Source organism: Canis lupus, chromosome Y, assembly GCF_048164855.1.
Source record: "Canis lupus baileyi chromosome Y, mCanLup2.hap1, whole genome shotgun sequence".
Taxonomy (NCBI): domain Eukaryota; kingdom Metazoa; phylum Chordata; class Mammalia; order Carnivora; family Canidae; genus Canis; species Canis lupus.
This window is the reverse complement of record NC_132877.1, coordinates 8,551,805-8,673,093: the sequence shown is the minus strand read 5'-3', so window position 1 is coordinate 8,673,093 and position 121,289 is coordinate 8,551,805. Positions and strand designations below refer to the sequence as shown.

General features: G+C 41.6%; 1 protein-coding gene and 1 long non-coding RNA gene across 9 annotated transcripts; one reads left to right on the top strand and one right to left on the bottom strand.

Annotated features, from left to right (window-relative positions):
• Positions 1 to 20,999: 20,999 nt before the first annotated feature.
• On the bottom strand, positions 21,000 to 41,442 carry LOC140629013 (uncharacterized). 4 transcript variants are annotated; one of them, XR_012026889.1, is made up of 5 exons: positions 41,363 to 41,412; positions 37,411 to 37,577; positions 29,481 to 29,631; positions 26,384 to 26,484; positions 21,000 to 21,244 (listed from the first exon to the last, which is right to left on the bottom strand). It is a non-coding gene; the product is annotated as an uncharacterized lncRNA (long non-coding RNA). The 4 variants fall into 4 exon arrangements; XR_012026890.1 differs by lacking the exon at positions 21,000 to 21,244 and adding an exon at positions 25,493 to 25,718; XR_012026888.1 differs by lacking the exon at positions 21,000 to 21,244 and having other exon boundaries at positions 26,242 to 26,484; positions 41,396 to 41,442.
• Positions 41,429 to 114,647, top strand: LOC140629012 (cullin-4B-like). 5 transcript variants are annotated; one of them, XM_072818388.1, is made up of 19 exons: positions 41,429 to 41,534; positions 43,689 to 43,907; positions 47,599 to 47,714; positions 56,698 to 56,801; positions 57,061 to 57,130; positions 60,402 to 60,475; positions 61,147 to 61,309; positions 61,408 to 61,497; positions 62,638 to 62,720; positions 63,461 to 63,528; positions 65,584 to 65,702; positions 83,633 to 83,825; positions 84,620 to 84,724; positions 85,450 to 85,560; positions 103,230 to 103,315; positions 103,474 to 103,581; positions 104,425 to 104,538; positions 113,345 to 113,450; positions 114,285 to 114,647. In XM_072818388.1, the coding sequence occupies exons 2-19, from the start codon at positions 43,703 to 43,705 to the stop codon at positions 114,473 to 114,475; spliced, it is 2,106 nt and encodes a 701-aa protein (XP_072674489.1). In that variant the 5' UTR covers positions 41,429 to 41,534; positions 43,689 to 43,702; the 3' UTR covers positions 114,476 to 114,647. The 5 variants fall into 5 exon arrangements, with proteins under 5 accessions (XP_072674489.1, XP_072674491.1, XP_072674492.1 ...); XM_072818389.1 differs by having other exon boundaries at positions 41,524 to 41,659; XM_072818390.1 differs by lacking the exon at positions 84,620 to 84,724.
• The last annotated feature ends 6,642 nt before the right edge of the window (positions 114,648 to 121,289 follow it).

Genomic DNA, 121,289 nt, shown 5'->3' with positions numbered 1-121,289 from the left:
ACAGGGCACTGGGTCCCGAAAGGAAAGAATTGGGGTCTCCTTCAGAGGCAGACGGACTCAGACGCCCAGCTCATCTTGGTTATTTTTATTTACTCAAATTCTCGTTCGTTTGTTTAATGATTGATTGATTGATTGATTGATTAGTGAGATGCATACACGCAAACACAAACACACACAGGATCTTGTGTTTCTAACTTTTAATGAAAGTTACATGGCTCCTGGAGCCCCATCATGTGTCTGACGTGTCAGCACCACAGCGTTGTCCTCAGTGATCTCCTCTGCAGGAGAGCCGTGTTGACCGCTGGCATCCATCTGTATGTGTGCGACGGCTGTGGACAAGTGTGCCGTCGCCTCATATTCATCTCGGCATCTTGAAGCTCCCTGGCAGGGACAGAAACACCCAGGGCCTCAGGTACACGCAGAGACACAGACAGCCAGGCGGCCATGACACAAGTCTGTATGGTCTCTGGGCCAAGGGGCCGACGCACGAGTGATTCTCGGCCTGGCTCCAATGGCTATGATTCTCCTGGCCCCCGCAGCGCCCCCACGAGCACGGGGGGTTCTGCCTTTAGGTTTCCTCCACGCACGCGCCCACGCAATTCAAACTCGTGCTCCTTAATGTCGGCATGCTGGCCAGGGTTCTCTGTGTGCCTTTTGGGCGGCGGAGGGGACGCCAATGGAGACTGAGGGGATCGCTGCAGTGATTCCACCCCCGCCTAGCGCCTCGTTGCAAAGTTTCGCCTACGCACGGTGTCAAGGGCGGCAGGGACACCTTGGCCGTGCGCACACGTCTGGCGGTACTCGGGCACCGGAGGACGGGGTTCAGGGCCCCGCCAGGACCATTCGCACAGGCGGTGCGGCTCGGCTGGCTTTGTTTCTCTGGCACGGCTCATTGCAATGACAGAGCCCTTTCCCAATGTCTTGAGCTTCCCCAGGCACGAGCCCTTTGGCACGGCCCTTCCCCAGCCTCCCGGGTTCAGGGGGATGATGCCAACTTGACCTGGGGTCACTCCCCGTCAGGGCCACCCGCAGCCTCAGTGTGTCAGCCAAAGTCCCCGAGATCCCCCCTTTCCACGCCCACACCCTCGGCTCCTCACCTGTCCTCCTGTGGCTTCCCTCTCCCGGCGCCTTCTTCCTCTCGTAGTACTTGAGGACATTGGGCCACAGGTCATCCATGATGAGCTGGCAGGAAACAGAGAGCGGGACTCACATCCCCACCCGGAGCAGCTGGGGGACCCAGCGAGCTCACTGACCCAGTCTGTCACAGGGCCCCACCTCAGCGATCCTGCCTGACCCGGCAAGGTGGTGGCCACAGAACCAGTTGAAGAAGTTAAGGCCGTTGTCGTGGGTCTGGCGGCGGTAGGCCTCCCTATTTTTCCGTTCGTAGTGCTGCGACCACTGGATGGGAGTGGAGTGCGACGCTCTGTAGCCTGTAGGGCAACGGGCACGTGAGACGGTGCTGCACGGTGAACCCGGTTCCACCGTCCACCCGCCGCTTCCCAGGCAGGCCTGCAGGCCGGCAGGCAGGCAGGCAGGCAGGCAGGCCCGGCCGGCAGGCATTCATGCCGAGCTGTCTTACCAGCAGCACTGACGACATACTCCTTCACGAGGACTTCGTTCTGGAAGTAGGAGTTCTTGCCAAAGAACAGCAGGATCCTGCGGCAGGCACTGGGAAAGGTGACTTCCTGCACCTGCCGACAAATGGGGGACACGGGGACGGGGTTGGGGGGTTCCCGGGGAGCGTGGTGACACCTCTGTGCTGAGGCCTCCCCCTTGCAGCCTCAGCTCGCCAATCACGTGTCCTAGCCTCTCGCCTCCCGACCCAGGACCCTCTTCCGCCGCCCTGGGCCTGACCTTCAGGTTCGTCATGAAGCGAAGCATGCGCAGATCTTGCTCACTGATCACGGCTGACAGCTGGGGGTGGTTCCCAAACTGCTTTAGGTCAAGGAGCCTTCCGGGGCTGGAGATGCGAGAGCTAGAACAACACCGCAGGCCCGCACAGCAGCGTGGCCCTGGCGCCCCTGCCCTCCCGCCGGCTCCCGGGCCATCCGCACAGGCTGCACCGAGCACGGCCCGCTGGGCCTCGGGCTGCTGCCCATGTGCGCGCTGCCACGGGACGGGAGCTGTGTATCCCGAGACACGCCCCTCCCCGCACCCCGTCCACCGCACATGCCTGTGGGCCCACGGCAAGGAACAGTGGGCTGCTCCCGGGACGGCGCACGTCCCTGGCTCTGGGCGACCAGGTCAGAGGGGGGCACACGCAGCCCCCTGGCTGCAGCAGTGTGCCGAGGCGAAAAGGGGCTTTGCGGGTAGCCGTGGCCAGTGCGGAGACCCTGCTGCCACTCCCACGTGTGACCCGGACCGCATGTCGTCCCGCGCACTTGACACTCGCTGCCTCTGGGGACGATCCAGCCCAGGAGGAGCCCACCCTCAAGCGGGCTGCCAAGGCTGTGGCGATCACCGGGGCATGAGCGTCGTCGCCACTCCCACCCCGGGCCGGGCGGGGAGCGTTCACCAATGCTGTCCGAGGGATGCCCATACCCCACAGCGCCCCTGCCCTCCTCTCGGCCCGCTTGGCTCCGGCTCCCCACCCCCAGCCCCCCACGTCCCCCCCACCCCCGTCACCTTGGGGTCCTTGCCCCACAGCAGCAAGGATACAGCCTTGGCCCAGAAGCCACGGATGCCCTGCATGTGGGCGCTTCGCTGTTGCAGGCGATGGTGCCTTCTCTGACCCAGCCTGAGCTGGAACGGAGCAAAGGAGCGCCTGCCTCTTCCATTGGTGGGCTCCATGTCTGCCCGCAGCGCCTCGAGAGCCTCCAGCGGGCACTCCAACGGACTCGGCCCTGCCTCTGGATGCTCTGACCCTTGCTGCTGGTCTTGCAGCTCCCTGGCGCCTTCCTCTCCCTGGCCCTCCTCCATGGCCTCCTCCGGCTCATGTTCCTCTTCCTGAAGATTCGCCTCCTCCTCCAGCATGTACTCCGTCTCAGACATGACGGCCTCCTCCTCAGCCTCCCCCTCTTCCTCGTGAGCCATCGCCACATCCTCGGCGTCGTCCTGCTCGGAGTCATCGTCCACCTCAGGCCTGTCGTCTTCAGTCTCCTCGTCGTCGTCAGTCCCCGGTCTCCTCATCAGATTCCTCGGGGTCAGTCTTCTTCTCATCGGCCTCCTGGTCGTCCGCTTCAAACTGCGTGCCCTGCTCAGATTCCTCCCCCGAGTCCTCCTCATGCTCACACTCCTCCTCCTCTCCCACCGCCTGAGACTCCCCCTCCCTCTGCCCCTCTTCCTCTGCCTCCTCACGGTTGTCAGCCGCCGCCCCGTCTACGACCTCGACCAGCACCATGGCGTCTTCCACCGCCAGCACCAACTCCACAAGCAGCGGGGCCTGCTCGGTCTCCCTCCCGGCGCTGGCTTCATGCACACGCTCCTCCACGGTCCCAACGCCTAGGGACTGCAGCGTCCCCTCATCCCTCGGGGTGCCTACGTCCCCGCGGGCCCCGGCTGCCTGAAGTCTCCATTCCAGCACGAAGCAGGGCCAGGATGCCGGGGCAAGCCCGGCTTCCCGGGACCCCGTCTCGCTCTCCATGGGGCCCCGGCCCGGTTCCCAACGCCCCCCCGCCCCCCCCCCCCCACCGCGCCACCGGCCTGTAGGGAGCTGGGCCGCTGTGAGGGAAGGCGCTGGAGACGTCCGAGTCCGCGAGTCCCCGCAGTGGCCCGGCTCGTGGCTGGCGGAAATACGCCCCCTAGGGCCGCCGCCGGGAGGCGCGGGCGAGAAGGCGGCGCAGGCGCAGAGCGGCTCCTGGCCTGCCGCCTGCTGCCAGGCACCTGTGCCCTGACTCACCGGGAGCTCCACCCCCGGGAGTGGAGTTACGTGCTGGACCTTGGCCCCAAGGAAGGCCCTGCCAATCAGGGGCAAGGCGGTGGGAGGGGCTCTGGGCGGTCCCGCCCTCCCACGACTAGCCCTGAGCCAGGGAGTCCAGGAGACCGAGCAGCCGCCTGGGCGGAGGTCGGGTCGGTGTCCTCCAGCCCCCGTCCGTGTCTCTGGCCATTTTCCTGGCCGACATCTGCCAGACGATGCCCAGGAGATCCCCGAGAGCGTGCCGCCCACTGCGTCCTGGGGCACCACCTGCCGGCACCGGAGCCTTTACATCCAGGAGGTCTCTTGAGGATGTGAAGAGCCAGAAAGAGTGTCACTCCCACTTTGCCGTTAAGAAGGAGAGCCGAAAACAAAGCCTTTGAATTCATAATTTGTCACTAACTCGTGAGGGATTTGAGGTTGCAGGGCAACCACGCGCGCGTCCTAAAGCCCGAGGAAAAGACGGGAGCTCTGGCTTACTTGGAGAGGACAACAGGCAGATGATGGTGACTAGAATTCATCCAGGGGAGTGTTCACTTGCAAGACAGTGAATCCCATGATGACCACAAAACCTGGGGAAGTCTGAAACATCTTGAGGGCTTTTCTCGCCTCGACCTTACAAGATGCATCACAGACAGCATTGGACAGAGTCCTTGCCGTGGAAAGTTCCCTTGACGGTACACACCAGGAGCAAAGGAACAGCAGCCACCACGAGAGGAGCCGGAGCAAGGCTCAGATCATGACCCCTATTATCCATATTGAATAACATCCTTCCGTCTGGGCCGAAAGATAAATAGCGCACTGAAACTTAGGGCATTGGTGAAAATGTGTTGTTGTTGGAGAAAAGGAAGAGATTTTGTAAAAAAAATCTATTCGGGGGAGGGACAGGCATGAGTGCCGTTGTTGGAGGAACGTTGGAGGAAGAATCAGGAGACTTCTCAGTCCAGAGCCTTGAGAGCTGACCACGCTGTCTGCCTGGGAGGCACAGAGCAGGGTATAACGTGATCAATTTCCCATCCCTGGCGTTTTTGCCCAAAAAGAGAGCACAACTCCTATCTACACACGAGAAAGCATCAGATACAAGTGAACTGAGAGACAGTCTACAATCATCGGTTGCTAGTATTCTTCAAAATTGTCAACATCTTCAACAATTAGGAAAGACAGAAGAAGTGTCACGGAAACGAAAGCCATGTGACAACTAAGTGTAATGTGCTATCACACACAGGTGTCCAGCGGAAGAAGCACCTTCCTTGGAAAACCTGGCGGAATCTGAGTGCCGTCTGTAGTTTAGTCCTAGTGTACACATGTGGGTCTCTTCGTTTTTATCATTGGAGCGTGGTCAGGAGATGTTCACCTCTGAGGGAGACGGATGAAGGGTGTACAGAAACTTTCTGCACTGCGTTTACAAGTCTGTACTTTGAAAATCATCCAGACCATATGCAGTACCTTGTGGTCTCAGCTATGTATTTCAAGGGTTTGGGTTGATTCTGCCTTGCATTTTTTTATGTTTTATAGAGGGTGGCTGTTCAGGTTACCTGCTCTTTCTCTGTTGTTGGAAATAAAAGCACTCATCTACCAAAAAATGAATGAATGAATGAATGAATGAATGAATGAATGAATGGAAAAATCAATCAATCAATCAATCAATCAATCAACCAATCAGTCAGTCAGTCAATCGAGGAAGTCTGGCCGGAGGCAGGCGGCAGGCCATGCAGGAGCCCTTCCTTACTAGGCCTGGGGGAGGGCCCCGCATTCACTGGGCGGTGCCCCGGCCCCTGCGCCACGCTGTGCGGTTGTGTACCCCTCCTGGACCTGCACGATGGGGCAGGCAGTCCTAAGTGAGCCAGGTAGGATCTGGCTCCCACGGACACAGTCCCCCATCCACCACAGGCTCTCCTGCCACTCACCACCCTCAGCCACACAGCCAGGGTGGTGTGGAGTGTGCGGACCTTCAGGGGGATCGGGGGCCAGACCTCGTGCGCTCTGCGAGGTCTGCTGAGTCCCTGAGGCCTCTATGCTCCCTGCCCCTCCTTGACTGGAACCATATGGGACGCCTCGGGCCGCCACCAAACAAGTAGTGCACCCCGTTGCAACAGTACAGGCACTGGGTCCCGAAAGGAAAGAATTGGGGTCTCCTTCAGAGGCAGACGGACTCAGACGCCCAGCTCATCTTGGTTATTTTTATTTACTCAAATTCTCGTTCGTTTGTTTATTGATTGATTGATTGATTGATTGATTAGTGAGATGCATACACGCAAACACAAACACACACAGGATCTTGTGTTTCTGACTTTTAATGAAAGTTACATGGCTCCTGGAGCCCCATCATGTGTCTGACGTGTCAGCACCACAGCGTTGTCCTCAGTGATCTCCTCTGCAGGAGAGCCGTGTTGACCGCTGGCATCCATCTGTATGTGTGCGACGGCTGTGGACAAGTGTGCCGTCGCCTCATATTCATCTCGGCATCTTGAAGCTCCCTGGCAGGGACAGAAACACCCAGGGCCTCAGGTACACGCAGAGACACAGACAGCCAGGCGGCCATGACACAAGTCTGTATGGTCTCTGGGCCAAGGGGCCGACGCACGAGTGATTCTCGGCCTGGCTCCAATGGCTATGATTCTCCTGGCCCCCGCAGCGCCCCCACGAGCACGGGGGGTTCTGCCTTTAGGTTTCCTCCACGCACGCGCCCACGCAATTCAAACTCGTGCTCCTTAATGTCGGCATGCTGGCCAGGGTTCTCTGTGTGCCTTTTGGGCGGCGGAGGGGACGCCAATGGAGACTGAGGGGATCGCTGCAGTGATTCCACCCCCGCCTAGCGCCTCGTTGCAAAGTTTCGCCTACGCACGGTGTCAAGGGCGGCAGGGACACCTTGGCCGTGCGCACACGTCTGGCGGTACTCGGGCACCGGAGGACGGGGTTCAGGGCCCCGCCAGGACCATTCGCACAGGCGGTGCGGCTCGGCTGGCTTTGTTTCTCTGGCACGGCTCATTGCAATGACAGAGCCCTTTCCCAATGTCTTGAGCTTCCCCAGGCACGAGCCCTTTGGCACGGCCCTTCCCCAGCCTCCCGGGTTCAGGGGGATGATGCCAACTTGACCTGGGGTCACTCCCCGTCAGGGCCACCCGCAGCCTCAGTGTGTCAGCCAAAGTCCCCCGAGATCCCCCCTTTCCACGCCCACACCCTCGGCTCCTCACCTGTCCTCCTGTGGCTTCCCTCTCCCGGCGCCTTCTTCCTCTCGTAGTACTTGAGGACATTGGGCCACAGGTCATCCATGATGAGCTGGCAGGAAACAGAGAGCGGGACTCACATCCCCACCCGGAGCAGCTGGGGGACCCAGCGAGCTCACTGACCCAGTCTGTCACAGGGCCCCACCTCAGCGATCCTGCCTGACCCGGCAAGGTGGTGGCCACAGAACCAGTTGAAGAAGTTAAGGCCGTTGTCGTGGGTCTGGCGGCGGTAGGCCTCCCGTTCGTAGTGCTGCGACCACTGGATGGGAGTGGAGTGCGACGCTCTGTAGCCTGCAGGGCAACGGGCACGTGAGACGGTGCTGCACGGTGAACCCGGTTCCACCGTCCACCCGCCGCTTCCAGGCAGGCCTGCAGGCCGGCAGGCAGGCAGGCAGGCAGGCAGGCCGGCCGGCAGGCATTCATGCCGAGCTGTCTTACCAGCAGCACTGACGACATACTCCTTCACGAGGACTTCGTTCTGGAAGTAGGAGTTCTTGCCAAAGAACAGCAGGATCCTGCGGCAGGCACTGGGAAAGGTGACTTCCTGCACCTGCCGACAAATGGGGGACACGGGGACGGGGTTGGGGGTTCCCGGGGAGCGTGGTGACACCTCTGTGCTGAGGCCTCCCCCTTGCAGCCTCAGCTCGCCAATCACGTGTCCTAGCCTCTCGCCTCCCGACCCAGGACCCTCTTCCGCGCCCTGGGCCTGACCTTCAGGTTCGTCATGAAGCGAAGCATGCGCAGATCTTGCTCACTGATCACGGCTGACAGCTGGGGGTGGTTCCCAAACTGCTTTAGGTCAAGGAGCCTTCCGGGGCTGGAGATGCGAGAGCTAGAACAACACCGCAGGCCCGCACAGCAGCGTGGCCCTGGCGCCCCTGCCCTCCCGCCGGCTCCCGGGCCATCCGCACAGGCTGCACCGAGCACGGCCCGCTGGGCCTCGGGCTGCTGCCCATGTGCGCGCTGCCACGGGACGGGAGCTGTGTATCCCGAGACACGCCCCTCCCCGCACCCCGTCCACCGCACATGCCTGTGGGCCCACGGCAAGGAACAGTGGGCTGCTCCCGGGACGGCGCACGTCCCTGGCTCTGGGCGACCAGGTCAGAGGGGGGCACACGCAGCCCCCTGGCTGCAGCAGTGTGCCGAGGCGAAAAGGGGCTTTGCGGGTAGCCGTGGCCAGTGCGGAGACCCTGCTGCCACTCCCACGTGTGACCCGGACCGCATGTCGTCCCGCGCACTTGACACTCGCTGCCTCTGGGGACGATCCAGCCCAGGAGGAGCCCACCCTCAAGCGGGCTGCCAAGGCTGTGGCGATCACCGGGGCATGAGCGTCGTCGCCACTCCCACCCCGGGCCGGGCGGGGAGCGTTCACCAATGCTGTCCGAGGGATGCCCATACCCCACAGCGCCCCTGCCCTCCTCACGGCCCGCTTGGCTCCGGCCCCCCCACCCCCAGCCCCCCACGTCCCCCCCACCCCCGTCACCTTGGGGTCCTTGCCCCACAGCAGCAAGGATACAGCCTTGGCCCAGAAGCCACGGATGCCCTGCATGTGGGCGCTTCGCTGTTGCAGGCGATGGTGCCTTCTCTGACCCAGCCTGAGCTGGAACGGAGCAAAGGAGCGCCTGCCTCTTCCATTGGTGGGCTCCATGTCTGCCCGCAGCGCCTCGAGAGCCTCCAGCGGGCACTCCAACGGACTCGGCCCTGCCTCTGGATGCTCTGACCCTTGCTGCTGGTCTTGCAGCTCCCTGGCGCCTTCCTCTCCCTGGCCCTCCTCCATGGCCTCCTCCGGCTCATGTTCCTCTTCCTGAAGATTCGCCTCCTCCTCCAGCATGTACTCCGTCTCAGACATGACGGCCTCCTCCTCAGCCTCCCCCTCTTCCTCGTGAGCCATCGCCACATCCTCGGCGTCGTCCTGCTCGGAGTCATCGTCCACCTCAGGCCTGTCGTCTTCAGTCTCCTCGTCGTCGTCAGTCCCGGTCTCCTCATCAGATTCCTCGGGGTCAGTCTTCTTCTCATCGGCCTCCTGGTCGTCCGCTTCAAACTGCGTGCCCTGCTCAGATTCCTCCCCCGAGTCCTCCTCATGCTCACACTCCTCCTCCTCTCCCACCGCCTGAGACTCCCCCTCCCTCTGCCCCTCTTCCTCTGCCTCCTCACGGTTGTCAGCCGCCGCCCCGTCTACGACCTCGACCAGCACCATGGCGTCTTCCACCGCCAGCACCAACTCCACAAGCAGCGGGGCCTGCTCGGTCTCCCTCCCGGCGCTGGCTTCATGCACACGCTCCTCCACGGTCCCAACGCCTAGGGACTGCAGCGTCCCCTCATCCCTCGGGGTGCCTACGTCCCCGCGGGCCCCGGCTGCCTGAAGTCTCCATTCCAGCACGAAGCAGGGCCAGGATGCCGGGGCAAGCCCGGCTTCCCGGGACCCCGTCTCGCTCTCCATGGGGCCCCGGCCCGGTTCCCAACGCCCCCCCGCCCCCCCCCCCCCACCGCGCCACCGGCCTGTAGGGAGCTGGGCCGCTGTGAGGGAAGGCGCTGGAGACGTCCGAGTCCGCGAGTCCCCGCAGTGGCCCGGCTCGTGGCTGGCGGAAATACGCCCCCTAGGGCCGCCGCCGGGAGGCGCGGGCGAGAAGGCGGCGCAGGCGCAGAGCGGCTCCTGGCCTGCCGCCTGCTGCCAGGCACCTGTGCCCTGACTCACCGGGAGCTCCACCCCCGGGAGTGGAGTTACGTGCTGGACCTTGGCCCCAAGGAAGGCCCTGCCAATCAGGGGCAAGGCGGTGGGAGGGGCTCTGGGCGGTCCCGCCCTCCCACGACTAGCCCTGAGCCAGGGAGTCCAGGAGACCGAGCAGCCGCCTGGGCGGAGGTCGGGTCGGTGTCCTCCAGCCCCCGTCCGTGTCTCTGGCCATTTTCCTGGCCGACATCTGCCAGACGATGCCCAGGAGATCCCCGAGAGCGTGCCGCCCACTGCGTCCTGGGGCACCACCTGCCGGCACCGGAGCCTTTACATCCAGGAGGTCTCTTGAGGATGTGAAGAGCCAGAAAGAGTGTCACTCCCACTTTGCCGTTAAGAAGGAGAGCCGAAAACAAAGCCTTTGAATTCATAATTTGTCACTAACTCGTGAGGGATTTGAGGTTGCAGGGCAACCACGCGCGCGTCCTAAAGCCCGAGGAAAAGACGGGAGCTCTGGCTTACTTGGAGAGGACAACAGGCAGATGATGGTGACTAGAATTCATCCAGGGGAGTGTTCACTTGCAAGACAGTGAATCCCATGATGACCACAAAACCTGGGGAAGTCTGAAACATCTTGAGGGCTTTTCTCGCCTCGACCTTACAAGATGCATCACAGACAGCATTGGACAGAGTCCTTGCCGTGGAAAGTTCCCTTGACGGTACACACCAGGAGCAAAGGAACAGCAGCCACCACGAGAGGAGCCGGAGCAAGGCTCAGATCATGACCCCTATTATCCATATTGAATAACATCCTTCCGTCTGGGCCGAAAGATAAATAGCGCACTGAAACTTAGGGCATTGGTGAAAATGTGTTGTTGTTGGAGAAAAGGAAGAGATTTTGTAAAAAAAATCTATTCGGGGGAGGGACAGGCATGAGTGCCGTTGTTGGAGGAACGTTGGAGGAAGAATCAGGAGACTTCTCAGTCCAGAGCCTTGAGAGCTGACCACGCTGTCTGCCTGGGAGGCACAGAGCAGGGTATGACGTGATCAATTTCCCATCCCTGGCGTTTTTGCCCAAAAAGAGAGCACAACTCCTATCTACACACGAGAAAGCATCAGATACAAGTGAACTGAGAGACAGTCTACAATCATCGGTTGCTAGTATTCTTCAAAATTGTCAACATCTTCAACAATTAGGAAAGACAGAAGAAGTGTCACGGAAACGAAAGCCATGTGACAACTAAGTGTAATGTGCTATCACACACAGGTGTCCAGCGGAAGAAGCACCTTCCTTGGAAAACCTGGCGGAATCTGAGTGCCGTCTGTAGTTTAGTCCTAGTGTACACATGTGGGTCTCTTCGTTTTTATCATTGGAGCGTGGTCAGGAGATGTTCACCTCTGAGGGAGACGGATGAAGGGTGTACAGAAACTTTCTGCACTGCGTTTACAAGTCTGCACTTTGAAAATCATCCCGACCATATGCAGTACCTTGTGGTCTCAGCTATGTATTTCAAGGGTTTGGGTTGATTCTGCCTTGCATTTTTTTATGTTTTATAGAGGGTGGCTGTTCAGGTTACCTGCTCTTTCTCTGTTGTTGGAGATAAAAGCACTCATCTACCAAAAAATGAATGAATGAATGAATGAATGAATGAATGAATGAATGAATGGAAAAATCAATCAATCAATCAATCAATCAGTCAGTCAATGAATCGAGGAAGTCTGGCCGGAGGCAGGCGGCAGGCCATGCAGGAGCCCTTCCTTACTAGGCCTGGGGGAGGGCCCCGCATTCACTGGGCGGTGCCCCGGCCCCTGCGCCACGCTGTGCGGTTGTGTATCCCTCCTGGACCTGCACAATGGGGCAGGCAGTCCTAAGTGAGCCAGGTAGGATCTGGCTCCCACGGACACAGTCCCCCATCCACCACAGGCTCTCCTGCCACTCACCACCCTCAGCCACACAGCCAGGGTGGTGTGGAGTGTGCGGACCTTCAGGGGGATCGGGGGCCAGACCTCGTGCGCTCTGCGAGGTCTGCTGAGTCCCTGAGGCCTCTATGCTCCCTGCCCCTCCTTGACTGGAACCATATGGGACGCCTCGGGCCGCCACCAAACAAGTAGTGCACCCCGTTGCAACAGTACAGGCACTGGGTCCCGAAAGGAAAGAATTGGGGTCTCCTTCAGAGGCAGACGGACTCAGACGCCCAGCTCATCTTGGTTATTTTTATTTACTCAAATTCTCGTTCGTTTGTTTATTGATTGATTGATTGATTGATTGATTAGTGAGATGCATACACGCAAACACAAACACACACAGGATCTTGTGTTTCTGACTTTTAATGAAAGTTACATGGCTCCTGGAGCCCCATCATGTGTCTGACGTGTCAGCACCACAGCGTTGTCCTCAGTGATCTCCTCTGCAGGAGAGCCGTGTTGACCGCTGGCATCCATCTGTATGTGTGCGACGGCTGTGGACAAGTGTGCCGTCGCCTCATATTCATCTCGGCATCTTGAAGCTCCCTGGCAGGGACAGAAACACCCAGGGCCTCAGGTACACGCAGAGACACAGACAGCCAGGCGGCCATGACACAAGTCTGTATGGTCTCTGGGCCAAGGGGCCGACGCACGAGTGATTCTCGGCCTGGCTCCAATGGCTATGATTCTCCTGGCCCCCGCAGCGCCCCCACGAGCACGGGGGGTTCTGCCTTTAGGTTTCCTCCACGCACGCGCCCACGCAATTCAAACTCGTGCTCCTTAATGTCGGCATGCTGGCCAGGGTTCTCTGTGTGCCTTTTGGGCGGCGGAGGGGACGCCAATGGAGACTGAGGGGATCGCTGCAGTGATTCCACCCCCGCCTAGCGCCTCGTTGCAAAGTTTCGCCTACGCACGGTGTCAAGGGCGGCAGGGACACCTTGGCCGTGCGCACACGTCTGGCGGTACTCGGGCACCGGAGGACGGGGTTCAGGGCCCCGCCAGGACCATTCGCACAGGCGGTGCGGCTCGGCTGGCTTTGTTTCTCTGGCACGGCTCATTGCAATGACAGAGCCCTTTCCCAATGTCTTGAGCTTCCCCAGGCACGAGCCCTTTGGCACGGCCCTTCCCCAGCCTCCCGGGTTCAGGGGGATGATGCCAACTTGACCTGGGGTCACTCCCCGTCAGGGCCACCCGCAGCCTCAGTGTGTCAGCCAAAGTCCCCCGAGATCCCCCCTTTCCACGCCCACACCCTCGGCTCCTCACCTGTCCTCCTGTGGCTTCCCTCTCCCGGCGCCTTCTTCCTCTCGTAGTACTTGAGGACATTGGGCCACAGGTCATCCATGATGAGCTGGCAGGAAACAGAGAGCGGGACTCACATCCCCACCCGGAGCAGCTGGGGGACCCAGCGAGCTCACTGACCCAGTCTGTCACAGGGCCCCACCTCAGCGATCCTGCCTGACCCGGCAAGGTGGTGGCCACAGAACCAGTTGAAGAAGTTAAGGCCGTTGTCGTGGGTCTGGCGGCGGTAGGCCTCCCGTTCGTAGTGCTGCGACCACTGGATGGGAGTGGAGTGCGACGCTCTGTAGCCTGCAGGGCAACGGGCACGTGAGACGGTGCTGCACGGTGAACCCGGTTCCACCGTCCACCCGCCGCTTCCAGGCAGGCAGGCAGGCCGGCCGGCAGGCAGGCAGGCAGGCAGGCCGGCAGGCAGTCATGCCGAGCTGTCTTACCAGCAGCACTGACGACATACTCCTTCACGAGGACTTCGTTCTGGAAGTAGGAGTTCTTGCCAAAGAACAGCAGGATCCTGCGGCAGGCACTGGGAAAGGTGACTTCCTGCACCTGCCGACAAATGGGGGACACGGGGACGGGGTTGGGGGTTCCCGGGGAGCGTGGTGACACCTCTGTGCTGAGGCCTCCCCCTTGCAGCCTCAGCTCGCCAATCACGTGTCCTAGCCTCTCGCCTCCCGACCCAGGACCCTCTTCCGCGCCCTGGGCCTGACCTTCAGGTTCGTCATGAAGCGAAGCATGCGCAGATCTTGCTCACTGATCACGGCTGACAGCTGGGGGTGGTTCCCAAACTGCTTTAGGTCAAGGAGCCTTCCGGGGCTGGAGATGCGAGAGCTAGAACAACACCGCAGGCCCGCACAGCAGCGTGGCCCTGGCGCCCCTGCCCTCCCGCCGGCTCCCGGGCCATCCGCACAGGCTGCACCGAGCACGGCCCGCTGGGCCTCGGGCTGCTGCCCATGTGCGCGCTGCCACGGGACGGGAGCTGTGTATCCCGAGACACGCCCCTCCCCGCACCCCGTCCACCGCACATGCCTGTGGGCCCACGGCAAGGAACAGTGGGCTGCTCCCGGGACGGCGCACGTCCGTGGCTCTGGCCGACCAGGTCAGAGGTGGGCACACTCAGCCCCCTGGTTGCGCAGTGTGTCGTGGCGAAAAGGGGCTTTGTGGGTTGCCGTGGTCAGTGCAGAGACCCTACTCCCATTCCCACGAGTGACCCAGACCGCATGTAGTCCCGTGCACTTGACATTCGCTGCCTCACCCTCAAGGGGGCTCCCAAGGCTGTGGCGATCACCGGGGCATGAGTGTCGTCACCACTCCCACCCCTGGACGGGCGGGGAGCTTTCACCAATGCTGTCTGAGGGATGCCCATACCCCACAGCGCCCCTGCCCTCCTCACATCCCGCTTTGCACAGCCCTGTCATCCTGGCATTCTTGCACATAGCATCAAGGATACAGCTTTGCCCCAGAAGCCACGGTTTCCCCGATATGGGCGCTTTCGTGTTCCAGGGAATGTTGCCATCTCTGACTGGGTCTGATTTGAACCGTGTAAGGGAGTGCCTGCCTTTTTCATTGCTGGGCTCCATCTCCCCGGAGTGCCTCTTTTGCCTCAGGGGGGACTCCAAGGGACTCAGACCTGCCTCCGGATGCTCTGAGCTTTCCAGCTTCTCTTGTATCTCTTGTCCTCCTTCCTCCCTCATGCCCTCCTTGGTGCTCTTTTCCCGCTTCTCTTCCTCCTCCTCAGCTTCTTCATCGGCCACTTCCCGCTTAAACTTAGCTGGGTCCACAGCTGCCCTCTTTTCTAATGTGACCTCCTCCTCATGTTCGTCCTCTTCCTGTCTTCTTGTTCACCCTCCTTCTCCTTTTCAGTGTTCTTCATCTCTCAGGCTCCTCCACCTTCATCTCCTCCTCAGCCTTCTCCCCAGCCTTCTCAAACTCTTCCTTCTCACCCTGCTCTTCATCTCCATCTTCCTGTTCCTGTCCCTCCTCAGCCTGCAGCTCCTTGTCCTCTTGTACACTTCTATCCTCCACCACCTCCTCAGCAGACTCCGTATCCTCCACTACCACCAAGTTCATTTCCCTGATTATTTCTTCAACCTCCGGCACCAAGTCCTCACTGGGGCGGGCCTCCTCTGTCTCCTCTCCGACCCTGGCTTCTGGTTGGGGCTCCTGTGTCATCCCAACCCCTAGGGATTGCAGCGTCCCAACCTCCCTTGGGGGGCTACAACCCCTTGGGCCCAGGTCACCTGATGTCCCAATTCCAAGAAGGAGGGCCAGGATTCTCATGCAGGTCCCAATTCCCTGGACCCTGCCCTGCTCTCCATTGCCCCCTTCCCAATCCCGAGTCAAATGTTTGGTGGCACCTGGACCCCTTGGAGCACAGGAGCTGAAGGTGCAAGTTCTTGGTTCCCGGTAACTAAGGGGAGGTTGGCAACTGGAACCCTGCCATTCGTAGCACTGTGCAGAGGCACGAGGCCGGAATGTTCGCACCCGCACAGTGGCTCATGGCCTAATGCCGCAGGCGAGCGGTGTTGTTATTGGCATAGCCCCTCATCAACTCCCCCAACCACATGCTGCCACCAGAGACTTCATATCTAGGAGGTCCCTTCGGCGGCAGCCACCCGCCATCCAGGAGCCTCACCAGGCCCTTCCTTACTGAGCCTGGGGGTGTGCTCTGGATTCACTCAGGGGTGGTCCGGCCACTGCACCTCGCTGCGCACACGTGTATCCCTCCTGGACATGCATAGGGTGGGGACGGCTGGGAGGGGGTGTCACAGGCAGCCAGGCAGGATCTGGCATCCAGGGACACGCTCCCCCATCCAGCGCAGGCTCCCCTGCTGTCCACCGTCCCCAGCCCCTGGTCCCAGGTTCCAGGCCACCAGCACCCCTGGCAAAGAAATAATTGGCCAGAAATTAGGAAGAGCAAACCCAGAGCAAGGTCCATGGGCCAGCGGGCTGCCTAGAAACCTAGTAACATAACCCCACTGAGGTTGGCGATTGGATATCAGTGGCATAATTAAAGGGCAGGATATGTCACCTAAAGCGTCATTCTGGATACTTGTCCTCAAAGCCAATGGTAGGACTGGCTAATACCACCTCCTTTTCTGTCTGCCCCTTTTGAAAGGCTTGGGTTCCTCCTTCCTTGTCTGACTTTCACACTAGGCTTCTCCTCTGGGTCATTACCAGTTATGATATACCTCCAGCATCCTGGTGCACAGAGCCCACTTCATCCACCTTCCTGAGGAGCACCTTTGCCCTCTCTGTTCCTCCCCTGTCCTGCAAGTTCTCCTACAGTGGTTCGGCCATGGAATGCAGGATCACCGACGGGCGGGATGGCAAAGGGAGCATTTGCAGCACACTTGCCATTCTGAGGTTCTCAGGGCCTTCAGGACTGTTACACAGCCCATGACGGTGCGCTGCAGCAGCGAAGGTAGAGGCATAGGATGCACACCTCGTGAGTTGCAAGGAAGGCCCCGTGGTTACTGGAAAGCACGTTTGTCATAGAAGGACCTCATTTCAAAGGAATGGGCCAGGATGCCTGGGGGATTTGGACTTAGCTGGGATCCAGTGCACCATTTTTGAGGGTCACAATGTCACTAGTTTAAAAATCTGCTTTCCAGGATGCTTGGGTGGCTCAGTGGTTGATGATCTGCCTTTGGCTCAGGGCGTGATCCTGGGCTCTAGGGTTGAGTCCCACAGTGAGCTCCCTGTGGGAACCTGCTTCTCCCTCTGCCTGTGTCTCTGCTTCTCTCTGTATCTCTCATGAATAAAATGAATAACATCTTAAATAAATTAATCAATTAAATAAAAATCTAATTTCAACGAAAATGCGGAAGCCTGCGGGGAGGAAAACTGACACACTCCTGCAAGACAAATGGGAATATTTCTGACACTGTCCCTGGGAGAGCCCAGATTCTGGAAGTGCTGATACAATGAAAACCAATGCAGCTCTTGTGAGAGTGCCCCACACAGCCTCCAGAAAGGAGGGTCCTGAGGAAATATTGCACCTGAAACAGCACTACCTTGGGGAGCCAGAAGAGTGATTTTGATTGTGTGTGTGTGTGTGTGTGTGTGTGTGTGTGTGTGTGTGTGTTTGTCTGAGTGGAAGGGGTTTGGGGATGTTGGAGAGAGAGGGAGAAATAGGGAAAGGGTGGGAGGAATGGAGAGGAGGATTAGGCTGGGCAAGAGGCTGTGAGACAGAGGAGGATGGAAGCAGGCAGGGAGGGTGGGGGAAGGAAGCAGGATAGTAGTGACGGAGGGAGGGAAGAGGGGAAGAGAGGGGCATGGATGCACGAGGGGACTGTGGAGAGGAGGGATGGTGGATGGCAGGTTAGCAGGGCAGAGGGAGGGCAGGCCCGCAGGGTGGAGGGCCGCAGGCTGAATTCTGAACATTGCCAAGGACAGAGAATGATAGGAACCATCCCCTGCGAGACTTTAAGAGGATGAGAAGGAGAAACAAGGTGACAAGGACATGAAGCGCACGTGTCCTCCAAGGTCTGCAGGATCACCTCATGCCTACGATGAGCACTTGGGAAAACAGGACTGCCAGAAAGGGATGGGAAAGAGGAAAGGGCAGCATGTGCGTGAAGACCTAATGTGCCGAAGCTTTGCGAATTCTCTGGAAAACGCTGAGTCTGCCCATCCAAGGACCCCGGTGTGCTCCTGGCTGAGGGAATTACCATCCCAAGAGATGCCCTGTGCAACGGGCTCACCTCAGCTGGCTGAAAGGCAAAGAACGACTCTCAGAATCTGCATGGGCAGCAGTGACCCAGAACTCAGCCAGGTCCTTCTGAAGACCCTCAGCGGGAGGAAGAGACAACCTTCTGGTGGGATGCCTGGAGGCCAGAAGGCAGTGGTTGAGTGTTCACCAAGTTCAAAGTAGAATGCTGTAATATACGTTACATTAACTTACATGAACATAGGTGATATTGGGCAAGAATGACTGAGAAAATGCTCACCAGATGCAAGGTCAAGGAGCAAGAGAATGAGCCCAGGGGGCCTCTATGCTAAGGACTGTGTCATGCTGAAAAGAGCCTTGGTGAGACGGTTAACTGAAAGTGCTGGCCTGAACTAACGCCTCCCCAGAAAGTACTGGCAGAAACAGGAGAGCAGGACCTGCGTTTGGAAGTAGTCTGCATTGCCTACGTGGGCTGAAAGACAAGGGCGTCCAAGCAGACGTACATTTATTTTCCTCGGCTCGGCTCACACAAAGCTACATCTAGTAAAGCGAAGGAACATACATGGAGTAATGTGAGACACACAGGGGCCGGTTCCCCATGCACTGTGCTAACTACAAGTACACAGAGCAGCAACCCCGCATTCCCCCGGGGTAGTACGCTCACTGGAACTCTCTGTGGGGAGAGCCCTCAAGAAGGCCTGTTAAGCGTCATTATGGTAAAGCACTGTGCTGAAGCAGAAGAAGCCAACCCCAGAACGATGTGTGCTGGAGTTGAGCACCCATGTGGAAGGAAGGTAAAAGTGTCAAAGGTGCGCAATGAGCCAGAAGGGAGAGCAGTGGTTACCTGGTGTGTGTGTGTGTGTGTGGGGGGGCGGGACCCAAGCAGAGGATGACGCGGTTGTGCACACCTAACCAGCACGGGGCGGGGGGGCAAGCAGTACGGAATACTTTCCCTGCCTACTTAGCGTTTTTGATTAGCCAGGTGTCTGCAGAGACATTTCAGAATGAAGGGGCAGAAGGACCTCCGAGAGGTGATGGATGCGGGCCCATGTGGGATGACCATCACGTTCCCCCCTTACCTACCACTTGTCACCAGCCAAGGGGAGCATAACCCACTGGTGTCACAGAAATCAGCGTGTTCCCCAAGTCATGAACCAGACACCTCAGTGGGAAGCCTTGGGGCTATTAAGGATTCAAACAGGAGCAGGGTACAGAGAACACAAACAACACAGTGGCACGAGAGTCTGTCCCAGTGAGCAAAGACCTTAGGCAGCAAAGACATGAGGCAGCAATGGAGGAAGGTGCATAGGAGGGCCCCACATTGTTGAAACCCTGGCGACGACCAGGCTGGGAGCAGCAGACAAACCTCTTAGGCCTGAGGCCACAAAACAGTGGAGGGTGGGGGCCAGGAGGGTGGGGACTCGGGGTGGGGTTGGGGTGTGCGGACCCTGTAGGGACATATGGGCCAGACAACTTGCACGCTGCAAGGCCTTCTGAGTCCTCTGAGGCCTCTTTGGGGCTCAACAAAATAAGTGGTGTACCCCGTTGGAACAGGAGAGGCACCTGGTCACGAAGGAAACCATCAGGGTCTCCTTCAGAGGTGCACAGACTCAGAGGCAGCAGCTCTTACACCTAAAGCCACAGGTCCCCCCAGAGGTACTGTGGCAGAGCAGAGACTCGCCAAGCCCAAGGCACTTTCGAAGGCACAGCTGTGCATGTCTGTGCACAGGCACAGCTGCTAGATTGCAGACGAACGGCATAAGCAGACAGAGGCAGGCAAGGGCATGGTCAGGGAATCAGGGACCCGGAAGCAATGGGGCGGGGGGCTGTGGTCAGACAAAATCCTTTCTCTATCTGGAGAAGAACATGAAGAACCCGAGAGGCTGGGGGTACATTCACGTGCTGCCGAACCCCAGAGCCCTATAAGCCTGCCAATTCCTATGGTGGGCCTCTCTGAACAGGCAGCACAAATGCCGGCAGGCGTGTGTGTGTGTGTGTTGGTTCTCGCGAGTGGTTGTGCCTGTAGGACGGTGTGATAGTAGCTTTAAGTGATGCCTCAGTATATGCTGGTGAGTGAGAGTGTGGGAAGGAGCATGTCAATGGGTCTGTCGCTACATGCAAAGCTATGCGTCAGTACAGGTGAGTGAGCAGGTGTGTCCTAGGAGCATATCAGCATGTGTGTCAGTTCCAGCAGGTGAGTGTGAGGGTCAGTTGGCGTGTATGAATGTGTCCGGCAGTACATGCGATTATGCATGTCGACAGGAGCAGGGGAGTGTGTGTTAGGCACACAGGCGCCCATGTGTGTATGTTTGAAGGTATGAGTGTGTACTTCAGGATGTGCGAGTATGTGTAACCATAGCCATGTGTGTGGGTGGTTTGTGTGCGTATGTGTGCGTGTGCCGGTGCGGGCGCCTCTGGTAAGTTTGAGCGTGTGGGTCCGTACCAGTGAGTGAGTGAGTGCCAGTATGGGAAAGCGTGTCACTCACCAAGGGCCAGTGTGTGTGTGTTTGTTGGTTTGAGCGTGTGACAGACAGTATGGGAATGGGTGTCCATTTGAGGGAGAGAGTGTGTGTTGTTAGGAACTGGTGTCAGAGAGCTGTAACGGGTAGGTGATCAAGTGCCAGTGTGAGTGTCAGCTGCAGTGTGCTGGTGAGGTTGTAGTAGGAACCCTCCACCTCCACTTTGGAGAACAACCCTAACACTGTATGCTAAGTAAACATGAACAGTAAATATCTCCTACCAAATATCTCTTAATCTTACCCCTGGTAGGGTGGGCCTCCAAAAATATCCCAAATTTCCACCTGAAAGTCCCCAAATCACACTGACTACACATCCTCTCCAAGGCAGACATCCTCTTAAATGGCATCCTGGCTCCTAGGCCCATATATACATGTCAGAGGGTTCCTGAAGTCCATCCTTCTTCCACAGAAGTTTCTCTTGGGCTTTAGGGGCCCCATTCTCCTGCTACTCCATGCACAGGCCAATGTGAGTCTTTCTGTTGGTCATAAACCAAAGCTACAAAGCAGCAAAGCCGCAGCTAATGCTGTCATCACCAGCAACACGGGCCTGGATTCAGCCAAGTTCAGCGCATGAAGCCAAAGAGGTCCCAGAGGCTGTCTGTCTGTTTACCAAACAGGGGCCTGAACCTTAGTATCCCTTCAAATCTACATACTATCATAAGGAGTGATTCTTTGTGGGTGTTGTACTCCTTCTAAACCATCTTCCCTAGGGTTCAAATGAGGGCTGTCGTAGGCACAGTGCTTTGGAAGTGGGCAGAGTCTACAAGACGACAAGACACAGTGGGCAAGACACAGGTAAGACTGAGGGTTCCTCAATGCCATCATGTCCTAGCAGCATGCTTAATTAATATGCCTCTTCATGGAGTGATATTCTAAATGAGGTGATGGGGGCAGTTTAGGGAAGTTACCAAGAAGGATTTCCGAGTTCACTGCGTCCCATGTTTACAATCAGGTGTCACCCACATCCAAGTCCATAAACCAGAGGGCAGTCTGAAGGCTGGCAGGGCAGAGTGTACTCCACAATGAAATACAGAGGAGAAGTTGCACCTGAAAGGTTAGGGATGTCAGAAAGTTGGTGGTGGGGGGGTTGTTGCGGGCAGGAGGAGGGAGGGAATCGCAAGAGGTGCAGGCAGAGAAATGGACCCTCCCACCAGGGGACTCAACGGGGATTAATAATCCCATAATATTGGGCTTTAAACACCAGAGGGACTAAATTCCATTAGTTCATATAACCAGTGGGACTGGGAGCCTCGAGATTTGGAGGTTGGTAGATGTGGCACTGGGAGAGCTGGATGGGCAAGTGATAGCTAGGTTACTGTGCTTAAGGAGACAGACCCTGCATGGAGAGACAGCATACACAAAGCAGTTTACACAGTGTCATGGGCAAACAGGGCATAGATCTGTTCAACTGATTTCAAAAACAAGGAGCTGGCAGCCCCATTATGCTCCCCCACTAGGCAACATAGGTACCGAGATGCCTGCAGGGGAAGGACTGCACAGACGCTGGCTATCTGACCTGCTGATAGTGCTTCATCCCCAAGTTCTCCTGGGGACTGCATACTGCAAGCATGCAAAGCACCTCAGCCTGAGGTTAGGGCAAATGTTGTTGAAATCATATGGGTACCATGCCCCTCTGCTGGGCACACAGCTGCCACACATGCCATGACCAGCTACCATGCTGCAGCTGGCCTCATACCCTGGTGCCGCGCACCAGACACCTTTGTGTTCAGGTGCCAGCTGCCACAGTGTGCTTCAGGACATCTAGCACAGGGCCAATGGCTCAGGGAGGCCTGGGTGGCTCGGTGGTGGAGCGTCGACCTTTGGATCAGGGAGTGATCCTGTGTTCCTGAGATGGAGTCCTACATTGGGCTCCTCCTGGGGAGCCTGCATCTCCCTCTGTGTCTCTGTCTCTCTCTGTGTCTCCCATGAATAAATACATAAAATCTTTTTTAAAAAACGACTAATGGCCCAGCATGAATTTTGACAACACAACCACTCTGCTCCCTAGTTGCCCGAAAGGAACCCCCTGACTGCCAAGACCTAGCCTGTCTGGGTCTTACGAACAGTGCACCACGAACAAGCACAGTGCACAACAGGCAGAAAGTCACTGCCTCCAATGGCACTGAACACAAAAGCCACTCAGACACAACAGTAGGCCGGGAGCAGCTAACATACAATTCTCTCCTGATTTGTCATGTTCTGGAACAGGGGACAGTGCACTGCGGGACACTCGTGATCTCTTCTTCAGAAAGTCACTACTTTCAAAACAACACAAGAAGTTGTTCCTGTCTCATGACCCTGAGATGAAGAGTCACATGCTCTGCTGACTGAGCCAGCCAGGCACCCTCAGAATGAATTTTTTTTTTAAAAAAAGGAGACCCAGCAATATGCCTCTTTGCTAGAGAATGATTTTGTACCCAAACAAAATGTTTGTTTCAATGTGAAACATTGAAAGTGAGGGAGTAGAGAACCTTGATAATGCAAAGGACATCAACGTAAAGCTACAGCAGTGTCGGACAAACTAGACTTTCAACCAAAGGCTGTAGTAAGAGATGAAGAAGGACATTATATCATTCTAAAGAGGTCTATCCAACCAGAAGATGTAACAATTGTAAATACACTTATGTCCCTAATTAGGGGGTAGCCAAATTTATAAACCAATTAATAGCAAAATTAATGAAACTCACTGACACTAATATAGTAATAGTATGGGACTTTAACATTCACTCAGAGCAATAGAGAGGTCATCTAAGCAGAATGTCAACAAGGAAACAAAGGCTTTGAATAACACATTGGACCATATGGACTTTGCAGATATATTCAGAACATTTCATCATAAAGAAGAGGACTACACATTCTTTTTGAGTGCACATGGAAAATTATCCAGATGAAATCACATACTGGGCCACAAATTAGCTCTCAATCCAGTACAAAATATTGAGATTGTACTACGTGTATTTGCAGACCACAATGCTTTAAACCTTAAAGTCAAGGACAAGGAGAAATTTCAAAGGGACACAAATATACAGAATGCTAAAGTGCATCCTAGTAAAGAATGAATGGATCAACCAGGAAGTTACAGAAGAATTTAAAAAGTAGATAGAAACAGATAAAGATGGGTATGTGACAGTTCAGAACCTTTGGGATACAGCAAATGCAGTCCTAAGAGGGAAGTATATAGCAATATAGGGCATTCTCTAGGAACAAGAAAAGTCTCAAGCACATAATCTAAACTTAGCCAAAAGGAGCTATGGGAAAACTCATATAAAGCCTAAATCCAGCAGAAAAGTGATAAATTATAAAGATGAGAGATATAGAAAACAATGATATAGAAATATTTTAAAAAATGAAAAGCAAGAGCAGATAAACTAAGCTAGGAGTTATTACTTTGAAACAAGTACTAATACTCAATAAACCCCTAGCCAGACTTATCAAAAAAGAAAAGAGAAAGGACCCAAACTAATAAAATAATGAAAGAGGAGAGATCACAACCAACACCAAAGAAACACAAACAATTAGAAGAGAATATTATGAGCAATTATATGCCAACAAATTAGATCTAGAAGAAATTGATAAATGCCTACAAATATACAAACTATCAAAATTGAAACAGGGAGAAGTAGAAAACCTGAAACAGACCCATAAGTGGCAAAGAAATTGAAGCAGTAACCAAAAATCTCCCAACCAATGAGTCCAAGAAAAGATGGATTTCCAGTGGAATTCCACCAAACATTTAAAGAAGAACTAATACCCATTCTTCTGAAACTATCTCAAAAAATAGAAATTGAAGGATTACTTCCAAGCCCATTCAAGAAGACAAGCATTGCCTTCATCCCAAAACCAAAGACCCTACCACAAAGGAGAATTACAGAGCAATAACCCTGACGAACATGGATGCAAAAATTCTCACCAAGATATTAGCCAAAAGGATCCAACAGTACTTTAAAAGAATTATTCACCACGACCTACTGAGATTTATTCCTGGGCTGCAAGGGTGGCTCAACACCTCCATTTCAATCGATGTGTTACACCACATTAATAAGAGAAAGGACAGGAACCATTGATCCTCTCAATCGATGTAGAAAAAGCCTCTGACTATGTACGGCATCCTTTCTTGATAAAAACTCTCTGTAGTCTAGGGATGGAAGGAACCTACCTCCATATCATAAAAGCCCTCTATGCAAAGCCCGCAGCAAATATCATTCCCAGTGAGGAGAAACAGTTTCCCAGTTGGGAAAATCCAAATCAAAACCAGTGAGTTAAGTTACCACCTCACACGAGACGGGATGTCTCAAATCAACAATTCATGAAGGAAGAGACACTGGCAAGGATGTGGAGAGGAGGAACACTCTTACACAGTTGGTGGGATTGCAAGCTGGTCTAGCCATACTGGAAAACAGTGTGGAAGTTCCACAAAAATAGTAAAAAATAGAGCTGCCCTATGACCCAGCAGTTGCAATACTAAGGTATCAAAGGGTACAAGCATAGAGTTTTGAAAGGGGAACATGCACTGTAGTGTTTCTACAGCAACATCCACAATAGCCAAACTATGAGCAGAACCCAGATGTCCAATGACAGATGAATGGATAAAGAAGAAGTGGTATACATATACAATGAGATATTACTCAGTCAGTGAAAGGAAAGAAATCCTGCCATTTGCAATGATGTGGATGGAATTAGAGGGCATTATGCTAAGAGGTGTAAGTCAGTCTGAGAATGACATATGATCATATGATTTCACGCATATGTGGAATTTAAGAATCAAAACAGATGAACATGGGGAAACAGAGGGAGAAATAAAGTAAAACAAATTCTGAAAGGGAGGCAAATCCCAAGACAGGCCGCACTCTAGGAAACAAACTGAGGGTTGCTGGAGGGGGGGAGGTGGATGGGGGATGGGATAACTGAAGAGATGGGCAGTAAAGAGAGTACTTTAATGTATGCAATTGATGAATCATTAAGACCTACCTCTGAAGCTAATATAACAGTACTTTTTAATTAAATTTAATTTAAACATAAAATAAAATTTTACAAAAGGAAAACTTTGTGTTCCCAAAGGAGATGTGATAGAGGTTAAAGCAGAAAACTCATTTAGAGAAATAAGTGCTGAAACTTTACAAATCCAAAAACAAGAATTGAACAGAGAAGTCCGTGAATCTACTAGAACACCCTGTTATGTCAATGTGAAAATACCATCTTCAAAATGCATATATTAGAAACGTTAAAAAGCAAGAATAAATCAAGATTTATAAAAGCATCCAGGGAAACAAGGAATAAACTACAGAAGAACACCCATTAAGCTCTCAATGCATTATATGTAGAAAAAAACAGAACAGGAGAGATTGGAAATTCTTATCCAATGGATGTTCAAAGGGGATATTTTACACAGCAAATTTGTCTGGTCAGGACACGTGGGGTGGGCAGAGTTTTCTGCTGGTCCTCTGGGAAGGGGCTCCCACACTGGGACTGAGGCAAACTTGAGCCAGAAGGGTAATACTGCTGGTGTGCTTGGGTGTGGGACCTATTATAAGCAAGTAAGGCAGTCGTTGGCATTGTGCTTTACTGGAGGTATGTGGCTCTGTGTTTATGCAGAGGTACAGGGGAGGGAAAGGGTCCCAGCTAGCTCCTTTGTCCTTGGAGATGGATCTCTGGTGCTTGCTGCTCTCAGAGAAGCACTCCAAGGAGAGCAAATTATCTGTCTCCTGTGTGTCCCAAGTATTTTTCAGATCACTGTTCCTGTGCTATCTGGCTCCAGTTGCTCTTTGCCTGCCTTCTCTCCAGGAGCAGAACAGTGTCCTCTGGATCCCATCCCCCAGCCCAGCATAGTGGCTTGTAAAATTCTAGGTTTGGGACCCCTGAGTGATCAGTGGCTGAACATCTGCCTTCAGCTCAGGGAGTGATTCTGGGGTCTGAGATTGAGTTCTTCATGGGGCTCCCCGCAGAACTCCCCTCCCTCTGTGTCTCTACCTCTCTCTCTGTGTGTCTCTCATAATCAAGTAAATACAATATTTTTTAAAAACAAAAAATAATAACAAAACTCTAGATTTTAGGGACATGGTGTGGGCAAGGATCTTCACTGGTTTTCTGGGGCTGAGGGAGGTTTCAGACAGAAGGGCAGTCATGTCAAATCACAGGTGTGTGGGACTGAAGCATTTCTTCCCCACACCATGTCTCTACATTTCCCACCTTCTTCAGTGTACCTTCTTCTTGCCCTTCAGTTGTGGAGTTTGTTCTTTCTGTCTTCAGGTCCATACTAGGGTATTTAGGATGATTTGGTTGTTATCCACCTGTGGTAGAAGGATAAGAAAACCCTAGGGTCCTATATCATCATCATCTTAGCTCTTTCTCCACTTTCTTTGTTTTAAAAACAACAAACAACAACAACAACAACAACAACAACACCCTTAATTTCAGTGTTCATTCTATTGTTCCAATCTCCATTTCATTAATTTCTTCTGAATACTGTTACCTTCTTCCTTCTAACTTTGGTCTTAGATTGTTTCTTATTTTCTAGGTTCTTCTTTTTCCTTCTTGCCTTGCCTTTATTTTTATTTTTAGTATATTTTTAAATTTGATTTTGACTTGCCAACATATAGTATAACACTATACTCATCCTGTGATGTGCTCATCCTGTCCAGTACCCCCCCTCAGTCCCTAGGTTCTTGAGGTATAAAGTCAGGTTGCTTATTGATCTTCTCTTTAAAAAAATGGTATTTATTGCAGAAAAATTCTTTCCTAGAATTGTTTTTCTGCATTCCCTAGGTTTAGAATAGAAACATGCTTTATTGGTATTTCATTTGTTTAAACATATTTCCTATGTCCCTTATAAGTACTTTTTGGACTTACTGGTTGTTCAGGCAAATATTGTTGGTTTTCCACATACTTGTAAATTTCCTGGTCTATCTCCTGTTATTGATTTCTAATTTCATGGCTTTGTGGTCAGAAAAGGAGCTTCATATGATCTCAATCTCCTTAAATTTGCTGAGAATTGTCTTGTGGCCTCTCATACAAACTATTTTGGAGAATGTTCCATGCCAACGTGAAGAGAATGTGTATTCCACTATTGTTGAATGGATTGTTCTATAAATGTCTGCTAGGTCCACTGGGTCTACAGCATCTTTCAGATCCAAGCTTTTGTGTTTATGATCTCTGAATGACTTATGCATTTATTGGCAGCTTGGCTCACTGGCTTGTCTGCCTTCCTCCCTCCCTCCCTTCCCTCCCTCCCTCCCTCCCTCCCTCCTTCCCTTCCCCCTTCCCCGCTTCCCTCCCTCCCTCCCTCCCTCCCTCCCCCCCTTTCCATCCTCCCTCCCTTCCTCCCTCCTACCTCCCTCCCTTCCTCTCTCCCTCCCTTCCCTCCCTCCCCCTTCCTCCTTTCCCTCCCTCCCCTCCCTCCCTTCCCTCCCTCCTTCCCTTCCTTCTATCCTTTCTTTTTGATGGTCTCTCTCAGTTAAAATCTTTTTGTTTTGAGATACATCCATTTGCTTATTTTTCCTTCTGTTTACCCTGAGAAAACATTTTCTAAAAACATCGCTAAGATCAATGTCAAAGAGCTTAAAGTCTATGTTTCCTTGCGGAGTTTTATAGTTTTCAGTCTTACATTTATTTCTTAATCCATTTTTATTCTATTTTTGTGTATAGAGTAAGAAAATAGCCCAGTTTCATTCTTTTGCGTGCACCTCGCACTTTTCCCAATACCACTTAGAGAAGAAAGTATCTTTCTGAGCTGTATTTTCTTACCTCCTTTGCCATACATAAAATGATGATATAAGTGTGAACTAATTTCTGGGCTCTGTACTCTTGAGCTGTCTGTTTTTTGGGCCAGTATCATACTGCTACAATCACTATTAGTATTGCAGTATATATCCAAATCCAAGAGGGAGATACCTCCACGTTAGCTTTTCATTCTGAATATGGCTTTTCTACACATCCATGCCAGTACCTGTTTGTTCTTGTGGAGTTAATTTTAGGCTGTGGAAATTTAGGCAGGTGTGAGATGAAATTACTTTTTAAAAAAAAATTTAAATTCAATTGGCCAACATATAGTACATCAATAGTTTCAGATGTAGCTTTCAAGAATTCATCAGTTGTGTATAACATGCAGTGCTCATTACATCACGTGCCCATCACCTAGTTACCCTACCTCCCCCCCCCCTTCATCTCCCCTACGGAACCCCTCAGTTTTCTTCTCAGGAATAAGAGTCTCTCATGGTCTGTCTTCCTCTCTGATTTTTCTCCATTCAGTTTCCTCTCCTCCAATAATCACTTGCAGTGTTTCTTATCTTCTGCATATGAGTGAAACCATATGATAACTGAGTGGTTATCACTGAATGACTATTTCACTTAGCATAATACCATACAGGTCCATCTACATCAGTGTAAGTGGGAGGTATTCATTCTTTCTGATGGAGGAGTACTATTCCATTATATACATCTACATATCACATATACACACTCTGGCACACCACATCTTCTTTATCCATTCATCTGTCAATGGACATAATGGCTCCTTCCACAGTTTGGATTGTGAACATTGCTGCTATGAACACTGGGGTGCACGTGCCCCTTTGGATCACTACATCTGTATCTTTGGGGTAAATAAGTGGTAGTGCAATCGCTAGGTGGTAGGGTAGCTCATTTTTAACTTGAGTAATATCCACACTGCTCTCCAAGTGGCTGCACCAGCTTGCATTCCCACAAACAGTGCAAAAGGATTCCTTTCCCCACATTCTCTGCCACCATTTATTTTTCCCGTCTGTTGACTTCAGCCATTCTCACTGGTATAAAGTGGTGTATCTCTGTGCCTTTGATGTGTATTTCCCTGAAGGCAAGTGAAATGGAGCATTGTTTCATGTACCTGTTGGCCATTGTTTCTGTTGGCCATCTGTCGGTTTTTTGTTTGTTTGTTTGTTTGTTTGTTTTGCAGAAATGCCTGTTCCTGTCTTCTTCATTTCTGCCCATTTCCTGACTGGATTATTTGGTTCAGGGCTGTTGAGTTTGATAAGTACCTTTCTTCAGAATTTTATTTATTTATTCATATCACACACACACACAAACACAAACACACAGAGGGAGAGAGAGGGGCAGAGGGAGAGGGAGGCTCCATGCAGGGAGCCCAATGTGGGACTCAACCCTAGGACTCCTGGATCACTCCCTGAGCCAAAGGCAGATGCTCAACCACTGAGCCACCCAGGTGTCCCTAACAAGTTCTTTGTACATCTTGGATACTAGCCATCTATCTGATCTGTCATCTGCAAATAACTTCTCCCATCCTGTAGGTTACCTTTCAGTTTTGTTGACTGTTTCTGTTGTTGTGCAGAAGATTTTTATCTCGTTGAAATCCCAAAAGTTCATTTTTGCTATTGTTTCTCTTGGCTTTAGAGAGGTGTGTAGCAAGAAGTTGCTGTGGCTGAGGTCATAAAAGTTGCTGCCGCCTTATTAAAAAGAAGAGAGAGAAGACTCAAATTAATAAAATCATGAATGAGAAAGGAAGATCACTACCAACACCAAGGAAATACAAACAATTTTAAGAACATCGTATGAGCAGCTATATGCCAATAAATTAGTCAATCTAGAAGAAATGGATGCATTTCTGGAAAACCACAAACTACCGAAACTGGAACAGGAAGAAATAGAAAACCTGAACAGGCCAATAACCAGGGAGGAAATTGAAGCAGTCATCAAAAACCTCCCAACACACAAAACTCCAGGGCCAGACATCTTCCCTGGGAAATTCTATCAACATTGAAAGAAGAAACAACACCTATTCTACTAAAGCTGTTTGGAAAGATAGAAAGAGATGGAGTACTTCCAACTCTTTCTATGAGGCCAACATCAACTTAACTCCAATACCAGACAAAGACAACAACATAAAGGAGAATTACAGACCAATATCCCTGATGAACATGGATGGAAAAATTCTCAACAAGATACTAGCCAATAGGATCCAACAATACATTAAGAAGATGATTCACCATGACCAAGTAGGATTTATCCCTGGGATGCAAGCTGGTTCAACAACTTGTAAAACAATCAATGTGATTGATCATATCAGCAAGAGAAAAAACAAGAAACATATGATCCTCTCAACAAAGATAAACTCAAAATGGATGATATATCTAAATGTGAGACAAGATCCCATCAGAATCCTAGAGGAGAACACAGGCAACACCCTTTTTGAACTTGGCCACAGCAACTTCTTGCAAGACACATCCATGAAGGCAAAAGAAACAAAAGCAAAAATGAATTATTGGGACTTCATCAAGAAGCTTTGGCACAGCAAAAGAAACAGTCCACAAATCTAAATGACAATCTACAGAAGGGGAGAAGATATCTGCAAATGACGTATCAGATAAAGGGCCAGTATCCAAGATCTATAAAGAACTTATTAAACTCAACAGCAAAGAAACACACGATCCAATCATGAAATGGGCAAATGACATGTGAGGAAGACCTAGACATGGCCAAGAAGCACATGAGAAAATGCTCCACACCACTGGCCTTAAGGGAAATACAGATCAAAACCACAATGTGATACCACCTCACGCCAGTGAGAATGGGGAAAATTAACAAGGCAGGAAACCACAAATGTTGGAGAGGATGTGGAGAAAGGGGAACCCTCTTGCACTGTTGGTGGGAATGTGAGCTGGTGCAGCCACTCTGGAAAACTGTGTGGAGGTTCCTCAAAGAGTTAAAAATAGACCTGCCGTACGACTCAGCAATTGCACTGCTAGGGATTTACCACAAAGATACAGATGCAATGAAACACGGGGACACCTGCACCCCGATGTTTCTAGCAGCAATGTCCACAATAGCCAAACTGTGGAAGGAGCCTCGGTGTCCATCGAAAGATGAATGCATAAAGAAGATGTGGTCTATGTATACAATGGAATATTAATCTGCCATTAGAAACAACAAATTCCCACCATTTGCTTCTACATAATGGAACTGGAGGGTATTATGCTGAGTGAAATAATTCAATCGGAGAAGGACAAACATTATATGTTCTCATTCATTTGGGGAATATAAAAACAGTTTTCACTATTTCACTAAGGGAATAAAGGGGAAAGGAGAAAAATGAGTGGGAAATATCAGAAAGGGAGACAGAACATGAGAGACTACTAACACTACTAACACTGGGAAACGAACTAGGGGTGGTGGAAGGGGAGGTGGGTGGTGGGTGGGGGTGACTGGGTGATGGGCACTGAGGTGGGCAATTGATAGGATGAGCACCGGGTGTTTTTCTATATGTTGGCAAATTGAACACCAATAAAAAATAAATTTATATAAAAAATAAAAAGCGTTATGCCCTCGTTAAAATTTTTTTTATAAAGTTGTTGCCTCTGTTCTTCTCTAGGATTTTTTTTAAAGATTTTATTTTTTAAGTTTTTATTTATTTATGATAGTCACAGAGAGTGAGAGAGAGAGAGGCAGAGACACAGGCAGAGGGAGAAGCAGGCTCCATGCACCGGGAGCCTGACGTGGGATTCGATCCCGGGTCTCCAGGATCGCGCCCTGGGCCAAAGGCAGGCGCCAAACCACTGCGCCACCCAGGGATCCCCTTCTCTAGGATTTTGATGGATTTCTGTCTCACATTTAGGTCTTTCAACCATTCTGAGGTTATCTTTGTGCCTGGTGTAAGAGAATGGTTCTTTTGCAAGTGGCTATCCAATTTCCCCAACACCATTTGTTCAATATTCTCTTTTTGGCATCATATATTCTTTCCTGCTTTGTCAAAGATGAGTTGGCCATAGAGTGAGGGTCCATTTCTGGGTTCTCTATTCTGTTCCACTGACCCATGTGTCTGTTTCTGTGCCAGTACCCTACTGTCTGGATGATCACAGCTTTGTAATACAGCTTGAAGCCAGGCATTGTGATGCCACCAGCTTTGTTTTTCTTTTTCAACATTCCTCTGGCTATGTCAGGGTCTTTTCTGGTTCCATGTAAATCTTAGGATAATTTGTTCCAAGTCTGTGAAAAATGTCCATGGTATTTTGAAAAGGATGGCATTGAACGTGTAGATTGCTCTGAGCAGCACAGACCTTTTCACATTTGTTCTGCCAATCCGTAAGTGTGGAATGTTTTTCCATCTCTTTGCGTCATCCTCAATTTCTTTTAGAAGTGTTCTGTAGTTTTTAGGGGACCTTTGCCTCTTTATTTAGGTTTGTTCCTAGGTATCTAATGGGTTTTGGAGCAATTGTCAATGGGATCAATTCCTTAAAGTCTCTGACTTCTGTCTCATTGTTAATGTATGGAAATCCAAATGATTTCTGTGCATTGATTTTGTGTCCTGTCACTTTGCTGTATGAGTGCTAGCAGTTTTGGGGTGGAGTCCTATGGGTTTTCCATATGCTGTATCATGTTGTGTGCAAAGAGTGAGAGTTTGCTTCTTCTTTGCCCAACATGAATGTCTTTTATTTCTTTTTGTTGTCTGATTGCTGACTTGTCTGATTGTTGTCTGACTGGCTGAGACTTTTAGCACTATGTTGCACAACTGTGCTGAGAGTGGGCATCTCTGTCACGTTCCTGACCTTAGGGGAAAAGCTCTCAGTTTTTCCACTTTGAGAATAATACTTATGGTGGGCTTTTCATAGAGGGCTTCTATGATACTGAGGTATCCTCACACTGTGGAGAGTTTTGATCAAGAAATGATGCAGTACTTTGTCAAATACTTTTTCTGCATCAGTTGAGAGGATCCTATGGTTCTTGTCTTTCTCTTATTAATGTGAGTTATCACATTGACTTATTGTGAATACTGAACCACATCCTTACCCAGGAATGACTCCCATTTGCTCATGGTGAATAATCCTTGGAATGTTCTATTGGAGCCTATTGGCTAGTATCCTGGGGAGACTGTTGACGTCCATGTTCATCAGGGATATTGGTCTGTAATTCTCCTTCTTGATGGGGTCTTTGGTTTGAGTATCAAGGAAATGCTGGCCTCATAGAATGAGTTTGGAAATTTTCCTCCCATTTCTACTTTTTGAAACAGCTTCAGCAGAATAGGTATTACTTCTTCTTTAAATGTTGGTAGAATTCTCCTAGGAAGCCATCTGGCCCTGGATTTTTGTTTCTTGGGAGTTTTCTGATGACTGTTTCGATTTCATTGCTGGTTATTGGCCTGTGCAGGGTTTCTATTTCTTCCTGTTTCAATTTTGGTAGTTTATAAGTTTCCAGGAATGCATCTATTTCTTCCAGATTGCTTATTTTGTTGGCATGTAGTTGCTCACAGTAGGTTCTTAAAATCATTTGTATTTCCTTGGTGTTGGTCACGATTGCTCCTCTTTCATTCATGATTTTATTAATTTGGGTCCTTTCTCTTTTCTTTTTGATTACTCTGGCTCAGCGTCTATCTATCTCATTAATTCTCTCAAAGAAGCATCTCCTGGTTGTGTTGATCTGGTTTCTATTTCACTCATTTCTGCTCTAATCTTGATTCTTTGTCTTCTCCTGTTTGGGTTAGGCTTTATTTGTTGTTCTTTCTCCAGCACAGGTAGGTGTAAGGTTAGCTTGTGTATTTGAGATTTTTCTAATTTTTTTGAGAGAGGCTTGTGTTGAAATGTGCTTCCGTCTTAGGGACGCCTCTGCTATATCCCAGAGGTTTTGTACAGTTGTGCTCTCATTCTCCTTAGTTTGTATGAATCTTTTTAATTCTTCTTTAATTTCCTGGCTAACCCATTCATTCTTTACTAGGATGGACTTTAACCTCCAAGTGTTTGTGTTCCTTCCAAATTTCCTCTTGTGATCAATTGAGTTAAAATTTCAAAACACTGTGGTCTGAAAATATGCAGGGAAAAATCCCAATCTTTTGGTATAATTTAGACCTGATTTGTGACCCAGTATTTGATCTATTCTGGAGAATATCCTGTGTGTATTCAGGAAGAATGTAAACTCTGCTGCATTAGAATGGAATGCTTTGTATCGATCTGTGAAGTCCATCTGGGCCAGAGTGTCATTCAAAGTCCTTGTTTCCTTGTTGATCTTCTGCTTAGAATAATATGTCTATTGCTGTGAGTGTGGCGTTGAAGTCCCCCTACTATTAATGTATTATAGCCATATGTTTCTTTACTTTGGTTACTAATTGGTTGATATAATTGACTGCTCCCACGTTGAGGACCTAAATATTCGTAATTGTTGACTAGACCCTTTAAGCATGATATAATGTCCCTCTTCATCTCCAACTATAGACTATAGTTTAAAATCTAATTTTTCTCATAAGAAAATTGCTATCCCAGCTTTCTTTTGAGGTCCATTTCCATGGTAAATGGTTCTCCCCCTGCCACACACACTCATTTCCAGTCTGATGGTGACTTTAGGTCTAAAATGGGTTCTTGTAGACAGCATATGGATGGGTTTTGCTTTTTATCCAGCCTGGTACCCTGTGTTTCTTAACTGGATCATTTAGCCCATTTACATTCAGAGTAACTAGTGAAAGATAGGAATTTAGTGCTGTTGTATTACCTATACAATCCCCGTTTCTGCAGATGGTCTCTGTTTCTTTGGGCTTCCCCTTCCCTTACAGGATCCCCCTTAACATTTCTTACAGGGCTCATTTACTGGTCACAATTTTTTTTTTTTTTTTTTTTTTTTTAGTTTCTGTCTCTCCTAGAAACTCTTTATCTCTCCTTCCATTTTGAATGAAAGCCTTGCTGGATAAAGTATTCTGGCTACATGTTTTTCTCATTTTCTACCCTGAATATATCATCCCAGTCCTTTCTGGCCTGCCATGCTCTGTGGATAGGTCTGCTGTTAATCTGATATTTCTCCCTCTGTAGTTAGGAACCTTGTCTCAAGCTGATTTTAGAATTTTCTCTTTATCTCAGAAATTTGGAAGCTTCACCATTATAATTTGGCATCTTGATTAGTTTTGATGATTTTGGGAGGTTTCTCTCTATCTCTTGGATGTGAATGCCTGTTTCTTTCCCCAGTTTAGGGAAGTTCTTAGGTAAAATTTTCTCCAATACACCTCCTGGCCCTCTACGTCCCTCCACGCCCTCTGCAATCCCAGAGGATTTATAATGGATTTTATAACGGATTTTTTAAAAATAATAAGTTTATTTTTTATTGGTGTTCAATTTGCCAACATACAGAATAACAACCAGTGCTCATCCCGTCAAGTGCCCCCCTCAGTGCCCATCTCCCATTCACCCCCACCCCCCGCCCTCCTCCCATTCCACTACCCCTAGGTCGTTTCCCAGAGTTAGGAGTCTTTAGTTCTGTCTCCCTTTCTGATACTTCCTAACAATTTCTTCTCCCTTCCCTTCTATTCCTTTCACTATTATTTATATTCCCCAAATGGATGAGGCCATACAATGTTTGTCATTCTCCGAATGACTTATTTCACTCAGCATAATACCCTCCAGTTCCATCCACATTGAAGCAAATGGTGGGTATTTGTCGTTTCTAATGGCTGAGTAATATTCCATGTATACGTAAACCACATCTTCTTTATCCTCTAATGCATTTTTTAAAACTATCACTTAACTCTCAGAGCCTGTCCTTATAGACTCTTACTTGTTTTTATCTTTTCCTCAGCTTCCTTATGTCCCATCAACTTGTCTTCTAAGCCACTTTTTCTCTCTATTGAGAATAACTACTCTAGCTACTAGAGCATCCAGTTTAGACTGCATCTCAGAGTGTTTTAACACTCTGATTGTATCTCATTTCTGCACTATGAGGTTCTCTAGAGTCTTTCAAGTTTATTTTCATGTCCAGTTAGTAACTTTATAATTGTGATTCTGAATTCTGTCTCCAACATCTTACTTAAGTCCATATCCATTAGATCTGTGGCAGGGAACATTACCACTGATTCTTTCCTTTGTGGTCAATTCTTTCTTGGATGTATGAGTGTGCAGAGTCAAAAATAGCAACCATGACCCAAGCAGAATACTGGGCAATTCTGAGGAGGTCAGGAACCAGAAAATAAAAGGAAACGACAAGAAAAATAAAAGCAAATTTTTAAAAAGGGGGAAAGTAAGTGGGGGAAAGTGAATACAATCTCATACACGGACCAAATTGGCGATCCATTTGTTGCTGAGTGTATTTTGGTCTGTACATGTTAGAAGGTACTAAATTCCCAATTTACTTTTTAAAAAGCAATATATATCTATATAATAAAATTGAATATGGTGAAAGGATGCTTTATCTATCTACATATGTCTATAACATGTAAGTGTAAAATAGGAAAGTTAAAAAAGAAAAAAATAATAAAAATAAAGGTTGATATAATTCTGTAGTGAAGACAAGAAAAGGGAAAGCATATTGGGTCATTTTAACCTTAAAGACAAAAAAAAAAATCATAAGAGAAAAACTTGCATTCTATGTTCTCCAATTCTGAAGCTTTCCACCACTGTTTGATCAATAAACCTGCTGTTTTCCTGTTATTCCAGAAGGTCTTCTGGGCGAGAAGCCTGCTGCAGTACATTCTCATGTGTCTGTGCCTGGGTGGAGATGCACCACCCCTTGCCAGGTGGCAGGGCTCAGTTTAAGTTGTTTGTGAGGTCTTTGCTCCCTGGAGGCCATGCCTCTCTAGAGGGTTAAATGGGAAAATACGGCTGTTCCCAGATCTCCAGTCCTGGAGTAGGGAGATCCCACTGTATGCCAAACTGCAGACTGCTAGAGAGCCCAGTCAGTCACTCAGATCCTTCCTTGATACAGGTGGGAGGGAGTGGGGGGATTTCATGTTTTGCCCTCTCCTGCATGTACCTGCTCCATCCCTCCTGAGGAACCAGAGCGTTACCCTGCTTCTGTACATTGCAGGGCTCTGGCACAGAAAGAGTTCACTTTGGTGCAATGCACATCTGGTCTGCTTCTCCAGATGAGACTGGAGGTTGCTGTGTTCAGTCCTTTGCAGGGACCCAGCATGACAGCAGTTACCCCATCTGTCCACAGTTTGTAGTTTATGCAATAACAAGCTAAGTCTTCTTCCAGGCTCATAGACCTAAACCCATTTTCCCACTCCAATGCTTGAGAATTCTGCCAGCTTAGGCACCCATTTCTATTCCTCTAGGAATATTGAGACCTCACTGTCCCATCTGCGATTGTGCTGTTTCACCACTGAGGGAAATACCTCAGACGCAGATTTCTGAAGGTCTTGACTTTTGAGTCTCAGGACTGTACAGTTCTCTCCCAGCCCCTTACAAAGGCTCCCTGCCCCAGCCCATGCTGTTTATCTTCCCATATCTTCCCTCCATTTCTGCTCTTCTCAGTCCTACCTTTCAAGAAGTGGTCACTCCCATGTTTGTAGAGTTTCAGGTTTTGTTTCCTTTCAACGCAGGTTGAATTCATAGGTGTTCAGGATGTTTTGATAGTTATGTAGCTCAATTTGGCAACATCCCACACACTTGGGGAAGGTGAGTGTTCATTCACATGGTCTCACTTTCTGTGGGAGAAATCACAGGGTGATAAGATCTAAGATAATACAAAAATACAACTGGTATTTTTGTCTGTTTATCTTAATTATGTGTTGAAACTTCTTCTCCGGACTTCCTCAAGTGTTATGTTGTCTGTGGGTGATTGTCTAAGACAGGGTCCACAGACATATCTGAGATCTATGTGCATATTACTTGACACTGAGGTGGGTAAAAACTCCTCTTGGATCTCTTGGCATGTGATGCTGGAATGTACATCTCCAATAGAAGCAATTGTGTGCACAAATGGATGCCAATTTCTTCTGATTAGAAAGGACAACAAACAAAGATATTCATGTCATCATTCTTAAATGATCAATTCTATAGCAGTCAGTGCATCCACAATATTTTACCACTCTGCATTTCCAGTTATTCCATCATTGCAAATAAGAACTCCATATTCAGTAAAAATTCTTCAAATTGGAAAAAAGTAGAAGTATTTTGAAGGTACCATTGGTAGAGATGACCCAATGACCATTTACAAGCAACATTCATAAACACTATGTAGATAGCCTACTCTGGATTCTTTAACATTCTGTACGTGGCTAATAGTCCAAAGGAAATCTTTTCCCACCTTTGCTAAGTAAAATTGAGAACCATTACTTGTATTGTTAACTTAGATTCTTTTGTGACCCAACTATTGAAGACTAGAGTATGGAAGAAAGATAAATGAGTGTTTGGGAGGCACGCCCTTTTTAAAAAAAAAAATTTTTTTTTTTTGAATTGGAGTTCAATCTGCCAACATATAGCGTTACACCCAGTGCTCATCCTGCCAAGTGCCCCTGCTCAGTGCCCATCACCCAGTCACCCCAACTCCCCTTCCAACTCCCCTTCCACTACCTCTCGTTCCTTTCCCAGGGTTAGGTGTGTCTTATGTTTTATCACCCTCACTGATATTTTCACTCATTTTCTGGGAGGCACTCCTGTAAAAGCTTGGATCAAACTATCCTATCACTAGACTGGAAGTAATTTCATTTCAGTTCATCAGACAGTGCATGGACGGAAGATATTTTCATGATGTCAGCAAGGCAAGGAGGTAATGTAGTTGTGGCAGTATATATCAGATACAAGAATTCTGGTAAGGTTCTCAAAGGATCAAAAAATTAATTGCAGGGTTTATGGAGAGTGTTGGGATATAGAGAAGGAAAGATTAAGTTTCTATCTGATCTAGCTGACTAGGACAAAATACTCCAGCTGTTTCATGCTCAAAATCATGTCCTATCTTTCAAACACCTGTTAAACTTGGAAGATGAAAAAAATACACATTTTGGATTTTCTTATAGGTTTTGTATTTCTTTTGGCTTTCCTCTTGACCTTCTCTCCCACTATAGAAGAATTTTATTACTTTTACAAATCAGTGAGAAAAGAAGTCTTTCTTTCTTTCTTTTATTTATTTATTTTTTTTGGTTTAGATTACGAGGAAAGAGAGGGTTTAAGTTGTATTGACGATGTTGAAATCTTAGTCACTCTTTCACCTGGATTTCAGAGGAAAAATGAAGTTCACTCATTAAAGCAATATATTGGTGAGGTAGATTGTCAAAAATATGATATGATTGTCTAAGAACAAAAACATGAGTACCACTGACTCCAGAACAGTCCATTGACTCGGTGTAACTTTTATCTCAACCTGCTAAATTCTTCAACCCAGAGAACATTTCTGTTATTCTAGGGATAAAGATGACTAATGCTTCCTTGTTAAGGGACATTTTTTATTATTATTTATGATAGTCACAGAGAGAGAGAGAGAGAGAGAGAGAGAGAGAGAGAGAGAGAGAGAGAGAGAGGCAGACACATAGGCAAGGGAGAAGCAGGCTCCACGCACTGGGAGCCGACGTGGGATTCGGTCCCGGGTCTCCAGGATCGCGCCCTGGGCCAAAGGCAGGCGCCAAACTGCTGTGCCACCCAGGGATCCCTTTTTTTTTTTTTTTTTCAATCTGAAGAGTACAGCTCTGTATGTGCAATTGTTTTATTTTTTGTTTTTCCCTTTTTAAAAATAAATTTATTTTGTATTGTTGTTCAATTTGCCAAGATACAGAATAACACCCAGTGCTCATCCCGTCAAGTGCCCACCTCAGTGCCCGTCACCCAGTCACCCCCCCCCCCCGCCCGACCCCCCGCCGCCCACCTCCCCTTCCACCACCCCTAGTTCGTTTCCCAGGGTTAAGAGTCTTTCATGTTCTGTCTCCCTTTCTGATATTTCCCAGTTATTTTTTCTCCTTTCCCTTAAGGGACATTAATATTAACAATTTAGAGATTTAATAGCCTAACAGAAATTGAGGCGGACTTGGTGAAAAAGTCAAAAGTTTTTCAACCTGACTCTTGTTTTCCCTGGGAAATATGAGGGTCAGTATTTCATTCCATCTTCCTCAAGGTTGGAAACATGATTCACTTCACTTATTGAATATTTATTGTGCTAAGTAAGATTTTGAGGGATGGGAATATAGATGGCAATAAAAAGAGATAAAAGGCCTGAGCTTTATGATCTCACATTTTCTATAATGCCTTTGCTGTTATGAAGGAATGTAGGAGTGAGAATTAAAATAATCCATAACATTTTTAAGGTCAACAAAGGTACAGAGTAGTAGTATGTGTTATGTGAAAAGAAAGAAAAAAAAATTGGTATTATTTAGAGTGCAGTTAGTTAACATGACAGTGTAATATTGGTTTAAGGTGTACAATATATTGATTGAAATATTTTTTCAAGGGGTTGCCTGGGTGGCTGAGCGGTTTAGCGCCTGCCTTTGGCCCAGGGCGGGGGTCCTGGGGTCCAGGGATGGCGTCCCCCGTCGAGCTCCCTGCGGGGAGCCTGCATCTCCCTCTGCCTGTGTCTCTGCCTCTCTCTCTCTCTCTCTGTCTCTCTATTTCTCTCATGAATAAATAAAAACAAAATCTTTAAAAAAAGTAAAAAAATTTTTTTTTTCATAAGTGGATATGTACTTACGTTTAGATACATTAACTTTCATTGATTTAAAGGATTTAGTAACACAAAGTAGCAATATAAAATGGTGAGAGTAGCAATTACTGGCAGGCATTCAGATGCACCTGGGGAAAATGTTAATTACGTTTTCTAGCAAAATGAATTAATAATAGAAATGAAATGTTTCATTTACGCACGTACATGAAAATTCACAATGTTTACCCATACTGTTTATTGTGGTCCTAATAGAGGTTAATTTAAATAACAAAATTACCAGGACTTCGAGAACACACATAAAAGCTAATCAGAATAATTCTTTTTTTTTTTTTTTTTTTAAGGGTGAAGGAGTTTATATCTTTAATTAAGCTGCGAGATGGTAATTGTTCCCTGTATCATCACTGATAACTTCGTTAGATACTGTCTAAGAAAGCAGTGGATGGAGAGGCTGAAGCATTAGGATATGCAATTGATTCATTTCTGTTCCACTACATTTCTGTTCTGTTTCTGGTCATTTAAATAAGTCAGTGCGAGGGGGATCCCTGGGTGGCTCGGTGGCTGAGCGTCTGCCTTCGGCCCAGGGCGTGATCCTGGAGTCCCGGATCGAGTCCCCCATCAGGCTCCCTGCGTGGGGCCTCCTTCTCCCTGCTCCTGTGTCTCTGCCTCTCTGTCCATGTCTATCATAAATAAACAAATCTTTAAAAATAATAAATAAGTAAATGTGTACATTTGGGGGCTCAGTAATGTACCCCAAGGTGCTTTCCTTTTTTTCCCCCCAAGACTAATGATCTGGTAATTGTAGGCTATGTTTCCATAGACATGGCTATAGCGCCTCTCTCTTACCCCTTGCAGTGCCCAGGATAAAACTTTGCTTACCATCCGTCGGTCATAATGGGATTTTAGACTCCCGTCATTTCCGGTGGAGACCGGTTGAAGTCTCGCATCGCGAGACCGTGGGGCCGTGGGGTAGTCCACCGGCGGTCGTTGCTGAGGTAGTTTTCCATCTTTTAGAGAGGCAAGTACTTTGCGCCCCAGCATCCAAAATGTGTAAATTATTACTAGTTCGTTATGCCTTAATCTTGAGAGTAACTTGTTGGTATTTTAGGTCACAGTGGTTAACAGGCTTCTGTCGTTGGCTTTGTAAGTGACTCTTTAAGAATGTGAATATTTATTTTCTTTATTGACCTTGCTTCCATCTTTTCGTTTTCGAGTGAACATCCTATTTTTCTCAGCCTTTCTCCTTTCCGTTTTTCTTTGCCTCTCTCTCTATATTGTGCGCCTTTTCAAGTTTGTTTTTCATTATATCTGATTTGAGCGTGTCTTCGACTCTTAGTTTGCCCGTCCATGCTGTGCCTTTAGTGCAGTTTATACGGGTATTTCACTTTGTATTTCTTAGGTTTCCACAGTTTGGTGTGGTTTCTCTCATATTTACACAAGTTGTTACTTTTATTTGTACATTTTGGTTTTTTATTTATTTATTTATTTATTTTTATGATAGTCACACAGAGAGAGAGAGAGAGGCAGAGACACAGGCAGAGGGAGAAGCAGGCTCCATGCACCGGGAGCCCGACGTGGGACTCGATCCCGGGTCTCCAGGATCGCGCCCTGGGCCAAAGGCAGGCGCCAAACCGCTGCGCCACCTGCGCCACCCAGGGATCCCCATTTTGGTTTTCTTTTTAATCCAGTTTTAAATCTCTGACTTTTTATGTACCCATTTTTTTTTTTTTTATGTTCATCTGTTTCCATTTTTCGATGTCCTGTTTTTTATTTTAATGCTTTTATGTGGTAATCATCACTGGTTTCTTTCTGTTGATGTCATTTAGTTTGTTCATATACGTGTCCTCTCCAGTTCTTGAAGTACTTTGTTTTTCCCTACTTCTATTCTTTCCCTACTTCTATGTTAGGGAAAAGAGTTCTACAAATATAGAATGTTTACCTTGTGTCTCTGTATCTTCATGACACAAGTACTATTTTATTTGTTTTTTTGACTTTTCATATTTTTATCCCTCAGAAATATAGCCTGCATTTCATTCTCTGAGTCTTTTGTCTTTTCATTTTCTTTGTGTTAATGTCTTTATTTCTTCATGCCTGCTTTTAAAAATGTCTTGTTGAGCTTCTCGTACATTGCACGTTTGTTAGCGTCCACCATTGCTTCCCTCTCTTCCCCTGAATTTCTCTCGTGTTTATCCATATATTCATTTCTATCATAGTTTCTTTATGCCTTTCTCATTATGTGAGTAAATATTCTTTGCCTGATTCTTTTTTCTCTTTGGTTTTTCCCCACCATATTGTACAACCCCCTTTCTTACTGCTTCTACTGGTTTCCCGCCTTTAAACCCTTACTAGATGCAACTTTCTGCCCATGCATCAGTTTTTACTATTTTCTCATTTTCCATCTTATCTCTCAGACTTGCCATATTTTCTGCACCTTTATGATGAATATTTCATGAGAGTCCAGAGCGTTGTGTCTTTTGTGTACCCCTATATCTCATGTGTTCCAAACACCTGAATGGTACACAATAAATAAAAATCTTGTGCTCTGCCTTTCCTGACTTTCTATACTTCATTTCTTCTTGTCTGTTTAATATTTTTTAGCCATTCCTATGGTTTGTCTTTGTCTCTTTTCCTCTCAGGGTAGCTCTTTGTTGCAACAGGTTCTGAAATTTACATTTATGGGTGCCTTGCACTTTTCTTTCTTTCTGAGTCTGTTTCCATTTTCTGTCTGGAGTTTCTTTTATTTATGTATTTATTTTTTATGTATTTATTTATTTTTACCTTTTTACTTCCCGTTTTCTCTTGTTCTCTGATCTTTGTTCTTTCCTTGGCATATATGCCCTCTACACGTTACTCTAAAAAATATTCAGGATTATTTTCTCATTTACTACTACATTACCACTTCTTGTTTCAGTTTTCTTTTTCTTCTTCTTCTTCCTTTTTTTTTTTTTTTTTTGACTTTGCTCTTGATTATTTTTCTCTCTTGTTTAGATGGTTATTCATTTTTTCACACTGAGACCCTGGGGTAACAACCAGAGCCAAAGGCAGATACTTAACTGAGCATCCAAGTTGCTGTTATCTCCTCCTGTTCCTAAATTTCCTTCCTTAAGTCAGACTTCTTAAATCCAGCAGACAAAATTATAAACTGGAATTTTTATTTATTTATTTTTTACAGGACTTAATGTGAACATGGCTGAGGAAGACTCATTCTCATCATCTGCTACTACCTCTCAGGAACAAGAACAACTTGAAAACAGAAACTTGATAGTTCCCTCTGTGGCTGCAGACCATCACACAGATGACTTGACTGAAGCCTCCACAACTCTGTCTGGTTTTGCCGGTGTCAAGCTTGGCACAGGCTCTGTCAAGAAATTAGTAATCAGAAACTTTAAAGGTAACATAATGATCATTTTATAAAGATTTCAGTTTTAGCTCCACATTTCCTATTGCTGCTTTTTGATTTTTGAATTCTGAGAGATAAAGTTTTATTTTTTGTGGCACAGGTAAATTTTAGAAGATTTAGGAACATTGCTTTCCCAGCCACGATATAATCGTAACCCGTGACCTTTGGAAATTTGCTCCGTGCTTCACTTTTTTGTTTCCCTCTAAAATACATTTTCAGTTCTCTCTTAGATTTTGAAATACATTCTAGACTTCCAAACCTTTGTAGATTAGTTTCCCATCTTTTTAGTGACTAGATCTGTGTTATAGTGAAAAGTGGTCTTACACAGATAGTCAAAAAAGCAACAATTTAATTATTTGCTGACATAAAATATGTGGTAAAAATAATACACTTGGATGTGAATAATAAAATAATAAATAAGATCTAGTAGTAAGAATAAATGGATTTTATGCATTTAAAAATTTTTGAGAAGGGCAGCCCCGGTGGCTAGGCCGTTTGGCACCGCCTTCAGCCCAGGGTGGGATCCTGGAGACCCAGGATGGAGTCCCATGTCGGGCACCCTGCATGGAGCCTACTTCTCCTTCTGCCTTCGTCTCTGCCTCTCTCTCTCTTTCTCTCTCTCTCTCATGAATGAATAAATAAAATCTTTAAAAAGAATAAAAATAAAAAAATAAAATTTTTGAGGAAATATTAATATAAAAATTAGAGACTCAACAATTACTGAATCAAGTTTTTTCACGTAAGGTTTTTAAAAGTAAATCCTTACATTTGTATTTTTTTATTTTATTTATTTTTTAAGGATTTATTTATTTATGAGAGAGAGAGAGAGAGCGAGAGAGAGAGAGAGAGGCAGAGACACAGGAGGAGGGAGAAGCAGGCTACATGCCAGGAGCCCGACACGGGACTTGATCCCGGGACTCCAGGATCATGCCCTGGGCCAAAGGCAGGCACCAAAGTGCTGAGCCACCCAGGGATCCCCACATTTGTATTTTAAAAACCAACATTTTTGATATCCCATTAGGTTTCTCATTGTTTATACAGTTTAAAGGATGTATTCCAGCCTTGTTACTATCTTTAACTGTGAGGAATTTTGTTTGTTTAGAAATTCTCATATTCACTTCTTGTCTGCTTACAAAGTACAACTCTTGATTGTAGGGAAAATCTCAAATATTACAGAATTTCTGTAGAACACCCCACATTCTGTAGAACTTTTCAAAAATGTTTTTAATATTTTGCCCCCTAGTGGTTTTCTGTTTTATCTGTCTAGAACCTAGTGCATGCTACTAGGTGTATTACGCAGAAGTTTGACTTTCAATTGTTGCAACTGTAAAAAAGCAATCTTTAGGAATATTTCAAATAACATGAATTCATATTATATTCATGAGTCGTTGAATGAATGAAAATTAGGACTTCCAATATCTTTTGGTATATTTCAATATTTGTAGGATAAATTTCAGCAACTGAAATGCCTTGGTCTATACCTCTTGTTTTCGTTTTTTTTTGTTTTGTTTTCGTTTTTTAGTCGGTATTAGTCGATATTAGTAATTTGATCTGCTTTTTTTTTCATAGTTAAGGTTTAGCTGTATTAAATATCTCTTAAAGTTATTTAAATAATTTTGACTAATTTCACATTCCTACATGAAGGATTTAAAAAATATGCCTTTCTGTTTCACATTTTTAACACTAAAAACAAATTTAGAAAATACTCTAGTGCATTGAGTTGGAAGATTGAAATAGTATTCTACTGTTTTGAGTATCATCATACGGACTTTTGATTTTTTTGCTGACTTTTTTATATGAACTTGTAGATTTGAAGCAACACTTCCTCTTCTTTTCTCATGATATAATTAATAATGGTTTTTAGGCTTTTAAAATAACTCATTCTTTCAGGGGAAATTTTGTATAATAGTAAATTTCTTGAGAGTGAATGTGATGATTAAAAACAAAGCAAAACAAAACAAAACAAAACCTGAGGCACTCGGGTGGCTCAGTCAGATGGATGACTGACTTTTGATGTCATCTCAAGTCTTGGTCTCAGGGTCTTCAGTTCAGGCCTTCATTGGGCTCCATGCTGAGTGTGTAGACTCTCTTTTATTAGTTCTGCGCTTATATTTTTACTGAGGTGAAATTCACTTTACACAAAATTAGACTTTAACTGCTTTAAAATGGACACTTGTGGGTTTAGTAAATGACAATATTATGTAACTACCACCTGAGTCTAAACCTGAGACATTCTTTTAAATATTTTATTTATTTGAGGTAGGGGAAGGGAGATACCAAGAGAATGAATGAAAGAGTGTGTAAGGGGAGGGGCAGAGAGCGAGAGAGAAGCAGACTGGATTCTCAGCATGCTTGAGTGGGGCTCAATCCCAGGACCCTGAGATCATGACCTGAACTAAAACCAGGAGTCGGATGTTTAACTGACTGAGTCAACCAGACATCCCGGATTCTGAACTAAGTAATTTTAATCATTCTCATTTAGTCCTTTGTAATCACCTCAAACTGAAGCCCCATAAGCATAAACATTATCGTTTCCCTGCCCCTTCCTTTTGCTTTCCTATCTCCTCTCTACCAGATGGTCAGCAGTTTGCTTTCTGTCTCTATGGAATTACATATTCTGGATGTTTCATATAAATGAAATCATTCTGTAAGTGTCCTCTTCTGTCTGGCTTCTTTCACATAGTATAGTGCTTTTGGAGTTCATTCATGTTGTGTGGCATGTGTGATAGCTTCATTTTTATGGGCTAAATAAAACTCCATTGTATGGACATTCATGCTGCTATGAACATTTATGTCTAATATTTGTATGAATGCCTGGTTTTAATTCTCTGGCTGTATAGCAAGAAGGGAATTGTGAGGTTACATGGTAATTTTGTGTTTAACTAATTGAAAAACTGCTAAGGTTTCCCACAATTTTATATTCCCACCAGAAATGTACAAGTGCTCCGATATATCTACCTTCTCTCAAAAACTTGTCGTATGCTTCCTAGTAGGTGTAAAGTGGTTTATCATAATTTTACCTACATTTATCTATTTACTTACATTGACTGAGTTTTCATACGCTACTTGGCCATTTGTATAAATTCTTGAAAATGTCTCTTCACATTCTTTGCCTAGTTATTAATTGCATTTATCTTTTTTTGTAGTTGAATTGCAAGAGTTTTTATTCTAGGTGCTTGATACTTATCGGTTGTATGGTTAGCAAATATTTTCTCATATCCTCAGGGTTGTATTTTTGCTTTCTTGGTTTTTCATTTGGTGCACAAAAATTTTTACATTTTAGAGTAATGAGCTCCAAGAAATTTTCTTTTGTTGCTTATACTGTGGTGTCAAGAATGAATCTATTGCAAGATCCAGGATTATGAATATTTATCCCTATATTTTGTACCAAAATTTTGATAGATTTTTCTTTCATATCTATAGTCAGGCCTTTGATTTTGAATTATGTTTTGAATATGTTAGGTAGCAGTCTGTCTTCATTTCTTTAAATGTAGATATCTCGTTGTCCTAGTGTTATTTATTGGAGAGACACATTTTTACCTGCTCAGTGGTCTCCACACACCTGTTTAAAATAAATTTGTTTTAAGTGTATGATGATGTTACATTTCATCATTTGGACACCGTTAGTATTTGGCCATTGTCTCCTAAACATTTGATTCATAATCTTTTGTTTATTTATTAGATAAACCCTTGATACTGGAAAACTACACTGAAGAGGCATGGCAAAAACTAAAAGAAGCTGTGCAGGCTATCCAGAACAATACCTCTGTTCAGTACAGCTTGGAAGAACTCTATCAGGTGTGTGTTATTTTGGGATATATAAATACTCATTACTAGTAATGGAGACAGGACATATATTAGTAATTGTATTATATTTGCTTGCATCTATTTTATCATTATGCATTATAATCAGAGAATCCATCGAAGATTGCAATCATGAAGTTCAGTTTCTGAATTTATAATTGGTAGATTTATTTAGCTGCAGTTATGCTGTGTACACTCTGCTTTATGTATATTCTTATTCTTTGGTTATTTTAATTCAGTTTAATTTAGCAAGATTTTGTGTAAGTTTCTCTTGCTTTAAAAATAATCTAGAATGGCTTTTTATTAAAATTGGAGAGAAATGCATCGAATGACGAATGAACGTCAAGACTATCCAGGACCTTGTAAGTAGTTTACCCCATAAATAGATATTAGAAAGATAACTACATTGTTGAATACCAGTAGTTCTTTCTTTGTTTTATGTAGCATATTTACCTTTTTTCTCCATACAACTTTACATTAGCCCCCCCCCCCAAAAATATTTCTCAAAGGAATACAGTAGAATTTTGGAGCTGTTATTCAGACTAATTTTTTTAACTTGATTTACTCTTTTATAACAACATAATCACTATTCATTTCCTTCTTTTTGTTACGATCCTAGCTTCATTCTTTGTGTTTTCTGGACTCTTACAAATTACAAGCTGTTAGCATTTTTTGGTTAGTTTTCCTTTTTACTCAAATCATCTGTTTTATAGGTAGTTGTATACCTTGATCTCATGTTTTAAATTCTCCTATGTGCACAATTTGAAATGCTGAACCTCAGTTCTTTTATATGAATACTTTAATCCACACTATCAGCCGATAGTCCTGATAAAAGCATTTGGCAGGAGATTCTATTCTTTCAGGCCTCAGTTTTCTCATATTTTAAAGTGCTAATAATAACACTGTAGTATTTAGAGCACAGTGTAATTTTGTTAGGTATAAGATGATGTATGATTGAGATAAATCATTTGAAACAGTATCTAATAGAGAGCACCTAAGTAATTTTGAAGCAGTCACTCTTTTTTCTCTAGCTCCTCCTTTGGACACGTGGAATAGTTTTACACTCATATATGCCTTCTGTATATTATATGTACAGTCAGAAAATTATCCTTTTAGAGATATATGTGTATATTTTATAAATAGGATATTACTTATTCTCAATAAGTCTCGTACACTTAAGTATTTGTACTTACTCTCTTGAATGTGAAGTTTTTGTAGTATACATATTCTTTTATCCTTTTTTTATTACAGTGAAACAAACATAAGATATTATCATTTTAGGTTTACGTTTCATTGACATCAAGTACATTCACTGTGTTGTGCCATTACTAGCACTACCCTAGTTCAAGGACTTTTTTCATTCCCCAGAGGGGAAGCCCATGCCCATTAAGGATTCAGTCTCCATTCCCACCTCACCCGTCTTCTCAATTTCTTTTCTATATGTAGAGAGTTACCTAATCTTGGTATTTTGAATAGTGGGAATTATGCAACAGGCAAGCTTTTGGAACTACCTTTTTTCACACAGTATATATTTTCAAGGTTTGTTTATATTGTATCATGTTATACTACTTCATTCCTCTTATAGATAGGTAAATAACATTTCATTATGTGATACACCACATCTTTTTTACGAGTAATGAACATTTGAATTGTGGGTTGTTGTGAATAAGTCTTCTGTGAGCATTTGCGTGTAAAATTTTCTTTGACTGCTGGCTTTCAATTATTTTGGTTTTATATGGTGAAATGGAAGTGCTAAATCATGACACAGTTCTATACTTAAGTTTTTGAAGTATGGTCTAATTGTTTTTCACAGTGGCTGTCCCATAGTACTTTCCTGTACATTCTCTGTGAGGGAATGTACAGGATCCAGTTTTTCCACATCGTCCCTAACACTTGTTATTTTACATTTTTTCACTGTAGACATCCTAGCAGACGTGAAGTGGTACTCATTGTGATTTGCATTTTCTGAATGACAGTGACATGAAACATCTGTCTTCTCATGAGCTTGTCTCCTTGAGTGTGTCCTTTGAAGATTGTTTGAAAATGTGTTTTTCAAGTCTGCCTTTTATTAAACTGTATTTGTCATTTTGTTAAATTGTATGAGCTCTTGATATATTCTGGATGCTAGACTTTAAGATATATTGTTTGCAAGTATTTTTTTTTTTTTTTTACCATTCTCTGGATTGTCTTTCTACTGTTTATGAGAAGAGATTTTTGAAAGTGAAATTTACATAACAAAAAATTAACTTTTTCTCGTTTCAGAAGAAGTAAAATTTAGTGATTCATCACTTATATATAGTGTTCCTTCCATCACATGCCCTCCTTAATGCCCATTACCCAGTTCCCTTATCGTCCCACCTCTCTCCCCTCCAGCAACCCTCAGTTTGTTTCCCAGAGTTAGGAGTCTCTCGTGATTTGTCTTCCTCTCTATTTTTATCTTATTTCCTCTTCCCTTCCCCAGTATTGACCAGTTTTGTTTCTTAAATTCCACATAAGTGAAATAAATGGAATTTGTTTTTCTCTAACCTGTTTCACTTTGTATAATACTCTTTAGTTCCATCCACATGATTGCAAATGGCAAGATTTCATTCTTTTTGATAGGAATAATATTCCATTACAGGTATACATCGCTTCTTCTTTGTCTTTTCATCTGTTGGCGTACATTTGGGTTCTCTCTGTAGTTTGGGTAGTGTTGATAATGCTGCTGTAAAGATTGGGGTGCATGTGTGCCTTTTCAAATCAGCATTTTTGTATTCTTTGGATAAATGCTTAAGAGTGCAGTTGCTAGGTCATATGGTAGCTCTCTTTTTAACTTCTTGAGAAACCTCCATACTGTTTGCAGCAGTTTGCATTCCCACCAGCAGTGTAAGAGGGTTCCCCTTTCTCCACACCTATGTCAGGACCTGTGGTTTCCCGTGTTGTTCGTTTTAGCCATCCTTACCATTGTGTTTTTGATTTGTATTCCCTGATGCTGGAGTGACGTTTAGAATCTTTCCATATGTCTGTTGGCCATTTGTGTTTCTTTCTTGGATAAATGTCTTCTTCTATCTGTTTCTTACTTAACTGGATTGTTTATATTTGAGGTGTTGATTTTGTGCAGTTGTTTATAGATTCTGGATACTAACATTTTTACTAGTATATAGTGTATTTATAATGTTGTATTGGATAAGCAGTATCTTACTAAATTTAATTTTTATCACCCAGATGGAAATTAAACAGTTACATTTCAATTTTTATTCCCCACCTGTGGCCAACACTGATTTGGTTTCAATTTTTTAATTTCATTTTTAAGGATTATCTTGTTCAGGATATTTCATATAAATGCAGTTAAATAGTATGTCTCTCATGTCAGTTTTCTTTCAGTTGGCATTATGTTTTTAAGATTCAGCTATGTTGTGGCATGTACCTATACATCATACAGTATACATCATACATATACAGTATACATCATACTTTATTACACTGAATAATAATTCATAATATGGATGTGCCAGAATTTATTTACTCACTCATCTCTTGATAGAGCTATGATCCCATTTTTGATTGTTGTAAATAGTGCTTTTATGAACACAAATGTACGTGTACTTGTTTGAGTGGGGTTCTCAATTCATTTGTGTATACCTAAAGGAGAATTGAGAAATCATGTGATAATTCCATGTTTAACTTGTTTAGAAGCCGCAACATTTGTTCCTCAGTAGATGTACCACTTTACATGGTATTGTCCATATATATGAAGGTTTTAATTTCTCCACACCCTTTTCAACACTTTTTTTTTTAGTTCTGTTGATAATAGTCATCAGAGTGGATTTTAAGTAGTTCACACTGAAGTTTGATTTACATTTCGCAAATGACTAATGATGTTCAATATGTTTATATAGGCTTGGCATATTTGTATATTTGATTTTTTTGAGAAATGTCTATTAAGTACTTATATTAATAATATCACCTTAATAAAAAATGAAGTACTTAATAGACATTAAATTTAACATAACAAAATTTCCCATTTAAAAATATGCAGTTGGTTTCAGCTCAGTCATAATCTCAACGTTCTGAGACATTGGGCTCTGGCTCAGGGCAGAATCTGTTGAGGATTCTCTTCCTCCTCTTCTACTTTCCACCCTCTTTGCCTGTCCTTCTTCCATTGCACATGCTGTTTAGATCTGGGTTCCATTCATATATACTGTTAGAAAAAGTTCCAACTTTGCTTACATGTGGTATCAATTCATTTAACCGATTATTCTCTTCTTGTTGAGTGGTATTAGTATCCTTGCCAAGTACCAGTGGAATTATGGATGTATGTGTGTATTTATAGTGTATTTCTGGTTTTTTTAGCTGTATGCCTGTCCTTATTCCAAAATTATACTCTTTTGATTATGCTAGGCTTTATCATAGCCTAGGCTTTATTGCTTTTCCTATTTCCCCAGACTCCTCAGATAATTCTAATTGGCCTTAATTTCATGTTTGCTGATTTTAACTTCAGCTGTTATTTTCAGCTTTGGGTTTTTGCTTGTTCTTATGATATATTTTTATTGAAATTCTCCATTCATTGAGACGTGATTTAGCTTGTTTCCTTTGGGATTTTTTTTGGCCAAAATATAAAAGTCATTTTAGCATATGATAAAATGTATTGATTGTGGTAAGTCCAAGTCTTTGCTCCCTTGTGGGTAGCTTTCGTTAATTTCTGTATTCATAGAATGGGCCATATTTTCTTTTTCTTAAGATTTTAAATATTTATGCATGAGCGACAGAGAGAGAGAGGGGGGGGGGGGGGCAGAGACACAGATAGAGGGAGAAGCAGGCTCCATGCAGGGAGCCCGACCTGGGACCCAATCCTGGAAGCCTCCACCGAAGCCGCCCCCGCCCCCGCCCCTCCCCCGCCCCCGCCCCTCCCCTCCCCTCCCGGGGCCGCGCAGCCCCCTATGCGCGGAGCCTCCGCCTGAGCCGCGCAGAGCCCCCGCCTGAGCGGCCGCCTGAGCGGCTGCCTGTGCTGCTTCCGGGCCGCGCAGCCGCCTCCGCGGAGCCTCCGCCCGAGCCCCTCCGACCTGCTCCCGGGTCCAGCCATGCGCGCGCTGCAGCCCTTTAGGGAGCTCGGCCACGGGTTGTGGGGCTCTCCCCGGGGCTCAGGTGTCTGTTAGTGTCCCAGGGAGCCTGAGGGCATCCCCGCCCTCCAGGGATCCTGCTCTAACGCCCGGGAAGATTGTTGAAGCTCCTGCTTCTCCAGGCGGGGCTTTCCTGTCCTGGGGACACTCACCCCGGCCTTAGCCCGGCTCCTCGAGGGGCTCCTCCCCCTCGGATGCCTATGGTTTCTTTAACCCCCTCCTCCCCCCCTCCTCCCCCTACCCCCCGCGTCTTCCTACCTTGATAGAAGCGTGAACTCTTCTCACTGTATCATTCCGACAGTTCTGTCTAAATCTCAGGCCGAATTCGTAGATTTTCAGGACTTGAAGGTTATCTAGGTAATTTGGTGGGGACAGGTGACTTGAGGACTCTACTCTTCCGCCATCTTGCCCCATGCCCCCACAATTTTTTTTAAAGTTTTAAAAAATTAAGTTTTGGTTAATTATCATACAGTGAAATATTGGTTTCTGGAGTAGAATTCAATGATCCATCACTTAAATACACCAGTGCTCCTCACATCAAGTGCTGTCCTTAATGGCTATCAGTCATCCAGCCCATTGCCACCCATCTCCTTCCATCAACTCTCAGTTTTTTCTTTATTACTAAGAGTCTCTTATTGCGGTTTCCCTCTTACCTTTTGCCCCATTCCGCCCCCCCCGCCCCCCCCCGTCTTCATATGTTTTGTTTCCCAAGTTCTACATGAGTGACATCATATGATATTTGTCTTTCTCTGAACTTATTTCACTTAGCATAGTGTGTTCTAGTTCCATCCACATAGTTGCAAATGGCAAGATTTCATGTTGTGATGACTAAGTAATATTCTATTGTAAATACACCAGTTTATCCACTCAACAGTCCATGCACTTTTGGACCATCTCCATAGTTGTGCTCTTTCCATAGCTTGGCTTTTGTTGATAATACATCAGAACGCAGGTACCTCTTAAAATTTGTATTATTGTACCTTTGGGTAATAGTGCAGTTGCTGGGTCACAGGTTAGTTCTATTTATAACTTTTGAGGACCCTTCATCGTATTTTCCAGAGTGCCTGCACCAGTTTGCATTCTTACCAACAGCATAAGAGAGTTCCTGGTTCCCAAATCCTTGCCAGCCCCTATTATTTCTTGTGTTAATTTTAGCCATTGTGACAGGTATGAGGAGCTGTCTCATTGTAGTTTTGATTTGTATTCCCTGTTAATGAGTGATGTTGATTGTCTTTTGATTTGTCTGCTATCCATCTAGGCATCTTCTACTCAGTTCTTCTTCTTCTTTTTTTTTTTTTTTGCAAAGTTATTGAATTTATTGTGAGGGACATTAAAGAAATTTCCATATATCATAGAAACAGTTTACCCTTTCATGGCTTCATTTTCTTTCTTTTTTGATTTTTTTAATAATAAATTTATTTTCTGTTGGTGTTCAATTTGCCAACATACAAAATGACACTCATCCCGTCATTGACCCCCTCAGTGCCCGCCACACATTCACCCCCACCCACAGCCCTCCTCCCGTTCCACCACCCCTAGTTCGTTTCCCAAAGTTACGAGTCTTCATGTTCTGTCTCCCTTTCTGATATTTCCTACCCATTTCTTCTCCCTTCCGTTCTATTCCCTTTCACTATTCTTTATATTCCCCAAATGAATGACAACATATAATGTTTGTCCTTCTCTGATTGACTCATTTCACTCAGCATAATACCCTACAGTTCCATCCACGTTGAAGCAAATGATGCGTATTTGTCATTTCTAATGGCTGAGTAATATTCCATTGTATACATAAACCACATCTTCTTTATCGATTCATCTTTCGATGGACACTGAGGCTCCTTCCACGGTTCGGCTATTGTGGACATTGCTGCTAGAAATATCGGGGTATGGGTGTCCCGGTGTTGCATTGCATCTGTATCTTTGGGGTAAATCCCCAACAGTGCAATTGCTGGGTCGTCGGGCAGGTCTGTTTTTAACTCTTTGAGGAACCTCCACACAGTTTTCCAGAGTGGCTGCACCAGTTCACATTCCCACCAATAGTGTAAGAGGGTTCCCTTTTCTCCGCATCCTCTCCAACATTTGTGGTTTCCTGCCTTGTTAATTTTCCCCATTCTCACTGGTGTGAGGTGGTATCTCATTGTGGTTTTGATATGTAATTTCCCTGATGGCAAGTGATGCAGAGCACTTTTTTCATGTGCGTGTTGGCCATGTCTGTGTCTTCCTCTGTGAGATTTCTGTTCATGTCTTTTGCCCATTTCATGATTGGATTGTTTGTTTCCTTGGTGTTGAGTTTAATAAGTTCTTTATAGTTCTTGGAAACAGCCCTTTATCTGATCGGTCATTTGCAAATATCTTCTCCCATTCTGTAGGTTGTCTTTGAGGTTTGTTGACTGTATCCTTTACCGTGCCAAAGCTTCTTATCTTGATGAAGTCCCAATAGTTCATTTTTGCTTGTGTTTCTTTTGCCTTCCTGGATGTATTTTGCAAGAAGTTACTGTGGCCAAGTTCAAAAAGGGTGTTGCCTGTGTACTCCTCTAGGAGTTTGATGGAATCTTGTCTCACATTTAGATCTTTCATCCATTTTGAGTTGATCTTTGTGTAGGGTGTAAGAGAGTGGTCTAGTTTCATTCTTCTGCATGTGGATGTCTAATTTTCCCAGCACCATTTATTGAAGAGACTGTCTTTCTTCCCTTGGATAGTCTTTCCTCCTTTATCCAATATTAGTTGACCGTAAAGTTGAGGGTCCACTTCTGGATTCTCTATTCTGTTCCATTGATCTATGTGTCTGTTTTTGTGCCAGTACTTCACTGTCTTGATGACCGCAGCTTTGTAGTACAACCTGAAATCTGGCATTGTGATCTTGTTTTTTTAAAGCGTCCTCATACCCCGTATCTCTTATTGGATCATTTAATTCATTTACAGAGTAATTATTGAAAGATACGAATTTAGTGCCATTGTGTTACTGTAAAGTTGATGTTTCTGGTGATGTTCTCTGTTGCTAAGCTCTAGCCAGAAAGCATAAAGGCAAATTCCAGAGTCAAATACATTTATAGCTCTTTGAGAACAAAGTCTGTATTTACCCCCCACCATAACCAGTAAACTATACTGGATTAGATTTTCTAAACTATACTGGATTAGATTTTCACCGTGGTAAATGGGTTATGTTAATACCAAAAGGCGCTATTACTGAAATGTACCGGATTTTTTCTTCATTAAATGTTCCTTTAATTGTAAGGGTTTTGGTAAAATTCCAGAGCTCTGAAAAAAATTGGTTCTACGGTTTTGCTGACCTAATTTTTTCTTTGGAGTTTTTTTTTTTTTTTAATACCATGTTTGGTCACATCACTCTAGTGATGTGGGGTATATTTTAATATAAGCAAAATGGTTTATTTTATTGCTTATTGCAGGCATTTTAAGCCACACTTAATAAAAATAAAATAAAATTGGTTGTTGTTATTGTACGCATTATTTTAAATTCCTTTCTTAATTTTTAAATTTTAAACAAAGATTATTATCTTTTAAACATTCCCGAAGGTAAGATATAGGTTAACTTACTGTTTAGCCAACTAGTTTCATGGAATTATTTTAAATTTTAAAAAGTTAATTATGGTGAATGTATGGGTACTTAGAATTACTGCTTACAACAGGCTTGTATATACTCACTTGGATGGAAGAATTTTAAGAACATTTTCTTCATATACTATAAATTTTGAGATTGTTTTTTATTATTTAATAGTCCTTAATATGTTAAACTGTTCCTATTCATTTACATATTCATAAGAAATAAGTTCATGATCACTAGCCAGTTTTATCAATAAACGCAGAAGAAGTGAGCTTGGTTATTTTCAACTTACGCATATATGTTTCTAATTTTTCAGAGTGTTAAAAACCTTTGCTCCTACAATTTATCTGCAAACTTATATAAGCAGTTGAAGCAGCTTTGTGAACAGCACATCAGAGCAGAAATTCATCAACTCAGAGAGTATCCTTTTTTCCCCTTTGAGTTGTTTATCTTCTTTTGTCCAATTTTCTATATCGATATCTGAGTAAAAATACTAACTTGGCATACGGGGTTAATATTGTTTTTGTATTTTTATGTTCTGTTTAAAAATGAGGGGTGCTTGGACTTAATGGTTAGCATTATTCAGTTTTACCAAATGCTGTCTTTTAGTAGTCTTATCTTGCATTTGCAAGATCTCTGTTAGTTTTAGAATATAAACTTTTTCTTAACATTATCTCATATATTCTTTGGATACTGGCCCTTTTCTAAAGAAAATGGATAAATGCTGGCAAGATCATGCTAGACAAATGGTAGTATATAAAAACTGTACTTTTTAGCTAAAAGGACTACTATGGAATGTGTTAAGTGGTCTCTAAAAGAAAATCAAACAATATCGTTAACTCACACTATTTAAAAACATACTTGGAAATGCTTTTATGGTAGAAGTCTATTCTTAGTTCTTTAAGATTTGTTTTAGTTTATTGGTGTGCATAAAATTAGGAAGGGTTTTTTTAAGAGAGATATTATATTTTAGATATAGACAACTATAATATTTAACATAAATTTAAGATTAAAGAAGAGCTACAATATATATGCCAGATTTAGTCTCACTAAATAAATACTACTATAAATTAGTAATTGTCATTTGAGGTTTGAATATACAAGGGACTGTGCTATAAAGGAGCTATAACAAAGGGAATTATACTAAATTAGGTAAATAGGCATTTTAAATATCTCAACGATATTTGAAAATGACATTTTCAAATGTATCAATGTTTCCGTGTATATCTGAATATGAAAATATGCAAATTATGGCTGCTTTTTAATTTTGGCATGATAAAGTAAGTATAAGATAATATAATGTGTTAATACTCTTAGTATAAGTTTTGAATTTTTATTTAATGTGTAGAAGCAATGCTGTGAATTCAAATCTTCACTAATGAAAAGTGTATTTCTCAGTTTCGTACATAAAGATTAAAAGGTTTTGATGACTGCCTCATTTCCTCCCTGGTTATAGGCCTGTTCAGGTTTTCTGTTTCTTCCTGTTTCTGTACTTAGTGATTTTCCAGAAACGTGTCTATTTCTTCTAGATTTCCTAGTTTATTGGCACATAGCTGCTCATAAAATGTTTTTAAAATCATTTGTATTTCCTTGATATTGGTTGTGATCTCTCCTTTTTCATTCGTGACTGATTGTTTTTTTTATGGTTCTTTTACAAAACATCTCTTTGGGGGTATAATGTGATACACAATAAGGCACAGATACTTGACTATACAGTTCAATAAGTTTTGACATATATATCCTTGGTCATCCCTGCCTCTGAAACAGAACAGGAACTGAACATGGGTCCCCTCACTCTGAAAGAAAAATCTGTGGCTGCCTCCATTAAGAGAAGAAAGAGCTAATCTATGCTTCTTCTGTAGCTTACTACAGGCGATAGTAAGGGAAGGGAAGGGAAAGGGAAGGCGATATGAACTTTGATTGTTTAAATGAATTGCCCTTCATATTTGGTTGATTTAATTCTTTGTATTTGGAGTTAAGATCCATTCTCACTCATTTCCAGTTCTAACTCATGTCCTCGTTAGTCATACATGGCTACCATATCACAACTTTCTATTTTTCACCTTTATTTAAAAAACTGGCTGTGAGTTTTTTAAACTGGCTCAAAATCAAGGCTGTGAGCTTTGCAACTATCAGTGTCCTTTAATCTCCCACAGCACTGTCGCATGACAAGTTTCTCTGGACCTCATAATTAACTCTTCCTATAACAATTCGAAATATTTTGTGCAGAGTTCCAAGTGGAATCAGCAGAGAGGTGCTGTAAATGGTTTAAGTTAAAGCAAAAACACATATTTTCTAGAAACAGAATATCCATGAATACAATGATTGACAATGTTAAGGTTGTACAAGCACATTTTAAAATCTTATAAATGTAATTACATTATTTATAGTGACCGTAAAATTGCCACAAAAGTAAAAGTCTATAAAACCATATTGAGGATATCTTTGTGGTTTTGATCCTGATTAAAGGATGGTGTGTCAAGGAAAACATGCATGACTTGTATGTTAATTATTCCATGCAGTATTTAACCAGTCAGTTTGGAATATACTTTCTAGAAAATTCCTACTGCTTTACATAAAGTTCACATGTTATCACTTCTGTGCTGTTATCTCTTTATACCGCTCTGGTTTTCTCTTCTCTTTTAGTTTCTCCTGTTTATATAAATAAGTTTGTATTATACTTTAAAGGTGTGTTTAAATTATTAATGCTCTACTTATTCTTAGATTATAAATTCTTTAAAAAAATTTTTAGATATAATTGAGGCATAACATTGTGCAAGTATAAGATGTATGATGTGATAATATGATACATTTATATACTACAAAATGATTACCAGAGTGGCATTAACTAATTAATACCTTCATCACTTCACATAATTACTATTTGTTTTTTGTAGTAAGAGCATTTAAGGATCTATTCTCAGTACCTTTCAGATATTTTTCAAGTATATGGGTGATTAATTTTGATCACTAAGCTTTATATTAGACCCCCCCAATTTATTCATATTATAAGTGAAAGCTCATACTTTCACCAATTACTGTTTTAAATTTAAAACAATATGGGCAGCCCTGGTGGCGCAGCGGTTTAGCGCCGCCTGCAGCCCAGGGTGTGATCCTGGGACCCGGGATTGAGTCCCACATCAGGCTCCTTGCATGGAGCCTGCTTCTCCCTCTGCCTGTGTCTCTGTCTCTGTCCCTCTCTCTCTGTATCTCTCATGAATGAATACATACATACATACATACATAAATACATAAATAAATTAAATATTTAAAAAATAAATTTAAAATAATATAAAAACATTTCCTAACAAATTAACTTTTTATTATGAAATTAATATAACTAATACTTAGAGTTTCTCATTTGAATTTTCTAGTGCAGTATTACTAGATAACACACTAGTGAAAATTATTTGATTTCATCAATAATTTTTAAAAATATAGAGGGTACTTGACATAAGAATGTTTGAGAACTGCTGTTCTTGTATATGCTTACATTGCAGTTAATTTGTACATAACCAATGTATTCATAGTAAAAAATTCCCTTGGTACTTTGTCTTCAAATATAAAGCATAAGATTTTATATTTGTACGTAGATTTTGTCGTAGTGCATATTCCTGTTAATTCTTCTTATTTCTTTTTGTTTACTCTTTACAACTCTAGCTCTTAGTCTTCTAATCCTCTATAGTTTTTAAAAAGATTTGTTAAGCAAACTGTACTTCTTACTAATAACTAATATTTTAGCAGTTTTTACAAAGTGAGAATAATCTACGTGGATAAATTTTATTTATGTATCTCCATTAATCTTTACTATTTAAAAACTAGCAATGTGGAAAAAGGGTGATAAATTGGAAAGTTATCTTTCTGGAATAAATATGTTGCTGCCTATGTTTGATTTAAAGATTGATAGCAATGTTTATATATAATGTACTTTTCTTAAGAATTAAGATTTTATTAGATGAATAATAGTTTAACCCCAGAATCTTTCAGATGTAATGTTTTACCTTGTTTTATTTCTGACAGAGCATGATTAGGAACATCTTTCTGTTCCTAGATAGAACTTACGTTTTTCAAATTTCGATGTTGTCTTCCATTTGGTAAGGATTCAATCATTACTTGAAAAATTATTATGTGTGACTTATGATCACTTTTTTATCTCCTAACTGAAAGAAGACATAATAAGATGAATTTATAAACTTTCAAATATAATTTTGAAAACCCGTTTTTCTCTATGTGTATCATGAAACTTAGAAATGTTTAAAATCATGTTAGAGCGCATGGTAACATAGCTTATGGGATAATTTATTATAAAATTATATTACTCAGTGTTAATAATTGTTTAGGAGACATATTATTTCTAAGTTAATTCTAGATAATGAATCATATTTCATACTTATGATGGAAACACTGGGAAGTTGTAAATTGATACCAAATTATGCTAATGAAGGCTAAAAAATCTAAAGGCAAGTGTTACAGTTTTAGAGTCACCCTGAATTTTGATTTATTTTTTAAAAATTATGGAATTATGCATGTCATCCAGTTGTCTTTATATACTCTGAAATCTTACGTTTATTTTAGTTGACTTCAGACTATCAAAAGACAAAGTAGAAGAATTTAACCAACTGTAGATAGAGTTCAGCATCAAAGTATAATTTTTTGAACTATGGATAATGCATTATTACATCAAAGTATAATGGCAAAAAGACCCCTAGAATTTACAGTTTTAAAAATATATTTATTTAGATAGGTTTTTTTGTTGTTGTTTCAGGGACATGGGCCTTGAATTATTTAAATCATATATAATTCGTGATCAGAATGTTCAGAGTAGGACCATAGATGGAATTCTTCTGTTAATTGAAAAAGAAAGAAATGGTGAGATGATTGATAGATGTCTGATTCAGAGGCTTTTAAGTATGCTTTCTGATTTGCAGGTAAGTAATGCTTAACTTCTATTACTTTGCAGCTAATTTCTAATCTGGTATTCTAAATATCAGTTTTAACTGAGTTTTAAAAATATATTGCATTTTAGATTTACCAAGTATCATTTGAGAATAAATTCCTAGAAGAAACAAACAGGTTCTATGCAGCAGAGGGAAGGAAGCTGGTGCAAAAAAAAGAGGTATTTGAAGACAATTATAAACTCTAACGTTATCTGTAAAACAGATCATTAAATACTTGGTGGAGAACCATGTTTATAATTCCTATTTAAATTTTGACATACTTTTCTTGCTAATACTTATTTTTTTTCTCTTCTTGGGCATTTGCTAAAGGTTTGTCAATTTTGTTGACCTTTCAAAGAACCTGTTTTTGGTGTTCCTGATTTTTCTTTTTTCTATTGTTTTTCTCCTTTCTGTTTCACTAAATTCTCACAATTACTTTCTTTACTTGCTTCAGGTTTAGTTTGATCTTTTCCCACAGTCTTTATGTGGAAAATTAGGTTTAAAAACAACAGAAAGAGTTAGTTTATTGTTTTAAGATCTTTCTTTTTCCAGTGTAGCTATTTACAAATATAAGTTGCCCACTCAGCATATGTCAGCTGCAGTCCTTAAATTTTGGTATGTTCTAGGTTCATTTTTCACATGGTAAAGTATGTCCTACTTTCGCTCTTAAGAAATGTCTTGTTTAATTTCCTCATATTTGTGAATTTCTGAAATTTTCTTTTTCCCCCCATTTCCACTTCATTATAATAAATGAGCACATTTTGTATGATTTCATTCTTTTAAAATATTTTCACTTGTTTTGTGGTTTGATGGGGTCTTGCAGAATGTTCCTTATACACTTAAGAAGACCATGTATTGTATTATTCAGTGGTGTTTTGCAAATGTTTTGTTAGTTCTTGTTTGTTTAGTTTTGTTAAAGCCTTCTGTTTCTTTGCTGGTTCTGGTCTTAGCATTTTAGCCATTATTTATCTTATATATGATTTACATATATGTCATTGGCTTTTGAAGTCACCAACTGTTGTTGAATTTTCAGTTTCTCTTTTCATTTCTGACAGCCCTTTGCTTCCAGTATTGTATGGTTTTGTTTTAGTTATATTAAAATTTCAAGCCACAGTGTTTCCAGTTACAAATTAAACTCAGTTTTATAATTCTTGGTATTCTGGCCATATGGAAATGAACTGAGGATGTAGCTGGGTCTTAATCAAACTAAATTTATTTAGGCCAGACATGTTTTTGTTTGCTTGCTTGTTTTGTTTGTAACTTTTGTGCTTTAAGTCCTATAATTTTTAGACATAATAAGTTTAAAATATTCTTTTCAGATTCCTGGGTGTCTTTACCATATCAAGAATCTCCTAGAAGAAGAAGTAGACAGAGTTAGAGCCTACCTAAGCCTTAACACACAGTAAGAACATATATCGTATAATTACACATAGGATTATTATATGTTTTTTACGCTTTGAGATTGCAACTATTTAAACACATCAGTAATTACCGTGGGATATGATGAAATTATAAATTTATTTCCCTTTTTGGCTAAGTTCTTCTCTCCCTCTTTTCTTCATTTGTATCAAAGTAATGAAAATTCCTGACAAATAGAAATTTCTTCATAAGTTTATTTTTCAAGTTTTTGATGAGCCAAAGTAAAGAAACTAAGTTTGGAAAATAGGTTGTTGATCTTTTTGAATTATAGATGAAAGAATGGTCTTTTTGTTAGATAGACATCTGCTATTATTTAATTTTCTCCAATTAAGTAATGATAATTATAACTCATCGTAGAAGTTCAGGGGAACCTGAGTGGCTCAAAGGTTGAATGTTGGCCTTTGGCTCAGGTCCTGGAATCGAGTCCCATGTTGGGCTCCCTGTGGGGAGCCTGTTTCTCCCCCTGCCTACATCTCCATGTCTCTCTGAATAAATGAATAAAATATTTTAAAATAAAATTAAATTGAATCAGGAGAAGTTTATGAATAAAATTCAGTCTTCCTGAAGACCATCAGTAGCAATTTTAATTTTATGGCATAAGTTATAGTGGGAACAAGAAATCAAGATTGATAACAGTAATATATGCACTAGCATTCTGGAAAGCAGTTTTATCACTCCAGTATGAGAATCTTTTAGTGATGTAAAACTTTATTTTTAAAACAGGAAGCTACTGATTGCTATTGTAGAAAAGCAACTTCTAGGTGAACATTTATCAGCAGTTCTTCAGAAAGGTAAACAAGTATAGATACGTTTAGCTAAATAGTATTAAGGAAAATAATTTTCAATTTTTAAGTAATTTTAATTTCTGTGTTCTGTGCGATGTCTTCCTTTAAAATGATACATAAAATGAAGGTATACATACATCTCAAAAACAGTAATGTGGTAAAGTTTTTTTGGCTGTTCTTAAAAATAGTCTTTAAAACATCTTCCTGATGTTTTAAAATTTTAGATTATAAGTGCTCTTGAGCACATGTTTTGCTTTACTTCTGGTATTTTCCCATTCTTCACATAAGGTTAACATTTGCTTAACATATACGTATTGAATGTTTACTTCTTGGTGCAAAACAAGTAGATTTGATACAGGGTGAATGCTTCTTTAGAAGCCTTTATTAAAGTGAGTGCATGTAAACTAAAATTTAACTATTTTTTTTGGACAAGAGAGATCTAACATAGAATAAGAACACAAATACTGAACCTTTTTTTCTGTTTGATGTAGTTTTGGAATATAAGTGAGGCTTGATATGGGGTAAGGTCTGGAGCCAATGACCAACAAAGAATTCTTGTGACATCTTTGGAGCAAAAATGGTGGCTTTATTAAAGCACTAGGACAGGACTCATAGGCAGAAAGAGCTGCTGCCCCAGGGTTGTGAGAGGTGGCTGACTATATACTATGTGTTTGGGACTATATACCGTGTGTTTGGGGTAGATAGGAAAAGGAGGTTTCAAAAGGATTTTTGTACGCTAAAGAGAACTTACCAAAGACCTTACCATTGCCAAGGTAAGGTTGTTTTTCCTTCTAGTAAAGCATTAACAGTTGGGAGCTTCCTTCTGGAAGCTAGGTTATTGTTAAGAATGCTTTTTCCTTGTTAAGTCACTAAGACTTCTGGTAAATGGAGGGGGACTCTTGTCTATAGGACTGTAATCTCTAAAAATTAACTATTTGCTCCTTCCTTCCCTTAGTTTTACGGCAGCCAGGAGTGCCTGAGGAATGTCAAACACATCCCATCTCTGAGGGGCAGGCAGGTCCTCTGTGGGGTGTCAGCTTGTGCTTTGACCTCAGCTAGATCTCCACATCTTCATCAATTTTGCTCCTTAAATTTTTTGATTACCAAAATGGGAGGACTTCCTTATTCTTTTCCAGTAGGATTTATAACATTTGCCAACTCTTAGAATAAAATCCAGCAACTTTAAAAAGCATCCTCAATTTTATAGAATTAGGTGCTAAAAAAACTCAGTTTGACAAAATCACGGGGAAAAAGTATATAGAGTAACAAGTTAGTGGGAAGTGAGAGGTGAACTAATGTAAAACAGATTTTTAAATATTTGAAGTCGAAGAATGTTGATCAAGTTTGAAGCTTTATATTATTAATTATTGATTTATATGTTAAGTATGGAACATGTAATTCCAGGAAACCGAGTCGGCAGAAAATTTCTCTGAATAGTGAGGGCTTATTCTGTTAATGATGAGCTCAGAAAAGCAACATGTTGATACTGATGCTGAATAAATGACTTTTTAGTAACATATTCCTTTTTTCTTTTGCATTTGGGGGTTTTTACGTTTACTTATTGAATTAGTAGATTTGTCGACATATCTGGACGTATCGTATAACATCGTTTTGGACTTAATTATCTCTAACTGAATCATTTTATTCTCATGTGAAAATTAATATCTGCCTCTTAATTAGATATTTAATGTTTTCAGTTATTCATTTTAAATTATAAATTAAAATTCATAATTTTTTCTTTTTAGTAATGTCTGTCCTACAAATTTGTTTACTATATTTTTCTTTAATTTAGATTTTGGGGTAATAATTTGAAATGTGTTTATAAAGACCACAGTTAGAAGAATGAAAAAAGTAGTAGTCCAGAGGCATAATTATTTTTTTCATTATCCTCTAATTACTACTTAATTTAAAACTTACTGATATTACTTTCATTTGTAAAGTTTAGTACCGTACTATTTTGATCAAGTAAATATTTTAATCTCAAAATAATGCCTCACTGAATGTATATCTTGAGGAGGATATTTGTATTGCTCATTTTGCCTTCATGTTTCTAATATTCAGGCTTAAGCTATCTTCTTGATGAAAACAGGGTTGAGGATCTGTCTGTACTCTACCAGCTGTTTAGTAGGGTAGAGTTTGGAGTTCAAGTTCTTCTTCAACATTGGATTGATTATATAAAGGTATTATTTAAAGAAGATATCATTGAAAAATAACAGATTATTAATGGTTTATTTTCCCACTTTAATAATGTGCTTTTTTACCTTAATTAACTTGAAATTCATAAAGCATATTTTAAACGTTCTTTTAAAACTCTTTTTTTCCCAGTTCATAAATTCCAAATCCCCCAATAATATTTTCATTTGAAGGGAAAAGACGGGTACATTATTTATGGTATAGTATTTGAGTTTAGGCCTTTTGTTTGATAACAACAAATTATTATTGAAAGAGACCGTAAACATAAATTGTCTCAGAGAAGCAGAGAGAAAGGCGGCTTTCTTTTTTAAAAATTATTATTTTTTATTTAAATTCAATTTGACAACATATACTATAATACTCAGTGTTTATGCCCTCAAGTGCCCTCCTCAGTGCCCGACACCCAGTTACACAATCGCCTGCCTACCTCCCCTTTTGCAACCCTTTGTTTGTTTCCCAGAGTTAGGAATCTCATGTTTTGTCACCCTCTCTAAATTTTCCCACTCATTTTCTCTCCTTTCCCCGATAATCCCTTTCACTATTTCTTACATTGCCCTATGAGTGAAACCATATGATGATTGTCCTTCTCCAGTTGACTCTTTTCATTCAGCATAATACCCTCCAGTTCCATCCAGGTCAAAGCAAATGGTATTTGTCTCTTCTGGTGGTTGAGTAACATTCCGTTAGATATATAGACCACATCATTTTCATCCATTCATCTGTCGAAGGACATTATGACTCCTTCCACAATTTACCTGTTGTGCACAATGCTGCTATAAATATTGGGGTGCAGCTGTCCCAGCATTTCACTGCATCTGTATCTTTGGGGTAAATAACTAGTAATGCAATTGCTGCATGGGTTATACGGTAGCTCTATTTTTAACTTCTTGAGGAGCTGCCATACTGTTTTCCAAAGGGGTGGCACGACTTTGCATTCCAACCAGCAACACAGGAGGGTCCCCATTTCTCACATCCTCCCCAGCATTGTGGTTTCCTGTCTTGTTGTCATCATTCTCACTGGTGTGAGGTGGTATCCCATTGTGGTTTCGATTTGTATTTCCCTGTTGGCCAGTGATGTGCAGCATTTCCTCATGCACTTGCTGGCCATATGTAGGTCTTCTATGGAGAAATGTCTGTTCATGTCTTCTGCCCCTTTCATGATTGGATTGTTTGTTTCTTGGGTGTTGAGGTTAGTAAGTTCTTTATAGATCTTGGATACTAGCCCTTTTAACTGATATGTCATTTAGTTTGGTTGTCTTTTAGTTTTCTTTTGCTGTGCAGAAGCTTTTTATCCTGGTGAAGTCCCAATAGCTTGTTTTTCTTTTGTTTCCCTTGCCTTCATAGAAGTATCATAGATGTATCTTGTAAGAAGTTGCTGTGGTCAAGTTCAAAACGGGTGTTGCCTGTGTTCTCCTCTAGGATTTTGATGGATTCTTGTAACACATTTAGATCTTTCATCCATTCTGAGTTTATCATTGTGTATGGTGTAAGAGAATGATGCCGTTTCATTCTTCGGCCCATGGCTGTCCAATTTTCCCAGCACCCTTTATTGAAGAGACTGTCCTTTTCAATTGGGTATTCTTTCCTGCTCTATTGAAAATTAGTGGACCATAGAGTTGAGAGCCTATTTCCGGGTTCTCTGTTCTGTTCCATTGACCTATGTGTCTGTTTTTGTGCCACTACCACACTGTCTTGATGATCACAGCTTTGGTAGTACAACTTGAAATCCAGCATTGTGATGCCTCTGGCTCTGATTTTCTTTTTCTCTTTTTTTAATATTAAATTTATTTTTTATTGGTGTTCAATTTGCCAACATACAGAATAACACCCAGTGCTCATCCCGTCAAGTGCCCCCGTCAGTGCCCGCCACACATTCACCCACCCCCCGCCCTCCTCCCCTTCGACCACCAGTTTGTTCTCTGGTGGAACAAACTCAACGAACAAACTCTGTTCATTTCCCAGAGTTAGGAGTCTTCATGTTCTGTCTCCCTTTCTGATATTCCCTACCCATTTCTTCTCCCTTCCCTTCTGTTCCCTTTCACTATTATTTATATTCCCCAAATGAATGAGACCATATAGTGTTTGTCCTTCTCCGATTGACTTATTTCACTCAGGATAATACCCTCCAGTTCCATCCACGTTGAAGCAAATGGTGGGTATTTGTTGTTTCTAATGGCTGAGTAATATTCCATTGTATACATAAACCACATCTTCTTTATCCATTCATCTTTCGATGGACACCGAGGCTCCTTCCACATTTTGGCTATTGCAGACATTGCTGCTAGAAGTATCGGGGTATGGGTGTCCCGGTGTTTCATTGCATCTGTATCTTTGGGGTAAATCCCCAGCAGTGCAATTGCTGGGTCGTCAGGCAGGTCTGTTTTTAACTGTTTGAGGAACCTCCACACAGTTTTCCAGAGTGGCTGCACCATTTCACATTCCCACCAACAGTGTAAGAGGGTTCCCGTTTCCTGCATCCTCTCCAACATTTGTGGTTTCCTGTCTTGTTAATTTTCCCCATTCTCTCTGGTGTGAGGTGGTATCTCATTGTGGTTTTGATTTGTATTTCCCTGATAGCAAGTGATGCGGAGCATTTTCTCATGTGCGTGTTGGCCATGTCTGTGTCTTCCTCTATGAGATTTCTGTTCATGTCTTTTGCCCATTTCATGATTGGATTGTTTGTTTCTTTGCTGTTGAGTTTAATAAGTTCTTTATAGATCTTGGAAACTAGCCCTTTATCTGATAGGTCATTTGCAAATATCTTCTCCCATTTTGTAGGCTGTCTTTTAGTTTTGTTGATGTAAGCTTTGCCGCGCCAAAGCTTCTTACCTTGATGAAGTCCCAATAGTTCGTTTTTGTTTCTGTTTCTTTTGCCTTCGTGGATATATCTTGCAGGAAGTTACTGTGGCCGAGTTCAGAAAGGGTATTGCCTCTGTTCTCCTCTAGGATTTTGATGGAATCTTGTCTCACACTTAGATCTTTCATGAGCATGGAATATTTTTCCATCTCTGTGTCTTCCTCAGTTTCTTTCAGAAATGTTCTGTAGTTTTTAAGGTATAGATCCTTTCCCTCTTTGGTTAGGGTTCTTCCTTGGTATTTATGCTTTTGGGTGCAATTGTGAATGGGATTGAGTCCTTAATTTCTCTTTCTTCAGTTTCATTGTTAGTGTATAGAAACGGGACTGATTTCTGGACATTGATTTCATATACTGCCGCACTGCTGAATTGCTGTATGAGTTCTAGCAATCTTGGGGTGAAGTCTTTTGGGTTTTCCATTTACAATATCATGTCATCTGCAAAGAGGGAGAGTTTAGCTCGCTCTTTGCCAGTTTGAATGCCTTTTATTTATTTTTGTTGTCTGATTACTGAGGCTAGGACTGCTAGGACTATGTTGAATAGCACTGGTGAGAGTGGACATCTTTGTCATGTTCCTGATCTTAGGGGAAAGGCTACCAGTGTTTCCCCATTGAGAATGATATTTTCTGTGGGCTTTTCGTAGATGGCTTTTAAGATGTTGAGGAATGTTCCTTCTATCCCTATACTCTGAAAGGTTTTTGTTCAGAAATGGGTGCTATATTTTGTCAAATCTCTGCATCTATTGAGAGGATCATAGGGTTGTTTTTACCCCTGATGTGATCTGTCAGGTTGATTGTTTTACAAGTGTTGAACCAGCCTTGCATCCCGGGGATAAATCCTACTCGGTCATGGTGTATAAATTCTTAATGTAGTATTGGATCTTATTGCCTAGTATCTTGTTGAGAATTTTTGCATCTTGTTCATCAGGGATATCAGTCTATAATTCGTTTTGGTTGGGTCTTGGTCTGGTTTTGGAATTAAGGTGATGCTGGTCTCATAAAACAAGTTTGGGAGTATTCCGTCGCTTTCTATCTTTCAGAACAGCTTTAGTAGAATAGGTATGGTTTCTTCTTTAAACATTTGATAGAATTCTCCTGGGAAGCCATCTGGCCCTGGACTTTTGTGTCTTGGGAGGATTTTGATGACTGCTTCAATTTCCTTGCTGGTTACTGGCCTGTTAAGGTTCTGTTTCTTCCTGTTCCAGTTTTGTAATTTGTGGTTTTCCAAAAATACATCTATTTATTCTAGATTGCCTAATTCATTGGCGTATAGCTGCTCATAATATGTTTTTAAAGTCATTTGTATTTCCTTGGTTATTGGTTGTGATCTGTCCCCTTACATTCATGATTTTATTAATTTGAGTCTTTTTTCTTTTTAAAAGGATGACTAATGTTTTATCTTATTAATTCTTTCAAAGAACCAACTCCTGTTTTTTTTGATCTGTTGTACAGTTCTTCCGGTCTCTATTTCATTGAGTTCTGCTCGAATCTTCATTAACTGTCTTCTTCTGCTTGGTGTAGGTTTTATTTGCTGTTCTCTCTCCAGTTGTTTTAGGTGTGAGGTTAGCTTGTGTATTTAGTTTTTTCCAATTTTTTGAGGAATGCTTTTATTTTTATGTATTTCCTTCCTAGGACTGCTTTCTCCATATCCCAAAGCTTTTGAAGAGTTGTACCTTCATTTTCATTAGTTTCCATAAGTCTTTTTCATTCTTTTCTAATTTCTTTGTTGACCCATTCATCTTTTGTATGATGCTCCTTTTTTTTAAAAAAAAAAATGTATTTATTTATTTACTTATGATAGTCACACACACACACACACACACACACACACACACACACAGAGGCAGAGACACAGGCAGAGGGAGAAGCAGGCTCCATGCACCAGGAGCCTGACGTGGGATTCGATCCCGGGTCTCCAGGATCGTGCCCTGGGCCAAAGGCAGGCACTAAACTGCTGCGCCACCCCGGGATCCCTAGTATGATGCTCCTTAACCTCTATGTCTTTGAATTTCTCCCAAATTTCTTCTTGTGATTGAGCTCGTTTCAAAGCATTGTGCCGTGAAAATATGCAGGGTACAATCCCATTCTTTTGGTATCGGTTGAGACCTGGTTTGTGACCCAGTATGTGGTCTATTTTGGAGAAAATTCATTGTGCACTTGAGAAGAATGCGTATTCAGTTACATTTGATGAAAAATTCTGTGTGTATCTGTGAAATCTTACTTGGTCTAGTGTATCATTCAAGGCCCTTATTTCTTTTTTTTGAATAATAAATTTATTTTTTTATTGGTGTTCAATTTGCCAACATACAGAATAACACCCAGTGCTCATCCCATCAAGTGCCCACCTTAGTGCCGGCCACCCAGTCACCCCCACCCCCCGCCCTCCTCCCCTTCCACCACCCCTAGTTCGTTTCCCAGAGTTAGGAGACTCCCATGTTCTGTCTCCCTTTCTGATATTTCCCACTTATTTTATCTCCTTTCCTCTTTATTCCACTTCACTATTATTTATATTCCCCAAATGAATGAGACCATATAGTGTTTGTCCTTCTCCGATTGACTTATTTCACTCAGCATAATACCCTACAGTTCCTTCCACGTCGAAGCAAATGGTGGGTGTTTGTCCTTTCTAACGGCTGAGTAATATTCCATTGTATACGTAAACCACATCTTCTTTATCCATTCATCTTTCGATGGACACCGAGGGTCCTTCCACAGTTTGGCTATTGTGGACCTTGCTGCTATCAACATCGAAGGCCCTTATTTCCTTGGTGATGTTCAGAACATCCGTCTTTTCCTAAAAGCACTGTGTTGAAAATTCTTACTATTCATGTATTATTATTATCTATGTATTTCTTTCCTTTGGTTATTAATTGATTGGTATACTTGGCAGCTCCCACATAAGGGGCATAAATATTCATGATTGTTAGGTCCTCTTGTTGGATACAGCCTTTATTATGACATAGTGTCCCTCTTCATCTCTTACTACAGTCTTTGGGATAAACTTTTAAATTTATCGAATATGAAGATTGCTACCCCAGCTTTCCTTTGAGGACCATTTGAATGGTAAATGGTTCTCCAACCTTTTAGTTTCAGGCTGCAGCTGTCCTTACGTGTCAAATGAGTCTCTTGTAGACAGCAAATAGATGCGTCTTGCTTTTTATCCAGTCTGAAACCCTGCGTCTTTTGATGGGATCATTTAGCCTATTCACCTTCAGAGTAACTACTGAAAGCTATGAATTTAGTGTCATCGTAATACCTATTTAATCCCTGTTTTTGTGGAATATTCCTTTGGGCTTCCTCTTTCTTTTACCGGGTCCCCCTTAACATTTCTTGCAGAGTTGGTTCGGTGGTCACATATTCTTTCAGTTTCTGCCTATCTTGGAAGCTTTTTATCTCTCCTTCTATTCTGAATGCGAGTCTGAATGCTGGATAAAATATTCTTGGCTGCATGGTCTTCTCATTTAGTACCCTGTGTATATAGACCCTTTCTGGCCTGCCAGGTGTCTGTGGAGAGGTTTGCTGTTAATCTGATCTTTCTTCCCAAATAAGTTAGAAATGTCTTGTCTCTTGCTGCTTTAAGGATTTACTCTTTATGTTTGGAATTTGCAGGTTTCACTATTAAATGTTGCGGTTGTAATTGATTTATTAATTTTTGGGGGGACCTATCTCCTGAATCTGAATGCCTGCTTCTCTCCCCAAATTAAGGCAGTTCTCAACTATGATTTGCTCAGATATGCTTTCTGGACCTCTGTCCCTCTCAGCGTTCTCTCGAATCCCAATTATTTGTAGATGCTTTCTTGTCAGGCTGTCATTTATTTCCCTTAGCCTTTCCTCATGGTCTCTTATTGTTTTTCTCTTTTTTTGTCAGCTTCCTTCCTTGCCTTGTCCTTCCTTCCTTTCTTGACTTGTCTTCTGTGTCACTCAACTCTTTTCTCCACCTCCTTAACCAAAGCAGTCAGGGCATCCAGTTTGGATTGCATTTCATTTAATTGATTTTCAATTTCGGCCTGATTAGTTCTAAATTCTGCAGTAACAAAGTCTCTGGATTCCTCCTTTATGCTTTTATTCCAGAGCCACCAGTCGCTTTATAATTGTGCTTCTGAATTGGCTTTCTGACATCAAATTGTAATCTATATTCTGTAACTCTGTGTGGGAGAGAGCACTGTTTCTGATTCTTTCTTTTTCAGTGAGTTCTTCCTTCTAGTCATTTTGATCAGTGCAGAGTGGCTGTACGACCCAGCTGAGTCAAACATGTCAACCACAACCTAAGTTTCACCCTAGGTGATTCTGGCGAGGTCAGAGACCAAAAAATGAAAACAAAGATCAGAACAAAATAAAACAAAAGATCCGCTAAAGTGAGAAACAAAATTTAAAACGACGTAGTGAAAATAAACGGCCAGGTATCCAAAGGAGAAGAAAAAAGAAAAAGAATGAAAGAAAAAAAATAAAGTGGAAAAAAAAAGAAAAAAAAAGGAGGAATACTGGGAGATAGTGGTGGTGAAGAAGTTGTAGTGAAGGGAAAATGTAGTCTACAAAAGGGGTCCTAGAAGGTGATCCTCTTGGTTCTGAGTATATTAAGTTCTGTATGTTAGAAGATCCTCAGTCCCAAATGTATATAAACCAGCAATACTTGTAAAAGCCCCAGCATTGACCACCAAAACATAAACGAGATAAAAGAGGGGGGCAGAATGGGAATGAAGAGAGAATATAATCTCACAGAATGAATCATCACAGTATACCACTTGGTTCTGGGTGCATGCTGGTCATGTTTTAGAAGGTATTAATTTCCACCATTGTAGAACAAAACGAGTCAGAGAAAAAAAAAACACACACACACAAAATGAAATCTCAAGTGTCTCCCCAAATTGAACTGAGTATTTTGATGGGACTCTAGAAGGGAAAAATACATCTAAGACGTGTAATTATAGTGATATGAAAGTCAAAAAGGACGAAACAAAAATGAAGAGGTGGTACAATGTTGTAGTTAAGGTGGGAAAAGAGAAAAAACTTTGTAAATTTTTAGTCTGATATAAAAACGCGTTGTACTGGAAAAGGAAAAAAGGCGGTATATCTTCTAGTTCTATATACTATAAATCCTTCGACTTCCCCTGGAGCTTTCCAGCTCTGCTTGGTCAAGAACTTGCTCTTCCCCTGTTCTTCCAGCTGGTCTTCTGGCAGAGGGGCCTGCTGTGCTGATTCTCAGATAAATGCATCTGGGGAAGCTGCCCTGCCCCCTGCCGGGTGCCAGTCTCAGTGGAAGCTGTTTATCCTGTGAGGCCCCTGTTCCCTGGCAGTGCTGCCTCTCCCAGGCACAGGGGGAAACGAGGAGGAAGACAACAATGGAGGTGGCCAGAATTCCAGCTCTGGAGTCAGCTTTCTGCAGTAACTAACACAGGCTCTCAGTGTGCAGTGGCCTGATCTGCACAGCTTGCAGGGCACCTGTTGGCAAGAGAGTCCTCTCTGTCCTGTGCCCTCCCTGCTTCTGCCTGTCCCAGGGGGAGTGCAGGATCGTGGGCTTTGTCTGCATGGTGCCCTGGGGTCCAGGGCCCTGTGCTGCTGGGATCGTGCTCCTGGTGGCAGGGCTCCCGAAGGCAGCAGGACACAGACACCTCCGTCTGGAGCTGCCCACCTAACCAACTGGCTTCTCCCAAATGCCCCTCCAGCTAAACACTCCAGCACTTTACCCAGATGGTCCACAGTTTGTGTTTTGCTTTCCCCCTAGGAGCCCCTCCTCTGAAAGTGACTTAGAAAATTGGAGTCTTCACTGCCCCTCCTGCCATTCTGCCCAATTGCCCTGCTAAACACTTTTCTGTCCAGAAAGAATCTGTGCGGATTTTTAAAGTTCCTCCTTCTCCAGGGTAGGGCTTTCCTGTCCTGGAGGCTTTTGCTGCCTGCCAGGCTTCAGCCCACCTCTTCTTGGTGCCCCTCCCCCACTTGATTCTTTTTTATTTTATTTTTTTCCACCTGCCTACCTTGCTAGAATTGAAAACTCTTCTCTTTGTAGTGTTCCAGCTGTTCTCCCTTTAAATGTCAGGTCGAATTTGGAGGTGTTCAGGATGATTTGAAAGTTATCTAAGTAAGTTGGTGGGGCCAGGTGATTTGAGGACCCCTGTTCTTCTGCCATCTTCAGGCCTGGCCTGGTTCCATACAAATTTTAGAATTATTTGTTCCTGCTCTGTGAAAAGTTATTTTGATACAGATTGCATTGAGTGTATAGATTGCTCTAGGTGGCATAGTAGACACTTTAACGATATTTATTCTTCCAGTCCACGAACATTTTCCATTTTTGCGTCTTCCTCAAGTTCCTTCAAGTACATAAGGGTTTTATAGTTTGCTGAATATATATCCTTTCTTTAAAAAAAGGTTTTATTTATTCATGAGAGACACACAGAGGCAGAGTCATAGGCAGAGGTAGAAACAGGCTCCCCATGGGAAGCCCAATGTGGTACTGGATCCTGGGCCTCCAGGATCACACCGAGTCCAAGACAGACTCTCAACCACTGAGCTATCCAGGCATCCCTGATATAGATCCTTATCTTCTTTGGTTAGGTTTATTCCTAGGTATCTTTGTTTTTGATGCAGTTGTCAATGGGATTCATTACTTGATTTCTCTTTTTTCTAATTAGTGTACAGAAGTGCAACTGATTTCTGTGCATTGATTGCATATCCTGCCACTTGTTATATTCCTGTATCAGTTTAAGCATTTTAAGGTGGAGTCTTTTGAGTTTTCCATTTAAAATAAGTTGTTGTCTGCTAAGATTGAGAGCTTGATTTCTTCTTTGCCAATTCAGATGCCTTTTATTTCTCTTTGTTGTCTGATTGCTGAGACTAGGAGCTTCCCTTACTGTGTTGAACAACCGTGGTGAAAGTGGATATCTCTGTCATATTCTTAACCTTAGAGGAAAAACTCTAGTTTTTCCCCACTGAGAATGGTATTACCTTTCAGGTTTTTGTTGTTAGCTTCTATGATACAGACGTATATTTTATCTATCTCTGTACTGTGTCGAATTTTAATCAAGAAAGACTGCAGTACTTAGTCAAATGCCTTTGTTCTGCATCTACTGAGAGGACCGTATGGCTCTTGTCCTTTCTTTTATGGATGTAGTATATCACATTGATTGACTGATTTGTGAATGTTGAACCACCCTTGCAGCCCAGGAATAAATCCCACTTGGTCGTGGTGTCCATCCTTTTATTACTGCTTGATCCTGTTGTCTGTTAACTGGGTGAGAATTTTGGCATCACCCAGCGTTCATCAGGGATATAGTCTGTAATCCTCCTTCTTGGTTGGGTCTGTGTCTTTTGGGATCAAGATAATGCTGGCCTCATAGAATTTGGAAGTTTTCCTTCCATTTCTGTATTTTGAAATAGCTTCAGGACAGTACATATTAATTATTCTTCAGATTCCATTGGGAAGCCATACAGCCCTGAACCATTGTTTGTTGGGAGATTTTTGATGACTGTTTCAATTTCTTTGCTGGTAATGGGTCTGTTCAGTTTTTCTCTTTCTTCTTGTTTCTGTTTTGGTAGTTTATATGTTTCTAGGAATGCATCTGTTTCCCCAGATGGCCTAATTTTGTTGTATGTTCTTAAAATTGTTTGTATTTCCTTGGTGTTTATTGTGATTTCCTCCTGCATTCATGATTTTACTAATTTGGGCCCTTTCTCTTTTCTTTTGATAAGTGTAGTCAGGGATTTATCAGTCTTATTTTTTCAGTGAACCAGCTCTTAGTTTCATTGATTTGTTCTACTGGTTTTTTGGTTTATGTTTCATTGATTACTGCTCTATATGATTTCTCTTTTCCTGCTTGCGTTAGGCTTTATTTGCTGTTCTTTCTCCAGCTCCTTTAGGTATAAGGTTAGGATGTGTATTTAAGGCTGTTCTTTCTTGAGAAAGGCTTGTATTGCTGTGTACTTCCCTAGTAGGATTACCTTTTCTGCATCTCAAAGGTTTTGAACAGTTACGTTTTCATTTTCATGTTTCCATGAATTTTTAAATTCCTCATTAATTTCCTGGTTGACTAATTCATTCATTCCTTTTTTTTTTTAATTGAAGTTCGATTTGCCAACATTCATTAGGATGCTTTTTCTAACATCCATGTATTTGAGTTCTTTGCAAGGTTTTTTTCTCATGATTGAGCTCAAGTGTCAAAGCATTGCCATTTGAAAATATGCAGGGAATTATCCCAATTTTTTGGTACCATTGAGACCTGATTTGTGACCCGTATGTGGCCTCTTCTGGAGAATGCTGCATATGGACTTGAGAAGAATGTGAATTGTTACTTTAGGGTGAAATGCTCTAAATGTATCTGTGATTTTCATCTGGTCCAGTGTGTCATTCGAAGCCCCTTGTTTTGTTGTTGATCTTCTGCTTCGATCATCTGTTTGTTGCAGTTAAAGGGGTGTTGAAGTCCCCTACTATCATTGTATTATTATCACTGTGTTTTATCTTATTGTTGTGTTATATAATTGGATTCTCCCATGTTAAGGACGTAAGTATATAGAATTGTTAGATCTTTTTTTTATATATGTTTTTAATATATGTTTTAATTCCGATATAGTGTCCTTTCCTCATTCTTACTGCAGTCTTTGGTTGACAGTCTAATTTGTGGGCTATAAGGATTGCTACACTAGCTTTTCTTTTGATGTCCATTAGCATGATTTAAATGCTTTTCCACCTCCTCCTCTCAGTTTCAATCTGGAGTTTGTCTTTAGGTTTAAATGAGTTTCTTGCAGACAGCACAGGGATAGATCTTGATTTTTTATCCAGTCTGATACCCTGTGTCTTTTGATTGGGACAATTAGCCCATATACATGCAGAGTAACTGTTGAGTGATAGAAATTTGGTGCCATTGTATAACTTGTGAAGTCACTCTCTCTGTATATTGTCTCTGTTTTTTTCTGGTCTGTATTACTTTCAAACTCTATTTCTGCTGAGAGGATCTCATTATGTCTTGCAGGGTTGGTTTATGATCACAAATTCTTTTATATTTTGTTTGTCCTGGAAGGTCTTTACCTCTCCTTCTATTTTTTTATAATAAATTTATTTTTTATTGGTGTTCAACTTGCCAACATACAGAATAACACCCAGTGCTCATCCCGTCAAGTGCACCCCTCAGTGCCCACCACCCAGTCACCCCCACCCCCCGCCGTCCTCCCCTTCCACCACCCCTAGTTCGTTTCCCAGAGTTAGGAGTCTTTAGTTCTGTCTCCCTTTCTGATACTTCCCACACATTTCTTCTCCCCTCCCTTATATTCCCTTTCACTATTATTTATATCCCCCAAATGAATGAGAACATACAATGTTTGTCCTTCTCCGATTGACTTACTTCACTCAGCATAATACCTTCCAGTTCAATGCACGTTGAAGCAAATGGTGGGTATTTCTCATTTCTAATGGCTGAATAATATTCCATTGTATACATAAACCACATCTTTTTTTATCTGTTCATCTTTCAATGGACACTGAGGCTCCTTCCACAGTTTGGCTATTGTGGACATTGCTGCTAGAAACATCGGGGTGCAGGTGTCCCTCCCGGCATTTCATTGCATCTGTATCTTTAAGGTAAATCCCCAACAGTGCAATTGCTGGGTCGTTGGGCAGGTCTGTTTTTAACTCTTTGAGGAACATCCACAGTTTTCCAGAGTGGCTACACCATTTCACATTCCCGCCAACAGTGTATCAGGGTTCCCTTTTCTCCACATCCTCTCCAAAATTTGTGGCTTCCTGCCTTGTTAATTTTCCCCGTTCTCATTGGTGTGAGGTGGTATCTCATTGTGGTTTTGATTTGTATTTCCCTGATGGCAAGTGATGCGGAGCATTTTCTCATGTGCTTGTTGGCCATGTCTGTGTCTTCCTCTGTGAGATTTCTGTTAATGTCTTTTGCCCATTTCATGATGGGGTTGTTTGTTTCCTTGGTGTTGAGTTTAATAAGTTCTTTATAGATCTTGGAAACTAGTCCTTTATCTGCTACGTCATTTGCAAATATTGCTTCCCATTCTGTAGGTTGTCTTTTCGTCTTGTTGACTGTATCCTTTGCTGTGCAAAAGCTTCTTATCTTGATGGAGTCCCAGTAGTTCATTTTGCTTTTCTTTCTTTTGCCTTCGTGGATGTATCTTGTAAGAAGTTACTGTGGCTGAGTTCAAAAAGGGTGTTCAAAAGGGTGTTGGATGCCAATTTATTTTCCCAGATTAGAGTAGTTCTCCTCTAGGAGTTTGATGGAATCTTGTCTCACATTTAGACCTTTCATCCATTTTGCGTTGATCTTTGTGTATGGTGAAAGAGAGTGGTCTAGTTTCATTCTTCTGCATGTGGATGTCCAATTTTCCCAGCACCATTTATTGAAGAGACTGTCTTTCTTCCAGTGGATAGTCTTTCCTCCTTTATCGAATATCAGTTGACCATAAAGTGGAGGGTCCACTTCTGGGTTCTGTATTCTATTCCATTGATCTATGTGTCTGTTTTTGTGCCAGTACCACACTGTCTTGATGACCACAGCTTTGCAGTACAACTTGAAATCTGGCATTGTGATGCCCCCAGATATGGTTTTCTTTTTAAAAATTCCCCTGGCTATTTGGGGTCTTTCTGATTCCACACAAATCTGAAGATGGTTTCTTCCAACTATCTGAAGAAAGTCCATGGTATCTTGATAGGGATTGCAATAAACGTGTAAATTGCACTGGGTAACATTGACATTTTCACAATATTAATTCTGCCAATCCATGAGCATGGAATATTTTTCCATCTTTTTGTATCTTCTTCAATTTCTTTCAGAAGTGCTCTATAGCTTTTAGGGTATAGATCCTTTACCTCTTTTTAGGTTCATTCCTAGGTATCTTATGCTTTGGGTGCAATTGACAATGGGATTGACTCCTTAATTTCTCTTTCTTCAGTCTCATTGTTAGTGTATAGAAATGCCACTGATTTCTGGGCATTGATTTTGTATCCTGCCATGCTACCAAATTGCTGTAGGATTTCTAGCAATCTTGGGGTGGAGGCTTTGGGGTTTTCTATGTAGAGTATCATGTCATCGGCGAAGAGGGAGAGTTTGACTTCTTCTTTGCCAATTTGAATGCCTTTAATGTCCTTTCGTTGTCTGATTGCTGAGGCTAGGACTTCCAGTACTATGTTCAATAGCAGTGGTGAGAGTGGACATCACTGTCGTGTTCCTGATCTTAGGGGAAAGGCTCCCAGTGCTTCCCCATTGAGAATGATATTTGCTGTGGGCTTTTTGAAGATGGCTTTTAAGATGTCGAGGAATGTTCCCTCTATCCCTACACTCTGAAGAGTTTTGATCAGGAATGCATGCTGTATTTTGTCAAATGCTTTCTCTGCATCTAATGAGAGGATCATATGGTTCTTGGTTTTTCTCTTGCTGATATGATGAATCACATTGATTGTTTTACAAGTGCTGAACCAGCCTTGTGTCCCGGGAATAAATCGTTCTTGGTCATGGTGAATAATTTTCTTAAGGTACTGTTGGATCCTATTGGCTAGTATCTTGTTGAGAATTTTTGCATCCATGTTCTCTCCTTCTATTTTGAATGACATCCTAGCTGGATAAATATTCTTGGCTACATGTTCTTCTCATTCAGTATGCTGTATATGTCATGCCTGTCCTTTCTGGCCTGCCAGGTGTCTGTGGAGAGGTCTATTGCTAGCCTTATGTGTTTACCCTTGTAGGTTATCAATGTCTTATCCTGAGCTTCTTTCAGGATTTTCTCTGTCTCTGAAATTTGCCAGCTTCGCTATTCCATGTTGGGGTGCTGACCTTTTCTTAAAATTGATTTTGTCAGGGGGAGTTTTCTGTGCCTCCTGGACTTGGACGTCTATTTCTTTTCCCAGATTAGAGAAGTTCTCAGCTATAATTTGCTCCCCATACCTTCTGTCCCGTCTTTTTTCTCGAGGGTCCCAGTTATTTTAATATAGTTTTGTTTTATCACTTATCTTTTGAATTCACCCTTCCTGATCCAGTAGTTGCTCTTTTCTCAGCTTCTTTATTATTCATTGTTTTGTCTTCTATATCACTAATTCTCACTTCTGCCTCATTTTTCCTAGCAGTTAGAATCTACATTTTTCATTACATCTCTTTAATAGCCGTTTTGATTTTGACTTGATTAAATTGTAGTTTTATTTTTCTCCAGAAAAGGATTGTCTAATGTCTTCTCTGCCCTTTTCAAGCCTAGCTAGTATCTTAATAATTGTTATTCTGAACTCCAGTTCCGACATCTTACTTACATCCATATTGACTTAGGTCCCTGACAGTCAGTACTGCCTCTTGTTCTCTTTTTTGAGGTGAGTTTCTCCACCTGGTCATTTTGTCTGGAGCAGAATAGATGAACAGAAACAGAATTCTATTTATTTTTTTTTAATTTTTATTTATTTATGATAGTCACAGAGAAAGAGAGAGAGAGAGGCAGAGACATAGGCAGAGGGAGAAGCAGGCTCCATGCACCGGGAGCCCGATGTGGGATTCGATCCTGGGTCTCCAGGATCGCGCCCTGGGCCAAAGGCAGGCGCTAAAACGCTGCGCCACCCAGGCATCCCCAGAAACAGAATTCTAAAATGACAACAATGACCTCATGTAAATAAACACTATAAACAAATTAGAAAGAGACCCAAAATCTAAGGGAAGTTTTTTAAAAAAAGAATATAATCAGACAAGTGAACAGAACAGAGCAATATACCGAATCCTGTGTATATTTTGGTGTCTTAGAAAACACATCCCAAAATAGTAAAGAAAGAAAAACTTCTAAAAATGAAATTAAATACAATGAAAGGATAGAATATAAGAGTTAAAAAAAGATGTAAGAGTGTTGAAGTAAAGAAATTGAAAAGGAAAGAGAAAAAAATTAAAATTGAAAGAGTGAAGAATTATGGGGAAAAGGAACATGAATTCTACATGCTATATTCCTATCGTGCTGGGTTTTGCAGTTCTCAATGATTGGTAAACTTGGTCTTGATTGGATGTTCTTGCTGATAATCTTGGGAGGGCTCTGTTAGTTCTGAGTAGATTTGGACCACCCTTGCTAGGGGGCCAGGCTAAGTAAGCAGTTCTGAATTGGTGTAGGTGGCTTTTGTTTCTTGTGGGCTTTCCACGCAGCTTTAGAGGATGAGAGTGAAAATGGAGGCCTCCCCATCTCCAGCCTCCACTCCTCAGAGCACCCTCAGGGAAAATCAGTCAGTCACTCCTGTCTCCCTGATCTCTGTCCACACTCCTTACTCACCCACCCTGTGACCGAGCTCTTCTATTTCAGGCACGTGATCCCATTTCAAGTCTCCAAACACTGCAGACTTTAATGGTGTGCACCAGCAGGTCTCCTCTTGGGGACAATGGTTGTCTCCCTGGGGTGCTGGTGCTTGCTGGCCCCCTGCTTTCTTTTTTTTTTTTAATTTTTATTTGTTTATGATAGTCACACAGAGACAGAGAGAGAGGCAGAGACACAGGCAGAGGGAGAAGCAGGCTCCATGTACCGGGAGCCCGACGTGGGATTCGATCCCGGGTCTTCAGGATCGCGCCCTGGGCCAAAGTCAGGCGCTAAACCGCTGTGCCACACAGGCATCCCTTGCCCCCTGCTTTCAAAGTGGTTGCTGGACCAGGTCCTCGTTCACTGTTCATGGCAGCAATGAACTGACAGCCCACTCATAGGTTTGCTGACTGCAGGCAGCTTCCCTGTTCCAGTGAATTCCACCTGGGGATTCTGCCACACTCAGGCACCTCTGTTCTTCCTGTGACCCCAGGGATCCTGAGACCACAGTGTCCCATCTAAGACACTGTCCCCATTCGCCACCTGAGCACGTTTCAGGCAACGATGTCTCCACCACAGCAGGGTTCTTGGAATTTTGCACTCCCCTGTATATCCCTTTCCAGCAGCTGGCTTCTCGAAGCTCCTCCGCTGCCCCCAGTTTATCTTTTAGTATATCGCCTCAGATTCACTTCTTTTCACCTCTTACCTTGTAGAAAGTGGTCACTTCACTATTTGTTGCAGCAATTCTTTTCTTAGATCTCCTTCTGAGTTCGCGGGTGTTTAGAATGATGTAATAGCTATCTAGCTGAATTCCTGGGAGCAGAAGAAACTAAGGTCCTCTATTCCCCCCACCGTCTTGGACTGTCTCTGCCCTTTAGTACATAGGGCAGGTCTGTTAGCAAAGAACTATCTCAGCAGTTGCTTATCTCACAATTTCTTAATTTTCCTTCACTATTAAAGGATTCAGGTTCTTCTGGCTATAGAGCTTTTGGTGACAGTTTTTTCACCCAGCATTTTAATCATAGCTTTAAATCTTTTTTTTTTTTTTTAATTTATTTATGATAGTCACAGAGAGAGAGAGAGAGAGAGGCAGAGACAGCAAGCTCCATGCACCGGGAGCCCGACGTGGGATTCGATCCCGGATCTCCAGGATCGCGCCCTGGGCCAAAGGCAGGCGCCAAACCGCTGCGCCACCCAGGGATCCCTAATCATAGCTTTTAATGACTTTATTATTAGTGAAGATCTGTTGCACAGGATGAGTTGCTTTTCTCTCACTGCTTTTAAGACCATTTAAGCAGTTGAAGAGGAGATGATAGCACACTGTCTTATTTCACAACTTTTTTTAGTAAGCATCACTTTGGTTTTAGTAGGTTTCTCATTGTATTCCAGAATTCTGAAAATCTGATGCTGACAAGCTCTGGTAGCTTAATCATTTCTTTAATGCACAGAGATGAAATAAACCCTTTTGAGCCCAATTGCTTTCTTCTTTTTCCGATATTTTCTTCTATTTATTCCTGTGACTCTAATATACTCCTTACTTGATTTATTGTTTTGGCACCATAGACTTTCATTACTAATATGTTTCAAAATAGTTCTCCACTCAAATAATCAGTTTACCTTTATTTCTCTTGGCTTCATTTCTAGAGCACCTTACCTTTTATCTAGTGCTATCTTTTCCTTTTGATGTTTTCTGCATATTTTCTATCCTGCACATTTGCTATTCTCAGTCTTGTAACTGAAGTTAAATTTATGTTGTTTTACTTGCTATTTTTAATAATAATTATCATCACCATCTAAGGTAATTGTATTTTTCAGAAATTTGGTAACAGCATAGTTACTAATCCTGTGAAAGATAAAACAATGGTGCAAGAGCTTCTGGATTTTAAAGATAAGATCGATTTCATTATTGCAACTTCTTTTCTGAAGAATGAGAAGTTTATTGTTGCTATGAAAGACGCTTTTGAAACATTTATAAATAAAAGATCTAACAAGCCCGCCCAGCTTCTAGGTATGGTTTTCAATTTTATGAAATACGTACTTTATTCTTTATTGCATTTCATTTAAATATGTGACGGGAGTTCAGTTTGACCTCCTAATTCATCATAATTATAAGATTGACTATCAGTGATTATAATAAACTATTTTTCTCAGGTTTAGTTTTCACAAGGCATTGTTCATTTGTTTAATTAATAGTAACCTAGCACTTTAGAAACTTCTGTTCCTTTAGCTTGTTTTAAATTCAGCATTTTTTAAATCAGTAGATAAAACAAAAAATTATAGATAGGCCTACTTCTTTTTCTCGTTCTTATTTATTTCTTATAAAATAAACGAAAGCTTTTCTTACAAGAAACCTAATGATTTTATATTTTAAGGTAATTTTTTTATTGACATGCTTTCTGAAAGTTGAAACAAAATGTCAAATTGATATTCTCTTGTTCTTTGAAATGAATAAATCACTTAATCTTTAAGATTTGGGGATTGATATAATCTGTTTTATGTAACACGTTACTTTTTTGCGATTTTTAAAAATAGATTGGGGACATGGGACTATATCGTATGAAGAAATGGCTACAACATTTGGACATTGAGGTTATAGAAATATTAAAAGCACTTAGAAGAAATATTTATTTCTCGTATTTTCCTTCCATTTCTCTATCCATCAGCTCAATTATTGGTTTTCTGTTTTATGAAAATGCGCCTTGCTCTGGAGGAAAATACTTATTTGAAAGGAAATTTTTTTTTTGTTTGTAGTATATATTTGAAAATGTAGCATTACTTAGAAAGTTATTTTTTACATTTTAGCAAAGTATGTGGATTCAAAACTTCGTGCAGGTAACAAAGAAGCTACAGATGAAGAACTTGAAGAATTACTAGATAAAGTAATAGTTTTATTTAGGTTCATTAATGGTGAGTAGACTGGTTTAAAATGTGTATTTAAAAGTTTGGAACAGGGCGCCTGGGTGGCTCAGTCAGTTAAGTGTCTGCCTTCAGCTCAAGTCATGATCCTAGGATCCTGGGATGGAGCCCTGCATTGGACTCCTTGCTGGAATGGGGAGCCTGGTTCTCCTTCTGCTTCTGCCTGTTGCTCCCCCTGCTTGTGTTTTCTGGCTGTATCTCTCATGCCTACTCTCTCTCTCAAATAAATAAATTCTTTTAAAAATAGTGTTTAAAACAATAATAGCATTTGTAGAAGAAATTAAAGAATTATGTGCAAATCCCAACATAAATTGCAATTGAATAGTTTTTATGGTTCTAAAACTGGTAAGTTAAAACAGTTTACAATTTAGTAATGGTAAGTATGTTCACATTGTTGGGCAGCCATCACAATTACCTGGCTTTTAACTTTTTAATCATAAACTAACTCCCTGCAAATTAAGCAGTCATTCATCATTACTTTCTTGCTTTCAGTTTCTGGCAACCAATAATTTGACTGTTCATGATGTGGATGTATGTATTTTCAGATATTTTATATAAATATAATCACATTAACGTGTGACCGTTTAGTTTCACTTGCTGTTAATATTTACATGATTTTCAAATATTATTGGATATAGCATGTCATTTCATTGGTATCTGGTATTATCATTTTGCATTTTCCAAGTCTAACATTCAGGTGCTTTTCCTTAAAACAGGAAAAGATGTTTTCGAAGCCTTCTACAAAAAAGATTTAGCCAGACGTCTCTTGCTTGGTAAGAGTGCTTCAGTTGATGCAGAAAAATCAATGCTGTCCAAACTGAAACAAGGTGTGTATCTTGACATGTATATTGTTTATTTTAGTCTTTTTTTTTTGGTTCTGTGTTTCATGAATCTGCATGGAGAACAATGATTTCCTTTCAGTGTTGGTCGTGATCTCCTTTTCGTTCATGATTTTACTTACTTAGGTCCTTTCTCTTTTCTTTTGATAAGTTTAGCTAGAAGTTTATCAATTTCATTTCTTGTTTTAAGGAACCAGCTCTGACTTTGTTGTCCTTTCTACCTTTTCTCTTGTTTCTGTATCATTTATTTCTGCTCTAATATGTACTATTTCCCTTCTGCTGGATTTAAGCTTTATTTGCTGTTCTTTTTCTAAATCCTTTAGGTGCAAGGTGAGATTGTGCATTTGAGACTTTTCTTCTTTCTTAAGACAGGCCTGAATTGCTATCTACTTCCCTCTTAGGACTGCCTTTGCTGCATTGCAGATGTTTTGGACTCTCATATTCTCATTTTCATTTGTTTCTATGTATTTTTCAATTTTTTCTTTAATATCGAGTTAACCCATTCATTATTTAGGAGGGGAGTAATACCCTCCTTGTATTTGTCATCTTTCCAATTTTTTTCTTGTGGTTGACTCCAAGTTTCACAGCATTGTGGCTGAAAATATATATGGTATGATTTCAAACTTTTGTACTTGAACGGGGGCGATTTGTGATCCAGTATGTGATCTATTCTTGAAAATATTCCATGTGCACCTGAGAAGAATGTGTATTCTCTTGCAATAGGAATGCTCTGAATATGTCTGTTGACTACATCCCGTCCAAGGTGTAATTCAAAGCTCTCAGACTTTGTTGATCTCTTGCTTTGATGATCTGTCCATTGTGAGTGGGATATAAAGTCCCCTACTGTATTATTATTATTGTATTATTATCAGTCATTAAGTTTATGTTTGTGATTAACTGATTTGTATATGTGGCTGTTCCCATGTTGAACACAAAAATATTTGCAATTGTTAGATCCTCTTCATGGATACTTAAGATGTACTACCATTCTTCATCTGTCAGTTTTTGTTTTAAAATCCAGTTTGCCTGATGGAAAAGATGAGTACTTTAGCTTCCTTTTGAAAACCATTAAATTCCTTCCTTTTAATCTGCAGGTGTCTTTGGATCTAAAATGACTCTCTTGTAGGCGCCATATAGATGGGTCTTATTTTTCTTTTTTAATCCATTGTGACATCTTATGTCTTTTGATTGAAATATTTAGCCTACTTAGATTCTGAATGATTATTGATAGATACGAATTTAGTGCCCTTTTGTTACCTGTGGATTTGGTGTTTCTAATGATATTCTTTCTTGTTTTGGCTTTTTTTTCCTCCACTCAAGGATTCCCCTGTGAATTTCTTGCAGGGTTGGTTTAGTGGTTATGAACTCCTATCGTTTTTTTTTTTTTTTTTTTTTTCCTGGAAAACTCTTTATCTCTACATTTATTCTGAATGACAGTGTTGTGGGAAAACTTGCGTTTTTCCACCTTTAGTATGTTGTGTGTATTTGCCACTTTCTTCTGGTCTGTAATATTTCTGTGGAGAGATCTACTGCAAACCTGATTTTTTCAGTGTCTTGCCTTATCGGTTAGGTATTTCTTTTCCCTTTTGCCTCTGGATTATCTCTGTATTTTGCAAAGTTTACTATAAAAAGTGTTGGTGTTGTACATTGTTTGTTGAATTTGATGGGATTTCTCTGTGCTTCCTGGATTTGGATGTCTGTTTCATTACCCAGGTTAGGGCAGTTCTCAGCTGTACATTGATGAAATTAATATTTTTTTAAAGATTTTATTTATTTAATCATGAGAGGGAAAGGGGAAGAGGGGGAGAAGAGAAAAGGGAGAGAATCCGGCTCCATCCCGGATCTCCAGGATCACACCCTGGGCTGAAGGCGGCACCAAACCACTGAGCCACTGAGGTTGCCTGATGAAATTAATATTCTGCCCCTTTTCCACTCTTTTTCTTCTGGGACTCCTCTATGAAATGGATCTTGGTGGTATCATTTTAAAGTTAAACCTTTTGTTTTCATTGTTTTATCTCTCTAGGAAGGGACTCTCTGGTGTCTTCCATGCTTTTCTCAAGCCCAGCTAGTACCCTTATGATTGTTTTAAATTCTTGCTCAGGCATGTTACTCACACATGTTTTGATTAGATCCCTGGCTGTGGAGTCTTACTGTTCTTTCCTTTGGTGTGAAATCCTCCATCTTGCCATTTTGTCTAGGCCACTCCGTGTTTGTGTGTGTGTGTGTGTGTGTGTGTGTGTGTGTGTGTGTGGAAGTCTGTTACATTCTTAGTACTGAAAGTAATAGTGATATATTAACTTAATAGTAGTAATAATCCATTAATAATTAATAGTACTATGTTAAGAAGAGTCTTATACTATCTTAGGCTTCATGCTTTAGGAAATGTTTCATAATGTGTACCGTGCTGTTGTGTATTGGCTGCCCCTACCTTCAGGTCAGTCCTTCGCAGAATTTCTCTTCACCTACAGTGGGGAGTATTTGGACCTTGTCCAGTGTGTGGCAGTCTTAAGAGGTGAGTTTTGGTCTGGTTGTTAAAAGAGGCTAGATCTTATTTCCAATAGAGTTGACCCCTTGCAGCAGTCTGTGATCAGTAGTCTTGGTCCTTGTAAGGGTTTTTTTTTCTCATCTTCTGTTTGAGGTCTTGCCTTGTTGGTTCTCATGCAGACAATCTGAGGAAAATGAAACTGCAGAGCACATGGTGGTGGGGCTTGTAAGTGGATCCATCCTCCACTGGAGTGCTGTATTGCTCAAGAGAGTAGATCAGTATTGATGGGTAAGGGAAATGGTGTCACCCCACTCTCTCATCCCTGGAGCAGATGTTACCTGCCACTCCTCATCCCTTAGAGAAAAGCAAACATTCTTCCCTCTTGTGTCCCAGATTTCCATCAGATTCTTGCCTTCACTCTATGCCATAGCTATATACCTGTCAGGCAGCATTTTCTTCCTGTGTTTTATCTCAAGTGTGGGCCTGAGTTTTATAACTCCAAATTTATGGATCTGGCACAGTGTGGACCTCCATTTACTCTTAGGACAGGGCACTGGCTCAAAGTTTATGGTACATAAAAAAGCCATTACCAGAGAATTATAGACCAGTATCCCTAATGATGCAGAAATTCTCACAAGGTAGTAACTAATCAGATGAAATGGTTACATTTAAAGTATTACTTACCATGACCAAGTGGGATTTATTCCTGGGCTACCAGGATGGTTCAGCATCTGCAAATCAATCAACACGGTACAGCACATTAATAAAAGAAAGGACAAGAACCTTATGATCCTCTCAACTGATACAGAAAAAACATTAGGTAAAACAACATCCTTTCTTGATAAAAGCCTTCAACAATGTAGGGATAGAGGGAACATACCTCAGCATCATAAAGGCCATATATGAAAGACCCACAAGTAATATCATCCTTAGTGGGGAAAACAGACCTTTTGTGCTAAGGAAAAGGACAGACACATCACAGGGATGCCCACTCTCTGCAGTGTTGTTTAACATAGTAAGGGAAGTTCTTAGCCTCAACAATCAGACAACAACACATATCAGGGGAATCGAATGGAGAACCCAGAAAAGGCCCCTCAACTCCATGGTCAACTAATATTTGACAAAGCTGGAAAGAATATCCACGGGAAAGAGGACAGTCTCTTCAATAAATGGTGCTGGGAAAATTGGACAGCCATGTGCAGAAGAATGAAACTAGACCACTCTCTTACACCCTACACAAAGATCAACTCAAAATGGATGAAAGATCTAAATGTGAGACAAGATTCCATCAGAATCCTAGAGGAGAACGCAGGCAAAACCCTTTTTGAACTCGACCACAGCAACTTCTTGCAAGATACATCCATGAAGGCAAGAGAAACAAAAGCAAAAATGAATTATTGAGACTTCATCAAGATAAAAAGCTTCTGCACAGCCAAAGAAACAACACACAAAACTAAAGGACAACCTACAGAAAGGGAGAAGATATTTGCAAATAACGTATCAGATAAAGGGCTAGTATCTAAGATCTATAAAGAACTTACTAAACTCGATGGCGAAGAAACAAACAATCCAGTCATGAAAAGAGCAGAAGACATGAACATTTATTTCTTCATAGAAAACCTACACGTGGCCAACAAGCACATGAGAAAATGCTCCACATCACCTGCCATCAGGGAAATACAAATCAAAACCACAATGAGATACCACCTCACACCAGTGAGAATGGCGAAAATTAACAAGACAGGAAACCACAAGTGTTGGAGAGGATGTGGAGAAAGGGGATCTCTCCTGCACTGCTGGTGGAAATGTGAACTGGTACAGTCACTCTGGAAAACTGTGTGGAGGTTCCTCAAAGAGTTAAAGACAGACCTGCCCTATGACCCAACAATTGCACTGCTGGGGATTTACCCCAGATGCAGTGAAAAACCTGCACCCCAATGTTTATAGCAGCAATGTCCACAATAGCCAAACTGTGGAAGGAGCCTCGTTGTCAATCAAAAGATGAATGGATAAAGAAGATGTGGTCTATGTATACAATGGAATATTCCCCAGCCATTAGAAACAACAAATACCCATTTGCTTCAAAACGTGGGTGGAACTGGATGGTATTTTGCTGAGTGAATAAGCCAGTCGGAGAAGGACAAACATTGTATGGTCTCATTCATACAGGGAATATAGAAAATAGTGAAAGAGATTAAAGGGGAAAGGAGAGAAAATGAATAGGAAATATCAGTGAGGGTGACAGAACACGAGAGACTCCTCTAACTCTGGGAAAGGACAAGGGGTAGTGGAAGGGGAAGTGGGGAAGGACATGGGGTGACTGGGTGATAGGCACTGATGGGGGCACTTGATGGGATGCGCACTGGGTGTTATACTAGATGTTGGAAAATCGAACTCCAATAAAATATATATATTTAAAAACCCAATCAGACAGCAAAGGGAAATAAAAGGCAAGCACTCACATTGGCAAAGAAGTCAGACTTTCACTGTTTTCAGATAACATGATGCTATATAGAAAACCCAAAAGACTTCACCAAAAACATTGCTAGAATTGAGAAAGGAATTCAGCACAGGTGCTGGATACAAACTCAACTACAGAAGTCTGCACAACAACAATAAAATGAATTCAAGGAGTTGATCCCATTTCCAGTTGCATCAGAAACCATGTGCTCTGCCTAGGAATATACCTAGCCAAAGAGGGTCAAGATCAGGATTCTGAAAAGTATAAAACACTAATGAAAGCAATTGAGAAAGACATGAAAAAATGGAAGCACATTCCTTCCTCATGGATTGGAAGAACAGATATTGTTAACATGTGTCTAAGTGACTGGCTGTAGCCACGTACACATGGAAGGCAAACTCTATTAGAACCTCACCAGCATTTTTCACAGACCCAGAACAAACACTCCTAAAATTTGTATGGAACCAGAAAGTACCCTGTGAATTGCCAAAGGAACATTGAAAAAGGAAAAACAAAGCAGGAGACATCACAATCCCAGACTTCAAACTGTGTGTTAAAGTTGTGATCATCAAGACAGTATGCTACTGGCATAAAAACAGACACATAGATCATAAAATAGAGTACTTAGAAATGGACCTCAGATCTGTGCTTAAGTAATCTTCAAAAAAGCAGAAGAGAAAATCCAATGGGGAAAAAGACTTCTGTTCAACAAATGATGTTGGGGAAATTGGACAGTCACACGTATAAGAAGGAAGCTGGACCCCTTTTTATATAATACACAAATAGAAATTCAAAAAGGGTGGAAAGACCTAAATGTGAGACCGGCATCCATCAGCATCGTAGAAGAAAACACGATCAGCAACCGCTTTGACCTCCCCCACAGCAACTTCCTGCTAGAACGGTCTCCAGAGGCAAGAGAAACAAAAGCAAAAATGTACTATTGGCACTTTATCAGGATAAAAAGCTTTTGGACAGGAAAAGAAATGATCAGCAAAACTAAAAGGCAACTTACAGAATGGAGAAGATATCCAGAAATAACAGAATAAGGGCTAGTATCCAGAGTTTATAAATAACTCCTCAAAATCAATACCCCCAAAATACAAAATCCAGTTAGGAAATGGGCAGAAGATGTGAACAGACATGGAGACATGTCTCCAGAGAAGACATCCAGATAGCTAACAGACAAATGAGAAAATGCTCCACATCACATGCCATCAAGGAAATACGAATTAAAACCGCAATGAGATCCCACCTCACACCAGTCAGAATGGTTAAAATAAACAAGTCAACAAACAATGGATGTTGGTGAGGATGCAGAGAAAGGAGAATCTGTTGGTGGGAATGCAAAGTGGTGCACCATTGTGGAAGACATTATAGAGGTTTCTCAAAACGTTACAAATAGAAGTATTCAGCAATTGCACTATTAGGTATTTATTCCAAAGGATACAAGAAATAGTGATTTGTGAAGGCATATGTACCCCAGTGTCCACAATAGCCAAACAGTGGAAAGAGCTAAGCTGCCCATGAACAGATGGATTAAGAAGATGTGAAATATGCGATGGAACATGCTGTGGTCTTCTAAACCTTCAGCTTTTTTGCTCCCCTGCCTGTAAAATCTGTCGATAATCATCTGCTCTAATTTTCCCCTGGTTTTGTGGAAGTGTTTCTCTGGGGCAATCTGTATCCCCTGTTTTTTTCTGTTTCTTTCTCTATCCTCTCTCTGAGAGCAAGGCTCTCTGCTGTAGCTCCTGTGATTCTTTTCTCTTTGGAATCTCATCTCTGTATGTCCTAATTTTTCATAGTATGGCCTTCCCCCCCACCCCCGCCAGTTGTGCAGTTTGTTTTCTCAGCATTCAGATTGCGTTTGGAATGATTTGCTACTTATCTAGCTGAGTTCAAAGGATAAGGCAATCTTAGGGTCCCCCTATTGCTCTGCTATTTTACTTCTTCCCTCAGTTGGTATTTTTTAAAGAACCAACTCATTGATCTTTTCTGTTACCTTGTTAATCAATATTCAATTTATTTCATCTCTGATCTTATTTCCTCCCTCTTACTATCTTTTTTCTTCTATTTCTCTTCCTGTTGGGTTGAAGGTTTATGTTTTGCTTGCTTCTTTTTTGGATATATTTATTTTTTATTTACTTCTGTATTCACGAGACACACACACACACACAGAGAGAGAGAGAGAGAATCAAGTCATAGGCAGAGGGAGAAGCAGGATCCGTGCAGGGAGCACGATGCAGGACTCGATCCTGGGACTCCAGGATCATGCCCTGAGCCGAAGGCAGATGCTCAGTGCATTGCTGCTATAAACATTGGGGTGCAGGTTTCTTGGTTTTTCACTGCATCTCTATCTTTGGGGTAAATCCCCAGTAGTGCAATTGCTGGGTGCATCTAGGTGAGCCACCTAGACATCCCTGTTTTGCTTACTTCTTAAGCTAGGCCTGTATTGCTGCAATCTTCCTACTTAGAAGAGGATTCACAGCATTCCAGGCCCTCCTGTTTCGTTTCTTCAATCCCACATTTGGTGAAGTTATGTGTCATTTGTTTTTCTCTGACATGTTTTGACTAGCCCTATATTCTCTATCATTGCAACAGGTAAGATTTCATTATTTTTGATGACTAACAGTCCATTTAATGTATATATCTCACATCATCTTTATCCATTAGTCAAGGTGAACTGATGCTGTTTCCACATTGCTGTAAGTCGGGTATTTAAGTCCCTTACTACTATTGTATTATTATTAATGAGTACCTTTATGGTAATCATTTATTGTATTATATATTAACATGTTTTTATGTATTAACATGCCACATTGAAGACATAAATGATTACAATCTTTAGATCTTTTTGTTGGATAGACCTCTTTATTTTGGTATAGTGCCCTTCCTCATCTGTTAATACAGTCTTTGGTTTAAAGTCTAGTTTGGGGGAACCGTTAGTGGCTCAGGGAATTAAACATCTGCCTTTGGCTAAGGTGGTGATTTCCAGGTCCTAGAAGTCGCACATGTGCTCCCTGCTCTGTGGAGAGCTTCTCCTTCTGCTTTCCACTTCCCCTGCTTCTGCTTGCTCACACACTGTTGGTAAAAATCAATCAATCAATCTTTAAAACATACAAATAAAGTCTAGTTTGTCTAGGGGAAGTAAGGCTACTGCAGCTTTCTTTGGACTTTCATTTGCATGAAAAATATTTTTACCCCCGCCCCCAACATTTAATCTGCAGCTGTCTTTAGCTCTAAAACAAGTCTCTTATTGACAGTTTACAGTTGGATCTTGTTTTTTTTTTTAAATCATTTTAACACTCTGTGTATTTTGATAGAAGCATTTAGTTTACTTACATTCAAATGCATTATTGATATAAAATGTATATTCTCATTGTATAGCTTGTTTTCTCCGTTCTGGAGATCTTTTTTCTGGTGTTTCCTTGTTTTATGTAACATTTTGTTTCTGCTTTGCCCTCCAAGAGGCAACTTTAATATTTCTTGCAGGGATGGCTTGTTTTATTTATTATTATTTTTGTATATTTTTATTGGAGTTCGATTTGCCAACATCTAATAAAATAACCAGTGCTCATCCCATCAAGTGCCCCCATCAGTGCCCGTCACCCAGTCACCATCCCCCTGCCCACCTCCTCTTCCACCACCCCTTGTTCTTTCCCAGAGTTAGGAGTCTCTCATGTTCTGTCACCCTCACTGATACTTCCCACTTATTTTCTCTCCTTTCCCCTTTAATCTCTTTCAGTTTTTTTATGTTCCCAGTAAGAATGAGACCATACAATGTTTGTCCTTCTCAGATTATTAAGCACTCAGCATAACACCCTCCATTTCTATCCACGTTGAAGCAAATGGTGGTTATTTGTTGTTTCTAATGGCTGAGGAATATTCCATTATATACATAGAGCACATCTTCTTTATCCATTCTTGTCCTCGACGGACACTGAGGCTCTTTCCACAGTTTGGCTATTGTGGACATTGCTGCTACAAACATTGGGGTGCAGGTGTCCGGCTGTTTCACTGCATCTGTATCTTTGGGATACCCAGTAGTGCAATTGCTGGGTCAGAGGGTAGTTCTATTCGTTTTTTTTTTTTTTTTTTTTTTTTTTTTTATTTATTCATGAAAGAAACAGAGAAGCAGAGACACAAGTAGACGGAGAAGCTGCCTCCATGCAGGAAGCCCGACCTGGGACTTGTTCCCAGGACTCCAGGATCACACCCTGAAGTGAAGGCAGTGCTAAACCACTGAGCCACCATGGCTGCTGAGGTAGTTCTGTTTTTCACTCATCGAGGAACCTCCACACAGTTTTCCAGAGTGGCTGTATCACCTCACATTCCCACCAACAGTGCAGGAGGGCTCTCCTTTCTCCACATCTTCTCCAACATTTGTGGTTTCCTGCCTTGTTAATTTTCCCCATTCCCACTGGTGTGAGGTGGTACTGCGTTGTGGTTTTGATTTGTATTTCCCTGATGGCAAGCGATGCAGAGCATTTCCTCATGTGCTTGTTGGCCATGTCTATGTCTGCCTTGGTGAAATTTCGTTCATGTCTTTCGCCCATTTCATGATTGAATTATTTGTTTCTTTGCTGCTGAGTTTAATAAGGGCTTGGATACCAGCCCTTTATCTGATAGGTCATTTGCAAATATCTTCTCCCATTCTGTAGGTTGTCTTTTAGTTTAGTTTATTGTTCTTTTCCTGAGCAAAAGCTTTTTATCCTGATGAAGTTCCAATAGTTCATTTAGCTTCTGTTTCCCTTGCCTTCATAGAGGTATCTTGCAAGAACTTGCTGTGGGCAAGTTCAGAAAGGGTGTTTCCTGTGTTCTCCTATAGGATTTTGATGGATTGCGGTCTCCTTTTAGATCTTTCATCCACCTTGAGTTAATCTTTGTGTATGGTATAAGAGAATGGTCTAGTTTCATTCTTCTGCACATGGCTGTCCTATTTTCCAAGCACCATTTATTGAAGGGACTGTCCTTTTTCCAGGGGAAATTCCTTTCTGCTTTGTCAAATATTAGTTGACCCGAGAGTTGAGGGCCCGTTTCTGAGTTATGTATTCTTGTTTTTTTTTATCGGAGTTCAATTTGCCAACATATAGCATAATACCCAGTGCTCATCCCATCAAGTGCCCCTCTCACCGCACGTCACACAGGAACCCCACACCCCGCCCACCTCCCTTTCCACCACCCCTTGTTCCTTTCCCAGAGTTAGGAGCCTCCCAGGTTCTGTCTCCCTTTCTGATATTTCCCACTCATTTTTTCTCCTTTCCCCTTTATTCTCTTTCACTATTTTTTATATTCCCCAAATGAATGAGACCATATAATGTTTGTCCTTCTCCGATTGACTTATTTTCACTCAGCATAATATCCTCCAGTTCCATCCACGTCGAAGCAAATGGTGGGTATTTGTTGTTTCTGACGACTGAGTAATATTCCATTGTATACGTAAACCACATCTTCTTTATCCATTCATCTTTTGACGGACACCAGGACTCCTTCCACATTTGGCTATTGTGGCCATTGCTGCTATAAACATCAGGGTACAGGTGTCCTGGTGTTTCACTGGATCTGTATCTTTGGGGTAAAACCTCAGCAGTGCACTTGCTGGGTCGTAGGGCAGATCTATTTTTAACTCTTTGAGGAACCTCCACACAGTTTTCCAGAGTGGTGGCATCAGTTCACATTCCCACCAACAGTGCAGGAGGGTTCCCCTTTCTCCACATCCTCCACTACATTTGTGGTTTCCTGTGTTGTTACTTTTTCCCATTCTCACTGGTGTGAGGTGGTACCTCCTTGTGGTTTTGTATGTATTTCCCTGATGGCAGGTGATGTGGAGCATTTTCTTTTTTTTTTAAATAATAAATTTATTTTTTATTGGTGTTCAATTTGCCAACATACAGAATAACACCCATTGCTCATCCCATCAAGTGCCCTTGTCAGTGCCCCCCACCAAGTCACCCCCACCCCCGCCCTCCTCCCCTTCCACCACCCCTAGTTCATTTCCCAGAGTTAGGAGTCCTATGTTCTGTCTCCCTTTGTGATATTTCCTACCCAATTCTTCTCCCATTCCCTTCCATTCCCTTTCACTATTATTTATATTCCCCAAATGAATGAGAACATATAATGTTTGTCCTTCTCTGATTGACTCATTGCACTCAGCATAATACCCTCCAGTTCCATCCACGTTGAAGCAAATGCTGTGTATTTGTCATTTCTAATGGCTGAGTAATATTCCATTGTATACATAAACCACATCTTCTTTATCCATTCATCTTTCAATGGACAACGAGGCTCCTTCCACAGTTTGGCTGTTGTGGACATTGCTGCTAGAAACATCGGGGTGCAGGTGTCCCGGCATGGCATTGCATCTGTATCTTTGGGGTAAATCCCCAACAGTGCAATTGCTGGGTTTAAGGGCAGGTCTGTTTTTAACTCTTTGAGGAACCTCCACACAGTTTTCCAGAGTGGCTGAACCGTTGCACATTCCCACCAACAGTGTAAGAGGGTTCCCTTTTCTCCACATCCTCTCCGACATTTGTGGTTTCCTGCCTTGTTAATTTGCCCCATTCTCACTGGTGTGAGGTGGTATCTCATTGTGGTTTTGATTTGTATTTCCCTGATGGCAAGTGATGCAGAGCGTTTTCTCATGTGTGTGTTGGCCATGTCTGTGTCTTTCTCTGTGGGGTTTCTGTTCATGGCTTTTGCCCATTTCATGATTGGGTTGTTTATTTCTGTGGTGTTGAGTTTAGTAAGTTCTTTATAGATCTTGGAAACTAGCCCTTTATCTGATATGTCATTTGCAAATATCTTCTCCCATTCTGTCAGCTGTCTTTTCGTTTTGTTGCTGTATCCTTTGCTGTGCCAAAGCTTCTTATCTTGATGAAGTCCCAATAGTTCATTTCTGCTTTTGTTTCTTTTGCCTTCATAGGTGTATCTTGTAAGAAGTTACTGTGGCCGAATTCAAAAAGGGTGTTGCCTGTGTTCTCCTCTACGATTTTGATGGAATCTTGTCTCACATTTGGATCTTTCATCCATTTTGAGTTGATCTTTGTGTGTGGTGAAAGAGAGTGGTCTAGTTTCATTCTTCTGCATGTGGATGTCCAGTATTCCCAGCACCATTTATTGAAGACACTGTCTTTCTTCCAGTGGATAATCTATCCTCCTTTATCGAATATCAGTTGACCATAAAGTTGAGGATCCACTTCTGGATTCTCTATTCTGTTCCATTGACCTATGTGTCTGTTTTTGTTGTGCCAGTACCACACTGTCTTGATGACCACAGCTTTGTAGTACAACCTGAAATCTGGCATTGTGATGGCCCCACCTATGGTTTTCTTTTTTAAAATTCCCCTGGGTATTTGGGGTCTTTTCTGATTCCACACAAATCTTCAAATAATTTGTTCTAACTCTCTGAATAGAGTCCATGGTATTTTGATAGGGATTGCATTAAACGTGTAAATTGCCCTGGGTAATACATTGACATTTTCACAAGATTAATTCTGCCAATCCATGAGCATGGAATGTGTTTCCATCTCTTTGTGTCTTCCTCAATTTCTTTCAGAAGTGCTCTATAGCTTTTAGGGTATCGATCCTTTACCACTTTGGTTAGGTTCATTCCTAGGTATCTTACGGTTTTGGGTGCAATTGTCAATTGGATTGATTCCTTAATTTCTCTTCTTTCAGTCTCATTGTTAGTGTATAGAAATGCCACTGACTTCTGGGGATTGATTTTGTATCCTGCCATACTGCCAAATTGCCGTATGAGTTCTAGCAATCTTGGGGTGGAGTCTTTTGGGTTTTCTACGTACAGTAGTATCATGTCATCTGGGAGGAGGGAGAGTTTGACTTCTTCTTTGCCAATTCGAATGCCTTTAATGTCTTTTTTGTTGCCTGATTGCTGAGGCCAGGATTTCTAATATTGTGTTGGATAGCAGTGGTGAGAGTGGACATCCCTGTCTTGTTCCTGATATTAGGGGAAAGGCTCTCAGTGTTTCCCCATTGAGAATGATATTTGCTGTGCGCTTTTCATAGATGACTTTTAAGATGCTGGAGAATGTTACTTCTATCCCTATACTCTGAAGCGTTTTGTTCCCGAAATGGGTACTGTATTTTGTCAAATGCTTTCTCTGCATCTGTTGAGAGGATCATATTATTCTTGTTTTTTCTCTTGTTGATATGATCTATAGATTGATTTTTTTTATTGTTTTATGGGTGTTGAACCGGCCTTGTATCCCAGGGATTAATCCCACTTGGGCATGGTGAATAATCTTCTTAATGTTCTGTTGAGTCCTATTGGCTAGTATCTTGTTGAGAGTTTTTGCATCATGTTCATCTGGGATATTGGTCTATAGTTCTCTTTTTTTTGTGGTGTCTTTGGTTTTGGAGTTAAGGTGATCCTGGCCTCATAAAACGAGCTTGGAACTATTCCGTCCCTTTCTATCATTCTGAACGGCTCTAGTAGCATAGGTATCATTTCTTCTTTAAACGTTTGATAGAATTCCCCTGGGAATCCATCTGGCCCTGCCTGGACTTTTGTGTCTTGGGAGGTTTTTGATACTCCTTCAATTTCCTCGCTGGTTATTGGCGTGTTCAAGTTTTCTATTTCCTCTTGTTCCAGTTTTGGTCATTTAGGTTTTCCAGAAATGCATCCATTTCTTCTAGATTGCCTAATTTATTGGTGTATAGCTGCTCATACTGTGTTTTTTAAATCATTTGTGTTTCCCTGGTGTTGGTAGTGATCTCTCCTTTCTCATTCATGATTTTATTAATTGTCTTTTGTTTTATTTTTAATAAGGGTGGCTAATGGTTTATCTGTCCTATTAATTCTTTCAAAGAACCAACTCCTGGTTTCGCCTATCTGTTCTACAGTTTTTCTGGCCTCTGTTTCATTGAGTCCTGCTCAAATCTTTATTATCTCTCTTCTTCTGCTTGGTGTAGGTTTTATTTGCTATTCTTTCTCCAGTTCCTGTAGGTGGGAAGGTAGCTTGTGTATTTGGGTTTTTCCAATTTTTTGAAGGATGCTTATATTGCAACATATTTCCCTCTTAGGATTACTTTTGCTGGATTACTTTTGCTGTATCCCAAAGATTTTGAACAATTGTATCTTCATTTTCATTAGTTTCCATGAATCTTTGTAATTCTTCTCTAATTTCCTGGTTGACCCTTTCATCTTTTCGTAGGATGCTCGTTAACCTCCACATACTTGAGTTTCTTCCGGAGTTCTTCTTGTGACTGAGTTCTAGTTTCAGAGCATTGTGCTCTGCAAATATGTAGGGGACAACCCCAGTCTTTTGGTATTGGTTGAGACCTGATTTGTGACCCAGTGTGTGGTCTGTTCTGGAGAAAGTTTCATGTGCACTTGAGAAGAATGTATATTCATTTGCATTTGGATGGTAAGTTCTGTATATATCTGTGAAATCTATCTGGTCCAGCATATCTTTTAAAGCCCTTAAAGCCCTTGTTTCTTTGATGATGATGTTCTTAGAATATCTGTCATTTGCAGAAAGTGCCATGTTGATATCTCTTACTATTTAGTGTATTATTATCTAAGTATGTAGTTTTTGGTTAATACTTGATTAATGTACTTGTTAGCTCCCACAGTAGGGGCATAACTCTTCATGACTGTTAGGTCTTCCTTTGGATAGACTCTTTAAATATGAAACGGTGTCCCTCTTCATCTCTTACTACAGGCTTTGGGATAAACTTTAATTTATTTGATATAAGGATTGCTACCCCGGCTTTCTTCTGAGGATCATTTGAATGTTGCATGGTTCTCCAACCTTTCATTTTCAGGCTGGAGGTGTCCTTAGGTCTCAAATGAGTCTCTTGTAGACTGCAAATAGATGGGTCTTCTTGCTTTTTTCCATTCTGAAACCCTGCATCCTTTGATGGGATCATTTAGCCCATTCACCTTAAGAGCAACTACTGAAAGATAAGAATTTAGTTTCATCATAATACCTATTCCATTCCTGTTTTTGTGGATTATTTCTTTGGGCTTTCTCTTTCTTTTACAGGGTTCCCCTTAATATTTCTTGCAGAGCTGGTTCAGTGGTCACATAATCTTTCAGTTTTTGCCTATCTTAGAATTCTTTCTCTCTCCTTCTATTCTGAATGAGAGCCTTGCTGGATAACATATTCTTGGTTGCATGGTCTTCTCATTTAGTACCCTGTGTATATCTTGCCAGCCCTTTCCTTTCCTTCCAAGTCTCTTTGGAGTGGTATGCTGTGAATCTAATATTTATTGCCATATAACTTAGAATTCTCTTGTCTATTGCTGATTTAAGGATTTTCTCTCTATCTTTGGAATTTGCAAGTTTCACTATTAAATGTCAGGGTGTTGAAAGTTTTTTATTGATTTTGGGGGGAACCTCCCTCTCTCCTGGATCTGAATGCCTGTTTCTCTCCCAAATTAGGGAAGTTCTCAGCTATGATTTATTCAAATATGCTTTCTGGCCCTCTGTCCCTGTTGGTGCTCTCTAGAACCCCAATTATATGTATATTTTTCCTAATGAGGCTGTCATTTATTTTCCTTACACTTTCCTCATGGTCTTTCACTTGTTTTTCTCTTTTTTCCTCAGCTTCCTTCCTTGCCACCAGCTTGTGTTCTATGTCTCTCACTCTTTTTTCCACCTCATTAACCCTCGTCGTTTGGACCTCCAGTTTGGATTGCATCTCATTTCATTGATTTTTAATTTTGCTGATTAGATCCAAGTTCTGCAGTCATGGAGTCTCTTGAATCCTTTATGCTTTTTTCAAGAACTACAAGTAGTTTATAATTGTGCATGTGAATTGGCTTTCTGACTTCGAATTGTAATCCAAACTCTGTAACTCTGTGGCAGATTCTCCCGTGGTGAATTATTCTTTGTAGTCATTTTTCCAGTGCAGAGTGGCTGTATGAGTGGATTGAGTCAAGAATGTCAACCACGACCTACGTTCACCATAGATTATTATTTCGAGTTCAGAGACCAGAAATTGAAATCAAGTTCTTGGTCAAGAACTTGCTCTTCCCATCTCTTCTTCCAGCTGGTCATCTGGGGGAGATGCCTGCTGTGCTGATTCTCAGGTGTGTGCACCTGGAGGAGCTGCCCCACCCCCTGCCAGGTGCAGGGCTCAGTGGGAGCTGTTTACCCTGTGAGACCTCTGTTCCCTGGCAGTGCTTTCCCCCCAGGCACGAGGAAAACAACAAGGGAGGTGGCCAGAATTCCAGCTCTGGAGTCAGCTCCCTGCACTAACTGCCGCAGTCTCCCAGTCTTCCTGGGATTCTTCCTGGGATGGTGTGGGTGCAGTGATCTCACAGCCTGCAGGGGCCAGGTTTCAGGAAAGTCCTCACTGTCCTGTGCCCTCCCTGCTTTCGCCTGTCCCAGGGGAGTGCAGGATCGTGGTGCTTTGGGATCCGGGGCCCTGTGCTGCTGGGATCGTGGTCCCAGTGGCAGGGCTCCCGAAAACGCAGCAGGGCACAGACACCTCCGTCTGGAGCTGCCCTCCTAATCCACTGGCTTCTCCCAAATGCCCCGCTGGCCAAACACTCCAGCCCATTACCGAGATTTGTCCACAGTTTATGGTGCACTTTCCCAGAATGAACCATCACGGAGCCCCTTCTCTCATTGTGACTCAGAAAACTGGAGGCTTCACTGGTCCTCTTGCCATTCTGCCCAATTTCCGTGCTAAGCACTTTTCCTTCTGGGAAGAATCAGGGGTGGAATTTTAAACTTCCTCCTTCTCCAAGGCTGGGCTTTCCTGTCTTGGAGGCTTTTGTTGCCTGGCTTTAGCCTGACTCTTCACACATACCACCCCCCCCCCAACTTGATCATTTTTTCTTTTATTATTTTCCACCTTCTACCTTGCTAGAAGGGAAAACCCTTCTCTTTGTAGCATTCAGGCTATTCTCTCTTTAAATTTCACGTCGAGTTCATAGGTGTTCAGGATGATTGGAAAGTTATCTAGGTAAGTTGGTTGGGCCAGGTGAGTTGAGGACCCCTACTCCTCTGCCATCTTGCCTCTATCTCAATTTTTTTTTAATTTTTATTTATTTATGATAGTCACAGAGAGAGAGAGAGAGAGAGAGAGAGAGAGAGAGAGAGAGGCAGAGACACAGGCAGAGGGAGAAGCAGGCTCCATGCACCGGGAGCCCGATGTGGGACTCGATCCCGGGTCTCCAGGATCGCGCCCTGGGCCAAAGGCAGGCGCTAAACTGCTGCGCCACCCAGGGATCCCCTATCTCAAATTTTTTATTCCTGAAAATGACTACTGTTCCCAGTCTTTTGGCATGTCTTTTTTTTTTTTTTTTTTGCCCCAAACCATTACTTCTGTTTAGGCTGGAAGAGCTTATTTATTTATCTTTGAATGTTCTGGGGAACTTTCTGATAGAGTCCTGGGTTAGTTACTCTGGGAGACTTGAATTGAGTCCAGACAAATACAGTTTCTTGGGAACCAGATATTCAATTGGAACCATAAACAGTGATGCACAAGATTTCTTTTTGACAGGAAATTGGATAGAATATAGTAAGGTAAAATACTGCATACTTAAATTTATGTTGCCTTTATACTGGTTAATCAGTTGGTTTATGAGAACCTTCGAATATCTCTCAGAATTTTGGTAAGGTATAATTCTGATACTTCTGTAAGGTTTCTCAGTGTATATTTCAGGGAGCTGGGCTCTCAGAGTTCCCGATCTATAGTATTCCTCAATGTCACCTATAATTGTTTTAAAATATTTTACAGAATGTGGAACTGCTTTCACTAATAAACTTCAAGGAATGTTTAAAGACATGGAGCTTTCCAAAGATACCATGATTCAGTTAAAACAGGTATTTAATTAATTTCATTTTGAATGCAGGGTATATCTTTAGTGAGTAATTTATCATTAATTTATCAAGTTGTTTTTAGTAATGAATTTCTATTACAGAGTTATAACCATGTAGGGGTTTTTAAATTCTTATTTGATTGCATTCTTTTATTCTTACAGTATATGCAGAACCAAAATATACCAGGAAACATTGAATTGACTGTGAATATTCTGACGACAAGTTTTTGGCCAACCTATATCCCTAAGGAGATCCATTTACCCCCAGAGGTAAGAAATTCGTTGTTTATGACTATAAATATATCCCGTAGCAGATAAGTTTTAATGTAACCTTTTAAGTTTCTGTGCCATTTTTTATGTTAATATAAGTATCACTTTAATGTTGCCCATTTTGAAAGGTATTTTTTCAGGTTTTAGGATGGAGATTTAATCTGGCAACCAGATTAAACAGTTCAGTATTCAAGAAATTTAATAGTTTAGTTTGTTGTTATTATGTAGTCAGATGAGATTCTAAATCTATCATCCTGGCTTCCTTCTGCTTTCAGGCTGTGCTTTTTACTGGTATTGGCTTCTATTTTCTTTACAGTGTTTTAATATAACTATTTATTCATGTATCATGTAAATATATGATGGAAAAAGGATTCAGCACATCATTGTTCTACTCATTCCATTTAGTAATCATGGAAATTCGTGTCCATGTACCACCAATTTTCAGCATGCAGCTTTGGTTTTAGCTTTCTCTTCTCTGCTAAATCAATTACCCATCATCTTTTTAATGGTCCCCTTTTATTAATGTTGGCAACTCAGTTGCTATTATCTTTACTTTCTTTCTACATGGATTTATTTTTCATAATTATATTACCATGTTTGTCATTTTCCGTAAGAGCATATGTAAGCTATTGAACACATACATATAAACTAGAAGAAAATAACAATGGTTTGTTTTCTACTTTCAGAGCTCTCATTTTTCTCACTCAGTCCTTTCCCTAAAAGTCTCTTACATAGTCCTGTGTGAGGTGGTGATATACAATTTTAAATATAATACTCTAGGGCTGCCACTGGTACGATAGCTAGCATAAGTTTCAATACTGATGCTTTACTTCTTTCCTCCAGATGGAAAGACTTCAGGAAAATTTCAAAAATTTCTACTTAAGCAAACACAGTGGCCGGAAACTTCAGTGGCAGTCAACTCTTGGACACTGTGTTCTTAAAGCTGAATTTAAAAAGGTAAGCAAGTGATTTTTAAGGATAGCATTTTACTTTTAAATAATAGTTTTATCTTCATAAAGAATATTTTAATACATATTTTTCTTATGAAGGAAGTTCATTTATTTAATGATGAAGTGTTTGAACTTTGAATGTATGTATCATTTGCATTGCTGATGCATGTATCATTTTTGTAGAAATCAGTTATTTTTTTATAATAAATTTATTTTTTATTGGTGTTCAATTTGCCAACATGCAGAATAACACCCAGTGATCATCCCGTCAAGTGCCCCCTTCAGTGCCCGTCACCCATTCACCCCCACCCCCCGCCCTCCTCCCTTTCCACCACCCCTAGTTCGTTTCCCAGAGTTAGGAGTCTCTATGTTCTGTCTCCCTTCCTGATATTTCCCATGCACTTCTTCTCCCTTCCCTTATATTCCCTTTCATTATTATTTATATTCCCCAAATGAATGAGAACATATAATGTTTGTCCTTCTCCGATTGACTTACTTCACTCAGCATAGTACCCTCCAGTTCCATCCACGTTGAAGCAAATGGTGGGTATTTGTCCTTTCTAATGGCTGAGTAATATTCTATGGTATACATAAACCACATCTTCTTTATCCATTCATCTTTTGATGGACACCGAGGCTCCTTCCACAGTTTGGCTATTGTGGACATTGCTGCTAGAAACATCGGGGTGCAGGTGTCCTGGCGTTTCATTGCATCTGTATCTTTGGGGTAAAGATTGCTGGGTCATAGGGCAGGTCAATTTTTAACTCTTTGAGGAACCTCCACACAGTTTTCCAGAGTGGCTGCACCATTTCACACTCCCACCAACAGTGCAGGAGGGCTCCCCTTTCTCCACATCCTCTCCAACATTGGCTGTTTCTTGCCTTGTTAATTTTCCCCATCCTCACTGGTGTGAGGTCAAATCTCATTGTGGTTTTGATTTGTATTTCCCTGATGGCAAGTGATGCCAAATCAGTTTTTAAAACATTACTTATTTAAACATTACTTTTAAAACATTAATTTTAATTTCCTTTTTGTCCACTCTTGGATTTCTGTGATATTAAACCACACTCTTTGCTCTCTGATCGTTCAAAATCACTATCAGTAATTATTAGAGCCCTGGCCATTTACCACTCTGACCTCACAAGCCTGATGGAAGCTTGCACTTAATCAGCACAGTGTGAAATTTATTCTGACATAGTTGGGTGTGGAGTGTTTTATTGAAACTATTAGGATTAAAGGAAAAAAATAAGACCAGCACCAAAGCTCCTTGGATTGTGTAGCACATTAACTTTTTGATGCAATGAAAAAAATGAAGGAAAGAAGAAAAATGTTGACTGAGCTCTCAGAGATCAGTTCTTGATGCCTGGGACTTAGGAATTGATTTGGGACAAAATAGGCAATTAATTGCCTTGTGTGTTTAATGCCATTCATTGCCTGAACTTCTGAGATAATGACACAGCAATTAGCTGGCTCTCTTTTCTTATCAGTACTTTTAACTCTTGCCCCGGTGGTAGGTTGAAGATTGGGTCCCCAAGATAATATCTTATTATTCTCTGGAACTGTAACATTTCTTTATATGAAAAGAAGAAAAAGGTCTTTGCAGATGTGATGAAAGACCTTGAGGTAAAGTCTTAATCCGTAATCCAGAAAGTCCTCCTGGATTATCTGAATGGGCCCTAAATGCCATACCAAAGGTTACATACAAACTCACACACCATTCTCCCTCACCCCCTTCCCAAGACACACACACATGCATGTGCACGCGCGCGCGCACACACACACACACACAAACGGAGAGAAAGAGACAGAGAGAGAGGAATGGTATTGTGAAAATGGCTGGAGGATACTGTAAACTCCCTGAAGAGAGTATAACCCTGCCACACATTGATTCTTACCCAGTGATACTCATGTGAATTCCGGACCTTCAGAACTGTGATAGAATATATACTTGTTTCACTTTGCGCCACTGTTTGTGGTAAGTCTTATAGCAGCCACAAGAAGTTTATATATCCTCCAGAGCACTTCACTGTGTGACACTTTTTTCTTTTCATAGAAGCCCCAGGCATTGACAATCCATAGATAAATATCTCCAACATGTTTCTCTCTACCTTCAAAGAAGACTGAATCTATTCCTTAAGTGTATAAATTGAGTATGGTGGCTCAGTGATCAAAGTATTAAGAGATGATGAGAGATTTTGTCTTTAATTCTGTCTCTGCCAGTTTGGGAAAGGCCATGCTGAAAAGCAATAACTCACATTTGATTTGAACCTAGGAAAATGTAAACCATGTTTACATTTCAGGAGTGATAATAGTTAGACCCTTAAGGGTCTCAGGGTAATATAAGATACACTTGATTTCCCAAGGTAAAGTTGGACCTAGATGATGTAAATTCTCAGGTTACATCTGAATATTTAATATTATTGAAAGAACTTACACAAGAGGATGAATAATTACAACTAATTTTTATATGATATGTATGAATGCATTATTATGCTTGCTCTTACATACATATGGGAAACTCAATGTATACCTGATAACAAGTAAAATAGTACAGAAATGTCATTAAAAATGACAAACTTAATCATACTTCTTTCACTTCAGGAAGCCTGAAAAGATAAAGAATTTGCCTCCAACCATTTTGTCTTCTATCATGCTGCAAACATACAATACAATTCGTTTTACTGATTTTTACTAATTTCACTAATATTAGAGATTTCTAATGTGCAATTTTCACTTCACTCTTCTGGATTCATCATGAGCATCTATATTAATTAATAAATGAAAAGTCAAATTTTAATTGCTTTCTATGGTGAATCTTCTTAACAGTTCAAAGTCCTTCACTTAGGAAAGAAAACACCGCTAATTATTAGTGACACTAACATTTGTAATACAATTGGAAAAGGGAATCAAGAAAGACTGTGATATTTTCCTGAATTATTCTATATGCTGATAATACCAGATTGAGTTAGATAGGACCAGTCTTCTTGCTGGTTGGACTCTCATTATTTGAGAAATTATAATATTTTCATAACTCCTTTTTTCATTAAAATGATTTGAAATTAAACTATACATGCATTCTCTTCAATCCAGCAGTGTAAGATTTAATGAAAAATTGAACAGAAGTCACAAAGTCTCCCTTGATCAGCACCTCCCACCAAACTGATACATTTATCATGCTTGACAATGTTCCATTGGCACATAATTATCTTCCAAAGTCTTTATATTGTATTAGTGTTCAAGGTTGATATGTTGCAGCTTACGGGTTTGGAAAGTGTATTAGGACACATATTAGCACACTGAATAATTTCAGGCTGTAAAAATCCTGCATCCCACCTGAATGTGACACGTATTTTCTTTAAAGATTTTATTTATTTATTCATGAGAGACACAGAGAGCGAGGCAGAGACACAGGCAGAGGGAGAAGCAGGCTCCATGCAGGGAGCCTGATGTGGGACTCAATCCCAGAACTCCAAGATCATGCCCTGGGCCGAAGGCAGGCGCTCAACCACTGAGCCACCCAGGGATTTCGTGACATCTATTTTAAATTAAAAATTCTGCAAGTACATATTTTCAGAAGTGTTACTTGTTTCCCAGTAAAAATTTTAAGACCTTTCTTTGTTGTTGTTGTTTTTTTTTTTTTTTGGTTTTGTTATTCAGCAAATTATACACAATGGATTCTTTATTAGGGAAATACCTTCCATTATTGTGGAGCATTTTTCATCATATCGTAATGATGTTAAAAAAAAAAAACAGCTCTGCTTAATTACTTTGTAAATTCACATCATAACCAAATTTGAGAACTATATTACAGATAATTTAATTATTTTCAGGTGTATTCATGCACAGACACGTACTTTTTCAAAATTTCATCCCAGAATGAACAAAGGTTGGGATAAAAGGGAACTAGTGCAGTATTTGCTGGAATTAATAATTAGTATCTCACTCCCTGGAAGCTATTTACCTGCATTCAGGATAATATGAATAACTATAGGTATTAAAAAGTTATGACTATATTCTGCCTTTTTTTAATACATTGAAAGGAAATAACACCTGTTGAAAACTAGATGATGCATATGTACCTGGGGAAAACCAATAAAAGCACAGAAAAAAAACCATACAAAAACAGAAATGTAATATTTAGCTGTGAATGCAAATTATGAAGTCATAATCAGTTATAATCTTGATAATGTAATCACCATATATGTTACTTTCCAGCCATAAATATGTTTATTCATTTTCAGTACATAGTTATTTAGCTGTATAACTTTTCATTTCGAATTAAATCATTTTTATTGAGAGTGGTCTCCAAATTGTGTAAGATTCCGATGCCACAAAAGCTGGATCTACTCCTGTTAATGGACCAAAGTCTAAACTTCATAGGAAGACATTTAGAGGACAGGCTTTAAGTGGAGAATGGGGAAGAACAGGGAAGACTGAGGTAATTGATAAGTAGATGGCTTGAAGTTGGAGGAATGGAGCTGAGTTTGAAACAGGAAAAAAAATAAAATTGGTGGGAAAAATGGAGAAAATAAAAATATGTAAGCCTGCAGCTGAAACCATTTAGTTAAGATTAAATTCTAACCTCTGCTGTTCAGCTAAATGTTGGCTGTATGCTTCTCATTTGTGGCCTTCATTATGTTGAGGTATGTTATTTTGTAACCACTTGTTTGAGAGTTTTTGTCATGAATTCACGTGAATTATTTTCAAGTGCTTTTTCTGCAACTATTGAGATGATCATGTGATTTGTATCTTTCATTCTGTTAGTGTAATATGTCACATAGCTTTGCATATGTTGACTCACCTTTGTATCATGGGGATGAATCCCATTGGGTCATGGTAGAAGATCTTTTTAAGGTTCTGTTAAATTCACTTACCCAGTATTTGAGAATTTTTGCACATGTATTCAAGGTATCTTGCTGTTTTCTTATAGTGTCTTTATCTGCCTTATTATGAGTGTAATAATGTTCGCCTACTGAAATGAACCTGGTACTGTTTCCTCATCTTATTTATTTATTTTTATTTTTATTTTTTTAAGATTTTATTAATTTATTCAGAGAGACACAGAGAGAGAATGAGAGGCAGAGACACAGGCAGAGGGAGAAGCAGGCTTCAATGCAGAGAGCCCGACGTGGGACTTGATCCAGGGTCTCCAGGATCACGCCCTGGGCTGCAGGCAGTGCTAAACCGCTGCGCCACCAGGGCTGCCCTCATCTTAGTTATTTATAAGAGTTTGAGAAGAGTTGGTATTATTTTTTAAGTAGTTTACCCCTTATGAAGTTAGGGTCTGTATTTTTCTTTGTAGAAGGATTTTGATTTACCTGTTCGATCTCTTTACTACTAATTGCTGTGTTCAAGTTTTTTATTTTTTTATGTTTCTGTGATGGTAAGTTATGTATTTTTAGAAATTCAGTTATTTTTTCTAGGTCATCTAATGTTTTGGTGTATTATTGTATATAGTAGTCTTCCGAATCTTTGAATTTCTGTGGTTTCTGTGGTAGTGTCTTGTCTTTATAATTTTTTGTCATTTCTCTTGATGAGTCTGTGTAAAGTTTTGCAAATTTCTTCTTTTCAAAGAGCCAACTTTTAGTGTTGTTAATGTTTTTTTTTTTTTTTCTGTTCTCTTTCATGTATTTCTGCTCTGATACCAGGTCTCTCCTCCTACTAATTTGGACTTAGTTTGTTTTTGCTTTTCTAGTTCCTACTTGATATAAATTAGGTGAATTTGAGGTAATACAATAAATGTAGATATTTATTGCTGTAAAAATAATCCCTTTAACCACTGCTTTTGCTACAACTCATCAGTTTCATTTCCCTTATCATTTGTCTCAAGTAAGTATATTTATAAGATCTTTGAACCATTATTGTGTCGTGTAGCTTCCATATATTTGCAAGTTTTCCTTTTGTTACTGATTTCTGATTTCTTACTATTGTGGTCAGAAAATAGACCTGATAGAATTTCTATCTTCCTGCTTTTTAAAATTATTTAAATGGCATATATTATCTGTCCCCAAAAAAGGCTCTATTTGTCCTTGAGTCTACAGTATTTTTCAGCATTCCCTACTAATTGATTTTGCATCTGGATGAACGGTCTGTTCGTGAGAATAGTGTATGGAAAGTCCTTAACTGTTAACTTGTCACTTTTTAATTTATTTCTCCTTTTAGTTCTATTACTATTGCTTTATATATTAAGTGCCCCAATGTTGACAGCATATATATTTATGTATTTAAAGTTTCTGTCAAATACATATGTTGACAGCATATGTATTTAAAATTTCTGTGTTCTTTTTGGATTGCCCTTTCATTATATAATCACCTTTCTTTGTCCATTCTTGGCCTTATCTGTATTTTGTCTAATTTCTGTTAATTATTAATTAATTGGCTATTAATATAAACTAGGCAAAATCTTTTCACCTCTTCCTGTACATTCTGTGAAAGCTAAAATGCAGTTTTTGATATGCACCATATCATTGGATCTTATTTTTTCTTTTTTTTTTTTTTATTACTGTATAGGTTGCTCTCTCCTGGCTTGCAAAGTTTTGGTGAGAATTCTGCTCATATTCTTGTAGTCTCACTTTTGTATATGATGAGCGAATTTTCTTTTGTTGCTTTCAAAACTCTTTTGGTTTACACATTTGATAATTTCATTGTAATGAGTTTACTCCTTAAAAGTTTAACCTATTTGGAGTCTCTTGGGGCTCATGAGTCTGGACATACATTTCTTTTGTCTAGTTTAGGAAGTTTTCAGTCCTTATTACTTTAAATATATCTTCTGTCACATTGTCTTTCTCCTCTTTTTCTAGGATTCTCATAACCCCAGAAGTTCACTGAATTTTATTCTGCATAATGAGATAGCTATTGAATAAGCTCTAAACTGAATTCACTCACTCTGTTCTTCCACTGTCGAATTTTTGTCTTTAGTCATTTCTGTATCTTTGTTGCAATTATTTTCATGCATTGTTTTCTTAAATTCCCCTTAGTTGTCTTTCATTATTTGTAGTTCACTAAATTTTGTTAAGAGGATTGTTCTGAATTATTTGTCAGAATTCATATTCATTTTTTGACATCAGTTTTGGTGCTTTGTTAGTATACTTTGACCGTGTACTGTTCACGTGAATCTTTGATTCCTTGAGTTATCTGTATATTTGAGTACGCAGTTCTTTCTAAAGCCTTTACAGGTTTGTTTTGGCAGAAAAACACCTTCACTAAGGCAGCTCAGTTAGGGATATTAAATAGGCCAGATGTTAGCACTCATGAGCAGATGGGAATTAGTTTTGAGATATTAGTTGGGCACTTATGCTCTCAGACCGATGGGAATATATATTAGCATAGTATAATGTAAAACATGAGATCGTATGGCGTTTGATTTTCTGTTACTTATTTCACTTAGCCTCATGCCTTCCGTCCATCATCGTCAGAAAGGGTAGAATTTTATTTTCTTATTGATAAATACACATTGTATCTATGTATAATTAATGTATATAAAAACTGTATACCTACATAAACCTATCTAATCTGTGTATATATTTAATCTAATCTGTCTCATTTTCTTACACATTTTTCTATTCATAATACTTAAGTTGTTTCCATGTCATGGCTGTTGTAAACAGTGCTGCAAAGAACATGAGGGTGCACAGATTTCTTTTACATAGTGATTTCCTTTCTTTCAAATAGAAACCCAGAAGTGGAATTGTTGGATTATAGAATATATTGTTCTAGGGACTCCGAGATGGCTCAGTGGTTGAGCTTCTGCCTTCAGCTAAGGGTGTGATCCTGGAATCCTGGGATCGGGTCCCACATTGGGTTCCCTGCATGGAGCCTGCATCTCTCTCTACCTGTGTTTCTACCTCTTTCTCTGTCTCTCATGAATAAATAAATAAAATCTTTAAAAAAGAAAAAAAATATATATATATAATGATGATTCTATTGTTATTTTTATGATGAACTTCCATTTTGGTTTGTTTACAGTTTCCCTAGTGATTATTGTTTTTGAACATGTTTTCATGTAGTTTTCAGCCATTTGCGTATCTTTTTTGGAAAAACTGATTATTGACACCCTTTGCCTGTTTTTAATGAGCTTTTATTTTGGCTTTTCTTAAATTGAGTAGTATAAATATTTTATGTATTTGGATATTACCCTTTGTCAGATAAATGGTTTGCAAATAAGTCCTTCCATTCTGTAGGATGCCGTTCATTTTGTTGAATTGAACAATGAATAAATTTATTTCCTTTCCTTTGCAGAAAATTGCTGTTACGACAGTCCCATTTGCTTACTTGCTGTTGTTTTGTTTTTGTTGTTGTTGCTGCTGCTACTGTTGGTATCATATCCAAAAAGTTGTCAAGACCAGTGTCAAAGGGGTTTTTCTTCCCCCCATGCTCAAAGGTTTAACATTAAGTATTTAATTGATTTCAGTTAAATGTTTAGAAGGAGTACAACGTAATTTTCATAATTACTATCAGTGAATGGTAACTGAAAGAAGCAATTGGGAAATTATTTAGCCAGAGTTATATTAATGTGAATAAGTGACGAATAGATAATTAACGCATATTTTCCTGTTATTTTTTAAAATATATCTAGTGTGTTCTGAGGTTTGAGATGGAAAGTGTGTTTTATTTATTTGTGGAAACAGTAAATTCTATTATTTTCTAGTTAATATTCACCTACTTTTAGCTCTACTTTGCTTCCACAGGACTTATTTTTCAATTTAATACTTTAATACAACAAATGTAGACCATCTTATGTAACTAAAGTCCTACCTGAGTCATCAATAACATGTTATTGTTCTATAAATTAATACAATATTGCTTCTAATAGGGCAAAAAAGAACTTCAGGTGACTCTTTTCCAAACATTGGTGCTGTTGATGTTTAATGAAGGAGATCATTTCAGCTTAGAAGAAATTAAGATGGCTACTGGATTAGGTAAGTTTTTTTGTTTTTTTTTTTAATTTTAAAACCTTATTTAAAAAAAAATTTTTGTATATATTTTTTATTGGAGTTCGATTTCCCAACATATAACACCCAGTGCTCATCCTGTCAAGTGCCCCCCTCAGTGCCCATCACCCAGTCACCCTAACCCCCCGCCCACCTCCCTTCCCACCACCCTTGTTCATTTCCCAGAGAGGTGTTGCTCATGTTCTGTCACTGTCACTGATATTTTCCACTCTCCTTTCCCTTTAATTCCCTTTCACTATTATTTATATTCCCCAGATGAATGAGACCATATGATGTTTGTTCTTCTCCGATTGACTTATTCACTTAGCGTAATACCCTCTGGTTCTAACCATGTTGAAGCAAATGGTGGGTATCTATTTCTAATGGCTAGGTAATATTCCATTGTATACATATACATATACCACATTTTCTTTATCCATTCATCTTTCGATGGACACTGAGGCTCCTTCCACAGTTTGGCTACCACCACACCAGTGAGAATGGTGAAAATTAACAAGACAGGAAAGAAATGTTGGAGAGGATGTGGAGAAAGGGGAACCCTCTTGCACTGTTGGTGTGAGTGTCAACTGGTTTAGACACTCTGGAAAACTGTGTGGAGGTTCCTCAAAGAGTTAAAAATAGAACTACCCTATGACCCAGCAATTACACTGCTGGGGATTTACCCCAAAGATGCAGTGAAACGGCAGGACAGCTGCACCCCAATGTTTGTAACAGCAATGTCCATATGGACTAAGTAACTTTTGATTATATTCATTAAGTGTGTGATATAAAAAATTCTAAACATTTTTTTTTCTCATTCAGAGGATAGAGAACTAAGAAGAACTCTTCAGTCATTAGCTTGTGGCAGAGCTAGAGTTCTCATCAAAAACCCCAAGGGCAAGGACGTGGAAGATGGTGACAGATTTTTTTGTAATGAGGAATTCAAACACAAACTCTTCAAGATAAAGATCAATCAAATCCAAGAGAAAGAAACAGTATTTTTTTCCTCTTAATCTTAATGTCTCTTTTAAATTTTCTGAGACCTTTCATAAGTCTTTTGCTTTTGGATCAGCAGTAACTCTAACGGCACATTTTTTTTATTGTGGTAAAAACATGTAAAATTTGCCATCATTACCGTTTTGAAGTGTAAATAGAATGCAGTGTTAATACATCTACACTATGGTGCATTGTGTCCAGAACTTCTTCATTTTAAATAACAAAAAAAAACCCTGTCTTCTTTAACAATACTCCTCTTTTCTTCTTAACCCCAGCCTTGGTAAACAATAGCTTTACTTACTTTTTTATTTTCTATGAATGTGACTAATTTTGGTAACTTGTATGAGTAGGGGACCACACAGACTGTGTCTTTTTGTGACTGGCCTAATTCGCTTAGCATAATGTCCTAAAATTTCATACATGGAATATGTGATAGCATGTAACAAGATTTATTCCTATTTACATCAAATAAATGTTCCAGGGATCCCTGGGTGGCGCAGCGGGTTAGCGCCTGCCTTTGGCCCAGGGCGCGATTCTGGAGACCCGGGATGGAATCCCACGTCGGGCTCCCGGTGCATGGAGCCTGCTTCTCCCTCTGCCTGTGTCTCTGCCTCTCTCTCTCTGTGTGTGTGACTATCATAAATAAATAAAAATAAAAATAAATGTTCCATTTTATTAATATGTCACATTCTGTTTATCCATCTACTTTCATGATCCTTTGAATACTGTTGCTGTGAATGTGAGTGTACAGTGTATACAACTATCTTTAGAGATAACTATCTCAAAACTATCTTTTTGAGACTCTCCTTTCAATTCTTTGTCCATAGGATCCGACACAACTGGATCCTACATTGGATCTATTCTCATTTATTTTGAGGAACCACTATACTATTTTCCATAGGACTTGCAAGCTTTACAAAAGATTACCACCAGTGCACAAGGGTTTTAGTTTCTCTCTATGTTTTGCAAGACTTATTTTCTGCATTTATTATTATTATTATTACAGACTTTCTACTAGGAAGAAGTGATATCTCATGATCATTTTGATTTGCATTCTGTAGATTGATAATATTGACCACATTTAACTGTATGTTAAATATTGACATTTAACTGTATGTTAAATTTAAACTTTAAAAAAAGTGGTATTATCACAGTACAGTGCAGTATTGGTTTCGGGAATAGAGCTGATTCATCCCGTACATACAACACACAGTATTCACAAGCACCCTCTTCTTCTTCTTTAGTGTTTTTAAAGATTTTATTTAATTGAGAAAGAGAAACAGAGACTATACCCACACCACTCAGGGGAGAGGCAGAGGGACAAGTAGACTGCCCACTGATTAGGGGGTGCTCAATGAGGGCTCACTCCCAGGACCCTGAGATCATGACTTGAGCTGATGTCAGACACATAATTGACTTAGCCACCCACGTGCCCACAAGTGTCCTCTTTAATAATCATGTCCCATTTAGCCCATCTCCCTACTAACCTCCATCAAAACTGTTTGTTTTCTATAGTTAATGATATCTTTTTTCTCTCCCCCTCTCATTCCCATATATTCACTTGTTTTCTTTCATTTTTTAAATATTTATTTATTCATTCATGAGAGACACACACAGAGAGAGAGAAGCAGGGATGTAGGCAGAGGGAGACTTAAATACCACATATGAGTGAGATAATATGGTATTTATTTGTCTTTGTGACTGACTTATATTGCTTAGCATAATATACTTGAGCTCCATCCACATCCTCTCACAGATCACAAGATTTCATTTTTTTAAAATGGTGAAGTAATATTGCATTGTGTATCTGACATATCTTGTTTATCCATTCCTCACCTGATGGACATTTAGATTCTCTCCATAGCTTGGATATGTTGATAACACTGCTATAAACATCAGGGTGCCTGTAACTCTTCAAATATATTTTATTTATTTTTTGGGTAAATACCTAAGAGTGCAATTGCTGTCTTTGGGTATTTCTATTTTTAACTTTCAGAGGAATTTCCACACTCTGGTGCACTGTTGGTAGGAATGCAAACTGGTGCAATCTTTCTGGTAGAGAGTGTGGAAATTCCTCTGAGAGTTGCACCAGTTTGCATTCCTACCAAGAGTGCACCAGTGTTTTCCCTTTCTCATGCATGCTAATCAACATCTGTTGTGTCTTGTGTTGTTTATTTGAGCCATTCTGACTGCTGAGGGGTGATAGCTCATCACAATTTTGACTTGTATTTATTTGAGAATGAGTGATGTTGACCATCTTTTCATGTGCTTGTTGGACATCTGGATGTCTTATTTGGAAAAGTGTCTATTCATATCTTCTGCTGATTTCTTAACTGGACTATTTGGGTTTTTTTGGGTGTTGAGTTTGATAAATTCCTTCAGATTTTGGATACTAGCCCTTTGTCAGATATATCATTTGCAAATATCTCCTCTCATTCCATTAATTGCTTTGTTGATTCATTCCTTCACCGTGCAGAAGTGTTTTACTCTGAAGACCCAGTAGTTCATTTTTGCTTTTATTTCCCTTTCCTCAGCATATCTTTTTTTTAAATAATAAATTTATTTTCTATTGGTGTTCAATTTGCCAACATACAGAATAACACCCAGTGCTCATCCCGTCAAGTGCCCCCCCTCAGTGCCCGCCACCCAGTCACCCCCACCCCCCACCCTCCCCCCCTTCCACCACCCTAGTTCGTTTCCCAGAGTTAGGAGTCTTCCATGTTCTGTCTCCCTTTCTGATATTTCCTACCCATTTCTTCTTTCTTCCCCTCTATTCCCTTTCACTATTATATTCCCCAAAAGAATGAGAACATATAATGTTTGTCCTTCTCCGACTGACTCATTTCACTCAGCATAATACCCTCCAGTTCCATCCACGTTGAAGCAAATGGTGGGTATTTGTTGTTTCTAATGGCTGAGTAATATTCCATTGTATACATAGACCACATCTTCTTTATCCATTCATCTTTCGATGGACACTGAGGCTCCTTCCACAGTTTGGCTATTGTGGACATTTCAGCATATATCTGAGAAGTTGCCACAGCTAGTGTCAAGTTGCTACAACTTGTATTCTTCTCTGGAATTTAGGTGGTTTCCTGTCTCACCTTTAGGTCTTTCATCCATGGTGATTTTGTTATGCTATTCTTCTGAGTTTTCTCAACACTATTTGTTGAAGAGACTGTGTTTTCTCCATTAGATATTCTTTTTGCCTTGTTGAAATTTAGTTGTCCACAGAGCTATAGGTCCATTTCTGGGTCTTCTGTTATGTTCCATGGATCTGTGTGTCTGGGTTTCTGCGAGTATCATACTTTCTTGATGACGACAGCTTGGTGTAATACAAATTGGTATCCAGAATCATGATGCCTCCAGTTTTATTTTTCTTTTTCACAATTGCTTTGGCCATTGCGGTCTTTTGTAGCTTCATAAATATTTGGTGTTTTTTAAAATCTACATCTGTGAAAAATGCTTGTAGAATTTTGGTATGCATTGAATGTGTAGATTGCTCTCGGTAGTATAGACATTTTAGCAATGTTTGTTCTTCCAGTATATCAGCATAGACAGCATACTTTTCCATTTCTTTATGCCTCCACAGTTTCTTTCATAAATGGTTATAGTTATCAGAGTACAGATTGTTTACTTACGTAGTTAGGTCTTCATTCTAGGTATTTTTTTTCCTCTTGATGAAATTGCAAATGGCATAGATTTCCTTAATTTCTTTTTTTTTAATTTGTTTTCCACTTTGTTATTGCTTGATTTTGTATTTTGTACCTGCAACTTTGCTGAATTTATATATTTTAGCAGTTTTTTGGTGAAGTCTTTTTGGGTATTTACAGTATCATGTCATCTGAGAATAGTGAACTTGCTGATTTGGGGGCATTTTATTTCTTTATTTCTTCTTGTTTTCTGACTGCTGAAGCTAAGACTTTGGCAATTTAACCTATGTTAAATTCTAAATTCTAATGGCAATTTAACCTATGTTAAATTCTATGTTAAATTCTATGTTAAATTCTAATTCTAAATTCTAAGTCTTCTTCCTAAATGCAGAGGGAAAATGATCATTTTTACTAATTGAGGAGGACACTAGCTGTGGGTTTTTTGTAATATGGATTTATATGTTGAGTTATGTTCCATCTATCCCTACTTTGTTGAGGGGTTTTGGTATTTTTAAATATTTTATTTATTTATTTATGATAGGCATAGACAGAGAGAGAGAGAGGCAGACACAGGCAGAGGGAGAAGCAGGCTCCATGCCAGGAGCCAAACGTGGGACTCGATCCCGGGACTCCAGGATCGCGCGCCCTGGCCAAAGGCAGGTGCCAAACCACTGCGCCACCCAGGGATCCCTATGTGTCTGTTTTTATGCTAGTAACACACTGTTTTGATGATCACAGTCTTGTAGTGCAATTTGAAATATGGCTTCTGCACAGCAAAAGAAACAGTCGACAAAACTAAAAGACAATCTACAGAATGGGAGAAGATATTTGAAATGACATATCAGAGAAAGGGATAGTGTCCTTTAAATGTCAGAACTTATTAAACTCAACAGCAAAGAAATAAACAATCCAATCATGAAATGGGCAAATGGCATATACAGAAATTTCACCAAGGAAGAAGACATAGACATGACCAACAAGCACATGAGAAATTATCCGCATCACTTGCCATTAGGGAAATACAAATCAAAACCACAATGAGATACCACCTCACACCAGTGAGAATGGGGAACACTAACAAGGCAGGAAATCACAAATGTTGGAGAGGATGTGGAGAAAGGGGAACCCTTTTGCAGTGTTGGTGGGAATGTGCAATGGTGCAGCCACTCTGGAAAACTGTGTGGAGCTTCCTCAAAGAGTTAAAAACAGATCTGCCCTAGGACCCTGCAATTGCACCGCTGGGGATTTACCCCAAAGATACAGATGCAGTGAAATGCTGAGACACCTGCACCCCGATGTTTCTAGCAGCAATGTTCACAGTGGCCAAACTGTGGAAGGAGCCTCGGTGTCCATAGAAAGATGAATGGATAAAGAAGATGTAGTCTATGTGTATAATGGAATATTATTCAGCCATTAGAAACAACAAATACCCACCATTTTCTTTGACTTGGATGGAACTGGAGGGTATTATGCTAAGTGAAATAAGTCAATCAGAGAAGGACAAACATTACATGGTTTCATTCATTTGGGGAATATAAACTGAAATAGCGGGAATAAAGGGGAAAGGAGAAAAATGAGTGGGAAATATCAGAAAGGGAGACAACATCTAACTCTGGGTAAGAAACAATGGGTTGTAGAAAGGGAGGTGGGCGTGGGGTGGGATGATTGGGTGACGGGCATGAGGGGAGCACTTGATGGGATGAGCAGTGGGTGTTATTCTATATGTTGGCAAAATGTACAATAAAAAATAAATTTAAGAAAATCAAAGGGAAGACATACTTTGATAATACACTTATACTTGGTGACTTCAATGTAGTGCTTTCTGCAATTGACAGGTCTTCTAAGCACATCTCCAAAGAAAGGAGAGCTTTAAGGTGGAGGTGGATTTCACAGATATTTACAGAATTTTACATCCAAACGCAAGTGAATACACATTCTTCTCAAGTGCACATGGAACTTGCTCCAGAATGCACCACATACTGGGTCACAAATCAAGTCTTAACCAATACCAAAAGACTGGAATGGTCACCTGCATATATTCAGACCATAATGCTCAAAGCATTTCAAAAAATAGAACTAAATCACAACAAGAAGTTTGGAAGGATTTCAGACACGTGGAGGTTAAGGACCATCCCGTTAAAAGATGAAAGGGTAAAAGTTCTGTAAATATCTGAAAGGGTAAAGCTCTGTATATATCTGACAGCATCCATTCTTGATTAAAAATACCAAAACCCGGGGATCCCTGGGTGGCTCAGCAGCTTAACGCCTGCCTTTGGCCCAGGGCGCGCGATCCTGGAGTCCCGGGATCATGTCATTTCAAATATCTTCCCCATTCTGTAGATTGTCTTTTAGTTTTGTCGACTGTTTCTTTTGCTGTGCAGAAGCCATATTTCAAATTGCACTACAAGACTGTGATCATCAAAACAGTGTGTTACTAGCATAAAAACAGACACATAGGGATCCCTGGGTGGCGCAGTGGTTTGGCACCTGCCTTTGGCCAGGGCGCGCGATCCTGGAGTCCCGGGATCGAGTCCCACGTTTGGCTCCTGGCATGGAGCCTGCTTCTCCCTCTGCCTGTGTCTGCCTCTCTCTCTCTCTGTCTATGCCTATCATAAATAAATAAATAAAATATTTAAAAATACCAAAACCCCTCAACAAAGTAGGGATAGATGGAACATAACTCAACATATAAATCCATATTACAAAAAACCCACAGCTAGTGTCCTCCTCAATTAGTAAAAATGATCATTTTCCCTCTGCATTTAGGAAGAAGACTTAGAATTTAGAATTAGAATTTAACATAGAATTTAACATAGAATTTAACATAGGTTAAATTGCCATTAGAATTTAGAATTTAACATAGGTTAAATTGCCAAAGTCTTAGCTTCAGCAGTCAGAAAACAAGAAGAAATAAAGAAATAAAATGCCCCCAAATCAGCAAGTTCACTATTCTCAGATGACATGATACTGTAAATACCCAAAAAGACTTCACCAAAAAACTGCTAAAATATATAAATTCAGCAAAGTTGCAGGTACAAAATACAAAATCAAGCAATAACAAAGTGGAAAACAAATTAAAAAAAAAGAAATTAAGGAAATCTATGCCATTTGCAATTTCATCAAGAGGAAAAAAAATACCTAGAATGAAGACCTAACTACGTAAGTAAACAATCTGTAC

What these genes read in the sequence shown, in the direction of transcription:
- LOC140629012 (XM_072818388.1), top strand. Translation starts at nt 43,703, where the DNA reads ATGGCTGAGGAAGACTCATTCTCATCATCTGCTACTACCTCTCAGGAA. An exon ending in TACCTAAGCCTTAACACACA is followed by an intron (nt 62,721 to 63,460) that starts GTAAGAACATAT and finishes TTTTTAAAACAG; the next exon opens with GAAGCTACTGATTGCTATTG. An exon ending in GCTGTCCAAACTGAAACAAG is followed by an intron (nt 85,561 to 103,229) that starts GTGTGTATCTTG and finishes AATATTTTACAG; the next exon opens with AATGTGGAACTGCTTTCACT.